The following is a 144,179-nucleotide window of genomic DNA, read 5'->3' as shown; positions in this document are numbered from 1 at the left end:
ATTATGTGAAATAAGCTTAGCTGTTTCAGTTTAATAAGTCTAGAAGTAAAAGGTAAAGTGTTCCCATATTAGGTTGAATCTTTTGATATTTAAAATAGCATCTCTTACGATATCCTGATTTCGTATTTTGCTTTTATTTTGTATTAATGTTAGTCATCATTTGCAAATTTTCCATATTAACTAAAGTGGAATAAACACGGGCATTGCACTTGACATATGTTGGGCTAAAAAATGTGGGGGAAAAGTTAAAAAATCCTTCCATTCTTTCAAGGATTGCTCAGCAAGGTAACTGCAAGAGACTTTCAACGGCTTGTCCCTGCAAGATTGTATCAGTAAACTGACAAGTTCAACCTCCTGTATTTACAGATTCCTGTTGTTAAACATCATTAAACTCATTGATTGAATCCATGCAATTAAAAAAAACAAAAACAAACAAACAAAAAAAAAACAAAGCTGCCACACAGGCAAGGCCCTAACTATAACAGCAAGGAGTGTCTTTGAGAAACTGAAATTAATGACTGAAAACTTGCAGTTTTAAAAGGTAGATTCACTTACATTCTTTATGTTTATCTTGGCAGGCACTGTAGTTGGCAGTCACATAACTGCTATGCCTTTAGAGTTGGTGTTATTTGCTTTAAAAAAAGTATATATCAAATAAAAGACTGGCAAAAATAATAATAAAGATAAAAATTGGATTGAATTGTTTTGAGAAACCTCTCTACCTCACCACTTTAATTCATTCAACTTTCTAATCATCCATACATCAGTTGACTAAGAAAATATTTTGAGAACCCACTATGGACAAATAACGTATCACTAATAAGGCAAAAAGTAAATATTCTCCCATAATACAAATTCATTTTTATTGAGATGTATTTCACATACTATAAAATTTGCTTTTAAGTCTACAATTCAGTCATTTTAGTATTTTTGCAAAATTATGCAATTATTTAATTCCACTACCATTACCTAATTCCAGAACATTTTCATTACCTCAATAGAAACCATGTATCCATTTGTAGTCATTCACCATGATTTCCTCATTCTAGACACTGGCAACCACAAATTTACTTTCTGTCTCTATTGACTTGCCTATTTAGACTTTTTGTATAAATGGATTAATGTACCATATGGCTATGTCTGTATGGTTACTTTCATTGAGTATATTGTTTTAAAGGTTTGTCCATGTGGTGGTATGAATCAATGCTTTATTCTTTCTTAAGGCGGAATGATAGTGCTCTGTATAAATATACAGCTTTCCTTTATGTATTAATGAGATGATGGGTCTTGGCTTGTTTCCACTTTGGGGCTATTAGGAATAATGCTGCTATGAACATTACTGTACAGGTTTTTGGACATTTAAAAAGATTGTATTGGGCATACACCTAGGAGTGGAATTGATGGGTCCTATAGTAACCCTACATTTAACTTTTTAAGGAACTGCCTAACTGTTTTACCAGGTGGCTGTAATATGTTACAGTCCCACCAGAAACATATCAGGGTTCCATTTCTCTACATCCTTGCCAGTATTTTTTTACTTGTCTTTAGGATTAAAGCTCTAATCGTATATGCAAAGTAGTATTTCAATGTGAGTTAATTTTCTTAGCATTTTCAATGTAGGTGATATTTTGGTAAATATCAAAATAGAAGCATAGAGACAGAGTAATGCAAATAAATGATAGAAAGTTGGGGTGTATGTGTGTGTGTGTTTGTGTATGTGTAGTTTCCAAATGAAATTATGCAAACAAAATGCTGCAATATTTTTCTAAAAAATAACAATCACAGGGTCAGATCCTCTTTTATAGGAGGAGATATTCATTGATTGTCTTTTGAAGTGTGAACATTGTTGACACAAAGTGAGGTGAGAGAAAACATTTCAAAGAGAGTATTTAATGTAAAATGTATGGAAATCAAATTGCTCAAGGTATTACTGTGAAGCATTGAGTGGATCAATTTTGCTTGAGTAGACAGTTTTAAAAAGAACAGAAGGGCCAGGCGCCATGGCTCATGCCTGTAATCCCAACACTTTGGGAGGCCAAGGTGGGCTGATCACCTGATGTCAAGAGTTCAAGACCAGCCTGGCCAACATGGCAAAACCCATCTCTACTAAAAAATACAAAAATTAGCTGGGTGTGGTTGCAGGTGCTTGTAATCCCAGCTACTCGGGAGGCTGAGGCAGGGAGAATTGCTTAAATCTGGGAGGTGGATGTTGCAGTGAGCCGAGATCACGCCAGTGCACTCTAGCCTGGGCAACAGAGCGAGACTCCATCTCAAAAAAAAAAGAAAAGAAAAGAAAGAATAGAAGATTGAGAAAGCATATAACCATTGCATCTGACACACAGAAACATAAAAATGTGTAGTTACTACACAGGTTCAATATTTTGAAACAATGAAAGATAATAATAGACTTACACATCATAATGAGTGGTACATAATAATAAATGTGCTATATCCTGTAAGCTTTATTAAAAAATTTGGAAAGAGATGGAATCTGACTGTACAAGAACACTTATAGCATGTTGATCAAACGTTAGAAGGAATGATTCAGAATTAGTCAAGCATTGGACAAACTTCTATAATCTTTTGGCTTCCACCATGGGCCTTTTTCGGTATTATGGTATTTCATTGAATCCTCACTCTCTTAAGTACATATGAATGTGATTGTTTCTGGATGCTGATGTTTTATTTTTGAAGCTTGCTAGGCTACCAGCTTCATTATGTTTGTAAAAAATATATCACACTAAGTTACTAGCTATCTCATAATTGAAGGCACATGTTATTGATTGACTGAAACTGAAAAATTACAAGGCAGTAACACTGAATTCTCGTGCTCATGAAGATGACAACTGATCTTACTGTGGGAATAGAACCTCTTCCTGACCATGCCTTTTGGAATAGTTAAGTGGCCTGCTGATCTTGACATTTCAAGGAAGTTCTGGCAAAGATAATATTGTGTGAATGCAAGAGACAAAGGTGGAAATCAAGAGAATAGTTGAGGTATTAAAACAAATGGCAAATACCAGGTAAAATAATGAGAAAAGTATGAATGTGCATTCATAGCAGGATATGTGAAACGAAAGAGGCAGAATTAGCGTAATGTGCACCTGTTCACCTAGAATAGTGTTAAATTAAGTTTACTTAAAGTTGACTACCTGTAAGTTTGGCCTAAATGTTTCTCCATGCACAGTGAACTGTAACCAACTGGATGTGTATACAGACTACAAACTACTTATACCAATCACTGTTTCTACCAATTATAGACAGCCAGCTGTTCAAATAAGGCAAAGGCTAAACTATAACTTATCAGTTGTTTCTGTTCCTCACTTCTAATTTCTGTATGCCACTTTCCCTTTGTCTGTCCATAAATCTTCTCCCATCCTGTGGTAGTGCTGGATTCTCTCTGAACCTATTCTGGTTAGTAGGCTGCACAATTCATAATCATTTTTGCTTATTTGAACTCTTAAATTTGTCTAAAGTTCTATTTTAACAGATGATTACAGAAGTGTGATCTGAATTAGAGCTTCTAGCAACCCCCAGGAGCACCAAGTGATCAAGCAAGATACCCACTGGGTTACTCTGCCCATTGCTCTCTTGCAGCAACTGGGGATCATGGATCAGTTCTCTCTCAGATCCCAAGGCTCCAGGCATTTGTGTTTTGAGCTATATGATTGTGTTTGAGCAATTTGTAAATCTGAACTGGGTTCACAAATTATGACAGAAACTACAATGGGTTCAGAATCAGATTGGATCTGATAATTAACTAGCTTGGATTCAGGTTTAGGCCTCAGACATCTGATTAGAGCAGGCATAAATGGGCAGTAAATGGCAATACCGCAAAAGGTATGAACTCTGACTTTCATAAATTTGTAGGGATTTTTGTGTTCTACCCCCTTTGCTTCTTTTTCTTGCGTGCTTAGGTAGGAAAAAAACTTATTGACTAAGCTGATCAAGGGAATCTGAGAGCCAAAGCCAAGATTCAATGTAAAAATGGCATCCTTAACTTCTGAAAAACTGAGTATTCCACCTTCTGGCAATACTTACCTTTTCATAGGTAGGCATTAGGCCCCAGAAGCAGCAAATTTATACAGGAATGATGCAATCTTACCTAAAGATAGTTTAATATTACAGTAAAATGTTCAAATGAACAATACTGTACTTTAAGAAGTGCATTTTTAAAGTGAAATGTAATGAATTAGGCTCATACAGGGATATCTATTGATTTGCAAAAGCTTCTAAAGAGACTTCAATATTTTTATTGTCTCTTTCTTAGAAATATTCTTTATAAAAGGCAAATAAAAACGTAAGTGACTAACTGATAAATTAAATCTGCTAACTTCTTAGTCATGGTCACACCCCAAAAGCACTTCATCTAATTCTTAAACAACCATCTCAGGTAGGTATTACTCCTGATAAAATGTAGTGCATAACTCAAAGATCATAGAGATTAATTTACTTTCAAGGTCACAAAGCTAGTAGAATATGAAAAAAATAAGTTTTTGAATCCAGGCCTCGACCCTATGTGCAATGTCGCTTTCCTAATTCTAATTACTACTTTGGTTAACAAGAGATAATAATAAAGCTAATTTGCCTCTTGCTGAGATCACAATTGATATTTTAAAAGGTAACAATAACTATACATTTTGCACAACTTACACTATTGCAATATTCCACCAATGGAATGTTGAGTGATAAGAAATATCACCACGAAACTGTGGATCAGGAAAATAATAGTGAAAATAGTGACTTCTATAATTCTGATATCTTTAAGAAGCCATGTCTCGATAATCGAGCAGAAATAAACCAAGCGATAATGCTACTCCAATATAAATGAACAAAGTAGGCAAATGATTGGTGTTCAGTTTTGTCAATTTTATTGAACCAATACAATTCTTACTAATAATAATGAAATAAATTTCTGCAAGTATAAATGTGACACAGTTTAACAAAACCCATTGTTCTGTACCTACAGATTTTCAAAATGTCATAAAAAGTGCAGTTCTGAATTGTTAACATGTTAATACACAGTTCCTTTATTTAAAAAAAATAGAAAGCTCTCCTGGATAAAGTGTTTACAAAAGCTAGGCCCTCTGGTAAAATAGACTTGCTTCTTTGTTGGAGCTATCCACACTGAATCTAGGCATAGAGAATTCTTTCTTTGAAAAATTCCTTATGGGCTCCACAGTGTACTCAGTAATTTTAGTTAAAAAATAGCAGCTAAGTTAAAAGACTATCTGTTGAAATAAATCAGCCACAAAATACATTTTTTTTTTTTGCCTGTTAGCTTGCTATTTTGAATTCTTTTTATAAACAAATTTATATCTATAAAGTAATTCCATTTGTAAGGGTATCTGAGAGGGAAGACCTGGTCAACAGAAGCTCTTACCATTGCTATTTCAATAGTGAGTCTTACCTTTGTTTAAGATCCTTTTCCTCATCATCTCATCTTAAATGGGCCTTCATGCACCACCATTTTTCTTGCTTTGAGTGAATGATGGTATAATATTTAGGCCTAAAGCCTCAACCCTGTACTTTTGGATATAATTTTTCTACCATGTTTCATCTAAGAGTCATGACTTTAGAAGGCAAATTGTTGCCTAACTGAAAATGACTTAGGGCAACACAACAGAAAATTAGAAGACCGATAGACTAAATAGGAAAATACAAACTATTTGAAAGCCAATAAATGATAATTATTTATGAAATCTATAAGATCTGCTTGTTTATCTGTATGTCTATATGTGCTATGTGTATGTAACAAAATATGGTATATAAAGCCAGTTTTAAAATTGCTGGTAAAATAAGAATGGGTTCTGAATTGTCAGTTAAATCCAATTCAGACGTCTTTTTGCCTAAGTTTTCAGACAGGTTTATGATGTCTCTAGTATATGTTTTAAGGTAATAAAACTGCTACCTCTTTAATATTTTCAATATTTGCTTGATTTGACTGTAAGCTTAGGTTTTGGGATTTGGTTTTCCCATTGGCATGAGATGGTAATCCTTGTAATCACCTGTAATCCCAGGACTTTGAGAGGCCAAGGTGGGTAGATCACCTGAGGTCAAGAGGGACATGTCCTCAGTTGCTAGAGCACCAACTATAGGGCAGGGTCATGCTCATGCTCATATGGCTCCATTTTTCCTGGCTCAGCTTTGCCTCCGGGCCATTCTGGAAAGAGTTAGATCCTCCAGGGATTGTCTTCACAGCTGTTTTCTGACCTGAGCTCTCCACCTGCTACATAAATTTAGAATCCAAGTGGGCTCTGCCATACATAGTCATCCTGATTGATACATGGCTATCAGAGATTCAGAAGAACTGGGAAAGATATTAGGGAGGGTACCTGTGTCATAGTTCCAAAATTATTTTCAGTAACATAAAATTTTTAAATTTTGCTATGTTAAATTAAGTAATAGGTAAACATAAAATGTATGAATTATTTATAAATAAGTTAAAATATTGAAATATTAATAATTAAACATAAATTCACATTTATATAATTTGGCATGTTATTTTTATTTAGTATAGAAAATGTAAATATATTTAGATCTGTTAATAAGCATAAATTTGGAAAAGCATATATTTATAAAATAATTTGAATTCATTTATATCTACAAATACTGATATAAAACAATTCAAACTTATTTCATAGATTTTCACTAGAAATTAGGCTTGTTAAGAGTTACATATAATAAAAACTGCACAGTATATGAAAAACAACTGTATACAGAATGTATTTAAAAAAGCAAGATATGCTCTGAGGGAGAAAAATTGTAAAGGCATAAAAATGTGTTTTCTGGAAAAATTAATTTTGTTTAGTTTAAAAGTTACTTAAATTTTGTTTCAAATTGAAAAAAATTAAAAGATTTAGACAAAGCTAAATGAATTTAGAAAGTTCAGAAGAGAAAAATATTTGTAAGCAGTTATAAAAAGTTGGTGGAAATCTTATGTGGTCAAAAGTTAAGAAAGGATGGATTTGTTTATAAGATTGTATTAAAATTATCTTTAGTACTGGTAATACACTAATTCAAAAGTAAAATTTGGTTTTCTCTTTTGAACAAGATTTTTGTGTTGTACTAAGAAGAGATAGTAAAAACTGTTGTTCACCTTTTGAGTAAACTGCAAGAAAAAAAAAAGTACAGAGAGGAGAACACATTATTTCTCATGATGCCTTTATTAGGTCTTTTGTTTAGACAAATGAATCTCTTCTCTATTGATGAATAAAGATTTTTGCTTTTTATAATATTTTAATTATTTATATTAAATATTTATGTGTAACAATTTAACATTGGCTAAATAAATGACTATTACTTAATAGTGACCTGTGATCCTATTTTAGTCAAGTGTTTTAAACCTTTAACATATTTGACTGGCTTCCCTAAATCAAATTTCAAATCCAAAATTAAATATTTTTTCACCTAAAACTAAGTTTGGGATTCTACAAAGGACCACTGCAGTATCAAAAAAGTGATTATCAGGCTTTTTAATATACTATCTTATATAGGAATCATTGTCATATAAGAAGTTATGTATAATTTTCTCTGAGTTACATTTTAATGGATATTAATATATATATTCCCAAATTACATGAGGTTCCTTAAATTCTGATATGTTGTGGTATATGTTATCAGTCATAATTATGGTTCTTATGTTAAATTATTACAGGCTACAAAAATGACCAGACCTTCTTGTAAATTTCATCTTTAACCATGACCATATTAAGTCTTGTTCACAGTTAATGGCTTAATTATCATACATTTTTCCTGAAAGCTGTTTATAAGGAAATGGACTTATAAGTGTGGTGTCTTCAAGGAAGTTTATAAAAAGGAATAAAATAACCCTGAAAATCACTCTTGCATAAAAGTTTCTGATGATTTTAGAACCATATCATTTGGACAGGGTAAAAGTCTCCAGAACTCTATTGAAGACACTAACAGTTTACAACGTGCTAACTCAAGCAGAACAAGAAATAATTGAATGCCAATAAAACACTGTCAGATTTGCATGCTGATAAATCAGCCAGTTCAGAAATTATTTAGATATGTAATTTGAATGAACTCCATTGTCCAAGTCAAATTACCTATGATAAACCATCTAATAAACAGTGGTATGGACTCAAATTGGAGAAACAAAATTGATATTTAGGAGGATATACCAAGCATAGACACATGAAGAGCCTGGACAGCTGCCTAGTCCTTCCTGAGTCCTTAAAACAGTCATTATTGAAAGCTATATACCACATGAATCCTCATGAAAAAGATAAAATGATTCAAATAGAAAAAAAAATATATATATATATATATATACACATACTGGTGTGGTGACTGTTCTAAATTGCTAAAATAGTCTATCACCAATGTTTGGTTTGTCAAACCTGTAATCATGGAAAGACAATCACAACTTCAAGTATATTTCTGCTTCCTCATGCATGATTTGAACTTTCATAGGGAGATTTCATTCAATTGTAATTTTCAATGCATGTTTTCTGGTTATACAAAAGCTTTCCCATGAAAGAAGGTTGATGCTATAGCAATAGCTAAAAGGTTATTACAAAATGTTTCCTTCTTAAGAAATTCCTGGAGAAATCACCAGTGATAAAGATATTTGTTTCACTGGAAAAGTTGTAAAACAATTAAAGAACATCAGATACAATAGCCTTAGGCAAAGTTCAATAAATTGAGGAATGCCTTGGTCAAAGATATTGTGGATTAATGACAATCAGATCCACTTCCAATGGAAGATGTAAGGTGACTCCTTAAGACATAGTCGCTGGATGGTCTATCCTCCTTATAATAGAACTATAAGTATCTTCCACTCCTAAACTATAATGTGACTAAATGCTACAAGGTTTTAATAAATTATGCCAGTGTGTCTTCACTAGGTAAACAGAGCTTTTCATGATCCAGCAAATGAAGACAATCAAATCCTTCACTATCTAAAATTTAGAGATTTGGTCTTCTTGAAATGAAATCAGAGAAAGACTCCTTTGCCACCCACACTACAGTCAAACTTCAAAGGCTCAAACCTTGGGTTTGTAATCTCTTGACTTAGAAGAGCCTCTCCAGACTATTAAAACTGTACACCCTTTGGAGACCTTAAGGCAAACCTAATGAGAAAAATATATCACTGGAAGCATCCTCATCCAAGACCACAGAAAAATATCCTCATCCAAGATCACAGACAAAGATTTCTCTGCTATCATGCAACTCTTATCTCCTAATTTCATCCTTGCTTATGCCTCTATGAATAATAGAACTGGAAAATGGGTCTTGAATGCACTCATAGTGTATACTTTCATTTGTGGAGGCTTTCATAGCCAAACTTACACATGAACAAGCTTATGCTTTGATAGATGAAAGATAAGGGCCAATATGGGTGATACATTTTAATGGTGTTTTTGTTGCTTCATAATCATTCAGAAACAGAACAATAGTCTACTCTTCTTAACCTGTGTTGTAAGTTAAGAAAAGGACTGCCAGAAAGCCTTTATTCTTTTGGCTGCATTCTTTTTTTTCCTTCCTTCCTTCCTTCCTTCCTTCCTTCCTTCCTTCCTTCTTTCCCTCCCTCCCTCCCTCCCTCCCTTCCTCTCTTCCTTCTTTCTTTTTTTTTTTTTTTTGATGGAGTCTCACTCTGGCATGATCTTGGCTCATTGCAACCTCCGCCTCCCGGGTTCAAGTGATTCTCCTGCCTCAGCCTCCCTAGTAGCTTGGACTACAGGCACATGCCACCACACCCAGTTAATTTTTGTATTTTTAGTAGAGACAGGGTTTCACCATGTTGGCCAGGATGGTCTCCATCTCTTGACCTCGTGATCCACCCACCCTGGCCTCCCAAAGTGCTGGGATTACAGGCATGAGCCACCACGCTCAGCAGGCAGGGCATTATTTCTTAAGTCTCCTTTTTCATGGTTTAAAGTAAATAAGACGATGATTAAAAATGCATTCCTCATAATACACTCTATAACAGATTCTACTGCAAAGGTTATAGCTGCACCACATACATCTATGATTCTCTTGCTAAAGTGGTACTAGATAATATAATTTCTCTAGATTACTTATTGACTCTACAGAAAAATATCTGTACAGTTGACAACACTTCTTGTTGTACAGGAATTAATACATCAAGTATTATAGATTCAGTTGTAAGGGATTAACAAACGGGCTACTTGGTTGAAACAAAGAAGACTCTTTCTGTAGATCATTCTTTGATGTCTTTGATTTTTTTTTTAATTGGGTTTGGTTCACGGGAACCCTGGCTAAGGAGAATATGCCAAACTCTTGATATTATCTTCCTGATATTTCTGACATTAGTCACCCTGGTATATTGCATATTCTCAGAAGTTTAAATGTTTGTGTGCAGCCATATGTAGCATATCAAATGGTCCCTCTTTGACTAGAATGACAAAAACTTAATGAAATGCATCATCATGAGGAAACCATACGAATGATGTACTGAAACCAGAAAGCCAAAATTATGGTAACTAAGAGTAGTGCTAACACCTGAAGCCTTGGTCACACTCTCAACAAATTGACCAAAAGCAGGGAGATGTCAAACAAAATTATCGGCGGCCAATTGTTTTTGACTGGGCTCGTGCACTAGGTCCCTGCAGAACAGACCACAACAATCCAAAATGAAGTCACTCAAACTAAATGACAACATAATCAAATTGAAACTTAAAAAATCAGATCGACCTCAAAACAGGCCATTTTTTTCTCTTTCCTAAATATAGAAAACTCCAGCATAAGGAAGTGCCCTCTAATCTAATCTTTCCAAAAAGAACCCAAATTAATCTAAACTTATTCCCTTACAAAACCTACTGTTCGGCAAGATCAGGGTAACACTTACATTTATATTTTATTGACCAGACTTTGCTCACCTAGCCTAGCTACAAAACATGTTGGAAAATCTTCCCAGGTAGATATTCTTCCTGCTGAAAAGGAGGACAATGGAAATAGGTGAAACATAATGGAGTATCTCTTTCACATCCCCTCTGAAAAACAATCACTGTAAATCTTATAACCAAGCAATTTTAAGACTCTCAACTCTTGTCTTGCAGATAAGAAAATTGAGTTTTCAAACAGGGAGTAGTATATTTGTTCTTACCTACCCTGTACCACATCTTTTGATCTCAAGAAGTTAGCCACTCATGCCAAAATCTTCCTCAGATACCTAAAGCAAGGCTGGTGTATTGTGAAATAGAATTGTTATGGAAACTTTCAGCTCAAGTTAAAGGCACTCAGAATATTTTGTGGTCATCATGAATACTTCTGGTACCTTTAGGAGCACCATGCTTAATTTTAAATACATTTGGATGGTATATTCATTGAATAAATATTGAAATTAATGCATTCCAAGAATTGTGTTAGGTCTGAAATTCTTTTAAAAGAGAATAATACATCTTTTCAATTTTCCAAGAGGTAAATTCTCAGTAAATGCATTCAAAGGGAATAGAGAGAAAGAACTGCCTCCACCTGTTTTGAGAGAGACAAGATTTAAATATATTCAATCACTAAAATAAAGGTATTGAGGGTTATTTTCTCTTTGAAGAATTCTTCAACAAGTACACTTACCTGCAGAAGTATGCTTGACCATTTTCATGACTCAAGTATAAACATAAAAATGATGTTAACTGGAGATGAGTGTCTTTCATTGGAAAAAACACAGCGTAATCAACTAGAGAGTTTGCCACGGTTAGAATGATAAGTTTCAATTAGTGCTTAGCCATAAGCCTTAAGGATATTTAATTTTCCCTTTTGTATGTGAAACACTGAAATGATGTGCTACCTGCAACATGCTTTACAAGGATAGCCAGGCCGTGTGCCGATTTTGCTAGTGAATTGCTCAAGGTGAAGTTGGACATGAAATCCTTTGGGACATGACTTGGTAGGTTATTTGTTACTCTTCTTCTTATAACATGTATCAGAAAAAGATAACATAAGCTACTTATTATACAACACAATATATGTGGTTTTAGATACACAGCTTAATTAAATAAAACTATTGGGACTGACACGGTGGTTCATGCCTGTAATCCCAGCAATTTGGGAGGCCAAGGCGGGCAGATCATGAGGTCAGGTAAAACCCCATCTCTACTAAAATACAAAAAATTAGCCACACATGGTTGTGGGTGCTTGTAGTTATACTCGGAGGGCTGAGGCAGGGGAATCACTTGAACCTGAAAGGCGGAGATTGCAGTGAGCCGAGACTGCGCCACTGCACTCCAGCCTGGCGACAGAGAGACACTGTTCTTTAAAAATAAATAAATAAATAAATAATAACTATTGGATGAATTATGCAGTGCTATATTCTGTTATCCAGGGCATGAGTTGTAGGTGAACTGAATATAAATTTCGTAGATTTAAATTCACTGCATTTGGACAAATATGCATTTTAGGATGAAAAATTGTACAATTTCAAACATTTAATATTAAACTTTAAATGGTTTATCTGCTTTCAGATTTGGGAACTAAATACCAAAGTCTTTGTGATTGAAACACAATGACAGCTTGCCATTTATTGTATTTCATCACTTCCATTATTAACACGTTATCTAATTTAATCAGTTACTCTAATTATAATTTTCTGATTAAAAAGGAACATAAAATTGCATTTTATTGAATTAAAAATGTGAATATAATATCTATTAATAGTATCTGGTATCCATAAGTTAGAATGAATTTGTACTATTTTACTCAATTCAAAATTATTTCCATTTTTGCTGCCCCCTTTGTTTGGCATATTGTCTGTCTTCTGCATTGGCCCTAAAGATTTCTTGAGGTTTGTTGGTATCATTGCCACTGAAAAACAGCTTTTTTACAGCAATACTGTCTTTTAATATTTTGAGATTAAAAGATGTAGTATTTCAGATAGATGATTATGTTTCTAAGAATCCTTACTATACTGTAGCAACCTGAGGATATCTAATTTTGCTTTTGCTAAATATCTGTAAGTGATTTATAGCTACCACAAATCATTTTGATACAGGGAGAACATAAGACTTTTATTACTATAGAGCAGGTAATATTTTAAAAAAGGTGTCTATCATACAATATTTTTTCTAAAGCACTTTTTGTAAACATAGTCGTATTTAATTTGTATATCATTCTGATGCAACTGTATTATGATTTAGATACTACAGATGTGAGAAATGAGATCCAGAGAAGTCAACAAACTTCCTCAATATTATATAACTTAGGGACTTCAAGTCTAAGACCATACAAGAGATCTTGTGAGTCTAAATCTAGTGTTCATTTTACCATACTACATCACATCCAGAAACTAATTTCTTCTGGGCAGGTCAGGTATACCTCCATGAGGCTCTTTCTCAGAAAAAAACCTTCATGATTAAAAAAATTAAACTCAAACACAAAATACATTGTCAGAGTATGTTTGGACAGCTATAACAAAATACTATAAAATAGGTGGCATATAAACAACAGAAATTTATTGCTCATAATTCTGGAAGAGGGGGATCCCAAGATCAAGGCTCCGGAAGATTCAGTGTCTGGTGAGTGCCTACTTTGGGTTGGAGAACTCTCAGGCATCTTTCATAGGGATACTCATTCCACTCATGGTGGCTCTGCCCCTACTAGTCATGGCCCTACTTGCTAGTACCATCACCTTGATGGTAAGGATTTGGACAGAGGAATTTTGGTGGGGTGGGGGATGCACATAAACATTGAGACCATAGTATACCTGTCTTTTTACTTTATTTTATTTATTTATTTGTTTGTTTGTTTGTTTGTTTTGAGACAAGTCTCACTCTGTTACCCAGGCATGATCTCGGCTCACTGCAAGCTCTGCCTCCCAGGTTCACGCCATTCTCCTGCCGCAGTCTCCCAGGTAGCTGGGACTACAGCGCCCACCACCATGCCTGGCTAATTTTTTTGTGTTTTTAGTAGAGACGGGGTTTCACCATGTTAGACAGGATGGTCTCGATCTCCTGACCTCGTGATCCGCCCGCCTCGGCCTCCCAAAGTGCTGGGATTACAGGCGTGAGCCACCGCGCCCGGCCCTCTTTTTACTTTATTTAGAGACCAAACACTTCCTTCTAACTGTTGCTTTATATTTATCTTTCCCTTACAAATTCCGTGCCTTTTAAAAAAGAGCTTACATTCATTCTCTGTATTGTATCATTTTTCACTACATCTTAAACCCTTTTCAGACTTCTGCCACTGCCACCAACTAAAAATGGTCAGTAAAAATGACTTTCTAGTGGCCATTTTTAACAGACTGTTAAAATCTGCCCTCAAGATCTGTTAGGTATTTTTTTTTCTTTCTTTTTTTTTTTTTTTTACTTGACAAGTGCCTTTTCTAAAGCCCTCTGTAATGGATTAAATTGTATCCCCTCAAAATATATATTTTGAAGTCCTAACCCCATGTAACCTCAGAAGGCAACCTTATTTGGAAATAGAATTACTGCTGTGTAAATAGTTAAGATGAGGTTATACTGGAGTGGTGTGGGACCCTAATCTAATATGACCAGCATTCTCACAAAAAAGGAAAATTTGAGCACAGACATACCTGCATATAGGGAGGAGGCCATGTGAAGATGAAGGTGTAACTTTTGGTGATTGATGTGGTTTGGGTCTGTGTTCCTGCCCTAATCTCATGTCAAATTTTCATCCCCTGTGTTAGAAGTGGGCCCTGGTGGGAGGTGATTGGATCATGGGGGCAGATTTTCCCTTTGGTGCTGCTCTCATGATAGTGAGTAAGTTATCGTGAGATCGGGTTGTTTAAAAGTGTGCGGTGCCTCCCCACTCCCACTTCCTCCTGCTTCGGCCGTATAAGATGTGCTTGCTTTCCCGTTCACCTTCCACCACGAGTGTAAGTTTCCTGAGGCCTCCCCAGCCATGCTCCTGTATAACCTATGGAACTATGAGCCACTTAAAGCTATTTTCTTTATAAATTACCCAATCTCAGGTATTTCTGTGTAGCAGTGTGAGAATGGACTAACACAGTGATGTTTCTATTCATCAAGGAATGCCAATAACTGCCAGGAAACCCTTGGAAGCTGGGGAGACACATAGAACAGATTCTCCTCATAGCCCTCAGAAGGAGCCAGCCCTTACTGACAAGTGGATATCAGGCTTGTAGTCTCCAGAACAGTGAAACAATAAGTATCTCTTACTTAAGACCCTCACTTTGTAGTATTTTGCTACAGTAGGACTGATGAACTAATATATCACCCCAACTTTACTTTCCTTCTATAAATTCACTGTTTTCTCTCGGCTCTTTTAGCATTTATATGATTTTCTAGATGTCATAATAATTGAGATTTGCCATCTAAATCTAAATTATTGTTTGTCAATACCACAAACACTGATCCTCTACCATAATCTGTCCTTGAGTATCAAGATATTTGGTAAATAATATTAAAATCTCTTAGTTTCAGCTATTTATATATGCAAACCACCTACATCTTCTAAAATCCAGGTACAAATTGTCCAACATATCTAATACGTTTATTATATTTCCCTACCTTCTTACCTCTCCTCTATTTCCTCTTTTCGTGTAAGTAACCCATTTGACACAGTTAGGTAACCAAGCAAGAAATCTGAAGGTCAATTTAGATTCCTCACTTGACTTCATGACCTACATTTAAATGGTAAATAAGCCTTGGAAATTCTATCTCCTTAACATCTCTTGAGTAAATTCATCTATTTCAACTACCTTAATTCCTCTCCTGATAAACTGCATTACTTAAATGACTTCCTGCTTTTTGCCTTTTACTCCTCCAATTAATGGATTGAAGTCTGACAAAGCTAAGACACAAATAAATCCTGGCCTGAATTGTTGGTCTATGACTCCATTATTCTGGAAACCTTTCTGTAATGGTAGTATACTATATCCCCACCCCTCCCTTCCCATTCTGTTTTGTGAGATATAATATAGTGTATGGTGACTGTCAATACACGTTACTGAAAATAACAGTTTTAAAATCCAATTTCTTTATGCAACACATCTAAAGCTTTTTAGCATCTAAATAACAGTCTCTTTAACTTCAAATAAGAAGTAATGCATTTCAATTTCTGTTCTTTTGTGATGATGAAATGTTGCAGATTTAAATGTTGCAGATTTACATTAGCATTTTCATCATCCTGATAGGTTTAAAACACCCAATACAAAGACTCTTTGTCCCCTGTCTACTTTATATATTTTACTTCCTGTCCTTTCTAAAATACACACACACACACACACACACACACATGCATGTACAGTCCTCTGTCTCTCTTTCTCAATAGTTTCAACATGCCATAGATATATGAGACATATTTTTTAGTATGTTTTTTAATGTCTTTTTGTGGAAGTCTGGATGAGGCCTACTGAACACATTTGTATTTATCTACAGGTAACTCATTGAAAGAAAAAAATTCAATTTTATAGAAAATGTGCTAGAATATTTTTAAAGATCTTTTGTAATAGCATTTCTGAACTTCAAATGGAATTTTGATGTTTTGGCATTTAGAGTTCTATGTCATCCATTTATTAAGCAAGCTAACTTGCTTTTGTTGCTTGAACTTTTGTGTTCTATTTATATATATCCACATGGCACAAATTTATTCCACAAAGAAATTTCATGATAGCAGGGATATTAATTATATTCTTAGATCTATAATTTTTTGACTCTTATTCTAATAGAATCATTTTTTGCTGATTTTTGGGGAAGTGGGGAACAAGAAAATCACTTATATCCTTATAAGTCAGATGCTACCTTTCTTTCAATGATATATTTAATATTGTAAATAAAATTACCTATTAACATTTTCACTGTTTTGTTTTCTCTAACTTATCTTCAAACATTAAACCCTCTAATTTTTAACACAATAAGCATGATTTCCTTCTGAGACTGGTTCTTAGAAACTAAAAAATACATTTTCTTAGACTACGAGAGATCTCCTTCATCAAAAAATGTCTGCCATACTCATACAGTCATTAAGACCAATGCAACCTTGGAAGATTTTAACTAATTACAAACTGTCAATTAAGGAATGAATTAAAATTAAAGAAGATAACACAGAATAGGCTTGGCAGTATGGAAAGCTTATCTGGGTAGTTTTACTTTTATTCTTTAGCCCATACTGTATAGAAAGCTGCAATTTTCCTAAGAAAGGAAACTGGAAGAGATTTAAGCTTGGATAAGTCACTTAACCTTATGCGGTATCTGTTCTCTTACAGAGCAAAGGGTAAGAATGTATTATATAATACCAAAATCCATTCCAGCTCTAACATTCTATGTTCCTATACATATTAGTAAGAGCTGTCAAAATCTATCAGTCCTGGTGGTACGTGATGTCAATGGCTAGCAATATAGAGAATAATACTGATGATGAGGATGTTAAAAAGTAATATTATTGAGTGTCATTTGCCTGCATAATTAATACATTTGACTCCCTAATTTTTCTATGAGGTGAATATTACTGCCTTCCTTTTTATAAATGAGAAAATTGAGACTCAGATAATTTAACTAAGGTGCTAGCATCATAAAGCCCAATGCCGAAGATAATTATTTCAAATACTAGGTTATATAAAAAAGAGTATTAGTAGTACTTACCAGTACTTTATTTTCTTTCCTACTGTGTACAAACATGGCTGCATTTTTAAACAGCCTGAAGTTTATTATGGTCATGTGACTAGGTCTGGCCAATGACCATATTTATGATACAATGACAGAATTTGTGTGTATATTTTTTTTTCCCCAAAGCATAGAGAACGCAGTAGTGACTTTACAGGTCCCTCTTTCTTTGAGGTGCCCACCAAGGAGACAGAATATTCCAGATGGCAATGATCCAAGATGGTGGTGCTTTCCAATTCTGAATCACTGAGTTGCTGCTCACAGAAAAATGTTCCATATCTGATTATGGACTTTGCTTGAATAAATTGTAAATCTTTGTTTTCCAATCCACTGAAAATTTTGTATTTTATGTTACCAAAACAGAACCTATCCTATTGTGACATAATCATGATGTTGTTCTTGTTAATGCATGCTAGGGGCATGAAGTTTTGTTTGTTTTCCATATTATTGGTTTATCAGTGTTTTTTGACATAACCTGCCACTTGGTAGACAGCACTGGCTACCAAGGAAAAATGCTTAACTGTGAATCATTCTCTTCTGCTAGATGTTCTCTCATTTTCTCACTTCCATCTCTTAAACCTTTTAATCTTTCCCTACAATATGTCTTTAGTAGGGAATACATGTGCAAGCCCACTTAGAAATCTTACTCTTTTTTCAACATTGGCTAATAATTAAAAATATATTTGATTTATCATACTGATATTTAATAGCTTTGTGACTCATCAAAGTCAACTCTCAGACTCAGGGAACTAAAACAAGTATGACTATTATGGAATTAGGGTTTATTATAGGATTAACACTCTCTGAAATTGTGTATATTGCTGGAAGTTCTTAGCCCATACTGTATAGAAAGTATATTCTTTAGCCCATACTGTATAGAAAGCTGCAATTTTCCTAAGAAAGGAAACTGGAAGAGATTTAAGCTTGGATAAGTCACTTAACCTTATGCGGTATCTGTTATCTTACAGAGCAAAGGGTAAGAATGTATTATATAATACCAAATAATATTCTTTCTATACAGTATGGGCTATAGAAAGAACGTGAAGTTCTAAGAGGGAAAATTGGAGGACCTAAGAAAACTCAGTAACAAGCACTTTCGAAACCCGGCAGTTTGCTCTGTCCAAGTGGTCCTACCAAGGAGACCTAGTGAAGAAGATCACTGAACAATCTACCTCTGCGCCTGTGATGGGCCGTGGGTTGCTTTTGGTCAGCAAGGTTTGTGTTTAGGAGGAAGAGCTGGACGTGGAGCCAAGGAGAGTAAGAACAAGCTAGAATCTCCCCATGCCTTTTTCTTCATTTCTCATGGCCTTTAATACAAAACTTTCAAAGAGTAAAGACTTCTGGTTCACTTTCACCTTCCAAAACTCAAAAGAATTTTCCTTTGAGTCAATTAAATAAGTACCCTATAGGGTAGGAGATTCCAGGTAACAGTTCTATTTTAGTCAAGGAGGCAATGCAGAAAAGTGTTACAAATCAATTTTTTCTCCTGTGCTTTAATTTTTTCATTTTTAAATGTTTGATTTTGCTCTGTAAACCTTATGTTATAGTTGTAGTAGTAACATGTGAGTGTACACTGAAAACCATCATAATAAAAATTATTATTGTTTCCAAAATGATTGTGATAACATATTTTAAATTACTTATCTAAACAAATAATTTTGTGTAAATAAATATTTCATACTATTTAAAAATATAGGTTGCAGAAAACTGTGTGCTTAGCTTGTCATTTCTGTATCTCCTCATCCTATGGTGGGAAGTTAAATATTTTAAGCTTACACAACATGCTACGTACATTGTCAATGAAAAAACAGTTCAATAGCCACCTGTAAATGAAATATTTACTAGTGACTTCTAAGAGAATGCGTCATTTATTCTATATTGGTAATATATATGTATACAGATGAAGAGATGAATAGCTTATAAGTTCTATTACACAAAACAACAAAATGTATGGGCCACCAAGAAAATGTAAGTGTGGCTTTGATGCTTACATAGCTTTTGCTCTGATAAAATTAGTTGGAAGAAAACTTAGTGGTTTTGGTTTTTAGTAGCCATGATTTTTAAATATATACATACTTGAAGTTTAGCTAATTAGCACTGAAACTAACATACATTTAAACTAATAATTTTCCCTTCTGAACAAAACCATATAGAAAGTGATCGTAAAACATACAAATGATATTCTGCATAAACTTTTGAACTTGCACTATATTTCTCTTGGAAATGAATTGAATGTTCAACATTATCTTTTCTAATCTTATCATTTGACTAATTATAAAAGGAAGTTACCCAGATGAAATAAGGTAAATTATATTGATCACAAATAAATCATCTGGAGATCTTATTGAACTTTTCCTGTACTGGTTTGTTATTGTTATTTTTTGTAGCAAAGCTGAATTACCACAAACCAGTATAAAACATATTTTACCTATTATTTCTATGATTTAAAATTACACAAATATTGATTATAGTATATTCAAAATCCACTTGAGAAAATATTTGCAAAACCTAGTCATAAGAAAACAAACTGAGAAACTGAAATTTCATTTCAAACAAAAATCAAAGGAGACTTTTGAAGACACTATTCAAATTAAATCTATGGCTGTATTTCCATAATAAGGTTTCAAACAAATCTGAGCTAGGCCTTGTGATTGACACTGTAGACAGACCAAGACTCAAACTATAGTTTCCAACTTGAATATACAGTCGTCTAGAGATAGTGAAAAACATAATCAATAATCATATAGCAGCATAAGTATTTGATAAGGACTGTTCTAAAAATGAGGCAATGAAGAAGCCATTTCTGTGGTTTCATCCGAGACATAGAGATCAGAACAATTGCTTTGGCCCCGAACTTAAGAGATTTTATGTAGTTACAATACATAGTTGCAAACATGGATGTGTGGATACAGTGTGTTTTTTGTTTGTATGTGCAATGTGTGTACTCATGCATGAATATATGTGTTGTGGAAAAAGATATGTGTTAGAAGGAAAATTAGCTAATTTAGTTGATACTAAAAAATGGAACATACATACCAATTCACTTTGAATATTTTACTAAGAATTATTGAGAAAAATCACTGATAAAATGAATAAAAATTACAGCACTTTTCAATCTTTTTAAACCCAAAGTCCTTATTTATTTTTCCAGATTCATTTCATTCTTGAAGTTGGTAACAGATCCTGCCTTTAAATATGATGATGGAATGAAGAGAAATACTTGTGTGAAATTGATTACAATATGAAATTTGCTTTCCTAAGGTCCTCAAAATTGAATTATCTTACCCTGATCAAAAGTGGTCCTCTGTGCACTGACTCATATGGGGTAACTTAATAGGATTTCACATTCTGTAATTTAGACTACATATTCATCTAATGATACCAGATTCATCAAAAAAAAAAAAAAGAAAACTCTCAAATCTCAATCCTCTGCCATGATTTTTCATACCTTTCAGTTGACTAGTGATCCTAAAATGACAACACAAATCAATGTGAATTTTCATCTTATGCTTATAGCATTTATGAAAATCTAATTAATTATATCTAACAATTAACGTGACTCCTTCCAAGAGAGTTAATTAATGCATTGGAGAAAGTCCACAGAAGATGAGTCACTGGAAATCATTTTTGTTGCTGTTTTCCAGTGAGTCTGAACAGTATTTATATTTCTTTTTGAACTCAATGATTTTAAAAATATATGTCTTAGTAAAAGAACATAACAATTTCTTTTTGTTGGCTATTACTATATTGATGATATCTATATGTGTCTTATACCATGTCACCCAGCCAGTCAGCAAACATTTATAGAGTGCCTAATATATAGCAGGCATTGTGCTAAAAGTCAGTGACACAGAGAGCAGTAACACAAATGTCAGCCTTGAGTCAAAGGCTAATTTATTTTATTTCTGACCATTATAGTTCACTTAAGTCTCTAACTTTTAGTGGGACTTTTTAAGTAGAATTCAGAAAAGTTTATTATTTTGTGTTATGATATATGATATTGTTTGGCTCTGTGTCCTCACCGAAATCTCATCTCGAATTGTGGTCCCCACATGTTAAGGGAGAGATCTGTAATATCCACATGTCAAAGGAGAGAGGTGATTAGATCATGGGAGCAATTTCCCCATGCTGTTCTTGTGATACTGAGTGAGTTATCACAAGAACTGACAGTTTTAGAAATGTTTGAAAGGTCCTCTATTCTTCTCCTGCCGCCTTGTGAAGAAGGTGCCTGTTTCCCCTTCCACCATGCTTGTAAGTTTCCTGAGTTCTCCCCAGCAATGTGGAACTGTAAGTCAATTAAATCTCTTTCCTTTATAAAGTACCCAGTCTCGGGCATTCCTTTATAGTAGTGTGAAAATTGACTAATACAGTATATGTTAGAATGTTCTTTGCCATTCTACCCATTTCCATGAAAGGAGTATATTTCTCCTCTCCTCAACTTTGGGCTTGAACTTGTAGCTTTAGCCTGTGGGATATCAGCAGATGTGCTGTAAGCAGAGTTTGAAATGTGCTTTTGCACTGGACATTCTCACCTGCCTTCTGCCTCTACTACCAGGACATGTTGAGTGGTTTGATGGTCCCGTGGGGTAGTGGAGGAGCACAGAGCAGACATCCACCTTTACCCATGGTCTGGAACTAAAACTAGCCAAGGACAGTAGAGGTCTGCAGAGCCGGCATGACAGTTTGATACCTCAAATAATCTATAAGCAAGTAAGTAAGCAAAAATGCTTATTATCATAAGCATTTTTAGACCCATCTCTTAGGTTTGGGGTGCTTTGTTGCAGATCAATAGCAGACAGACACACACACACAAATGACACCAGATATTTTTGTGGTTCTTATATTTAAAAATATTTATGAGGTTGTAAATATTTGTTTGTTCTTTTTTAAAAAATACATAAGGAATATTAAGGTTGTGAGTTTTATTGTGATTTGACTTTGATTTTAGAACCAGGTGACAAAGGTAGAAACCAGTAAAGATATCACAAAATGAGTAATTTTATTCAGCAAAATTCATCTATGATAATTTCTTGAGTGATCATCCATGTGATAAACAAATTATTCCCCAGAAAGCTCTGTAACTACCCTGTATTTAGCCAGATTATATACACATGAGATAGTGATGAAGTGGTTTCTTGATTTCAAAAAAGTATGTCTGTATGTATGAGAATTTTTCTTTGAAGTTTATTTATTTTTTAATGTTGATTTGACTCCAAATGTGATAAGTAGGTAATATTCCCATAAAGATTCAAGGCCCCTCAGAGAGAGACATTTATTCTAGAGTTAAAATTGTTAACGAGCAATTATTAACCACTCAATGTAAGGAACACTTATTATTTTTACATGCCTCTAGTACTTAGGGCAATGGCTTATACAATGTTGATAATGTACACTACATATGTACACTACATAGGAATATGTGATTAAAACAATGATGACATTTATAAATATATAGTTAATGAAAAGTTAAGTGTTCAGGAGCCTCCTCATCTGCTCTGAAGAACAGTGATGGCACTAATAGCTGACACATGAGACTTGGCCAAATCAATGACTTTCTCAATAACAAATGTGTCCTTGATTTCTACATGTTGATGTCATGAACCCAATTGCAAGTGTAAGATGACCTGGATAAACATTCAGACAGTAAGTCAGTCTAAGTAAAGAGAAATAGCTTGATTATATCTCAGCAAATGTAAAGAAAACAATTGTGAGCTAACATATTGGGTAAACTGTTACATGACATTATCATTTATCTATTTGTCCCAGACAAACAATGTAGCATGGAAATCTGAATGGGTGCTAAAAATTAAATGACAAGGTGGAAAATAAGAAGTGTTGAGGATATTCCTGGATAGAGAGTCATTTTCTATAAATTCTTATTTCTGACTATTATCCAAAAGTCTGAGCAAAATTTTTTAGAAACCATGTTCACAGGGAAAATCCAGTACCTTGGATTCATTAGATTTCGTTTCTATTCACAGTACAAAGCTGAATAAATGTTTGTTTCATTCTATGAAAAAAAATTGTAATATACAGATGTCCCTTGTTATCTTTAATTATGTCCCAACTTCTATCCCCTGATGTGAGAGCCAGATGATTTTGTATCAAGTTTACTTAGTGAAATCGTGGCAAAGAACAATCCTATTAATGTCTCAACTGTGGTAAATGATCTATAAATAATTCAAAATTTTATAGATTTCACAATATTCACACTAACCAGAGAGCCCATAAAATTAATTAATGTATAATATACTTAAGCCAGAATTTGCATCTTTGTAGGTATCCATGATTTCCTAAAGGGAGATTGAATTAGCAGAAAAATTTTCTCAGCACTTTGCCTCTCTCTCTGGAACCTAGGCCTGCAGAGATAGCATGAAAAGGAATCAAGAGAAATGTGACAGAGCATGGTGCAAACAGTTTTCTGGATAGAGGTTATGTATGACATGATGTTGAGCTGCTGAGGTTCTTACAGACTGTATTCCCATCTCTCTCTTTATTCGTGGGGGTGGACACACACACACACATACACACACACACACACAACTCCTCAAAGGTATCCCTTCACCACAATTTTATATTTTGTCTGTGAATTTACCTGAATCCTCATCTATTCTTTCCTCTTCCTTCTGATTTTAATCAAAGAAGAAACATTCCTGATTTTGACCAAGGTTCTATTTTTAGCCTTGCTCAGTCTTATTTTGCCCAGTCCCTTATCTACTTTTCATGAAAAATATAGCTGCTGCTTTCCATATTGTCAGCCTCTCCTTTACTGCATCCTTTTTATCAATATTTACACATGCACATGTCTCTTTCCCGGAAATAAAAAAGCTAAAGATACAAGTAGGGAGACAGAGAGAGAAAAGAGAGAGAGAAGTTGGAGAGAGATGAGGAGACATACACATAATGGCCAAAGATATATACATATCTTTATATATATATATATCATATATCTTTATATATTTATATATCTTTATATATTATGTATTATATTTTTATAGATATATAGATAGATATAGATATGGGTATATAATTTTAGTGAGAACAGAAGAGTCAGAGAGGCAGACAAGTAGATGCAGGGTAGACTTGAATATATACAGAAATAGAAGTATAATATTAGGGCTGCTATTAAGGATTGAAGTGTTCAAGAAGAAAATGATAAATGAATCTTCAAAAACAAATTGTTATGTAATTAATGCTTGAAGTTAAAAAAAAAAAGCCTTATCAATCTGGAAGAATGCGCTTTCCCTCATATAAAGCTACTTCTTATATTATACATTTCAGCCTTTACAGTAATCAGGATACCTCCTGGGATCAATCCAAATGAGAAAATGGCAAAGAAGATATAAAAATCTCACTGGGAGATTTTGGGGTAAAATTTATGGAATACATTTGAGGTCTTCCAAGAAACGGAATAATTATCTATGATACACCTGCTATATAATGAAAATCATAGGAGGACCCTAGATAGTAGAGAAAAAAAAAAAGGATCAGCACTAATATATGTTGTCAAAGTAAATGGCAGACTAGAATTCAATAATCATAAAGAGTTAAGAGGGAACACATGTTCCGACCCTCAAAACCCTTGTTTCATTATCTTATTCATTTATTAAGTCATTTCACATATTTTTACTGAGGTTCACAGTATAAAAACCACAATGCAATGTGTTGAAAATGCAGATGTAAATACAACTTAGCCCTGAACTGATACAACTTACATCACGGTAAGGAAAACATACAAGAAAGGGGCAACAACAAGGCTGTTCCTGAGTACATGAATAGCAGTGTACACAATATATCAAGAGGATGTGAGGGAAGGGAGCAGAAGTCAGCCTGAAAGGTCAAGGAATTCATCTCAATGGAGGTGAGATTTAAGGCAAAGTTTAAATGCTGAGTAAGAATTCACCACGAAGATGGGGTAAAGAAGAGCACAAGGCCGGGCACAGTGACTCACGCCTGTACTCCCAACACTTTGGGAGGCCTAGGTGGGCAGATCACCTGAGGTTGGAAGTTTGAGACCAGCCTGACCAACATAGGGAAACCCTGTCTCTACTAAAAAATTTTAAAAATACAAAAAGTAGCCAGGTGAGGCAGTACACGACTGTAATCCCAGCTACCCGGGAGGCTGAGGCAGAATTGCTTGAACCTGGCAGGCAGAGGTTTCAGTGAGCCGAGCTCACGCCATTGCACTCCAGCCTGGGTGACAAGAGCAAAACTCCATCTCAAAAAAAAAAAAAAAAAAAAAAAAAAAAAAAGACTACAAGTCTGTAGTAACAACATGAATTTAACCTAGAATGATTAAAGAACTTAATCTCACATAAAATACAGACATTTTATCTTCTGGTCCAATGCTATGCCCTCTACATCACAATTACCTAATGAATTTAAACAGTGTGGGTAATTAGTGCAGATATTGAATACATTCTGAATGAAACTGATAATACGTTAATATATATTTTGATCTCTTTTGTACATAGAAGACACGTGACAAAATCAATTTCTTTTGTATAAATAGTCAACTCTGTTGTCTTCATAGGTGATATAATTTGGGTACGTGTCACTCTCAAATATCATGTTGAATTGTAATCCCCAGTGTTGGAGGTGGGGCCTGGTGAGAGGTGATTGAATCATGGGGGTGGACCCCTCATAGCTTGATGCTGTCTTCCTGGCAGTAAGTGAGCACTCACGAGATCCAGTTTAAAAGTGTATGGCACCTCCCTGCATCTCTCTTACTCCCACTCTGGCCAGGTGCCGTGCCTGCTTCCCCTTCGCCTTCTGCCATGATTGTAAGCTTCCTGAAGATCTCACTAGAAGCAGAAACCAGCACTATGCTTCGTGTACAGCCTGCAGAACTGACAGCCAATTAAACCTCTTTTCCTATAAATTACTAACCTCAGGTATGCCTTTACTGGAAGGCAAGCACAGCAAAATACAGTAGGAATGATTCCCTACAAACCCTCTTTTTCCTCTCCCTTCACCCACCCATCTTCATACACTGAACCAATTATTCTTTTATACTTTTCGTGCCAGACCAGAGAGGAAACAGTCTCCAAGGAGATAATTTAATGGAGTGAAGAGTAAGTGTTTTTCCATACGGGGGAGCATTAGATGACATTGTGCTACAGGTGTGCACTGTTATCTTGACCTTAGAATCTGCAAAATGTCAAGGATGTCTCCGCGTCCTTGTTTGTACCCATCAAATATGTCTGGACAATGGAGCACATTTTGCATTATTATATTCCTAAAACATGGAACTGTTAGCAGCTATATTTTGACAAGGACATATGTGCTAGACACTTGAAGACCCAGGACCAGCTCTTTCTCTGCTACTAACTTACTAACTCAGCAGTTAAATCATGTCATTTCACAAATGTGGACATCATTTTCTCTTCTGGGAAATGAACTTGGATTGGGTGATCTCTAATTTTCTTCTACTTTTTAACATTGTGTGTGTCTATGGTCTTATAATAGCAATATGAAATTCCACCAGGTTTCATAATAACTATAAATATAGCAAAAATCATATTAATTTTGTCATCAACATATAAGCAATAAAACAGCAACTTATTCTCAATTTTTTTTGGTGGAGGAGGGAAGGAGTTTCTCTCTTGTTGTCTAGGCTGGAGTGCAATGGCACGATCCTGGCTCACTGCAACCTCTACCTCCCGGGTTCAGGTGATGCTCCTGCCTCAGTCTCCTGAGTAAGTGGGATTACAGGCATGTGCCACCAGGCCCAGCCAATTTTTTTTTTTTTTGTATTTTTAGTAAAGACGAGGTTTCTCCATGTTGGTCAGGCTGGTCTTGAACTCCTAACGTCAGGTGATCTGCCCACCTTGGCATCCCAAAGTGCTGGGATTACAGGCATGAGCCACCATGCCCAGCCTATTCTCAATATTTTTAAACATTCTATATCAAGGATTAGTAAGTCAAGGTCCACGAATCTTGCTTCAATGAGACCTTATAACTATATTGAATATGATTGTATGTATCTGTTAGTATATGTCTGTGTTTTAGTGTGTATATATATCTCTCCCATAATACACAGCATGAATTTCAGGAGAGATCAATAACTATCCTCAGACTCCAAAACAGGTCTGCGATCTTATTTCCTTGTTCATTCTACCTCACCCTCAACACCTGCCTACTGCTGCCCTTTTCCTACACACACAAATCATGAACCACTGTTATAATCTATGTCTACTATGGGTGTGTTTTATTTTTAAAAATTGCATCAGCCACAGTCCAACCAAGAAAATAGAAACCAATCTATTATTTGAAACGGAGGGAAGAATTTAAGAGTGAATTGTCCACATAGTTCATAATAAAGCTGACAAACCAATAGGGTACAATGAGAAAATCTACTGATGACCTACCTATCGCAGAAAGCTGCTGGAACCACAAGGCTGGAGGGACTAAGGGAATAAGCAGTGCTACCAGAGCATGGAGGACCGGATCCAAAGCTGTAACCCCACAGGAGCTGAAGCAACAGAGGTGGTACACCTGGAGATTGTTCTGAAGACCTGAAGATCCTGCCCTCACTGGCTGAATAAGCGTCTGCTCCCCTGTGAAACCACAGAGAGTAAACAGAACGTAAGGAGTAGTTCTGATCATAAACAAATCAGGGAAAGCAGAAAGTTTAGAACGAGTATCTCCACTCCTGCCCTTCTTACACTTTTCTCTGCTTCTCATAATGATATCACAAACATTTCTAGCAGTTACGCAGGCTCCAAAACTTTGAGTCCTCCTTGGCTTTTCCCACCACCTTTGCCCCCCCAAATTATATTCATACTAATTATATAATATCTCAGTTTATACTCCTTTCACTCACTAACAATCTCTTACATAGCTTTTCTCCTTAACATCCAAATTGGTCATTATCCTTCTAGTTACATTTCTCTTCTAACACGTCATTTCACGGTCTCCATATTAGCCTTCCTAATCCCAATTCTGATCACATCACTCCGAATTTTATAAAAGACTAGATATAGTTACAAGGCATGATTACTTCAGAAGCTGATTCCTACCTTTCGTAGACTTTTAAAACGTATCAGTGTGAACTTTCTTATGGCACAAAGGACTTGTATGAACACTGTTTTAAGAGGCCAGACCAAACTTTAGCCCAGCTTCCACCTGCACTAAGCTGTGTCCTTAAAGGTGCCCCTGGCCTCCAATACTGAGGTTTTCCTAAAAAAATGCAATGGGGCCGGGCGCGGTGGCTCAAGCCTGTAATCCCAGCACTTTGGGAGGCCGAGACGGGCGGATCACGAGGTCAGGAGATCGAGACCATCCTGGCTAACACAGTGAAACCCCGTCTCTACTAAAAATACAAAAACTAGCCGGGCGAGGTGGCGGGCGCCTGTAGTCCCAGCTACTCGGGAGGCTGAGGCAGGAGAATGGCGTAAACCCGGGAGGCGGAGCTTGCAGTGAGCTGAGATCCGGCCACTGCACTCCAGTCCGGGCGACAGAGCGAGACTCCGCCTCAAAAAAAAAAAAAAAAAAAAAAAAAAATGCAATGATACCAAGCTGCAAAATGTACATTGTCCTATCGGAATCCACATTGCCAAGCCATTTTCAGTAATTCTCCATTTACTCCCTTCTATAATTTTCCTTTTCCCTATATCCTCCTAGTCCCTATTCTTTCCCCTGTTTCACTTCCCCACAGCTCTTTTTTTGTTTCCTTTCTGTTCTCCCTGTGAAAACTTCAGTTACCTTTGTCTTAGTTGGAGCTGAGGCAATTTTACAACAGATTCACCCTCCCATCCTGCAGTGGTTTCAATGGGAATGTCTGGATGCCTTTAGCGAGTATCAGGCACATTTTGTCTTTGACATCAGGCATGTATCTGGTTGACTGACATTTCTGGCATTTCTCTGTACACTGCTCCACAGTATACCCACCCTTGTATTTTTATTTCTAATGTGCCTTTGGTCCGGAAAAATGTTTTCTCTAAAATCAACATGCCCAAATATATGCTCATCTTTGAAGTTCTGATCAAATGCAACTCTTCGTAGTTAACTTACTGTCTATTCAGCCTTAGTTCTGAATCCTACTCTCCTCTTGGGTACATTCAAGCTGTCCTTTCTGCTTCTAACCTTCTCCTGAGTGAAAGAGTCCATTTGTACACAATTTTCACAAAAGAGACTCATGTCTCTTCCTCATTGGATTATTTAATTATCGAATTGGTAAATACCAGTTCGATAATTTCCACGGCTCTTTTGTGTTTTTTCTGCCATGACAAACAATACTCCTAAGAGTGGCTGTTCTAGCACCAGGTTCTGGAGTTGGAATAAGAAAAGTAGAGGCTCTAGTTGGCTGTCAGGGAGAATAAAGGCTTTCATAGTTTTACACAAATGAGATTTTGAATGTTTTGTTGTCACACTAAAATGTAGCCTAATACGACTATTTATTTGACTGTACTTTTGGGTAATTTTAGACTTTCTTAAATGGAGTATAACTATTTATGTATTTATAATGTTTCTCCTAGTAGACTGGAAGGCTTTAGTGATAGTATTTGCTTTTGAAAATACTTTACACAGAGTAGACATTTGATAAGTATCTTTTATCTTTTCTTATGACTACAAAAATAAACAAATGAATTGTTAGATGATTATATGACTGTTCTCTTTTATTTGCATTTTCAATCTAGAACTGCATTTTTCATGCATACTTTGTATTGTATGATCCTATATGCCCTCACTGAGGCAGCTGTACATTTTGCTTCCTAAGAGGTTCTTTGTACTGTAAAGGAGACGGGCAAATCATTATTGATATACCCATAAGTTTTTTTGTACAACATTTCCGAGATGTGTTGGCTGGTTCAGGATTGGCCTTGATTATACTTGGAATGAAAGCACCAATACAGATTTAGAAAGTGCTGACACAGTATCACTGACTTATATATCTATAACCAGTCTGTTTCCAATTTTATAAGAAGATCTAGTTGGCAGTGTTAGCATTTTTCAAAAGTTGAAAGCAATAGGAAATAACCTTGGTTTAATAGGCTTGTTTTGCTAACAATGAGATTTTTTTCTATGAAAATTATTGATTCACTTCAACATTCTGCCATAGATAGCACTGTCAAAACTGTTTATTATTTGAAAATAGAATTGATAACTAACATTAAAGTAGGGGAATATTGCTATAGATAATTCAAAAATATGGACAGTTGCCAGATCAACTGCTTCATTTTGTGGATACATATATATATGTAAATATATTTATATGTATATGTATTTATATATTAATATATACATATATAAACATATATGTATATACACACATATTTATATTCTTTAATTAATTGCTTTGAGACCAGGGTATCTTTCTGTCAACCAGGCTGAATTGCAGTGGCACAACTTTGATTCACTGCAGCCTCAACTTCCTGTGCTCAAGCAGTCCCCCCACCTCAGACTCCTAAGTAGCTGGACTACAGGTGCGGTATACCATGACCAACTAATTTTTTTTTTTTTTTTGTAGACACGAGGTCTCACTCTATTGCCCATTCTGGTCTTGAACTCATGGACTGAAGCGATCCTCCTGTCTTAATCTCCCAATGTGTTGGGATTACAGGTATGAGCCACCACAGTGCCCTTCTCTGTTCTTTTAAACCAATCACTTTTCAACAACATGATCTGATTACCATAAGAAATCCTGGCTCAAGATAAAGCTACCACCTTTTATTTTTTTATTTATTTACTCTAGTTTTAAAGCATTTGGTTGCTGGAAATTGAAGTTCATTTGAGTAAACACACATAGATTGGGGTTTGTTGGAGGTCTTCCATGGGGCTGAATGGTAACAGAACGTAACTGCTCCTTATGGAAAGAAGAGTTTGACCATAGAAAATAAGTAAATGGGGCTCCTGTTTTTTATCTATCTTTTCGGCACTGAATGTGCTTCTGTCTTTTGTTATTATTTGTGCCTGATCCATTCTTCTGCTCTCTTAGCAAATGACTTAATCTCCATTGTTGAAAATTACCTCTGTAAAGCTTGTCAAGGTAGCCTCTGGTTAATGAAGTCACAACTTCTGGTTTAAATTTTTTGGGCTTTGTTTGTTTGTTTGTTTTGGCATCTGTAAATTACTTTTCCCATTATTTTGAAAAATTCACCATGGTCTTTGGGTGTTCATTCAATAACTAAATATTCTAACTAGAGTATAGAGATGTGGGAGAATAGATAACTTCATATATCAAACTCTGATGAGTGGAGCAAATCAAACTATTAAAGAATATTGACTTTAATAATTTAACTTATGTGTGTATGTATATTTTAATTTGATTGATAGTTAACAGAGTAGAAGGATTAATAGGTGATTTCATTATCCAAGAAAAAATATGTAAAAGATGCCAATGTCATAAGAGTAAGGTACCATATTGATTATTCTACCTATATCATTATAAACAATATTTGACTCAAAATACTAAATTAATTTACTTTAGCAATGTATGATACTATTATTTGGCACTAACTTAAAGATTATTCAAAACCTCTCTGAAAAGTATGGGTTTTCCATGTTTATTTTTATATATTTCACACATTTATACCATAATAATTATATTTATTTACAAATAAATGCCAATGTTATTTCTTAAAAAGAATAATTGATAGACGTTTCTAAAGACCTCTAGCAAAGTTTTATAGTTTCTAAGTAGGCTAATATTGGAAATTATCCATTGATATATCTATGGATCCAAGGGATATATCAATGGATAATTTTATTTATAAAAATACATTTTATCTTTAAAAGAAACTTCTATTTTTTCTGAAATATTCAGCATTGTAACATAAGTAAATTTTTAATGAATAGAATATCATAAAAAGTAATCATCCATAAATATTTTCTTAGAAATAGATTAGTCTCATATTTAACCACAAAATTAAGATACTGAATACTCATTGGGTATCACTTATGGGTAGTCACTTTGAAGGCTCAAAAATTTCTGACTAACACAAGAAATACGGTAATAACATTAATGCCTCTAATATCACAAAAGGCATGAAACAACATCTAAGCGATGTATCACATTTAGCCAGAGCCAAAGTTAGTAGCTCTCTGACACAAGCACAGAGGGTCTGAAACAAAGCAAATATATTTGACACATCAAAGAAAGAAAGTTTACACTATGCAAAGTAGCTAGAGGTGATGTCCTGAACTGTATAATTAGTCAATGAATGTTTATTTTGATAGAATAATGACTGTATCAATTTGCTAGAAAACTTGAAAGCAGTGCTCAGTGAGAAAGCTGTTGAATTCTACTGCACAGTGTACTCTGTTCTCCTTGATAATGATATCTGAATTAAGACCTCATGAGAAAGTCAGTGGTTTTTTTAAGTCTAAGATTCCCCTGAATTGCAAATTACTACTTTTCCCAACATAACTATGATGGTTGCTTTCAATTTCTGCTGTGAAACAGCAGTTTCTAATGCCAAATTGACATTTAATAGCATTGTGGGAACCTACCACAGGTCTTGCAGAAAATAGTATAGATTTGTTTGGTAGGGATTTATAGCGGAATTACAAAGATCCCCTTAGAACATTCGAAATTCCTGGAAAATCTCCTTGGTATCGATGAGTATTGACCCATTATTCTCTTGAATGGCAGAAATGCTGCTCCAGTCATCTTTTAAAATTTTCTATTTTGTAAACTGAAGGCATATACACATATTCACTCACTCTGTATAACTTGTCTTTCCATTGAAAAAGTGCCTGCACAGCTACTATATAGCTATCTAATGCTACCATTAAATGCAATATTGTTATGTGTAAAATTCTCCTGAAGCGGCCGGGCGCGGTGGCTCAAGCCTGTAATCCCAGCACTTTGGGATGCGGAGACGGGCGGATCACGAGGTCAGGAGATCGAGACCATCCTGGCTAACACGGTGAAACCCCGTCTCTACTAAAAAAATACAAAAATCTAGCCGGGCGAGGTGGCGGGCGCCTGTAGTCCCAGCTACTCGGGAGGCTGAAGCAGGAGAATGGCATAAACCCGGGAGGCGGAGCTTGCAGTGAGCTGAGATCCGGTCACTGCACTGCAGCCTGGGTGACAGAGCGAGACTCCGTCTCAAAAAAATAAAAATAAAAAAAATAATAAAAATAAAAAAAATAAAAAATTCTCCTGAAGCAATTTCAATTACTTTCAGCATTTCAGTATACAGAGATTTTAACCAGGGCATCTTATTTGACTACTTTCTATAGCACATTACAGTCAACGTTAAATATCCTAATGTATTAAACAAGAAAAGCACATGTGCAATTCCCCCTTCCTACACAAACCCCCAAGTTTTCCAACGGAGTGACTTATCTTCTTGAAACAGAGCCAGTTAGTGTTAAATATTTAATACATTATTCTGATCTTTTGTGACTTAAAACAACTCACATTCTAGGGATGGGCAAATTAATGATTTTGGGGCGTGAGTAGCAGCATATGTTTTCATCTTTGTGGGGTTGAGTGAACTGGGTGTTGACTGATCTAGCTTGACTTATGCTGGGATGGATTCCTTCTGCATCAAGAGGGCTCTGACCCTCCAGCATGCTTGTCCAAGTTTGTTTTCATGAGAGCTTCTCAGGGGTTCAAGATACTAAGCAGGTTTCTAAGATACTGAGCAGAGACACAGAAGCCTTTGTGAGTCCTCGGAAACAGTATAACATTCCCTTCGCCAAATTACATTAGTCAAAGCAAGTCACAATACGGCTCAGATTGAAGTGCATGAAATATAGACTCTGCTTTTTAATGGGGGGAGCCTTAAATTATTAAATTCACTTTCCAAAGCATATAGATATAGGAAAGAATAAAGATTTGAGGAGCATTTTTATAGTTTACACAAGTCTCATATCTCCAAAACAAATTTAAAATACAGAAAGTAGCAAAACACTAAAAAAAGAGATTCCTAGATAGTAGGCTCAGAATATAACTGAAAGCCCACATGAAGTCATTGAAAATGGGCAGTTTAGCCAACTCATTATCCTCCTAAGATTTTGTCTTCTTCTTAAACTAGTAGAAAGCTATTGGTATTTAGTCCAATCTGTGTCAGAGTAATTTTTATGCATGAGAAAATGAACACATTAATAAGAACCATCATAAAGTTCAGAAACGAATGACAAAGATTTTTTAGTTTACATGATGTAAACAGAAAGATAAACCTAGAAAATAAATTATTGGTGATAATTTTTTTCTGCTATGGAGAAGTTCACCAAATGCACCTGGCAATATGGTGTTGAAGGTTGTTTTTTTGTTTGTTTGTTTGTTTGTTTGTTTGAGACAGAGTCTCACTCTGTTATCCAGGCTGGAGTGCAGTGGCATGATCTCAGCTCACTGCAACCTCAGCCTCCTGGGTTCAAGAGATTCTCCTACCTCAGTCTCCCAAGTAGCTGGGACTACAGGTGCACTCCACCACGCCCAGCTAATTTTTGTATTTTTAGTAGAGGAACTTCACCATATTGACCTCTCATACTCCTGACCTCGTGATCTGCCCATCTCGGCCTCCCAAAGTGCTGGGATTACACGCGTGAGCCACCACGCCCGGCCGAAGGTTACTTTTACAAGGAGGAGGTTCAGAGACTTTCTGTTGAGTCAGCCCTGTCATACCACAGTGCCTGTTGTTTGACCTCATAAGATAGTAACTGAAAGTCTGTGAATTTCGAGTTTATTACCAATACTAATTGTGACAAAGTGAAAGTATTTGGTTAGAGATTTAGCATACAGTCCATGGAAAATATATTGAGAAACTCAGATTTGATTTTTGCAGGAGAGTAATCTTTTACTAATCATGATATTTTCTGAAAAAAAAAAAAAACAAAACAGTAAATTTTAAAGAAAGTGCTGCACGCCAGAAATAAAAACCTGAAAGAATTTCTGAAACTGGTGAAATTAATGAGATACATATATATATATATATACATAATTTAAATGTTATATATATTATATGTAATAATAAATATAATATATATATAAAGCATTTAAATTATTCCTAGAATGGAAGAGGAAGAATTGAAGAATACTTAGATGTTTATAAGCAAACAGATTTTATTCAATGAGGAGAAAATAAAGATGCAGAAAAGTAGCCAATTTAGTCAAGTATTCATAGTTAACCTGTTGACAAAGCTGAGACAAGAATTTGGGATTTCTGATCTCCAAAACAGAACTGTGTCTGCTATTCTATTCCTCATGATATTTTTAACCTATGTAAATATGCATAAGTTTGCCTTCATTTTCATGTGTTTATATACTTCCTGTGAGTGCCTGCCCATGTGTGCCTGTGTGTTTGTATGGTGTCTCAAAGAAACATAAATAAGATTGCTGGGTATGGTGGCTCACGCCTGTGACCCAGACACTTTGGGAGGCCGAGGTGAGCAGATCATAGGGTCAGGAGATCCTATCAGCGGGTCAGCGGATCACAGGGTCAGGCTAACATGGTGAAACCCTGTCTCTACTAAAAATACAAAAACAAAATTAGCCGGGAGTGTTGGTGGGCGCCTGTGTCCCAGCTACTCGGGAAGCTGAGGTGGGAGAACAGAATGAACCCGGGAGACCGAGTTTGCAGTGAGCTGCACTCCAACCTGAGCAACAGAGCGAGACTCTGTCCCCCCAAAAAAAAAGAAAAAAGAAAAAAGAAACATAAATAAGATAGAAAGAAAAAAAAAATGTTTGACTAAATATTACTCCAACATTCTAAGTTCTCCACCTCAAGAAAATAAGATGGTTCGGCAGGGTGCAGTGGCTCATGCCTGTAATCCTAGCACTTTGGGAGGCCAAGGCAGGTGGATGACCTGAGGTCAGGAGTTCAAGACCAGCCTGGTCAACATGGTGAAGCCCTGTCTCTAATAAAAATATAAAAATCAGACAGACATGATGGCGGGTACCTGTAATCCCAGCTACTTGTGAGGCTGAGATGTGAGAATGGCTTGAACCCTGGAGGGGGAGGTTGTGGTGAGCCGAGATTGTGCCACTGCACTCCAGCCTGGGCAGCTGAGCAAGACTCTGTCTCAGAAAAAACAAAAAACAAAAAACAAAAGAAATAAGAAGAAGAAGAAGAAGAAAATAAGATGGTACAAAGGTAAGAAGTGTCAGGAACATGTTAGCAAAGTGAAAACCCCCTATGAAGAAGTAAACTTGTAACATAATTTGAACAACTTTTAAGAAAGCAGAGTGTATCAGAATGTTTGTGTTGTACAAAGCAGAATAAAACCAAGACAGGTCTTTATTTATTTTAAATTCTTACTACTTCAACGCAAGTGGGAGAAGTGAATATTGGATAACCTTTTCCCGGATTCATCTCTAGCATATAAGAATCATTTCTATGATAAAAATATTATAACGGTGCCATCTTCCATGTGATTTTGCTTTTTTATACCGATTAATATTTCACATACTACAAATTTCACTAGCTATACACATTTCCCATTATTTCTAATACACTGATGAAAATAAACACCCTGTGCTTCCAGCATCACAGACTTTTTACCAAACAAGAATTTTCTCTGAGAAAAGTTATGGTTATTACCTTAAAAGAGATGTGTTATTTTTCCGACACTGGAAGGCTTCTACAAGTCCAAAGTGAGAAGCAATTATATACTATAGGGCAGAATAATAGAACACTGCACTAGGATAAATTTTGTGCCCACTTAATTGAAATACTTGTCAAGGAGCTAGATGAGAGCAGTGTATTTCAATCACTCTAAACAATGGGTAAATGAGACACATTCCTTCTAAATGACACATTTTAGCTGTCTGGAAGCCTATTCAGAGTTGTGCGTGGTAGCATAAGTTTGTCACTCTGTTCCCTACAATTTGTCCATTTCAAGCTGTGATTTGAAGTTGTTTATGCCAAAGAGCCTTCTTAATATTAAAAAAGAAAAAGAAAATGTTTTTAGATATAGCACACACACCAATACTTTTCAGCTCTCTCTAGGATACATGTATGTGTAGTTGTATTTCTGTGTCTCTCTGTCTGTGTCTTTCTCATGACATACATATAAAATGTAAAATATGAATACATTTTATTAATTGTTATATTAAATCAAGTTGGCAGAAATTAGATATTTTTACATTGCAATCCTGGGCTGTGCTTTTATTTGTTTTTCTAAAACTGGAATATAAGGATTAGACTGTGCCAGTAATTCAAAGAGCAAAGAAAATAACTAAATTTGTTTCAATATCAAATTCTTGAAGAAGTATCTTTTTATACTTCTGAAAAAAAACTAACAATAGAGAAATAAAGAAAAGATAATTCATTCCTGAAGAAAGCAAAATAAAAATAAGAGAAAACAGAAGCAGGCAACACGTGGCTTTATCAGTTACAGGCAGTGTGGCCATGATAAGTCATCCAAATCGTACATTTTTGAGAATGAAAGAGGGTATTATTACTAACTAAGCCAAGACCACAGACATAGCCTGGAAATCTAACAGGCAAGCAAGGCCATATGGTTCCTCTGGCCCCCCTACTGTAGGTTTTCAAATCTTGGACATATTTTTAAAAATCATATTATATTTAGTTTGCATATTAAAGTTATTTAATCTCCCATATTTTTATTTACAGTTTGAAAATTCTTTAAAGATGAAGGGTTGAGTTGCAGAAATGCTCTAAAGAGTAGCAAAATTTACTTCTAAGGCAATATATATTTTCTCTCTGTATCTCAAGTTGAAATTCCCTCAAGAAGTTTTGAATCTTAAATGTCCTATAGATTAATGTGAACTAGGTTTAAACATCTAAGTTATCACTGTATCTGAAAAAAATTGACATTACACCAGTAATTAACAATCTCTCTCAGGTATTTTTAATTTTCTTTCTTGGGTTTCAGTTAAAAAAATCTATATCTTTTTTGTAAATTTGATGGACTGCAAATAAAGAGCTCACTTGAACATGAGGTTAGAAATCATCCCATAAAGTGTGGGAAACTGTTGGGAGCAGGCCCTCCAAAGTCTGGCCATAAACTGGCCCCAAAACTAGCCATAAACAAAATCTCTGCAGCACTGTGACATATTCATGATGCCCATAATGCCCACGCTGGAAGGTTGTGGGTTTACCGGAATGAGGGCAAGGAACACCTGGCCTGCCCAGGGTGGAAACCGCTTAAAGGCGTTCTTTTTTTTTTTTTTTTTTGAGACGGAGTCTCGCTCTCTCGCCCAGGCTGGAGTGCAGTGGCCGGATCTCAGCTCACTGCAAGCTCCGCCTCCTGGGTTTACGCCATTCTCTCGCCTCAGCCTCCCGAGTAGCTGGGACTACAGGCGCCCGCCATCTCGCCCGGCTAATTTTTTGTATTTTTTTAGTAGAGACGGGGTTTCACTGTGTTAGCCAGGATGGTCTCGATCTCCTGACCTCGTGATCCGCCCGTCTTGGCCTCCCAAAGTGCTGGGATTACAGGCTTGAGCCACCGCGCCCGGCGGCGTTCTTAAACCATAAACAGTAGCATGAGCAATCTCTGCCTTAAAGGCATGTTCCTGCTGCAGATAACTAGCCAGACCCACCCCTTTATTTAGGCCCATCACTTCGTTTCCCATAAGGGATACTTTAAATCTAATATCTATAGAAACAATGCTGATGACTGGCTTGCTGTTAATAAATATGTGGGTAAATCTCTGTTTGGGGATCTCAGCTGTGAAGACTGTGAGACCCCTGATTCCCCACTTCATACCTCTATATTTCTGTGTGTGTGTCTTTAATTCCTCTAGCACTGCTGGGTTAGTGTCGCCCCGACTGAGGTGGTCTCAGCAGGAAACACTAGGGCTTGATGCCTTCAGAAAACTATTCTGGCTTTACCTCTAAACCTGCTCTTGCTCCTACTATGTTTGAGAAGGAGCCTCTTCAGTGACTTCATACGCTTGATAGGAACACATTAGGTATTTTGTTTGTTTGTTTTAAAAACATCACATAATTCATGTGAGAAATTTGATTACCCCTTTTAAAAGTAGTGCTTATAATAAATATACTTGATTGTTACTGCATTCTTGTGATATTTTTCCATGGCCATATCTTGAAGGTGGGAGTAGTGGAAGCAGAGCACATCCTCAAAGCTGAGTACAGGGCAAGAGAAAATCAGATATAAATAAGTGAATCAATTAAATATTAACATGTTGATGGGGTGCTATCGCTATGAATGAATGTCCCTCAAACTTTATGTGGTGAAGATTAATGCCCATTGTGGGGATATTATGAGGTAAGGTCTATGGGGAAGTGATTAAATCATAAGGGCTCCACCATCTTGAATAGATTCTGCTTGATATGAAAGTGTTGGAGGGAGGCTACTCTCCTTGTGCTTTGCTGCCCTTCTACCAAGTGAGGACACAGCACTCATCCTTATTTTTGCCCTTTGACCATGTGAGAGCATCTTTGGTGTCATCATGAGGCACAGGCCCTCATCAGACATTGAACCTGCTAGTGAATTGATCTGCCACTTCACAGCTTCTGGACTGTGAGAAATAAATCTCTGTTACTTGTAAATACCCAGTCTTGAGTGTTTTGTTATAGCAGCACAGAGACAGTCATTTAATTCCATATAGATATATTTAACATCAGTTAATTAAGCTGAGGGTTGGATTATGATTGGAATGTGGTCTCACAGACTCAGTTCACAATAGAGAGTAAAACGATATCTCGAATGAGTTTCTGAATAATTGTGGAAAGTCTTTTTGGTGAACTTCACTAGATTGAAGAATCTAGCCCTAAATTTCAATTTATGATCAAGGGCTTTTAGATTGTGAAGTTTTATAAATATTTCTAAGAGAGGTGTTAAAAAAGAATTCAAGGGGAAAACTTTTTTTATTTTTCATTTAATTGGATCATCACAATTCTCTTCAGTGTTGGGAGAGTGAACAGAAGCAAACTGCTGGCTCTCCTGGTAGATTGCTGTCAATCATGTCAGCATCTGTCCCAAAAACTCATATTGCAGAAGAGTATCAGGAGGACCAGGAAGCTAGTTTCTAACATTTACTGCCTTTTATCCTCAAAACTTTGCTTTATTTGCTTCGCTTACTGACTGAAAGACAAACAAGAGAATGTCTTCTTATTTTATATGTTGGGTTTGGTAATGGTGGTAAGTGGGTGAGAGTCAAAGTTTGACGCAAACTATGTATTTTTTAGTTCCTCTCGGTGAGATGTTAGATCATTACTTTGAGAAGCTTCTAGCTTTTTGAGGTAGATGTTTACTGCTATAAAGTTTCCTCTTAACACTGTTTTTGCTGCATCCCAGAGATTTTGGTATATTGTGTCTCTGTTTTCATTCCTTTCAAATAATTTTTGAGCTTTTGCCTTAAGTTTGTTGTTTACTCAAATTTTATTCAGGAGCAACTTGTTTAATTTGTATGTAATCATGTGATTTTGAGAGATCTTCTTGGTATTAGTTTCTGTTTGTATTCCACTGTGGTCCAAGAGTATTACTGCTATGATTGTGATTTTGGAATGTATTGAGACTTGCTTTATGATTAAGCATATAGTCAATTTTGGAATATGTTCTGTGTGAAGATTAAAAGAATGTACATTCTGTGGATGGATGAAGCATTCTGTGAATGTCTATTAGGTCCCATTAGTCATGCATCAAGTTTAAGTCCAGAATTTCTGTTATTTTTCTGCCTTGATGATCTGCCTAAAAACATCAGTGGGGTGTTGAAGATTCCCACTATTATTGTGTAGCTGTCTAAGTCTTTTCATAGGTTTACAAGTACCTATTTCATAAATCTGGTTGCTCCAATATTGGGTGCATATATATTTAAGATAGTTAATTCTTGTTAAATGGATTCCTTTATCATTATTTAACGCTCTCCTTCGCTCCTTTTTACTATTGTTGGTTTAAAGTCTAGTATATTTAATAAAAGAACAGTGACCTCTGCTCTCTTTTGTTTTCTGTTTGTGTGGTAGTTCTTTTTCCAACTCTTTATTTGAGACTGTCAGTGTTTTTATATACGAAATGAATCTCTTGAAGATAGCAAAAGGATGGGCCTAATTTTTTTATCCCACTTACCTTTCTTCGACCCCACTCTTGGTTCTGCTCGGATATCGAAACAGGGTTGGAGCTCAGCCCAAGCGCTGTCACAGCCCAGCTGGGTGTGCACACACACTAGGGGCAGTGTTGACATGCCAGCCTTCTGCTGCCTCCGCCCTATCAGTACTTTAGGTGTCAAACAGCATAGGAAGGGAACCTAAAAGGGGCTGCTGAGGGCAGCTGGGTGCTGGCCTGCAGATGCCCCTTGATACAAGCAGCCTGGGTGCCATGGATGGCCGTGGGAGGCAGACAGGCTCCTGGGTGGAAGAGGGCGTTGTCCCTGCTCGCTCTTCACGGCTTCCACTCTGGCTGCGCTCTAGGAGCCCTTCAGCCTGCCGCTGCGCTGTGGTGGCCTCTCTCTGGGGCTGGCAGAGGCGGGAGCCGGCTCCCTCTGCTGGCGGGGAGGTGTGGAGGAAGAGGCGCGGGCAGGAGCCGGGGCTGCCTCCGGGCGGGTGCCTGCTGGGCTTGATACGGGGACAAGCTCTCTCTGGGCTGCCAGAATGTCCAGGCTAGGTGCTGCAAAGTCACACAGTGAGTGCCAGTGAGAGGTGAAGCCTGCTGGGTTTCTGGGACGAGTGGGACTTGGAAAACTTTTCTATCCAGCTGAAGGATTGTAAACGCACCAATCAGCACTCTGTGTCTAGTTAAAAGTTGATAAACGCACCAGTCAGCGCTCTGTGTCTAGCTAATTAGGTGAGGACTTGGAGGACTTTTCTATCTAGCTAAAGGATTGTAAAACAGTATTATTAACTGTAGTCCTCAAACTCTATATTAGGTCTCTAGGCTTATTCACCTGATGGAATTGCAAGTTTGTACATTTTGCTGCAAACATCTTCCTTGGTAACTATCTTTCTACTCTTTTTTTTTTTTTTTTTTTTTGAGACGGAGTCTTGCTCTGTTGCCCAGGCTGGAGTGCAGTGGCACAATCTCGACTCACTGCAAGCTCCGCCTCCTAGGTTCACGCCGTTCTCCTGCCTCAGCCTCCCGAGTAGCTGGGACTACAGGCGCCGGCTTGCCACGCCCGGCTAATTTTTTTGTGTTCTTAGTAGAGACGAGGTTTCACTGTGTTAGCCGGGATGGTCTCCATCTCCTGACCTCGTCATCCACCCACCTCGACCTCCCAAAGTGCTGGGATTACAGGTGTAAGCCACTGCACCCGACCTACCTTTCTACTCTTTCTATACATTCTTCTTCTTCTTTTTTTGTTTTTTTTAATTTCACATACAAGTGAGATCAATCAGTCTTTTCTGCCAGACTTCTTTCTCTTATCATAGTGTCTTCTAGTTTTACCCATGTTGTTACAAATGGCAGGATCTCCTCTTTTAAGGCTGCATAATTATCTATGTATCTATCAATATCATCAAATTTGATGGACATGTAGGTTGTTTCCATATCTTTGCTATTATGAATAATGCTACAATGACCATGAGAGTCTTTACAAGGTCGTAATATCATTTCCTTTGGGTATATATGCAGAAGAATTGCTGGGTCATATGATAGCTCTATTTCTATTTTCTTCAGAAACTTCCATACTGTTTTCCACGTTGACTGCACCAACCATTATTTCCACCTGCAATGCACAAGGGAGCTGCCTTTTTTCCCACACCCTCTACATTTGTTATCTCTTGCCTTTTAATAATAGCCATCCTAAAAGATGTGAGGTAATATCCCATCGTGTTTTTTGTTTGTTTGTAGAGATGGGATTTCACTATATTACGTGCAATATTGCCGGTCTTGTACTCCTGGGCTTAAGCAATACTCCTGCCTCGGCCTCTCAAAGAGTTTGTAATAGTGTTGTGTCATTGTTGTTGTTTTCATTGTTTTGTGGAGATGGGGTCTCCTTAAGTTGCCCAGGCTAGTCTTGAACTCCCGTGCTCAAGTGATCCTCCTGTCTCGGCCTCTCGAAGGGCCGAGATTATAAGCATGAGCCACTGTGCCTGGCCTCTGGTAGTTTTGATTTGCATTTCCCTGATGGCTAGTAAGGTTGAGTATTTTCTCATATGCCTGATGACCATTTTTATGTCTTCTCTGGAGAAATGTCTATGCAGGTCATTTGCCCATTTATAAAAGGTTATTTGTCTTTTTGCTATTGAGTTGTAGAGTTATCATTCTTTTGTTTTTTTTTTTTTCTTTTCTTTTCTTTTTTTTTTTTTTTTTTTTTTTTTTTTGAGATGGAGTTTCACTCTTGTTGCCCAGGCTGGAGTGCATTGGTGTGATCTCAGCTCACCACAACCTCCACCGCCCAGGTTCAAGTGATTCCCCTGCCTCAGCCTCTCGAGTAACTGGGATTACAGGCATGTGCCACCACACCAGGCTAACTTTGTATTTTTAGTATGGATGGAGTTTCTCCTTGTTGGTCAGGCTGCTCTGGAACTCTTGACTTCAGGTGATCCGTCCGCCTTGGCCTCCCAAAGAGCTGGATTTACAGGCATAAGCCACCGTGCCCAGCCTAGTTATAATTCTTTAAGATAGAGTTCCTCCATTCCCTACTCTACCCAGGACTCCTGTTAGTGAAAGCAAAAAATGCATGCAAATCCCTACAGAAAAACACTATCAATAACCAATGCCAAATGATAACATTCATTAAGAAATTAGAACTTGACCTTGAAGGATAGTACAAGAGTCTGAATGTATGTCATTCCTATAGTTGTATTTTGCAACCTAGTTATCAATATGATGGTGTTACAAGGTGAAGCCATTGGTAGATGATTAAGTTGTGAGGGTGGAACCTCCATGGTGGGATTACTGCATTTATAAAAGAAGCCCCAGGGAACTGCTTTGTCCCTTCTATTATGTGAAAATAGAGTGAAGGAGTCATCCATGAACCCGAATATGGGTCCTCATAAGACACAGAATCCGCTGGTGCTTTGATCTTGGGTTTACATTTAAAATTACTTCTATTGAGAAAACAATCTTACAGTTGAAAAATAAGAATACAATAATTTTTAAAACATGAGTAAAATACTTGAACACAGAGTTTATTAGAGGCAGTGTATCAGTGTCAAACAAGAAGATGAATGATGGTTAACATGTTTATTTATCAGGATCTGCAAATTAAAACTATAACGGGATACCATTTAACACCCATTAGAATGACAGCAATTGTAAATCCTAAAGAAAATTTAATGTAACACAAATGAGATTATCATATAATAATGGAAGGAATGTAAACTAATACAACACTCTGGAAAACTCTCTTTTTTTTTTTTTTTTATTACTTACTAATCTATGTGCTAAACTTTTGCTAAGCTATTGGCTTTTCTTTCCCAAAGATGAATACTTACATTTTTCTTTCAATTTATATACTAGTTGTGAGCATGCTATTTTACTGAAAATTCAAGTAATTATAAATTTATAACAAAATGAAAAAATCTTTACCTAATTGCAATCAACTTGTTCCATCCAATCATAGATCTCAGTTGCGTCATAAAGTAAGATAATTAAAAAATTAAATAGTATTAATTTTATGTGACAAAACTATTAAGCTATTAAAAAATTCAGACTTCAAAATGATTTTTCTACTATGTATAAATATTTAAGTGAAAATAACCATTTTGTATTACATGTAATGCCTTCTGAGCATGTGAATATCCAGGTCTACCTAACCATATTTAGCTTATTTTTTGACTGTTTCTGCAATATCATAACCTTTCCTAATTTTTAAAAGTAAAGTAATATTGTACGTAGTTATAAAATGAAAATGAATCCTTAGCTGTTTTTTTTTCAATGTTGTTTAGAACTAATGATTTTTTTTCTTTTAGATTTTCAATGACCAGAACAACACTGTACATGTTTTCAGGATTTTGGACAAACTTAAATATCTGATCTTGAATTAGTCATTCTCACATGAGTCCGGTTCCATAACAGGAAAATAAAAAAAATTATTTAGATTATCATTCATTTTAGAAGGTGAGCGTGCATAATACCTTAATCCTTACATTTTAACTCTTTACATGGATATTTATGTTCATATAAATATAAATAGCTATGTCTACATGTATATACATATATTTATCTGTATAAATATATAAATGCATATATCACAAATAACATACTTATGTCTATATTTACACAGTTAATAGGTGTGCAACTTTCACTTACAAGGTTGATCTTGTTTACAGATACAAAATATGGAAAGATTGTTTATATTATACTGCCACTTATTACTTCCAGAGAAAGGAATACCTCATCACCTTGGAAGAAATTTTCTATTTTTATGACAGACATCAGTCGGATGACGTTTCTTAGCCTATGAACACGTAAGCTTACTAAGCACCTACTTTCAGGCATCACTTTTTGTGTTTGGAGAAAGGCTGATCTTTCTGGAGAAATCTATATTTACAGAAGACAAAAAAGAAGATTGATGAAATATTCTTAGGTTTAAAAGTCCAGTATTCCTCCGAGAACATGTAGCATGAAAGAAAGTGATAGCACTAAGAGTCTGCTCAGCCTCTTTTCTTCTCTTTGTTTTTTTTTTTTTTTGAGACAGAGTCTCACTCTGTCACCCAGGCTGGAGTGCTGGAGTGCAGTGGGACGATCTCACTGCAAGCTCTGCCTCCCAGGTTCACGCCATTCTCCTGCTTCAGCCTCCTGAAAAGCTGGGACTACAGACGCCCACCACCACACCCGGTTAATTTTTTGTATTTTTAGTAGAGACGAGGTTTCACCATGTCAGCCGGGATGGTCTTGATACACTGACCTCGTGATCCACCGGCCTTGACCTCCCAAAGTGCTGGGATTACAGGCACCAGCCACCACGCCCGGCCCTCTTCTCTATTTTTTGTTTGGAAACTGCGATGGACTCCTATGAACTCCATTGCCTGAACTCTGAACTCGTTTATCAAACTGCCTACAAGATGTGACTCAATATATCCTAAACTGGTTTCCCAGTCTTCTTCCATACATGCTTTACTCACTACTTTCCCCACCTCTGTTGTTTCTGATAGCATTTTTTTAACTTGCTTAGGTCAGATTCCTGGGGGTCAATTTTTATTCTTTTATTAAGCCTAATATTCTAATCTGTCATGGAATCCTATTGGCTGTTCCAACAATATATTTAGTATCAGGACACTTGGAGCTACTGCACTGTCTCACTGTGGTCGAAAGCACCAATATTTCTTGCCTGGGTTATCTCAGCAGAACTACAATCTAAGTTTTAAAAACAGCCACTGCTCATTCAAAATTTAAGCTAAATTAAATAATGCATCTGCTAATAAATTTTCTGTGCCTTCCTTTTTAACTCAGAGTAATAGCCAAAATTCTTTCAAAGGTGTGTGCGTTTTCCCCTGACTTGAACCCCTTACTTCCAAGGCCTTAAACACTCAACACCTCAACACCCTTTTCCTCATCATTTTCTGAGACATTGGATTTCTTTGTGTTCATTGCAAAGATCAGGTATGTTTCTGTCTTAGGGCATTGTTCAAACTCTTTTCAGTACCTGAACTGGTCTACACCAGCTATTTCTTTCCTAACTGTATTGCCTTCCTTAAGTTTGGGACGAGGTGGCATCTTCTCCTTAAGATTACTCGAATCACCTACTTAATACTGCAGTTTGCTGCTTTCTCCAGAATCCTCCCACATGCACACATTCACATCCTGTTTGTTCTACTGTACATTTTTTCTTTTCTTTTTTTACATGTCACTTGTTATTTTCTCATGTATAATTTCATTTACTTCTTAATTATGTTAATTAATATTAACATAATAATACTCCCACTTACAAATGTAAATAATGCTCCCCCTTACAAAAATATGAGATCCCTGAGGGCAGGGAGTTTGACTGCTGTATTCACTAATGAATCCTGATTGCCTTGCGCATGCCTGATACATCATAGGCACTCTGCAAATATTTGCTGAATACATGAACAAATTACTAAGCTGCAGAGGATCTCAGACAATTTGGTAGAAATATTGGCTGGGCACAGTGGCTCATGCCTGTAATCCCAACACTTTGGGAGACCAAGGTGGGTAGATCACCCGAGGTCAGAAGTTCAAGAGCAGCGTGGCCAACATGGCGAAACCCCATCTCTACAAAAATACAAAAATCAGCCAGGCACTGATGGAGGGTGCCTGTAATGACGGGCATTCTGGAGGTTGAGGCGGGAGAATCACTTGAACTCAGGAGGCAGAGGTTGCAGTGAGCCAAGATCAGGCCATTGCACTCCAGCCTGGGTGACAAAGCGAGACTCCATCTCAAAAAAAAAAAGAAAAAAGAAAGAAAATATTAAGAGAGATGTACCAGATTTTCTGACAATAAAGTATGAGAATATTACATTTGAAAAACTGAATTTAAATGAAGCAGTTATGATTATGTCTTAAATTAGCAAAGAGGACCATGTATATACTTACATTCAAAGTAAAACAGTTGTGGTCCATGTGAATGTTTGTAGCTAAAAAACTAAGAGTTCCTTTTATGTTGTGGATTTAGATTAATTTCTACAAGCACTATTTGAACATGTAGCCCTACCTTTGGATCTCCTACTATGTATTCTTCTTTCCAATTCTAAATTTTGTATTAGAACCCAAGCAACCAAATGCACAAACCACAGAACCCAAGCAACTCAAATGCACCTTCAGAAGAATTATTAATGCATCAATAGCCTACAGATAGACAAATATTATTGCTTCTAAAACAGTAAGAAAGCATATTATAAATATTACAAATCCCAGAGTTTTATATTTTTATTTGAAATTGTTCTTCGATATTTTTTAGGAATGTAAAGAGGCAATATATAAACATTTAACATTAATATTTTTATCTATCTATCCATCTATTGTCATTTATAAGTGAAATGCATGTTAACTAATTCACAAATAATTAGTGAACATTGACTACGTGGAAGACACTGAGCCATATGTTGGTTCTAAAGGGAAAAAAGGATCACGAATCCTTTCCTCAAGCATTTAAGGTAGAGGACATATTCGTAAGTAGTTAATTGTATTATAATATTATAGATGCAATTATATCAGCTTATGTGGTTTATTGTATACACGTGCAAACATGGAAAAAAAATCTTAAATAAGAAAGACTTGCTGTATAGCTAAAATGTCAGCATAGAGTTCCGATGATGAACAGATGTTAGATGACAAGATGCCGTAGGTCTAGGTAAAAATGGTGATGGAGATGGACAGGTTACTACACAGAGTGAAAAAAAATCTTTTCAAGAATTTGATGGCAAGAAAAGGCATGAAGGAGACTGGGAACATGAAGCTCTATGGAAATGAGAATAGAAACTATTTAAGACAGAAAATTATAAGAAAATCTGGTGGCAATTTGGGGATTAAAGGGTTGGTTTGAAATGATGGAATGCTCTAAATGGTGAAAACTTTTCCATCTCCATATGTAATTAAACTGTCAAAAAAATGTTAAACCATAAAGCTAACATTAAAAGTCCAGTAAGGAATAGATCATTCCTGTAATAACACATTCGGAGGTTTTTTTTTTTTTTTTTTTTTTTAATAAAACTACTTATTATTGAGAATAATATTTCTTTTGAAATTCTTGCGTTCTGGTGTCTTTAACATATGAGAAGCTTGGTGTAATTCAAAACTTAAACTATACCATCAGGGAAATTGTATGCCATGTTGACAGGCGGATGTAGCTCTGTGGTTGATGGGAATTTTTTTTTTTTTTTTTTTGAGACGGAGTTTCTCTCTTGTCACCCAAGCTGGCATGTAATGGCACGATCTCTGCTCACTGCAACCCCTGCCTCCCAGGTTCTAGTGATTCTCCTGCCTCAGCCTCCCAAGTAGCTGGGATTATGGGCACCTGCCAACAAGCCCAGCTAATTTTTGTATTTTTAGTAGAGATGGGGTTTCACCATATTGGCCAGGATGGTGTCAAACTCCTGACCTCAGGTAATTCACTTGCCTTGCCCTCCCAAAGTGCTGGGATTATAGGTGTGAGCCACCGTGCCCTGCCAACCACTGGCAGATTTTAAAATACTGAATAGCATAATCTTATTTATATTTTACAAAGATGACTCTGATATCTGTGCAGAAGATTGAGATTCCTGGAAACAGATAGGCTGCTTAATTTTCTGTTGTGGCTGCCAAAGTAAAATGGGGACGATGTTTGAAAAATAGTTTGCTAGTTAATATATCTAGGTCTTCATGCCTAATTTCATTTAAGGTGAAGAAGAGGAAGGAGTCTATTTTCTATTTTGAATGACCTAATGATTATTGGGGTCTGTAGCTAATATTGTGTTGGAATGGGAATGGTGAAGATGATAACATCCATATTATGAGCACCACAATTAAAGTGCTTGTAGGTATATGTTATTGCTATTAATTTGAGATTTATAAGCATATAAATTATTATGGAAAACTGGCAGTAAATGAAAGCACCCAAAAAGAGTACAGACCCTCAAAAGCTATAAGAACGGTAGAAAAATAAAGAAACTTCTGTAATGACAATATTGAGTAGGTGGATTGATGAGTTTATGATGCTTTGAAAATCTATCTCTATTTAATATTTATAACCACAATATTAATTATATAAAATTTTCTCATTATTTAGAAGCCTAGTAAAATTACTTGCTAAAATTGAAAGATGTCTAGGTTTTATTTCTAGTCATTTTTTAAATAAATATAGTATCTACTGCCTCCTATAACTTATGAAAGGCAGTGTCTCATAATTACAACTTTCTTTTATAATTCTTACCAATTTCTTTTTAATTTAGTGGTATAATGGCACATTATAAGAATACTATCTACACAAAATTTTATTTTCTGCAAGATATTTAACAAATATATTTAATTAAGTTACTCTAAGAATCTAGAGAAATACAGTCTGAATAATAATAATAGAGATTTATAAGTGGGTAATTATGTGATCAAGAGTGTCCATTCAACTCTAAGGATGTGACTACAACATCCTGTACTAGTTGATATGTCTATCAACTTTTTGAATGAAAACAAATCACCCTTACCAAAATTTGGCACAAAAAAGTTGAAAAGGATAGAAAGTAATTTGTATTTTAAATCAATATTTTGTAACATTATATCAATATGTTGAAATTATAGACCAAACAGAGTAAGAGAAAAACATAAATAAAAGCTCCTGAACTCAGATACATAAAACCATTCATAAAATTAAAAATAGACAAATTACGGATTGAAAGCAATTGTGGCAGGGGCCAGGGCTGAAGGATTCTTTGAGTCTAGAAATTTAAGATGAGCCTGGACAACATAGAGTGATAACATCTCTACAAAAAATAAAAGTAAAATAGCTGGGTGTGGTGGTGCACACCTGTGGTCCCAGCGACTCGGGAGGCTGAGGTGAGAGGATCTCTTGAGCCTAGGAGGTTGCAGTGAACCATGATTGTGCCACTGTACTCCAGCCTGGGTAACAAAGTGGGACCTCATCTCAACTCTGCTCCCACCCACACACACACACAACAAATGAAAGGAAGGAAAGAAGAAAGAAAGAGAAAATAGAAAGAAAATCCATAAGACCAAATGGTTTTAAACTGTCTCTAAAATCAAGTTGAATCAATAGAAGAATAGTTTCTAAGACAAAGAAAAAGATAATGCGCTCCTCTTTTCCATTCAATCCACTGAACCAATGATCTAATGATGTTTAGAAATCCTATTTTTCACCTGTTAAGAGGTCCAGCTTGGAATCAGGTAAATACAGTTTGTATTTTGACTCCACAACTTTTGCTGTTTGACAATCACTTATTCTTTCAGTGTCTTAGTTTCTTCACTAGAGAAGTTCTATAAATATCAACATAAACTGAAAGAAAACAATATGAGTAACACAATGCATTTCATGTGGCAGAAGTGAAATAAATGTTATGAGTTGTTAAGTGTTATATTCACATTCAGTGTTGTACTCAAATATGTGTATTGAAAAAAAGTTTAGTTCAAGGATCAATTATAAGGGTGGTAATTGGTTACATTTATATAACAAATACATTGAAAAAGAGTATTTAGATGACAACTGGAAACTTACTTTTGTTAAATATTGGAAGGGTTTTCATGTGCAAAATATGGTAGCACTATTTTGGGTAACTCCTAAGAAGAAGCCAGAGCAACAAAATTACAGGGAAGTTCATGACGACTTTCATCAAAGAAAGTATATCTGTATCTATATTTACATATCTAGCAGTCAGATACATTCAAAAGTAAACTGAGATGTCTTAACTAATAGTGAGATCTCTGTTCCCAATGGATTTAAGAGCAAAGCTCAACGTATGAAATATATCGAGTCTTGCAAAATTAATTTATTAGTAAATTGGAGTCACTTCCCTATTTAACCACTACCCGTGTTTTTTTTTTTTTTTTTAAATTCACAGGTAAAAACATATCTCTGTTACAGATGCAATAGTTTCCCAGTTCGGCCATAACAAAATACCGCAGACTAGGTGGCTTAAACAAGAAAGTTTATATTCTTACAGTCCTGGAGACTGGAAATCCAAGATTAAGGTCTCAGCATGTTAGTTTCTTCTGGGCCTTCATTCTTTGGCTTGCAAATGGTTGCCCTTCTTTCTGTGTCCCCACATGGCTTTTCCTCTGGTTATTTCCTGTCCTAATATTCTTTTCTTATAAGAACAGCAATTATATCAGATTAGGGTCCATTGATAATACCTCTTTTTACCTAAATTACCTCTTTTAAAGCCCTGTTTCTAAATGGATTCACATTTTGAGGTGCTGAGGATTAATACTTCAACATATAAATTTTAGAGAGACACAATTCACCCCATCGCACTCAAGTGTAATTATTTTATAATTACACCCTCATCGTTTAAACTTATTCCTTGCCATTCTTGTCTTACACGCCATGGCCTACTGTCCAGCCATTCTTTTCTCACATTCTGCGTCCCAATCATATCGGGCCAGGGAGTGGAAGCTCTCTTCCCAGCTATTCCTGGTGCTGAATTGAGCCTTCTTCCACTCGAGCCTGACTTGAAAGACTCCCTAGACTCGGGTGTGTAAGAGTAGCCTTGAAAATAAAGAAAACAGTATTCAGAAACACTTGAGAACTTGATCTAAAAGTCCCATTATATGCATAATGCCTTAGATTCTCCTATTAAAAACGATACTCTCTATTTGTATGAGTTATTGTGAAGATGAGGGTATTGTAAAGTTCACGTTTTCCTGGATCTTTATCATAATTCATTTTGTAGGGATAATTATGAGGTACAGAAATTTCTCCAGAGCTCTTCTAAAGTTGGTATTATGCCACAATTATTATCATAATTTTGTGAAACCATACATGCAGAAAAAAATAGTATCTCAAAATTAGAATTATAGGTATTTTGCTTAAACTGTTAAAATGTCGATTTGTTGTTTTCTCTCGTTTTCTTAATTTTCCAAACATTTTGGAACAGAGTTTTCTTAATTTTCTTTTTTATATATGCATTACGAGGAAGCTTAGCAAGAGGGAATTAAGACTGAGTATATCTTAGCTACAATCTGAATAAATTTTTGATCGTATGCACATGTGGGTTCTTGATAGCACATAATACAGGGGAAAGATTTTTTAAAAGGTATATTTTTTCTATATGCTATGTAAAATTTATGTAACTTAAAAATGTTGATGTTTGTCGGGAGCGTATCAAGGACCTATTTAGAGACATGAACTCTTTGGACTACTGCAAATGTAATGTGGAAGGCAATCACAGACCATCAGTATAAATGAAATGTTATAAACATTTTAAGCCTTCTACTTTATTGACTGAATATAAGTGATATTATAATGGTGGAAACAAATTATGAAGACACTTCAGAAAGTATTGTGTTTGTGTACTTATGGAGTCTTTGTGAAATCTGCCTCACTGATGCAGGTTTGCATGCGACAGTGCCTGATCCCTAGGAAGCAATGGAAAATTTGTCAGTAAACTCTTATTGTTTGAGATAAACATGGATTCATCTTCCTGAATGATGCCCTGAGATGCTAAATGTTCTCAGGTTCTGGAATGGTGTGTGCTGACGCCAGTAACAATATCCATTAGGATGTGTAAGGATTATGATGTATATTATTTCAATAGCAAAGCATTTGAAATTTCCAGGGTCATATCAACTGTGAAGAGTCGAAATTTATAGAATAGAATACTTGATCGGACCTTAAATTGACTGCATAATTTGCTAAAGAAACTATATATTTTTTATTGTGAATATAACAGTTTTCATGCAGGGATATTTGAAAAATACCCAAAATAACAACAACAACAACGACAACAAAAATGGCTGGGCATAGTGGCTCATGCCTGTAATCCCAGCACTTTGGGAGGCCGAGGTGGGCAGATCACCTGAGATCAGGAGTTCGAGACCAGCCTGACCAACATAGTGAAACCTCATCTCTACTAAAAATACAGAGTTAACTGAGTGTGGTGGCACGTGCTTGTAATCCCAGCTATGTGGGAGGCTGAGGAAGGAGAATTGCTTGAGCCCAGGAAGTGGAGGTCACAGTGAGCCATGGTGATGCCATTGCACTCTAGCCTGGGCAACAAGAGCGAAACTCCATCTCAAAAAAAAAAAAAAAAAAAAAAAATCCCAGCTTATCAGTTTGATAATTCATTATCCACATACAAATGCATATATGCATATGCATCCATGTACATGAATGTATTATATTTTAAATTATACTATCATTATCACATATTTATGCCATTATTATTAATATTATTATTATTATTTTTGCATGTGTTGCTCAAAGGCGTCGTGGGTGCATATCAGCAGCATGATGCAAATTTGGGTAAAGATAAGCAGCAAAGTTACAGAGTGAGCACAATAATTGATTCTCACAGCATACCACAGCTTGGGCTGAGTAAAGAAAATCTTCAAGTGAACACCATGGTCAAAATGCCACTTGAGTTTCTGTATGAATAGTAGACCAGGAAGGACGATCTATATGACTACATAACAATGGATGCACTCTGAATAAGGAGTTGTCCTTTTAAGAAAGGGAAGGCCTCTGAAAACCAGTGCCTAAAATTAATCTGCCCTGCTTGGGAACTTAGACCTAGTGAGTTCTCTAAGTAGAAAACTGTCTCTGCTAAGTTACTGAAAGGAGGAATAATTATACTTCAGAGCCATACAAATTTCTTTCACTATCACATAAGTAACAATCATGTCATATAAATATACACTCAAATTTGCTTAGATTGAAGACACATTGTTTTTCATTACCCTGTGTCCAATAAACTTATGTTTCAGATGGAGGTCCTGACAGTGATCAGTTACCGCTTTCTCTTCAGTGCCATTGTAACTGTTTTCTGGGCCACTCTATGGCTTAAGAACCCACCAGGACTTTCAGTGGATTTAGTCTGACATCAGTGATGGTAGAATAGCTCCCACATGAACATGCATAATGTGTTAGTTCAGGAGTCTGAAACAAAATACCATAGACTGCATGGTTTAAAAAATAGACATTTGTGTTTCACGGTCCTGGAGACTGGGAAGTACAAGATCAGGGTGCCATAAGATTTGTTTCTTGGTGAAGTCCCTCTTTCTGGCTTGTAGATGCTGCCTTCTCATTGTGTCTTCACATGGCAGAGGAAGAAAGCTCAGAGATCTCTTCCTCTTTTTATAAGGGCACTAACTTTATCATGAGGGTTCCACCCTAATAAACTCATCTCAACCAGTTACCTCCCATTGTCCCACTTCCAAATACCATCACATTGAAGTAATGTTGAATTCAGCATACAAACTTTGAAAGAACACAAACGTTCAGTCATTAACATCTGGGTACATTTGTTTAATATTTCCACGTGTTATGGAATATTGTAAAAGATTCTGATATATCCAATGTAAGAGGGATATTACTAATGCTTATATTTCCAAATAATTTATCTTGAAATTATGATGCAAACTTTACTTAAGGTATTTTATATAAAGTCTCCTTACATAGCAGGGTATATCATATATTGATAAGTATGCTAAGTAAAAAGTTTAATATTAGTTTTGAAGTAAATATGTGAGTATATAATAAGGAGAACTAAGTAAAAAACTGATGTCTACTGTTCTGAGAGCCCAGACTTACTTGAGAGAACTTTAAACTGAGATCTAAAAAATATGTCAGATCGTATATAAAAAATAACATTTAAGAAGTTTGAAAAATAATAACAGACTCTCTAGAAGTAAGTAGAGGGGAAAAGATAATAATTTTTTTTAAAAAATGTGAAACAGAAAGCAAAAAAATGTAATGGAAAGATTATCACAGACAATAATTTGTTTTGAAAATAACAATTGTGGTCAATTGTGTCAAGAAAATAGAAAAATCACACTAATAAACTACTGTATAAATAAATCTGGGTACATTGATAGAGATTTATTGGATTGTTAAAAATATCAAAGTTATATATGTAACCACTTAATGCCAACATTTGAAAACTTAGTTGAAAGGGACGAATAACTAGAAAAATACAAATATTACTTTCTAAATATAGGAATCACATATTTAAATCTCTTCAAGAAATTAAACCAATGTTGAAAAATATTCACAAAGTGCAAATGCAAGATCCAAATAGTGTTCTCCTCTTCAAATAACAGATTATTTAAATAATATAAAAATTCTCCTAGAGTGGTAAAAAGGGGATACACATCTCAACTCATTCTGTGAGACCAGATGAATCTTGGTATCAACACCAGACATCACTAGGGAAATGACAGGGCAATACTATTCATAAATATAGAATAAAATTTTGGTGAATATTTGAGTAAATCAAACCCATCTGTGTATTTAAAATAAAGAGAATGTGTTGTGACCAAATAAGGTTTATACCAGAAGTGCAAAATGGTTACATATTTTAAAATCTATAAAAGTGATTCTATACTAAGAGATTCATATGATATTTTATTTCAGTGAATGGAGTTAAAGCCTTTTGTGAAAATCTGCAGCCAATTAGAAATTTAAAATAAAACCTTAAGTAATAAGAATAAGAGAATAACCTGATAAAGGATATCTATCTAAAACACAGTCAACATTATTTCTACTGGTAATCATTAAGCATTATATCTATGAACAGGAACAGGATAAGGAACTCAATATAGGCTATTCTATTTAGCATTATCATGGATATCCCAGTCACCACAATAACACACACACACAAAAGACATCATGTAAGGACAAAAAAGATGTACTGAAATTATTACTATTTAGAGAAACTATAACCTCTACAACTAAAACTGCAAAAATCTTATTTTATTATTAGAATTAATAAGAGAATTTGCATTTCTCTACCCCAAAAACAGGTAAAAATATATTTTTAAAAGTTATACCAACAAAGTAAATAAATTTAAGGTATCTAGAAATGAATCCAGCAATAAATCTTATAAGATATATAAGAAACAAAGAAAATTGCAAAAAATTACTGTAAGATGCTATCAAAATCATCATTATAAAGGCATTATTTCTCTAAAAATTAACTCAGAGATTTAATAGAATTTTAACCAAAATCCCAGCAGGATTTTTGAGAAAATTGACAATATAATTTTAAATTTCATATGTAGGTAAAGGGACTAAGAATGGCATAATGACCCCTGAAAGAAGAAATTTCCTCCCAGTTATTAAGACATTTATGAAATTATAGTAATTAAGTCAACGTGACATTAACCCAGAGATAAACTACATTGACCAATGGGACACAAAAATAGCTAACAAAAAGGCCACATATGGAAACTTGCTATATGGCCAAAGTCGCATCAGTTTCACTGGGGAAGAAGTGGTCTATGCAATAAATGCTGTTGGATAACTTCCCATCTGGGAGGCCATTTTGAAATTGCATCTTCACTAATGAATACACAATGTCAGTTCCAGAAGGATGAAGGATTAAAATGTTAAAGTATACTTAAAGCCAATGTAGAATACTCTGATGCATTTGTTTTCCCAGGAGACACAAAATATACTATCCCCCCTTGAAAAGACTGATCACCTGAATAAACCAAAATTAAAAAAAAACAGTTTATTGAATAAATTGTCTAGAAAACAAAAAGACAAGTCACTAACTGCAACAAAGTATTTGAAAAAGGAATTACTTTTCAGAATATACTCACAAGACTCAACAGGCAAAACATAAAAACTTAGTATATACATGGACAAAAGACATTTATAGATATTTTAAAGAAGCAAAACCTTTTTATTTAATTTCTATTTCTGCATAAAGTAAATATTTTTTATAAATGAAAACCCAGACACCTGTGTTAATATAGTGGAAATGCATAATTGCACCATAATATGATACAAATATGTAGACAAAAAATAAGATACCTGACTATATCAAATTGTGGCAAAAATATAGGTCAACAGGGAATCATACATTTTAGTGAGACAGAAAATTGCTGAAAACCATCCTGAGAAACAATATGACTTTATTTTTTAAAATATGAACTCTAAAATTTAGACATTCCACGTCTAAGCATACACATATTTGTCAGGAAACTTCTGCTTAAATTTGTTCATAGCAACAATCATTCTTAATAGCAAAAACCAGACACAACAAAAGTGTCTATAAACTCAATGACACATAACTAAATTTGGCTATATTCATGTTAAGCAGAAATTGGTATACTATGGCCCATGAGCTAAAGTTGGCCAGCCTCCTTTTTAGGAAAAAAAGTTCTCTTGGAACACAACCATATCCTTTATTTTCTGTATCACGTATGGGTGATTTTCCTGTATGACAGCAGAGTTAGTTAATTGCGACAGATTATATGCACCACAGAGTCATACACGTTAACTATCTCTCCATGAACAGAAAAAGTTGCTGATCTCTGGCCTAATGGAATATTATGTAGAAACAAAAATAAAATAATCATGAAATAGCATGAATGAATCTCAGTGATGTAATCACAGCTAGAGAATGATACTACGTTTTAATAAAGCTCTAACTTATGTGGCAAACATAAGCTATATATATATATTTTAGGAATATCTAAGTATATCATATATTTTATTTTAAAGTACAAAAGAAGAAATAATTAATGGACAAAAGTTTTGGTGACTGGTTATTTTTATTATGGTAAGAGACAGCTCAACAGATTAGAGAACTTTCAATATTATAATTCCTGTTGGATAGCAAGTTCAAAAGTGTGTATGTTTTACATTTATATCTTACATAGTCATTATATCGATTGTTTTGTGTGTCTGAGTTATCATTTTTTCATATCCATATAAAATAGTCCTAGTAAATGTGAGAAGGAAAAGCACATATCTGTGGGTCTATGAGAAGATTCTCATGGAAAATTATCAAGTGAAAATAGAAAGCTACAAACATCTAAGAAAAGAAAAGAGAAAGATGTATTCAAAAGAGTAAGCTTAGCCAAGCATGGTGGCTCACTCCTGTAATCCCAGTATTTTGGGAAGCCGAGGTGGGCGGATCACCTGAGGTCAGGAGTTCAAGACCAGCCTGACCAGCATAGAGAAACCCCGACTCTACTAAAAATACAGAATTAGCCAGGCATGATGGAGCACGCCTGTAATCCCAGCTACTTGGGAGGCTGACTACTCCCAAGAGATCAGGAGAATCACTTGAACCCAGGAGGCGGAGGTTTTGGTGAGCTGAGATCCTGCCATTGCACTCCGGCCTGGGCAACAAGAGTGAAACTCCGTATCAAAAAAACAAACAAACAAAAGAAAGTGTAAGCTGTGTGTGTGTATGTGTTTACATGTGTTGTTATTGTCATTATTATTCACAACTCAAATATATTTTAACAGTAATATGTAGTAGTGGTTTGAATAGGGTCAGAATATACTCACAGGACTCACAAAATAAATGGATTTGAATTATAGACCACAACTTCCTAGCTCTTTCATCTTGGGCAAATTAGTTTATTTATAAAATGAAGCTAATAAAGTAGTTAATAGATTTATTGAGAGAATCAGTGGAGGTAAGGCTTTCTAAAAACATAGAACAGCCTTAATAAGAGCTTTTTTTTTTTTCATTTTTAATATATATTATCTGGAAACGTTATGTTTGTGTTTAAGACAACCTGAAATTATTATAATTTAAATAAATATATGTAAGTTGGGAAGCACTCTCTAAAGTGTATAAACTCCAAAGTGGCCTACTGGTTTAAACATTTTTGAGAAAAGTGTGAAAATGGTGAAATGGACTTGGCCATTTGTATGACTCTAGTTGGATTTTTCTTAGTTATACATGAATTTACTTATTGTTTTAAAGACTGAACATTTTGGAATTAGGAAGAACATGACAATATTCTGAATTCTTTTGTGTTTCAGTTATTACAAAATGATTTATACACATCAGTGACAGTGATCTTGCTACATTCAAAATCTGCATTGTCCCTTTCATGTTTAACACATCTAGCTTCTCACAATTTAGCTTGATCACCTGGAATGCTATTCCATCACACACTTTCAACTCTGGTTCTGTTTGGTCATACAAATGTTAATCAAAGGTCACCAAGTCAAATAATTGTAGGCCAGACTATCCAAAGTAAATATTTAATCAAAGATATATTACACAAATGAGGAAAGAAACTACGTTTCTATACTTTAAAATTAAATATTTTTAAGATGTTAATTTTTCTCCTTACCTTAACATATACATTCTACTTAATGTCCTAAATAAGTTTTATAAAATTTCAAAAAATTATTTCAAATTTTGTTTTACTTTTTAATCTAGAAATTCTAAAGTATTATAATGCTGTATATTGTATTGTTTCATAATATTTTAATAGCATACAATTACAAATTGTTTTATGCTTTTCTTTTTTTTTCTAATTTGCTAATGAAATGTGTCTCTTCTTGGTGGTACTTTTTTTTTTTCAAATGAGTTATTCCTAAGCCTCTTTTTATGTCTATATTTATTGGCTATTTAAATTTGTTCATATGTGTATGTTCCTTATGTTTCAATTGAGGGTGTTTTTATTTTTTAAAATATTTCTTGCATTTATTAATGAGTAAGTAGAAAAGCCTTTAAGAATTGCATTATCTGGTCATGAGTTGGCAATAAATATGAATTATAGCCATATTTTTATAGCTTAACATTTGTTTCTGGTGTGTGAAAGTTATATATAACCTAATTTATTACTTTTTCTATTTATGGTTTCTTCCTGTTTCATCACAACTTGGAAATGCTTTCTCAATCTAAAACTGAAGAAATATTACCATGTATTTTGTTCATAGTGATTTATGGCTGAATTTTTTTTACCTAGATATTTAATTGATCCATTGTAACATTAAGAACTCTTTGTAAACTCTAAGAATTTTTGTTAATCTGCTTGTACTGGTGATTCCTGGCATAAAGAAAATATTTTATATATATATTATACATGTAATATATAATATATATGTAAGTGTGTGTGTAATAGTCTTATAATTGACCATAACGCTGAAACTATGACAATATTTCTAAATATATTTATTATTTTCTTGCTTTTTTCTATTTTTCCTTGTTTGATATTTGGAAATAAAAAACATTTAAAAATAGTGGTATTTGTGACCTCTCAATTGTAGAAAAACCTGTATTTATGCTTCATATTTATTATGTTGGTTAAATTGTCTAGAACAATATTAAAACAATTCTGGCCTTGTTCCTAACTTCAGGCAAAACAGCTCTAGTGTTTCTCTACTAGCTGTGGTATAAGCTGATGGCTTAAATACACACACATACACACACGTATATATGTTAGTAATTATATATGATTTACTATAATACATATAATGATACTGATATGTATAATTATGTATTATACATATTATAAATTTTGGTTTATTTTTTTCTATTATACTGCTTTGTCATTGGTTACTTCTGGAATGTTTAACTTAACTGAATATAAATTTTTATTTCACTAATTATAATTTCAGAAGCTTCTACACTGAGATGATATAATTTCAGACAAAGAAAACCCATTTTTACACTTAAGTTAGGCTTGTTGTAACCTTTTAAGAACCCTAGAGGTTCTAATGACCTTGCTCAGAAAACAACTCCTGTAAACATTTCTCATTTTATAGATAAAGAAGCCAAGTCCTAGTAAAGTTAAGCAATTTGTCTAGAGTTGACACAGCAGAATTGGAAAGATATGCATCTGATTTAATTGTCTCATCCTTTCCATATGTGATATAGATATAACTGTAATTATTTTACCCTCATTTTGTGCTTTACTAAGAGGAAATTTAGAATAGTTAGCTGATGTGTCAAGGAGTTGGAATTGAGACATGGGTGAAACCCATCTTTGTAGAATGATACTCTGATGATGTTTCCAGTTTCTATAGCACAGAACAGGCAGATTGACTGAGGGAGGTGTTCTTTCTTATTTCAGGGTTTAAAACTAAGGATATGACACTTTCTTCTGATCAAGTGTCTAAGGAGAATGAAACATCTGTAAGCATCATTTCTTTGAACTGACTACCACCTTTGCATTGTGCAATATGAGCTCCCTTTGCCCTGTAGGGAAATGTCAAGAATTCATAGCCGTTTTCAGGTTCCTGTCATCTGTGTTATCCAGTAACTGAGGCATTGTCATCTCATCAGCAATGTCGATACCTCTTTTTCCAACAACATTATAATTGTCACTTTCCTGACAGACATCTTAGGAAATTCACATACTTGCCAAATTTTAGACAGAGCTACTTTAAAACCTGAGTGTTGGAAAGAAGACTCCTTCTAAAATAGAGAATTGGACAAAATGCCCTTCGTATGTCTTAATAACAGCTGTTTGGAATTGTGTGTCTTGAGAAAACCATGCAGCCTGGTAAAGGGAGGAGCCAAAAGTGCTAAAAGCAGACTTGTTTCTTTGGATCAGGAAGGCTCTCCTGTTACAGCTTCAATAGCCAGGCAGGTATTTTAAATTGAAACTGAGGCATATGACCTAGATTACTTCAACTAATATTTATTTGACACAATTTGAACATGTCTTACTCATGTTCTCTCATAGGAATAAATCCATTCAACAACCACATATTTCTAGTATTTTATTTATTGTCCATATGAGTCTGGGTCCAACAGACAAGGACATGCTCAAAGAAGAAAATTAATAATTATTTAATCAAAGGATCAATTACATAAGTAGGGTTAGATTTAAGAAAATTCACATGAATGCAAAGGAATTCAGCTCATTTAAACCAATAGGCCTGAAAATTACTAGCACCCCACAAGACCTAGACCTGCAGGAGGGTGCATCCTAGAGAAAATAGCAGCAGCATCAGTCTTCAGCCTGGCACAGAAAAAAAGAATTACTCTCCTGCTGGTGCCTCCTATTCACTGAACTCAACTGAAAGTCAGAAGGCAGAGTTTATTGATTGATTTCATAAATATCAATTTCCAGAGACACAGATTACAGTGGAGGAATATGGAGAGTAGAATGAATAGGTAAGTGAAGAACCCCAGCACATCCTCATCCCACAAAGGAGGTGTATTAGTCCATTCTCACACTGTTGTAAAGAAATACCCGAGACTGGGTAATTTATAAAGAAAAGAGGATTATTTGGTTCACGTTTCCACAAGCTGTACAGGACGCACGGCTTCTGGGGAGGCCTCAGGAAGCTTACAATTATGGCTGAAGGTGAAGGAGAAGCAGGCACATCTTACATGGCGAGAGCAGGAGGGAGAAAGAGAGGATGGAGATGCTACGTGCTTTTAAACAACCAGATCTCATAACTGACTCACTCACTATCAGGAGAACAGCACCAAGGGGACTGTGCTAACCCATTCATGAGAACTGGGTTCCACGATCCAATTACCTCTCACCAGATCTCACCTGCAACATTAGAGATTACAATTTGACAGGAGATTTGGTGGGGACACAGATTAAAACCATATTAGGAGACGAATGAATTCTCAGAGTGCAAATAAGTTGTCTAGCATGAAAGGATACGTAATTGCAGAGCTAGGATTGAATCCATGATCATCCAACATCAAGCTCTGTGTTCTTGCTCTTATCCCACTTCCTGTTGAAAAGAAATTTATTCACTACACCTTTCCTTCTTGGTAATACAGAATTTTATTTTAGCTAAACTCAAAAGAGTTCAAAAGCCAATCTTAGAGTGATAAATGCTTGTTTTAGCTCTACAACATAAGGTTGCTGTCTTTCTCCTTCAATCCATCAATTGTTTTTCAGAGAACCTCAAATACACATACACATCCATACACTCATACCAAAGTACCCATGAAAAAATATTTCTCATGCCTAATCCTTAATGTATTCTTGATGTGCATAGTTAAATTATTTAATAATTAAATAGAATAAATGTTGTAATAAAGTAATCAATTACATGGGGAAATGGGTCAAAATCCTCTTATAAAGTATTTCACAATAAAATATTATCCATTTAAATATTCTCCCAGAGGACTGTTATAAATTTTTTAAACTAGCATTCAACCATTATTTTCTGTTTGTAAACAAATAATTATAGAAATTTATATCATGAGTCATATTATTTAATACTGCAAAATAAAAATTTAAGACATTTTTCTTATTGGAAATTGGATCTTGATGTTTGATATAATTCTAAATACTGAATTGTACCTTACTTTTTGTAAGATAATTTTGCAACAATATATTCCATGGAAAGAGCCAATAGAAACTTTTCAAAAACACAGAGAGTTTTTATACCTGGGTAGCCTTCCAAAAATAAAAATACAGAAGTGCTGCTTTACAAAGTGCCATCCGTAGTTTTTGTTTGTACAACGAGAGTTTGAAGATAAGCAAATGCTTGAATTTGATGCTGGAGCCTTACGTCGATCCTCAAGATGAGGATAAAATGCAGAGCTGCAGTCTCCTGGCACATAGGTTGCCAAGAGTTCAGTAGCCTTCAGCCCTGGGATAACAGTAAGGTTAATAGTCACTGGCAAATCAACCACTTTAGCAGCACTGGAGAACTTATTAGGATGAGTTTTTATTGTTTCAGGTTGGACTTAAGTTGTCAAGTGGGATATTTTGGTACTATCAAAACTGTGCTGACATGGCACTGTTATTCTACTAATCTCTATCTAGAAGCACTTGAACCCTTTAATTCATGGCAGGAGAAATGTCACAATGACAATAAACTTTGGCCGTTATCATTGAGTATCTACTCAATAAATGCATTTCTAAATTATTGACTATCTTTGATGTTTCTGACTCAATATAACCTTCCAATAACATTTTCTGTCTCTCAGAAACCCACAGACCATTTAACTATATACCCCAAATACTATATGAAGTATCTATGTGTCTTGAATATAAAACACACAAGACAAAGAGTGTCCTTGCACATAAGAATTATTTAGCTTTCCTGCCCCTTTCTAACCAAACATGGCCATAAGAAGGCAGCAGAGATAGGTAATATGAAGTTGTTTAACTTACAAATTTCTCTCATGAATATTAATCATGAGTTCTTGGAATTAGAATTTCTTGATTCCCGGTGTTAATAGTGAAGCTTCTAGAAGAGTCTCCATTCTAAAGAAGTGAAAAAAGAAAGCTAGATAACAATCAGCTTCATTGTTTTAAAGGAGTTCATATATAATATTGCATAAGGTCTCCCAGTAGGAAACCTTAAGTCTTAAGCGGCAGATGCCATTTCCCACCTTATGAATGGAGGAAATTCGTATGTCCAGTTATCCTCACTGTATTTACCTAATTAGCCCACCTGTTGGAATTCTCAGGCATCTAGAGAAATGAAAAAATTTCATTACTTGAAGGAAATAATTCAGACCTCAAGATGCAATAAGTAGCAAGCCCAGGTAAATACTTCTCATAGTTCCAGGTTGTGAATATAAATTTTTCTCTTAAACTGAGTTTGGCCCATCAATGCATTGAGACCACTCTAGCAATGTTATATGCACTTACAGCACTAAGCTCCTGAATAAAAGAATTAATAACTGTGCCTCAAATCACAAGAAGTTTGTGGAAAAAAGTCATAATTATGGTCACTAGTTTGCCTGGAACAGTCCCACGTTAAACTTCTTTTTTAAGAGTAATGATTAATAATGCCCTCTTTCATTCTTAAGAGTTCAGTTTGGATGATAAATTACAAGGCCACCATAATTATAAGCTGACTTGGAGATGTCTTTTTCATTTTGTATTATATTTTTTAAAAGGAATTGAATTTTAGAAAGTTGGATTTGTTGCAGTTTTAGATTTCATTATGTGCAATAGTATTCCATATGCCCATCCATTATATGTGTATACTATGCATGAACTTTTAAAAATTAGTATAAGAATTTTAGATGTGCTCTCATTATTTTCATAATGATATGATACATTTGACATTTCTTAAGCTTTAGTTTGAAATCAGTCATGCCCAGAATCTAAACAATAGCAATAAAATGAAAAGAAAACATAAAATACAATAAACTATCTGCATTTTTCCTACTGTTTACAGGACACGTATTCTTGATCTTGGCAGGTTTTTAAAGTATGTTCTCTTAGCCAAAAATATAATGTAGTTTCTCAAGTAATGTATCATTTATTTTAACATTAATTTTAGAATTACAAACCTACTCTTTACTGCTACTGGCTAAAAATTTAATTACCTAAAAGGATTTAATTTAAAACATGAGCTAGGTTTTTTTTTAAGAATCTCATGTAAACACATTTTTAGTCCTCTAGAGCTAATAAGTACGTGTGTGTGTATATCTGTATGTGTGTAATATGACATTTAAAAAGTGACTTCTGATTATTGTAAAAGCCAAGAAATACATTTTCAAATACAGTAATTTTATCATAAATGCTAGCTGAATCTTCTTTTACTGGATTTAGAGCAAAGTCATTTTAATAAACATGGCTTTTTAAAAATTCAAATGATAAGATCAAGACTTTTATGAATGTTTTAAAAACTGAGTTGATTTTATTCAAAACTATTTTAAAGAATTTGAATTTTCCACTTTTAATCATAACCTTAAATCTCTTTTTTTTAAACAAATAGCATAAAGTGACTTTGGAATGTTACTTTCATAGAATAAAATAAGTCAATGAAATCAAAGACCATCAAAGAAATTAGTAAGTAGCCAGCAGGAGAATATTTTAGAAATACAAAAGAAAAATATATATTGAACATGTGAAGTAAAATCAGAGCTGGAGAATTTGAAAAAGCAATTAGTAAGCCTTGATTATTCATAATATGCACATAACTTATTATTTAAAGACAAGATAACTTGTGTCCTCTCTTTTAGAGCCTTGCTAAAATTATGTAAAAGAAAAGTACCTGACATCTTGCTGTATCTTGTTTATTTAATTGATAGGGGTTATATACACACACATAGATACACACAAACACACGTACTGACATGAATATGTACTCACATATATACAAACTTTCTCCATTACAACAGAGTTCTATGCAGAAAGACTGCAGTAAATTACAATTTCCAACAACTTAAATTAATTATGTGTTATTTCAAGTAAATGATCTTTGTGTTACAAACCTATTAAAGCTAAAATGGGCTCATCTAATTTATTAATTCTAGAAAATAATGTATTAACTTTTGTCACCCATATCTTTAACTCGTAAGAGACTGTACCTGGCATTACGTCATGCTAATTTTTGCACTCCAGTAGACTCTTCTTGCTGACTCAGATTTTACCAGAAATATATTGAATACATTTGCAGTTCATCAGTTACAGTGCGCTTTGGCTCATTGGTCAAATGGAGTGTTTGGCAAAACACAAGGAAGCCAAAGAATGCTTGCAACTCATAGTGCATGATAAGCATAAAAAATCATTGCTCAATGTAAATATAAAATAATTCAGTAAACATGCCAAGTAAGGTCTACATTTATAGATTCTGGTGGAGCTTGGATGATACAGAAAAATAATCCTTAAAATTTTTTGATGTTTGATTTTTCATTTAAATGGAGAATGTAAATCTAGAATGTAAATTGAACCCATGACAACATAAACTTCTATAAGCAATTAAATTTACCATCAATAACAATATATTAAATATGTTTTCACAAAGCCTCTACATATCTTTTTGATTCCCCTGAGTCATGTAGGGATGGCTTTGTGAATTATTTTTAAAGGACTTGATAAAGTGTCCACATAAATACAACAACTGCTGGATATCAGATAATACTAAGATAATGTAAAGTTTTTAGATTTAATAATTAAAATTAAATTATATATAAGAGTCATGTTAAAACATACATACTTAAATAAAAATGAATAAAACATAAAGTTTCTTCTCTCTTGGCTTTGTCTCAAACTGATCCAGGAGGAGGGAGAAGAAGTAGATGGGAATGTATATAAAATGAGATTGGCCCTGAGTTAAACCAGTTAAAGTTGTATAATGGATTTATTAAGTTTTGTTGGCCTATTCTCTACTTTAATATGTTTGTGAAATTTTTTATAATGAAGAGGTTTCCACAATAAAGACATATATTATCTCATCTATATCCATGAAAAAACAAGTCATATCAAAGGCAGGAGGGAAAGGTTGTACGATGCGCACTTACCACACATCACGTGTTTTTGGTTTTCAGGATATAATAAACACTTTCAATATAGATTAGGTGTGTGAGTAACTTTAAGGTTGTTGTCACCAGCAGTCTTCAATAACCTGCAAAACATGCTCCATATTCCTTTAAAACCTTCAACCTTCTTTTTATGTCTTCTCTTGCTTTTCCATTCATATGTCTTCATAAAGGCTTTTGAGTGCCACAGTGTTAACTAAAAACACATGATTCCTCTTATCATACATGAGGTTCTTTCCATTTTTCTCTCTTCTAGTTTCTTCCTCTATTTCTCCTTCCATTTCCTGAATCTAATTTTTTTCTTATAAATTAAAATTGATTAAAGTACAATCAGATACATTCAGTTTATCCCAGGTGATAGGAGTTTAATATAAAAAACAAAAAAGAAAAATATCCGTAAAATTCTTATCATTTCTGTAATTAAGTATGGTGAAAAAATAAAATGTAATTTATTGCTACTCAGAATGAAATTGTAGCTTCATTTGTTTGCTTCATTTTGTTTATTTATATTAATTCCCCCAAAGCAGGTGAAAATATTATAAAACAGCAAACCAAGAAAAGTGGTAAAATGCTTGTTAGAAGTTTTTTTTTAATGAACAAGACTTGAAAATTGTATGTGATGATAGACATAGGAAACCTTCAAATAGTCTTATAAACACTTCTAAACAGAAAAAGACACTCAAACACATACCCCATTGTTTCATATATTTTAAACACATCCTTTCATTCTTGAATTGAACAGAAAAATTCATGAAATTATAAGTACATATGGTCAAACATTCCTGGGTCAGAGAAAAATTGGGAAGGCAACTTCTCAAAGGACAAATATTATAAAGACTTTTCCACAATCTGGAACCATCACCTAAGGAAACACCTCCCTCAACAGACTGGAATTCTGAAAATGGTAGCATGAATAAGTAAAGCAATATCCCTCTGAATAAAACAATTATAAAATTGCTTATAACTGCCAAAAAGCAGCCAGGTTAGTGTCCTTGAATTGGATCAAAGTCAGATAAATCGAGAAGCATTTACTCTTCTTTTTTTTTTTTTTCCAATAAAAGGCTACAGTTTTGGGGAAAATATTGAGAGTTCACCTTCCTCTCATGTACCTCCTTGGCATGGTCAGCCAAAATTACAGCTCTGCTAGACTGGAGTCAGTGGTAGGGAGATGGGAGTGTGGCCAACTAAAAGGGGTGATCTTGGCTCAGAATCAACAGAGAAAATCAAAAGTTTTGTTAGCTCAAGATTGTATTCCAGTTCACGAGGAAAAACACAGCAACCAAAAATTTAACAGGTAGATTGCAAAGTTAGAGAGATGTAAAGGTCTGAAATAAACTCTCCTCATATGCTTAGATTACTATTGAAATTCGCGTGCATAAAAAAACATGAGAATGTATTGTGAAAAAAATGTTAAAAAGATAAAACTGAATACTGGCTACAATTACAATTTTTTTTTTCAGTGGGTCCACAACTTGATCAATACTGGTTGAAAACCTCATGGGTTTGAAGTATATGAATACGACCACTGCCAAAATCTTCAGGTGATTATAGGGTTATTCAATTTACATAAATTTCATAGAAAATACAAAACTAACCAAGCGCCGTGGCTTACGTCTCTAATCCCAGCACTTTGGGAGGCTGAGGTGGACAGATCACTAGGTCAGGAGATCGAGACCATCCTGGCTAACACAGTGAAATTCCATCTCTACTAAAAATACAAAATTAGCTGGGCGTGGTGGCACGCACTTGTACTCCCAGTTACTTGGGAAGCTGAGGCAGGAGAATCGCTTGAACCTGGGAGGTGGAGGTTGTAATAAGCCAAGATCGTGCCACTGCACTCCAGCTGGCGACAGAGCAAGACTCCATCTCAAAAAAAAAAAAAAAAAAAGAAACAAAGAAAGAAAATAAAAAAACTCTAGAGACCACATAATTCTTTCAAGATGCTAGAGGTGAGAAGGAGATTGATTGCAAAGGAGCACGAGGACACTTTCTAGAATGCCAGAGATGTTATAACATGAAATGATCGTGGTTGCCAGATTGTAAAATCTTAAGAGTTATCAGACTACATACACTTAAAATAGGTGAATATTATGGTATGTAAAGTATACTACAGCTTTTAAAAAATAACAACTAATTACTAATTTAGGGGTCAGAAGCTAGCAACAAAAACACGTAGTTAGTCACAATATTTTGATAGGTGATGTGTAAGTAACAAAATACAGGACTAAGTATACTCATACATATGGGCACATCAGCATTTCTCAGTGGAAAAGTATTTATTTTACACAGTGAAAGTTATGACAGTATAAGAGGTATTCAATATCATATTTTTAGCCACTCAGTTTATATTTATTGAGTGAAAACTATTAGTTAGATACTGTATTAAGAATTTGGCATTTTTATTTAATCTGTCATGGAGCCATCACTATCATTTCCTTCATTTTTATAGATGAAGAACTTAGATAAGACATCTTAAGTAAACTATTGTAAGTTAACCAACTGGTAAGTGGAAAAGAGGAGTTTATACCCTGATCCTCCCAGCTCCATATTCTTTACCACTAACCATGCTACCATACTGCTCTTTGATACTTTGAGAATTTACTGGCTTAACAAAAATGATACATCTAATTAGTAGAAGTTTAATTGCTAGATATAGTCACATCTCTAAAGCAACAAATGATATAGTTAGAAAGAAAGAATATGCATTTTCAGTTAAACTGCTAATAAACTTGGAAAAGAATGGAATTTTTTCTGTCCTTAGAAGACTGCAAATTACCTCAGGCTTTTACTTTTCTCAAACTGAAGAATCCCAGACTCTCAGTTGAAATACCATATTTACTTGCAGGATGTTCATTCTGTCTGAAGCAAAGATGCGATAATGAGGCAAGTTTGAACTTAGTCTAAAACTAGTTATAAATTTAAAGGTAATATTTTTCCCTATTGTCTCTATCAAGCTTTTTTTTGTACATACCAAATTTTTGCTGAGACAATTACAAGTCTTTGATGTAATCTTTACAATAATAAGTCAGAGTTCAAATTAGTAACTTACAGCAAGACTTTCTGTTTTCAGAGGTATGAAGAAAATGCTTACAGAAAGTTTCTAAACTATCTGTCAAATTTCCAATCATGGTCTAGATCTATGACCAGTACCACTGGTTCCACAAACAGCCTGGGTAGAATGGCCTGAGAGAAGTAAATGCTAGTCCAAAAATTTGTGTGTGTGGGGGTTGCGGTTGTTTGTTTACTTTTAAGCACAAACTCACCTAAGGGAAACTCACAGACTTTAACTGTTATTTGGTTGAGGAAAGAGCAACATGAATAAATTTCCCATTTGCTACTGGGTATTTCCTGGTATCTTGTATCTAAAGCATATTTGTTTCAAGAGAATGCACTAGACATTTTTCCTTTGCCCCTTCCAAACCACTGTCACTCTTTTCCACCTTGCTTTAATCCTCGTCCACTATGCATTGTGACAGTGGGCCTCATTTCAATTTAGCTTCTGTTCTGCTTAGCAGATGGGAATTACCTTCAGGGATCATAGGGTGGGAGGACAGTGTCAGGTTTCTAAGGATTGACTGTGCCCCTTGGAGGCCGTAGTTTATTCCTCATATAACTGCCCTGTTTAGGTTTGGGTCCCCACAAATCCTACTTTGCTCTGTCCCTTCATATCTAAACATAGTAATCACCACTCCCTGCACTGTGACTGGCTGCTAGGGGTAGCACTATTAGTTATTGGTTTCTTTGGATCATTTCCAAAAATGTGTCTATAGTCCTCTTATTACTCTTCTTAAGTTGGGTTAAATATGTCATCGACTTGCTGCAGAAATCTTGAATATTGTTGATAGTTATATCGTTTTTTTTTTTTTTTTTTTTTTTTTTTTTTTTTTTTTACGAAGTTTCGCTCTGTCTCCCAGGCTGGAGTGTAGTGGCACAATCTCGGCTGAATGCAACCTCTGCCTCCTGAGTTCAAGTGATTCTTCTTCCTCAGCCTCCGAAGTAGTTGGGATTACAGGGACGCACCACCACGCCTGGATAATTTGTGTATTTTTAGTAGAGACGAGGTTTCACCATATTGGTCAGGTTGGTCTCGAACTCCTGACCTCAGGTCATCTGCCCGCCTCCACATCCCAAAGTGCTGGGATTACAGGTGTGAGCCACCGCCCCCGGCCAATAGTTACATTATATCTAAACAGCTATTATAAATTCCTACTTAGTGCCCTTGCAACCAACCTCTCAGCTCTCTCAATAATTATGCATATTGTTGCCAGACTAATGATTGTGCCACTTTCCTGTTATTTTTGTTTGTTTTTAAACTTATGTATCGAAACTTTCAAAACAATTACTGAGGTTTTTTTTTTTTTTTTTTTGTCTCTATGATAATATACCAAAATACTTTCCAATTCCCCTTTTCATTCCTATTCAATATCAGTCCTCAACTTTAGCCATACTGGCATAGCAATTGCTCCAAAATTTTCAATTCAATTATTTAACTCTGTTTAACTTAAGTCATCCCACATTTCCTGAGCACTACTAAGTTCCAGAAGTACCTCTTGTGCTCTACGTGAAGACAAGATAGGGGTTTAAGAGGTTAAACATATACAATATGGTAGAAGACTAAGTTTAAAAAGGTACCACAGGTCATTAAATAAACTTCTGGAGAATACATAAATACATATTTTAAAGCTTGACTTCATTCAATAAAGATAATTCAAGAGCAAGGGGAATAGACTCTGAAAAGCTTCTTGGGGAACCTAACAAAAACCATGTAAAAAGGTGTAAATGTATTTCTTACCAGTGTATTGGTCTCATGCCCCCAGTATACTTTGTAGTCAAATTTGTGTTTTCTTCAAATTGCCCTCTGGCAATAATAATTTAAAAAATGAATAGCCACATTAGTTCACTAGTATCATTCATCCATCCATCCATCCATCCATCCAGGACAAGACTCTTTCCCCAACACCAAGTTTACTAAATATTTTCAGGTTGAAAAAGTCAAAAATATGCTTGGATGAACTTAAGTCAGGAACCTTACAATGATACCTGTAAAGAGCTACACCCCCCTCTTGCTGTTGCAGGACTTTTCCTTAGTTCAGCTAAAGACAGAGTTCTTGTCCCATGGCCATGAAAACTCAGGCTCGCAGACAATTTGAATGGTAAGACAAGGTTTTATTGGGTGAAAAGGAAGAAACAGGAGAAACAGGCTCTCTGCAAGGCCAGAATCCCTGCTAGAGTGCTTCCAATCTCACAACTTGAATCCTAGGTTCCATAGGGATAGAAGAGGGGCCAGGCTCCTCCCTGCTGCGAACAATGCAAACTGCTGTGGCTCCACCCCAGTGCTTATTCCCAGTGCAGTGCGCAAGCCAGGTGGAGTTTTGCCAGGTACCCCCTCCCACCTGGCCGTCTCATTGCCATCAAGAATCTCTATACTTACCATGGGAAATGATCTCTACACTTTCATAATTTTTTCAGTTCAAGCTTAAAGACAAGCAACAAAAATTAGCATCAGTATTTTCTGGGTTGTCTGGCTTACTACTATAATAATAGACAATTAGTGTGTAACAGACAATAATGCCATAATAACTCAGTGGCATTCAAAACTAAGCATATAATTCTTATATGTCTGTGGATAGGCTAAAGCAAATTTTTTCCACCTGTGTTAACTCTGGATTCCAAGGTGAAGGAGCAGCTACTGATCAATACAATGCAAAAACGTAAGAGATAAAGTACAATCTTAAAAGCAGCTTTTAAGATCCTGCTTATGCCATCTCTGCTAACATCCCTTTGTCCAAAACTAGTTACATGGTCAAGTTGAAAATCAAGCGTCATGGATGTGCCTTAAACCTCAGTTAAAGTGACTGAACATTTACAAACCTGGCGTAGTGAGGGAATAATTATTACTGCCAATTAGTCTATCACAGCACAATGATGGTGATGGAAACATGTTATTTGTATTTTATTTTTTGTCAAATGAATATGTTCCAGCAAATTGACAATTCAATGATAACAAGGTTTCAGTATGAAAGGTTTTGTAGATGGAGTGGATAAGAGTGGTATGAATCATGAGTCATGAGGTGGTACACTCTACTGAAAGTTGTCAGACACAAAAGGATCTGTTCCAAAGAAAGGAGTTCATTATTATCAGTCTAATATGATTCTATCCCTGTAATTACATACTCAAAACAATTAGTACTACACAATTGATCAGGAATAAATGCATAATGAGAAATAATAGTGTTCTTTCAGAATCTAACAATAAATACAATGGACAGCTATTTAATACAGATATGAACAACACTAGAATAGTAAACTGTTGTCAAACACAACGTGAGAACACTATAGGGTTATTCAATGAAGCCTCATTAAAATTGCCATTTAAGCATTCTACACTCTCATTTTGCTAAAGATGGGGGTCAGATTTTTCTACTAAAGTACTGTTAAAATTACTAATGTATCCTATACATATTTGTTTAAAGTATTGTTCTTTGCATTTGTGTTGTTGGAATCAAATTCATAAACAGATAAATATGGAGCCAGACGTCAATCTAAATCTTTCTCTTAAACCTAATATTGGTGACTTAGGTTCAATATCAGATCATCACAAGTAATATTCATTAGGTTAACTTTATATCTTCCCAGTTACTGCCAGTATAAGTTATCAATCCATATCACACTTTGCCATTTTTCCATCCTCTCCAATTTCTTTATGATTTTTTCAGCCTCTGCTCACATGTAGTCCAATACCTGAACTCACATACTTTATGTTTTATTTATATGACTGCGCACCAAGTGTAGGCATCAATTTCTGAATTAATTACACAGTGTCATGAACATACTACATAATTACCCATCCCGAAATATGGAGGCATAAAACAATACACAATGATTTAGCTTCTGATTCTACAAGTCTGTGTTTTAGCTAAGGGTGACTTTGGATTTGATTTTAGCTTTCATCTGGGAGTTGGCTACTGGATGCTGGGAACTCAAACACTTGCAAATCAACTGTCTTTTCGCCAAAGCAATTTAGTTCAGTTTCATGTTTCTCTATTGCTATCCACAAGGTTAGAATAGATGGGTTCTTTTCATAGGGTGGAGGTGCAAAAGGGAATATATGAGTCATCTTGAGGCCTACATTCAAGACTATCATTGTGCCACTTTTGCCATATTCCACTGCCAGAAAAAGTCACACAGACAGGTTTCTTTAATTAAGAGGAGCAAAAACGTCACATGGCAAAGAGTGTGAATGGAGGTTGGCTTAGAAACTCAGAACAGTTGGCCGGGCGCGGTGGCTCAAGCCTGTAATCCCAGCACTTTGGGAGGCCGAGACGGGCGGATCACGAGGTCAGGAGATCGAGACCATCCTGGCGAACACGGTGAAACCCCGTCTCTACTAAAAATACAAAAACTAGCCGGGCGAGGTGGCAGGCGCCTGTAGTCCCAGCTACTCCGGAGGCTGAGGCAGGAGAATGGCGTAAACCTGGGAGACGGAGCTTGCAGTGAGCTGAGATCCGGCCACTGCACTCCAGTCCGGGCGACAGAGCGAGACTCTGCCTCAAAAAAAAAAAAAAAAAAAAAAAAAGAAACTCAGAACAGTTAACATCATCAGTCTTTCCTAGTTTTTATTTAATCAGTTTTGTTTTAAAAATAACATTATATAAGCATAAGAAATTGTAAAGTGTTTTTTTCAATAGTCACATAATTTTGAAACAAATAATACAAATTATTCAATGAAGTATCTGTCAATCTTGGGAGATTTCTTGGTCATTTCACTTATTTTTAATCTATACTGGTTCATATGAACTAATAGCTTATATACTACTTATGTCTTTTGATTAGAGGTTGTTTTCAATACACATTGGGAATTAGGGCAAATGTAAACTCAGGCTATTCAGTTTAGATCACAGGTAAAAAATGCCACAGTAGAATTAATAGATGAATAGCAAATCAAATTAAGACGAAGGAAAGCAGAGTGGTTGAGAGCATGGCTGCCAGATTTAGTAAGCCTGACTCCACTATCTTCTAACTCTGTGACCTTTACCAAAATATTAGACTTCTGTTTTCTAATCAATGGAGAGTACAGAGATAAAAGCTACTTACCTTATCTGGTTGTGGTGAGAATTCAATGAAACACACACACACACACACAGACACACGAGTTTAGAAGGATGCCTAGCACATACTAGGCACTATGTAAGTGTAAGTTCTACCTATTATTATGATAAACAGTCAGCTCATGTGATTTTTTTTTTGTCTTGCTTCTGCTTGGTTATTAGTAGAATATCTCTCTGGGCATCTTACTTTCCAGAAGTACTCTGAAGAGAGGAATTGGGAGTAATGAATTGTGATAGCAGTGGGACATTTTATAAAGCATGGAGATATGTATGAAATGCTTAGGTCTGTTTATTTTATAACCTAGGAAATTGTTCTTCTTTTATTTGACATTGTATTTTTTCTAAATTAGTCTTATTATTAATAAAAATAGATACAGGCAATGAGTATACATGTTTTCTTGTAGGTGCATATACTTTTGTTCCTAAATATGTGAAATGAAATTATATTGGGTTAATAGGCTTTGAGTGTATACAAATATAACACTTTATATAGATTACTCAGCAAAAAAAGGTAAATAAATGTTGCCAATCTGATGGATAAAATGTAACATAATTTACCTGACTACTACCAAGATTTGTCATGTAATAAAATATTTATTGTACATTTATATTTCCATTTTTATATCAAAAAAACTTTTCCATTTTTCTATTTGTTGTCATCTCTCTCTCTCTCTCTCTCTCTCACTCCTTTGCTCTCTTTAAATAGGGTGTGATCAGTTGCTAAGCTACATTTTCAGAAGAAAACTTGCTTATTGCAGGAAGATTTTTAATTTCTCTTTATCTTGAAACCTCCAAAGCCTATAACAGTAAAATAAGATAAGCAAGAATATATGTTGTACAAGTCACAACTACAGCATTTAGTATTATGCCAGTTTGCATAATGTTTTAATAAGGTTTTTTTCTAGTCACTTATGCATAATGACATCTTAATTCCAATGTACATGATTAAAGCAGTGTCCTAAAGGCCCTTTAGTGTATTACAAAACTTTTGTGATGCTGTTATGAGCTGTTTTATAAACTTTATTACTTCAGTATTGTTTTTAGATTATTACTCATCATTTTTTTTTTCTTTTACATTTTCTTTCTTTAAAATGTTCGTATTTGGCTGGGCATGGTGGCTCATTCCTATAATCCTAGCACTTTGGGAGGCTGAGGCAGGAGGATTGTTTGAGCTCCTGGAGTTCAAGACCAGCCTGGGTAACATAACAAGACCCTAGTACTATGAAAACAAAAAAAAGAAGAAGAAAAAAAAAAAAAACCTTTATATCAACAGTTTTTTTTTTTGTTTTGTTTTTGTTTTTGTTTTTTTTTTTTAATTTTTGAGACAGAGTCTCATTCTGTTAGCAGGCTGGAGTGCAGTGGTGTGATCTCAGCTCACTGCAACCTCTGCCTCCCAGGTTCAAGCGATTCTCCTGCCTCATCCTCCCAAGTAGGTGGGACTACAGGTACATGCTACCACACCCAGTTAATTTTTGTATTTTTAGTAGAGATGGGGTTTCACCATGTTGACCAGGATCGTCGGGATCTCTTGACCTTGTGATCTGCTTGCCTTGGCCTCCCAAAGTGCTGGGATTACAGGCGCTTCAGGCGTGCGCCACTGTGCCTGACCAGAGATTTTGGCTTCTCTCTTTATTATCACAATACTATGATCTTAACATGAGAAGAAAATGCATGGGAACTATTTTTGTAGCATGTATAGATTGTATTTTCTAATATATAAAGACCAACAAAGTCATTGATACATGCTTTGGGTGGTCTATATCATTTTATATTCTTACTAAAAAGGTAAATTGTGACCACAATAATATACCAGTACATATGTACCAGAATGGCTAAAATTAAAAGGACTACCAATGTCAAGTGTTGGCAAGTTTAGGAAATAACCAAATGTCTGTTTCATTGCTTGTGGTACTGTCAATTGATACAACCTCTTCAGAAAAATATGGGACTATAACTATTAAATGTAAATATTCCCTGTGATCTGGAAATTCCATTCAAGGATATTTAACCAACAAAATGCCTGCGTATGTCCACTAAAAATCATAAATAAAAATATTTATTGCAGTTTATTCACAGTATCACCAAGCTGAAAACAAGCTGTATTTGTTTTGTTTTGATGTGTAACAAATTACCACAGGTTTGTGGCTTAAAACAATACTTGTTTGTTATCTCGCAATTTCTGTCGGTCAAAAGAGTGGCACTACTTAACTTGGTCCTCTGCTTATGTTATGAAAAAGCAGCAGTTAGGGTGTTGGCCTGTCTAAGTTTTCACCTAAGCATCAGGATTCTCTTCAGCACTCACTTGGTTGTTGATAACATTCAGTTTATTGTAATTATTAACGTGAGAGCTTATCTTTTCCTGCTCAGCTCATGTGGCCACCCAAAGTTTCTAGTGACTGTGTGCAGTTCTTTGTCATATGGTCTTCCCAATAGGGTGGTGTTACAGGGCTGTTTACTCTCAAAAACAGTCTGTGGTCTGCTTTCTTTCAAAATTTATCTGTTGAAACCATAATGATCAATGTGATGGTGTTTGGAGATGGGCCCTTCAGAGGTATTTGTGTCACAAAAGTGCATCCCTTAAGATGAGGTTATTTCCTCATTAAAAAAAGAGAGAGGTAGAAATTTGTTCTGCTCCCTCTGCTCTCCTCTATATGAGAATACAATGAGAAGATGCCCATTTGCAAACCAGGAAGAGAGTCTTCACCAGACACTGTAGCTACTGGCATTTTGATCTTGAATTTCCCAGCCTCCAGAACTCAGAGAAATAAATGTTTCCTGTTTAAGCCACCCAGTCTATGGTAATTTGTTATAGCAGCCTGATATGATTTGACTCTGTGTCCCCTCCCAAATCTGATTTTAAACTGTAATCTCCATAATTTCCAGTTGTCGAGGGAGGGAACGAGTGGGAGGTGGTTGGATCATGGGGGCAGTTTCTCCAATGCTGTTCTCATGATAGTAAGTGAGTTCTCATGAGATCTGATGATTTTATAAGTGTTAGACTGTTCCTTCTTCACACACATTGTCTCTCTCCTGCAGTCATGTAAGATGTACCTGCTTCCCCTTCTGCCATGATTGCAAGTTTCCTGGGGCCTCCCCAGCCATGTAGAACTGTGAGTTCATTAAGCCTCTTTTCTTTATAAATAACTCAGTCTTGGATATGTTTGATAGCAGTGTCAAAATGCACTACTACAGAACCTGAACTTGCTGTGATGGGTGACTTAGTTTATAAAGCCAGAAAACAGAATTTGCCAGCAAAATGGAGTAATATAGCATAATCTAGAAAACTATATCTGATTATCTTTACCATATTCTGTTGGTTAAAAGTAAATATGGGATAATTGATCTCATTATCATTATGTAATGCCCGTCTTTATTCTTGGTAATTTTAATTACTCTAAATCCTTCTTTGTCTAGAATCAGCATAGTTACTCCAGGTTTCTTTTAATTAGTGTTAGCATGTTACATCTTTTTTCACCCCTTCATTTAAAAAAAAGTGTAGGTACATAATAGGTGTATATATTGATGTGGATATATGAGATATTTTGATACAGGCATACAATAAATGGTAATCATACATATCAGGAAATGAGTATCTTATCACTTCAAACATTTACTTTTCATTGTGTTATCAACAATCCAATTATACTCTTCTAATTATTTTTAAATGTACAATAAATTATTGTTGACTGTAGTCACCCTGTTGTGTTTTCAAATCCTATATCTTATTTATTCTATCTAGCTTTATTGTCTGTACCCATTAACTATTTCCACCCCATCCCCCAATTACCCTTGCAGCTTCTGGCATCCATCATTCTACTTTCTATCTTCATGAGATTAAATTGTTTTAATTTTTAGTTCCCCAAAATAATTGTGGACATGTGAAGTTTTTCTTTCTGTGCCTGGCTTATTTCACTTAACATAGTGTTCTCAATTTTCAATGATGTTGTTGCAAAATGACATGATCTCATTATTTTTTATGGCTGAATAGTACTCCACTGTGTATATGTACCACATTTTCTTTATCTATTTGTTGACAAACACAGGTTGCTTCCAAATTCTTGGCTATTGTGAATAGTGCTGCAATACACATGAGAAGGCAGATATATCATTGATACACTGACACCTAGCAGTGGCATTGCTGGAGCATGTGATATGTCTACTTTTAGTATTTCAAGGAATGTCCCAACTGTTCCCCATAGTGATCATACTAATTTACACTCTCTCTAACAGTGTATGAGGGTTCTCATTTTTCCACATTCTGGCAGTATTTGTTTATCCTGTCTTTTGGATAAAACCCATTTAAACTGGGTGAAATAATGTCATTGACATTTTGATTTTCATTTCTCTAATGACCAATGATGTTGAGAAATTTTCATATACCTGTTTGCCATTTGATTGTCTTCTTGAAAAATGTTTACTCAGATCTTTTTCCCATTTTAATTAGATTATTAGATTTTATTCCTATAGAGTTGAGCTTCTTATATATTCCAATTACTAATCCCTTTTCAGATAGATAATTTGCAAAGATCTTCTCCCATTCTGTGGGTTGTTTCTTCCCTTTTTGATTGTTTCTTTTGCTGTGCAAAATCCTTTTAACTTGATGTAATCTGATTTGTCCATTTTTTTCTTTGGTTGCCTGTGTTTATAAGGTATACTCAAGAAATCATTTCCCAAACCAATGCCCTCAAGAGTTTTCCCAATATTTTCTTTTAGTGGTTTCATACTTTGAGTTCTTAGATTTGTCTTTAACCCATTTTGATTTGATTTTTGTATATGGTGAGAGATAGCTTTCTAGTTTCATTCTTCTGCATATGGATATACAGTTTTCCCAGCACCATTTCTTGAAGCGATTGTCCTTTCCCCAATATCTATTCTTGGCAAGTTTGTCAAAAATGAGTTCACTGTAGACGTATAGGTTTCTTTCTGGGATTTCTATTTTGTTTCATTGGTCTATGTGTCTGTTTTTATGCTAGTACCCTACTGTTTCAGTTACTACAGTTCTGTAGTATAATTTCAAGTGAGGTAATGTGATTCTTCCAGTTTTGTTCTTTTGCTCCCCCCTTCACTTTTAATCCATTTGTGTCTTTATATTTAAAGTAGGATTCTTATCGACAGCATATAGTTCTGTCTTGTTCTCACCTACTCTGACAGTCTGTTTTTAAATTTTATATTTAGACATACACATTTAAAGTAACTATTGATGTAGTTGGATTAATATCTACCATGTATGTAATTATTTTCTTTGAATTATTCTTATCCTTTCTTTATATTTCAATTTTCATTATTTTTTAATCTTTCTTTGGTTTTAACTGGACATTGAACATAATATTATCTTCTCTCTTATCAATAATTTTTAATTAATTTATCTGAGTGCTTGCCATAAAGTTTGGAATAATAATTTAGATATTAATCCAAGTTCTCTTTAAAATAATACTATACATTTTCACAGGTGAGACAAGAACAATACATTTCTTCCCCAATGTTCTTTTCTTTATGTAGTTTCAAGTTTCTGACCCATATTATTTTCATTCTTTTTGAATAACTTATTTTAATATTTCTTATAAGGAAGGTATTCTTCATTTTCGTTTATCTAGGCACTTTTTATTTCCCCTTCATTTTTGAAGACTAATTTCACTGGATAGAAAATTATAGGTTGGTACTTTTTTTCCTTTTACTCTTTAAATATTTCACTTCATTCTGTCCTAGCTTACATAATTTCTGAAAAGAAGTATAATATAATTCTTATATTTGTACATCTTGAGGTACATATCTAATATAGATGTGGATGTACCTATCAATAGGACATCAAAATGTGTGAAACAAAATTGATAGAACTATAAGGATAAATAGAAATCAATTATATATCATCAAACAATAGCAGAATACCCATTCTTCTCAGGCTCACATGAGACATTCATCAAGATAGAGACCACATTCTGGGCCACAAAAACACCTTAGTAAATTTGAAAGAATGAACATTATACAAAGTATACTAGTCAGAAAACAGTGGAATTATATTAGAATTCAAACAAAGAAATACAGCTGGAAATTCACAAATTATTTTGAGATTAGCCAAGTTACTTCTAAGTAACACATCAATCAAAGAAGTCTTAAGAGAAATTAAAAATATTTTAAATAAATAAAAATAAAATACAACATATGAAATTTTGTGAGATGAATTGAAAGCAGTAATTACTTGGAAATTTATAATATTGCATGCACATATTAATAAGGTGAAAAGATCAAAAATCTATAATGAAGATTCTATTCTATGGAACTATAAAAAGATTAACAAATTCAAAGAATGAAGGTAGAAAGAAATAATAAAATACAGAGCAGAAATTGATGCAATTTAAAACAGGAAAGAAACTGAGAAAATTAGCAAAACCAAAAAAAAGAAAAAAAAAATCTGTTTTTGAAAAAAAATAGTAAAATTGTTAAAACCTTACACAGCTATCCAAGAAAAAAGAAAAGGTATTATTAGTGACCCCAGGACATTAAAAAGAATAAGAAAAGAAAATTATGAACAATTCTATGCCCACAAATTTGATAACTTAGATAAAATAAAACAATTACTTGAAAGACACAGTCTATCAAAACTCACATAGATAATGTGAATAGGCCTGTATTTGTTAAATAAATTGAAAAAATACTAATATCTTTTTAAAACAGAAGTCACCATGCCCACATGGTCTCACTGGTTAATTCTATCAAACATTTAAGGAAAAATGATAACAAGTATCTACCATCCATCCATTCCAGAAGTAGAAACAGAAGGAACACTTCCTAACTTAGTTTTTTTAGGACAGTAGTACTCTAATACAAAAACCATGTTCATGGATAGGAAAATCTGATGTTTATAGGATGTCAGTTCTTCCCAAATTGATATATGGATTAAATAAAATTCTAATAAAAGTTCCAGCAAGTTAGTTTGTTCATATTGACAAATTGATTCTAAATTTAATATGGAAAGGCAAAAACTCAGAAAAATCAACACAATGTTGAAGAAGAGGAATAAAGACAGAAGATAAACACTACCCAACTTCAAGTCTTGCTGTAAACTTACAGTAATTAAGACAATGTAGTATTGATGAAAGAATGGACACATAAATTAATGGAACAAAATAGAGTCCCAAAATATTTCCACACAAATGTAGTCAACTGTAAGGAGAAATAAATCCATAGAGTTGTACAACACAGTGAACCCTAATGGAAAGTATGGACTTTATTTAATAATAACATATGGATATTGGTTCTTCAATTGCAACAAATTTATCACACCAATGAAAGATATTAATAATACAGGAAACAGAGGGTGAGAGAAGAGGGATTTTTTAGGAATTCTAGATACTTTCTGCTTAATAGTTTTGTAAATATTGAATTGCTTTAAAAATAAAGTATGTTAAAATTAAAATTGCAAAAGCGAGTTAAAGGCTCTTCTTATACTCAAGTGGAGGAAGTACACAAAATAAAAAGGAAAAGAGTACTGATATACAACACAACATGGGTGAATTTCCGGAACAGTATTGAGCAAACAGTCAAACAGAAAAAAAAGATTGTATACCATGTAATATTATTTATATGAACTTCAAATAGACAAACCAATTTGTGTATGATTGAAATTAGAGTGGTTATATTTGTACCAGTTTACTGAGTAAATTCTGGCATTGTGTAAAATGTTCTATTATTGTGTCTTGATGATAGTTCCATGGATAAATATGCAGAATTTTATGGAGCTACATAGTAAAATGTGTAGATATATTGCATGTAAATTATGCCTCAATACAAATAAATAATATATAGAAAAAACTCAGTTCCTTCCTTCAAACTGCACACAGTGTCATGAGATTTATTTATATGAGACTATACAAATAAGCAGCAACTTGATTATTGGGTAAGAGCACATCATCAGGCACCAAAAGTCTGAATTCAAATCCTGAATTTGAAACTTCCTAAACTTGGATAAGTACTTTAGTGTGTGACTCACTATCTTCTGTAAAATGGTGAAAATCATAGTACCTGCTTACCTAGTATTGATGTGAGGATGCAAATGAATACAAGTAAGGTATTTTGGGCATTGAGGGACATATAATAAGCTCTCAATGTATGTTCATCAATTAGGAAACAGTAGGTATTCAATAAATATTTTGTACTTATGCCACCCATTCCTAAAAATTTAAAACTTAGTTTTCTTTAGGATATTTGGAGTCCACAACATGGGCCACCAACACAGCCTTCTATGCAGTGTGATTTGAGAGGCCCATTGCATAAAATAGTTCCCTTCCCATGTTCCAGACCCTATTTCTCACTGGTTAATCATTACTGATTTTTGGCAATACAAATGGATTTTTTCTACAGAAAAACACATTTAAGGCCGGGCGCGGTGGCTCACGCCTGTAATCCCAATACTTTGGGAGGCCAAGGAGGGTGAATCACGAGGTCAGGAGATCGAGACCATCCTGGATGACATGGTGAAACCCCGTCTCTACCAAAAATACAAAAAATTAGCCAGGAGTGGTGGCAGGTGCCTGTGGTCCCAGCTACTTGGGAGGCTGAGGCAGAAGAATGGCGTGAACCTGGGAGGTAGAGGTTGCAGTGAGCTGAGATTGCGCCACTGTACTCCAGCCTGGGTGACAGAGCGAGACTCCATCTCAAAAAAAAGAAAGAAAAACAGAAACACATTATTTAAATTTATTTAAATTGGTAGTATTAGTAAATTTCCTTATTTTTGAAATAATGATTATGTATTGAATGTCTACAATATACAAATTAGCATTTTACATATGTTAGACTATGGGGTAGGGAGAAAGGGAGAAGGTTTTGGAAAATAATTTGATTAAAATGAGAAGTGAATTTTCTGTATTTGTATTGTCTGACACTAGCATTTTAATAATTGTAAAACTTATTGATGATTGCATTGATGACCGAGGTTCAACATATTGATTCTTTTATCATGGGATGTGGAATAAAAAATAATAGAATCTCTTCTAGAAGAAAATAATAAAAATTTGAAGTTTACTATTGTCCTCTTAACTGCCTATTTGCATGTCTGACCCCTGCTTAATATTTTGCTATAATCTCACTGTAACTGTCTCTTTCAGAATTTTGAATGACCTTAACATATTTATCTAGACAATTTCCTATTGTCAACTACAATATTTATTGGAACACTCTTATTACAAATAAAGAATCTAAAATGAAAAATCAAGCTGCCAGGCGCGGTGGCTCATGCCTGTAATCCCAGCACTTTGGGAGGCTGAGATGGGCAGATCACGAGGTCAGGAGATCGAGACCATCCTGGCTAACACGGTGAAACCTCATCTCTACTAAAATACGAAAAAAAATTAGCCGGGCGAGGTGGCGGGCGCCTGTAGTCCCAGCTACTCCCGAGGCTGAGGTAGGAGAATGACGTGAACCCGGGAGGCGGAGCTTGCAGTGAGCCGAGATCGCGCCACTGCACTCCAGCCTGGGCGACAGAGCGAGACTCCGTCTCAAAAAAAAAAAAAAAAAAAAATTAATAATAATAATAAAATAAAATAAAGAAAAGAAAAGAAAAATCAAGCTATATAGGGTTTATCTAATATTTGGAAGGCCTGATGACTTTAAAAGGTTGATTCTCCTTAGACAACAGGAATCTGTGATTCAAAAATATTTCCTAACCATCAGAGAAACATATATGCGTATTTATTAGGAATTGATATGGTTTGGCTTTGTGTTCTCATCCAAATCTCTCCTTGAATTGTAATAATCACCATGTGTCACGGACGGAATGAGGTGGAGATAATTAAATCATAGGGGTGTTTTCCCTCATGCTGTTCTCATAATAGTGAGTGAGCTCTCATGAGATCTGAAGTTTTTATGAGAGGCTTACCCCTTTAATTGGTACTTATTCTTTCTCCTGCCACCCTGTGAAGAATTGCCTCCCACCATGATTGTAAGTTTTCTGAGGCCTTCCTCATCATGCAGAAGTTTGAGTCAATTAAATTTTGAGTCAATTTCCTCTTTTCTTTACAAATTACCCAGTTTTGCTTATTTCTTTATAGCAGCATGAGAACAAATACAGTAAATTGGTACTGAGGTAGTGGGGTGCTGCTATAAAGATTCCTGAAAATGTGGAATCAACTTTAGAACTGGGTACCAGTCAGAGATTGAAACAGTTTGGAGAGCTCAGAAGAAAACAGAAATAGTTCGGAGTTTGGAACTTCCTAGAAACTTGTTGAATGGTTTTGAACAAAATGCTGATAGTGATATGGACAATGAAGTTCAGTCTGAGGTGGTCTCAGAGGGAGATGAAGAACTTATTGGGAATGGGAGCAAAGGTGATTCTTACTATACTTTAGCAAAGAGACTGGTGGCATTTTGCCCCTTCCCTAGAGATCTGTGAAACTTTGAACTTGAGTGATGATTTTAGGTATCTGGTGGAAGAAATTTCTAAGCAGCAAAGCATTCAAGAGAAAGCAGAGTATAAAAGTTTGGAAAATTTGCAGCCTGACCACGTAATAAAAAAAGGAAAACTCATTTTATGGGCAGAAATTTAAGCCTGCTGCAGAAATTTGCATAAGTAATGAAGAGTCAAATTGATATGGTTTGGCTTGAAATGTTAATCACCAAGACAATTGAGAAAAATCCCTCCAGGGCATGCCAGAGAACTTCATGGCACCCACTCTCGTCACAGATCTGGGGACCTAGGAGGGAAAAATGGTTTCACGGGCCCCCTACTCTATGTAGCCTCAAGACATGGTGCCCTGCATCCCAGCAGGTTCAGCTCCAATTCTGGCTAAAAGGAGCCAACATACAACTCAGGCCATTGCTTCAGAGGGTGCAAGTCCCAAGCCTCAGTGGCTTACACGTGGTATTGGGCCTGTGGGTGCACAGAAGACAAGAAGTGAGGTTTGGGAACCTCTACCTAGATTTCAAGAAAGGTATGGAAATGTCTGGAAGTCCAGGCAGAAGTCTGCTGCAGAGGTGGGACCCTCCTGGAGAACTTCTGCAAGGGCAGTGCAGAAGGGAAATGTGGGATTGAAGCCCCCACAAAAAATCCCCACAGAGGCACTGCCTACTGGAGCTGTGAGAAGAGGGCTGGTATCCTCCAGACCCTAGAATGGTAGATCCACTGACAGCTTGCACTGTGCACACAGGAAAGCCGCAGACACTCAATGTCAGCCCATGAAAGCAGCTGGGAGGGGGGCTGTACCCTGCAAAGCCATAGGGACAGAACTGCCAAAAGCTGTGAGATCCCCACTCTTGCATCAACATGACTTGGATGTGAGACATGGAGTCAAAGTAGATGATTTTGGAACTTTAAGATTTAATGACTACCCTATTGGATTTGCATGGGGCCTGTAACCTCTTTGTTCTGGCTAATTGCTCCCATTTGAAATGGGTATATTTATCTAATACCTGTACCTCCATTGTATCTAGGAAGTAACTAACTTGCTATTTTACAGGCTCATGGGTGGAAAGGACTTACCTTTTCTCAGATGTAACTTTGGACTTGGATTTTGAGGTTAATGCTAAAATGAGTTAAGACTTCGAGGGACTGTTCAAAAGGCATGATTGTGTCTTATAAATATCAGTTTAACTCAGTCTTACCCAATGGCAGAGTTCATACACACCAATGAATATTTCCCTATATTTAGCTCCTGTTAGCAATGTTAATATGTTTTATTCAGTATTTTTATGTCAAAGTCATCCTAGTTATGCTTATTCTCCAGAGGTATATGTAAACTTAGAAACAAGAGCTAACAAAAATTTCTATAGCATTTATAATAGTTTATTAACAAATAAACAATTTCTGCTCAACAATATCAAGTTGCCATGTGGCTTAACTTGTTCAAGTTCATTCAAATCCATTTACTTTTCCAAATGTCAGCAGTAATCTAAGCAGTTCCACATCACAGGCTGCTGACAGTTGGTATGTAAGATAATAAACAGAATTATATTCACTTGGGCACTAAAATTCATAGATTTTTCTTTCTATGGACCCAGTTATCAAATAATTTAGAAATTAGTTTGTCACTCTCATTTTCAATTCATAGAGTTAATGTAACTGAACTGAGCTCACGGGTGTCAAGAGAAATGTTAAGTATATACAAACTGATATGTAGTCCAGTGACTTTTATTATTTCATAGTTGAATTTATGGATAATTTTTTAAAAATATGATTTACCTGACAAGAATGCTTTCAAATGTCATTCCTATAATGTGATTATTTTATATAGATGGTTAAGAAAGTGAAGTTTGTTTTTTCAGGAGGATTTTGGCATCATGAGACACAGGCTATCAATTCTTGCAATGCTAGCTTTATGAATTCAGATACCAAAAAAGAAGAAAACCTCAAATGTTTTACTATCATTTGCAGAAAACATTGGCATGCAAATAGAGAGGAAGCATGCAAGTAAAGACTGAATTAGTCACTGATTTTGAATCATATCCTGTAGCCATTTGTTCAGGAAACAGATGCCAGAAAAGTGCAATTGTTCTGACCTCTCCAGCAATCTCTTCAAAGGTATCTTTTCTCCCTCTATTAATATCATCACGGGGCCTGTTGCTTTCAGAGAATTTCAATCGAATAAACTAAATCATACTAGGATGTTCTTAACTTCCTGAATTTCCTTCAGTAATTTCTTTTACATATGCTAAAAGACCCCAAGGTAAGAGCAGTGAAAACCCAAAAGACATGAATCTTAATTTTATTCTTTGATTTTCTTCTTATTATTTACTCTTCAATATCTAGATCAGCTGTCAACTCATTCTTTACTGAAGTCTTCATTTTTCTCATTTCAACAGTACAAATCGTATCCTGTCTAAGATACCACAGTACCACTATTATAATTCCATTGCTGTATTTATCACACTACGTTAAAGTTCCTTCAGGAATATTCTCAGAAGCTAAACTTTTCTGACTTCAATCTCAGTTTCTGGGGAAAAGGCAACTGAGCATCTTTTGTAGTAACTGTCAAATTAAACTCTTTCCCTGTGAATATCCATATGTTTTGTTCCCTGTTTCTCTGACTGTTGATAACTTTTTAGGTTTTAATCTAGAATTTAGGGGAATAAACTCCATCCCTTTTACCCTTTTACTATCCATACGTTTTAATTTTACTCTATAGTTTTTACTTAATGTAGCACAGTGGAGGTTCAAGTGTTCTTTTATATCCGTGCCTAATTTTACAGTTAACAAAACTAAACCACTCAAAGGCTAAACATCTGCACTGAGTCCCAGTTTCCTCATCTGCAGGAATGGGGATAATTCTTACCTAAAGAGATTAATCTAAGACTATTTCTATGTTTGGTACAGTGCAGGGGATGTAATTAAATACAGACTAGATGGTTAAATTATTTTTGTGACAATTTCTTAATAGCTTCAGAAAACCTCAAATTTACTTCTTCTTTATTGAAGAAATTCAGAATGTTTTCCAAATGAAATTTTGCCTTTCTCATTACCATTTATATTTATTTGTCAATTCGAAAATATCTTACTGACCTGCTTCTTATGGAAACAAACCTCCCCAGGCTGTGGACACTGCTGTGTATTGCAGAATCCTCCAGGATAATCATGCCACATCTATATCTACCTTGCCGCAGGTGCAATGTCTATGCAGTCTTAGATTTGAATCCACTACAAAACTCATGGATGGAATGGCAGAAATCATATAGTAACATGTACCTTTCATACCTTATTTTTACATTTTAATTATCTTAAAATTTTTCCCCACAGGTTTTTCTTATATTGTCAACTGAATTGCTATTATTTTAAAATAAAGGACTGAGACCTGATAACACAGATTAATATAGTTAGAATGCCTGGTATAAGCTTTGATTTTATACTTTTGTATTATAACGTACTATTAAAGTGAAAAAAAATATATATATGTAACTATTTTCTGAAAATCTCTTTATCCCATTAGATTGTAATTTGTGGAAGAGCAGATACCAGGTATATTCAGTTTATAATTTGATCTCTAACCCATGGCCTGTGCCGGGGTCTATAAAACCCACAACTATTTTATGAATGATTTTTTTTTCCCACATCATTTGCACTTCTTACATTAGCCTGCCATGTGTAAATGATTAATGAAATCATAAGTGTTTCTTTTATGTCAAATATGTCCATCACTGTATTCAGACTGTTAAAGCAAAGTAAGCAGAAGGCCATTATTCTGGGGTTGTTTCTGTACCCAGAAGCCTCATGGAAGCAAATCAAAACATAACTTAGAAGCATTCTTGTTACTGATTAATTTGGAATTAAGTTTCAACAAATCACAGATGGCCTACCAACCCTTTGGTTACATTATTTGTGACTTCCCATCAGATGATACCCAAATGAGGCAAATGCCTAGACATAGCCAAACAAGTCATTTATTTACTTTACTTCCTCACATATTCTATAAAAGCTCACTTCATGGGATACTGGAGCAGAGCTCTCTGAACCTCTTTCAGTTTTGAGTGCTGCCTGATTCATGAATTATTCCTGGTTCAAATAAATTCTGTTAACTTTTTTTAAGTTTTCCTTTTAGGTCATTAATCCTTATCTTTCTTGTAGTCTTACTTATGGATTGTTCTCTTTATTTTACATTATGTTGGTTCAAATATGTATAAAACTAGTATCTACATGCAACCTAAAAATGGATCTGTAATTTACACAAAGAAAAATGATCATATTGATTCCTTTTATCATGATTAGAGAAAGTTTTAAAACAGATTTATTTATTACCTATTTGTATGTGTATAAGTATACACACTTGCCCCTTTTTACCACCTTTTTATTCAGTACACAACAGAATTCCTAATTTATAATGCTATTCTCTCTGAAATATTCATCTAAATATGCACCTGCATGGCTGACAAACCAGTCATGACTATGTTTTCTCACAGTCAGAGAACTAACATATGTCCTCAGCCAACGAGAGCCAGCAAACATGGTCTAATGGACACAGCTGAACAATGTCAGTGAATGCATAATATCGTGAGTTCTCTCATTCAGTGAGTGATACTCTCTTCTTTTTTGAGACAAGTGTTATTTTTCACTGGTGGCCTCACTTTCTTCTGACTTGGGAAGAGTATTGCCTGATACTGGGAGACAAAATGATTGTGAGGGGTAGTACTATAGAGAAAGAATGGATGAAAGAATGGATGAATGTCAATGTTACAACACAAAATTTAGAATGTTTTAGTCTTCTTTAAAAATCTGTGTAAAAACAGAGTAGAGGCCGAGCGCGGTGGCTCACGCCTGTAATCCCAGCACTTTGGGAGGCCGAGGCGGGCGGATCACAAGATCAGGAGATTGAGACCACAGTGAAACCCTGTCTCTACTAAAAATACAAAAAATTAGCTGGGCGCGGTGGCGGGCGCCTGTAGTCCCAGCTACTGGGGAGGCTGAGGCAGGAGAATGGCGTGAACCTGGGAGGCAGAGCTTGCAGTGAGCCAAGATCGCGCCACTGCACTCCAGCCTGGGCAACAGAGCGAGACTCCATCTCAAAAAAAACAGAGTAGAGACAACGAGCAATTTGACAACAAAGATTTCATAAACATTAGTGTAGCTCTAGGTAACCAGTAATTATATGACGGCTTTGTTACGTTGTGGCTAAACTAAAGCGTATCATAACTCACAGGAATTTGGAGACGTAAAAGAATGGGTTACAAGGAGGCTACAATCCACTCTCTCCCTTTTATGCCCAAGAAAGAAAAGACTCATTCAAACACCCTTATAATCATTTAATGAACCCTCATAGCAAACACATACATTTTATTTTCTGGCAGAAGGAGTCTTTCTCTATAGAATTCCCTCAAAGATATTTACCTTGTCTGACTACATTGCTTATTGAAAATAAATCTTCAATGTGTGGATTTATATTGGCATTTCTAATTGTAGAACATCTGAACAGCTCTGGGACTAAATAAGTGTAATATGGAGACATTTCATAAAGAAAATGATGACCTTTGAGCCAGTAATTTCACTTAGAAATGTAAAACGTAAACAAGAAATGTAATCCATTGTTAAAGTAAAGCACTCAGAACTGCACCAACAATCTTGAATTTCTCTATTTTTAACATGTTTTGATATTGCGTCTATCTTTTGAATTAACAATATAATCAGAGGAACTATAATTTCTGTAGATGTGATTTGGCAATTCCACTCTTTGTGTTTCTGATGTAAGATACCTGGAAGACATCTAGTTGGACTTGTGCTACAGGAAACTCAGATGGAATTGTTTATGGACTGTTTGTGCACCCTCCCCCATGTTCATATGTTGAAGTCTCAACCCCTCAGTGACTCAACATGTAACTGTATTTTGAGGTAATGTCTTTAAAGAGGCAATTAAATTGAAGTGAGGCTTTTAGGGTAGGGAATTAATCCAATATACTTGGTGTCCTTATAAGAAGAATCAGAGACAATGGGGATGGTCCATGCGAATAATTGGGAGGTCATTAGACTGAGACAGTCTCAGGGTTTTAGATTCCTACATAAGCAGAATGGAACCCAACGTAACAGTAAAGCAAAACTACAGATTTTACCAATCAAAAGCTCCACCTAACCTCTATCTAGGGTCTTTCCACACTAAAATGATTAAATACATTTTATTTGTCTTCCTTTGATGTAAAAGCTTGCTGCTTATGCTGCAATAGTGGAGCACTCTGAATCTCTTCTAATTCTGAGTGCTTCCTGATACATGAATTCTTCTTCGCTTCAGTAAATTCTGTTAAATTTATTTTGTCTATATTTTTCTTTTAGCAGAAGACACAGCAAGAATGAGCCTCTTCAAGCTAATGAGAGGCTTTAGTAAAAACAAAATCTGCCTACACCTTGATATTGGACTTCTAGCCTTCAGATCTATGATAAAATACATTTTTGTTTGTTTGTTTAAGCCACCCAGTCTGTGTTATTTTGTTAGGGTGATCTTAGTAGACAAACTAGTAATACAAACTGGTTTGGTTTGCATTGCCAGTCTCAGGAATACACATTTTTTCTTAGAAATATATGCATTTAATATGGCACATCATCAATGATTCAGCTCAATATTACAGTTTCATGGAAGCTTGGAAATTTAGAGATAGTCCACTGTTTTACAGATAAGAAACAAAAGCCACAAAAGCAAAGTGACCTTTATAAGTCATGTGTTGCTAAATATCAGGGATTTGAGATAGACCAATAATTAAAACATGTCTTTCAAACTCATGTTTTAAATATTGAAAAAATAAGGTTAAAAAAAGTAAGGGCACATGGATCCCCAAATATCATCTCTATTACAATTAAAAGCTAACTAGAGAATGTAGTTTAGTGGAAAGAAATGGGCTTGCTAAATGTATCCCAAAATTCATGATGATACCTGTATTCTCAGAACAGTGCCTGCCCAGGGCAGACACCTCCCAATCACTCAGATTAATAGAGTCAGAATTTTCTCTTGAAGGAGAACAGAATGCTTGCACCTTATGTGAATATTGTACTGCAGAGATGGAAAACAAAAACATATGGAGTTGAGCCAGCTGGACAATTTATTACAGCATAATAAATTATTTCAACATGTGCTGGATTAAAACAACACTCACTTATTTGCTCAGAAATCTTCTTTTGGGATAGAGTTCATTGGAGAAAGAGTATCTTGAATCCCAATGGCATCAGCTAGGACTAAGCCATCCAAGACGACTTCTTCCCTAAAATGGGTGAAATTTAGCAGTAATGATGACTGAACAGGCATTTGACTCTCTCTATCTACATAGCCTCTTCGTTGTGTCTAGTTCTGGTTTCTTGCCAGTGTGTAAGTCTCAGTTTATTCAGACTTATTTGCTGGTGGATCACTTCCTCCAGAGCACAAAAGTAGAAGCTACTAGACTTGCTTGGTACCTGGACCTTGAAGTTTCAGAATGGTATTTCTACTGTTTTTGTTTGTTTGTTTTAATTACAAGAGGCATAGAGCCAAACTAAATGCAATGGGAAGGAAAATAGACCCTGCCCCTTGTTGGGGGTGTGGTATGAACAAACTGCAAGCTAGTTTGTGGTATGAGAGATAAGATTGTGGCAGTTTTTAGAAGTATGATCTACCAGGTGATCTCAACATACCAATTTTATTTGTGACAAATTTCAATCAGGTAAATCACACTACCTTACCCTATATGGAATAAGTAGTGTCAGAGAAAAGCCACATATGCTAAAGTAAATGGGCTTAACTGAATATGACAATAATCCAAATGTAGAAGGTAAATGCAAGAGTGGAAGAGAAGAGTTGTATCTTAAAAATATTTAATCCTATAAAATTTTTATTGTGTACATTGTTTAATTGTTCATTGTTTTGTTTTTTAAATATTATTATCATGTTTTTTGTTTGAGATGGAGTTTCGCTCTTGTTGCCCAGGCTGGAGCACAATGACCAATCTTGACTCACTGCAACCTCAGCCTCCTGGGTTCAAGCAATTCTCTTGCCTCTTGAGTAACTGGGATTACAGGCATGTGCCACCACACCTGGATAATTTTTTATTTTTAGTAGAGACAGGTTTCTCCATGTTTATCAGGCTAGTCTCGAACTCCCGACCTCAGGTGATCCACCCGCCTTGGCCTCCCAAAGTGTTGGAATTATAGGCGTGGGCCACCACGTCCGGCCAATTGTTCATTGTTTGACAATGAATATTAAAGGAAATAAAATATTTTATTTAAATCACTGCTGCATAGGCCTCATGTTTGTTGAACATCTTCTATATACTACACTTTTCCTGTCCTCTAAAGATATCCTGTATGAACTCCATGATTTCAAAGCTCACAATTTAATGTGGGGGATAGGGTGGGGGAAGGGTGCTTATGAAAAATAAGAGAAAAAAATGGTCAAAAGGACATTAAGAAAAGGATTATATTTTATATTCTGAATTTAATTAAATTTAGCAAGAGCCTGTCTCAATCAGTCTGTGAAATTTCATAATTCATCAATCCCTATTTTTCTGTGGGAAATAATTACACATACATGTTTCTCCATAATAGCACTGAGCCCTAATATGCACAATTTATCTATTTAAACCCTGATTTAAATGTTATTTTTTAAAACTGGAAAACTAAACCTCTATGTATAATAGCACATGTATGTTTGGCAAAGACAAAGATTGTATGATGCTTATCAGGAAATACAAACCTACTGCCTCAGAAGGTGTGTTTACCTACATAGGGAATTACCTCTCTGGGTCATATTGACTTACCAAGTAATGCCTATTACTGTTGACTTCAGTTTTCAACAAGCCACCATGAATTATGTTAATAATTTTTCTTCTTCTTTTTTTTTTATTCCATTCTATCTTGTGATAATTTGTATCCAGCAGGTCTTAATGGCTATTATTTTTAGCATGCTTGGTATGCCAAAGGCACTACCTAATGTGCTCTGACCCTCTTATATTTTTTATTTTATCTAATACTGACAATTTCTATAAAAGCAATACAAAAACTGAGACTTAGAATTCAGGGCTACGACCATATGGACAGAACTCTATGTGGCTGAGCCAATATTGGAAACCAGGTCTGGCCCATCCCATAATTTTGGTAGTTAATCAATGTCCTCTATTACTTAACGACATGCGCTAAATTAGATATCTGATGTCATTTTAAAAGTCCAGACTGGTTGCTGTCTATTACGAAATTCTCCTTGTTCCAATTCCACTAAAAAAGGTCATTGAAATATTTTTCTCACAAAATATTGCTTGAGCTCCCTCCAACTTGGCAAAAATAAAATAAAACAAACACAGATAAATAAAATTATCCTTTGGTATTTGAATATTTATGTAAGGCAGTACTTAATCTTTGTTGAGTTGTAATCTCCGCAGAGCATAAGAAATAAACAAAACTATAGACAATCTTGAAATATATTGCATTCAACTCCAGAAGAGCCACAGGCATTCTGAAGCCTGTTTATAGCATTCATTCAAGTTATGTTTTCTAAAGTACTATTTACACATTCCGGATTAAATAATATGTCAACTCATGCACTGTTATCTAAAGATATTTTAAATTTTATATCCATCGATTCTGATTAGATAACAGGAGAGCCAGTTTGGTGTTACTATGTCTTTATCATCTTAACAATTTAGTTTTAACTAAGTGAAACTAGACCTCAGGCTCAAAGTCTTCTGCAGGAAAGAGTATCTATCTATAATTTAATAAAATTTCTTGTCTCATAATATTGTTTTTGGCAATGTTATTTGAAGTTTTGGTTGTTAAGCACTAGAATATATATATATAAATATATATATATTATATATATATAATATATATATATATATATTTTTTTTCATACACAGTTTCACTCTTGTCACCCAGGCTGGACTGCAGTGGTGCAACCTCGTTCACTGCAACATCCGCCTCCTGGGTTCAAGCGATTCTCCTGCCTCAGCCTCCCAAGTAGCTGGGATTACAGGTGCCACCACCAAGCCTGGCTAATTTTTGTGTTTTTAGTAGAGATGGGGTTTCACCATTTTGTCCAGGATGGTCTTGAACTCCTGACCTCAGGTGATCCACCCACCTCACCCACCCAAAGTGCTCGGATTACAGGCGTAAGCCACCACATCCAGCCAAGCAACAGAAGATTTTTTAGGAATGGTTTTAAGAATTTTACATGAATTATTTCACTTATCATCAATGACCTATGTCAGTCACACATGTTTCATTTTAAATATTTAAATATGAAAAAATAGTTAAAGCTAGAAGTTAACATAAATGTTTGTCAAAAGATTATCGATGTGGTATGTGAATTACTAAAACTTGGGAAATATTTTATTAATGAGTGTTCAATTATTTTGTATACAGTATATGACCAACCTTAGATGATTTGTTCTTTTTTATTATTAGTTTTCACCATTCTGGAAGAATTGTGTCTAAATGACAGAAGATGATAATTAGCTACATGTGAAGGACAAAGTGAGCGTGCTCTATGTTACTACTATAGATTGTGTCAATGATTGTCTAGTCCTATTTATGTTGTCCTCATGAAAGAACCTGAGGTAGAAGTAAAGTTGACTGGAAGTGATGATGGAATATTTGCGACTGATCCTCGGATAGAAACTGAGGGAAAATAAATCATATTCTATCTTACCATTCTTGACGCACGTCCAACTGTTCGCTAATATGTAGCCATCTTTATTTTCACTTTCTTGACAGTGTTACATATAAATAGGTATTTAGATAGAAATAGGGAAACCACTGGTTGTCAACAGATTCCCATAAATCTGAAATAAAGTCATTTGCTTATAAGGAATTTTTTTTTTTTCTGAAGAAATGCAATTCATACAAATGCACTACCAAGGCTACCATCATAACACAAAGCCCAAGATAACTATCTGGAATTAGAGTGTAGTAATACGGAATAGGAATTGCTATTACCTTCTTTGGAAAACATGTAGAATAACAGGAAAATAAAAACAGAACAGAAACATATTCTAGAGAGAAAGAAGAATATGAAAAAGAATGAATGTTATGATAATGATCACCTAATATTTGAAAATCATAGCAAGTTATAGTTGTCCTTCTAGTTCATCAGATGTAGTAGAGGGATATATTAGAAATAAATACATTAAAATACCTTCTCAATCAAAATTTTCATGATGTTAGTAAATGTTCTCTTTCCTTCTTCCCTTTTCTCCTTTTTAACTCTCTGATGATATGCTTCTCCCCTTCCTATCTTCCTTCCTTCCTTCCTTCCTTCCTTCCTTCCTTTCCTCCTTCATCTGGGCTTGCCATCCTCCCTTCCATTTTTATTTTTTTATTTCATTTTCTCCCCCTGACATTATCTTTAGTTAATTTCTTTTCTCTTTCACAAATACGTTTTAGGCATTGTTATTTTTCAAACAAAATTCTATAATATGGTAAATAAATATAAACCCTCAAGAAGCTTAAAATGTACAAATTGAACTTAAAATAACAGCATATTTACTAATTGAAAAAATACACACAAAATTTCTATTTTGAGATTGTAATGAAGTTCTAAAAGAGTTCCTGTCATTTGGAGATTGATTATAACTGAGAGCACATTTCATGAGAGAGTTTCATTAGGTCAGAGCATAAGACCTCAAACAAAAGTTCTACAAAGGAAAAGTATGTTGGAGGAAATGGTATTTCAGACAAGAAAGCAACTTTATAACAGACAATGATAAAGGAAAAGTAGACAATACTCTTTGAGTTGAGCATAAACTTTTGTGAGAGTAGGTGTATAAAATCCCACGTCTATTCTAGTTTTCAGTGGAAAGAATCTTGTGAACTGATAATTTTAGAAGTATATTCTTTACTCATTACCTTTAATCAAATGCTAAAATAGGGTAAATTTCTAATTCCTTTCAAACAGGTAGATAGACAGTATACAAAGACCTTACATATTGCTGAATCTTTCTTATTTTTTAAAGATCTTATATAAATAAAAAGAATTCTAAAATAGAATTTTTGAATAATTTTACTTAGATGAAACCATTTGACTATCTCAGTTAAAATCATGTTTCTCCATAACATATTATTATTTTTATTTTAATTAACATGCAAAGACATTTAAAATGAATCTAAAGGACTAAATAGATGAAAATTTGTTTTAGGGAATGAAAAAACATAGATATGCTAATTAATTTTTTATATAGAGGAAGCATTTTATAATAGATAAATGTACAGACATCCTAGGATGACAATTCTACTTCTTATCTCACTGCCATATAACACAAAAGTATTTGGGTTCCTTTTGACAGCAGGAGGGTACATAACACATCAGATGTTAGTTCTTTGTGCCTTTGCCTGAGAATGACACATGACGCTTCTGATTACATTGCATTGGCTAAGATATGTCATGTGATCATTACTAACTCTATGGGGGTATATACCTGGAGAGAGAAAGCATACAAAGTCTTAGGGTGCTCTGCTCCTGTCTATTATAGAAGGTTAGGTATTTTTTAGTGAGAATTTGTTCTACTGCTATGTATTTTTATCTTTAGATATAGAAATTTTAATGAATGTCACACTGACCTTTTCCCTAGGTAAAAAGCTCCCCTCCTTTTACTAGAAGAAAGGCACATAGTTCAGAGGAGAGGCCTCAATAAAAAAAGTAAGATACAATGAAGTTGTTCCTAGAAAGTATGTATTAATTGAAGTAGCAAATCACTTGAAGAAATCTCCTATACTCTGCCATCTTTCCCTTTGCAAACTCTTTATGGAAAAGTAACAAATGCAAATAAGCCTCACTTCAAGAAGAGTAATAACCTTAATTCATTATATATAGAATTCAGATATAAACACTCTTTAAAAAAAGAAGAAAAAGCACATAGCACATACCACACACACACACACACACACACACACACCACACACACACACACACATAACTGTTTAATCAGTTATTTTATGCACCATTGTATTTGTAACATTTATCCATCCCATTGCATATACATGTATTTTGTTTATATTTTTTAGCAAGGATACATTTAGTAATCTGTCATAAAATGATTTTAAAATTTGAAGCTGGAGGTTTTTTTTAAACTTTTATATTAGGTTCAGGAGTACAGGTGAATTGCTTGTCGGGGTTGTTTGGTGTACAAATTATTTTATCACTCAGATAGTAAGCATAATAGTCAATACGTAGTTTTTCAATTCCTCTCCCTCCTGCCATCCTCACTCTCAAATTGATCCCAGTGTTTGTTGTTCTCTTCTTTGTGTCCATGTGTATTCAGTGTTTAGCTCCCACTTAAAAGTAAGAGCATATGATATTTGGTTTTCCATTCCTCTGTTAGTTCACTTAGGATTATGGCCTCCAGCTCCATCCATCTTGTTGCAAAGGACATCACCTTGTTCTTTTTTAATGGCTTCATAGAATTCCATGGTGTATTTGTACCACATTTTCATTATCCAGTCTACTGTTAGTGGGCATTTAGGTTGACTCCATGACTTTGCTATTGTGAATGGTGCTGTGATGAACATATGTATGTGTTTTCATGGCAGAATAATTTATATTCCTTTGGGTATATACCCAATAGTGAGATTTCTGGGTTGAGTGGGACTTCTGTTTTAAGTTATCTGAGAAATTGCCACACTGATTTTCACAATTGCTGAAGTCATTTACATTCTCACCATCTCCATCAGCGTATAAATGTACCCTTTTCTCTGCGACCTCACCAGCAACAGTTTCTTTTCTTTTTCCTTTTCTTTCTTTCAGTTTTTTGTTTTTGTTTTTGTTTTTGTTTTTTTGACTTTTTTAGTAATAACCATATGGACTGGCCTGAGATAATACTTCGATATAGTTCTGATTTGCATTTCTCTAATAATTAGTGATGTTGAGCACTTTTTCATATGATTGTTGGCCGTGTGTGTCTTCTTTTGAAAAGTGTCTGTTCATGTCCTTTTTCCACTTTTCAATAGGATTGTTTGTCTTAGTGAGTTAGTTTGTTTAAGTTCCTTATAGGTTCTTAATATTAGACCTTTGTTGGATGCATAGTTTAAAATAGTTTTTCTCCTTCCCTAGGTTGTCTGTTTATTCTGTTGATAGTTTCTTTTAGTGTGCCACTCTGAGGAACATAATAAAATGATACGGGAGATAAAAGAGAAAATGGCTATTTCATAAAATAACCAAACTGAACTGATAGAGCTGAAAAACTTAGGTCAAAAATTTGATAATACAATTGCAAATATTAACAGCAGAATTAACCAAGCTGAAGAAACAATCTCAAGGCTCAAAGACCAGTTCTCTGAAATAATTCAGTAAGACAAACAATAAAGGAGAATGAACCAAACCTATGAGAAATATAGGATTAGCTAAATACAACAAATCTAAAACTTATTGGTGTCCCTGAAAGAGAAAAAGCAAGCAATTTGGAAAACATATTTGAGGATATAATTCATGAAAATTATCCCAACCTTGCTGGAGAAGCCAACAATCAAATCCAGAAAATGCAGAGAACCTCTACAAGATACAATGCAAGATGAGCATCCTCAAGACATCAGAGTATCCAAGGTTGAAATGAAAGGAAAAATGTTAAAGACAGCTAGAGAGAAAGGGTAGGTTGCCTACAATGAGAACCCTATCAAGCTAACAGCAGACCTTTCAGCAGAAACCCTACAAACCAGGAGATAATGGGGCTCCTATATTTAGCATTTTTAAAGCAAAGAAATCTAATCAAGAATTTCATATCCAGCCAAACTAAGCTTCATAAGTGAAAGAGAAATAAAGTCATTTTCAAAAAAGCAAATGCAAAAGGAATTTGTTATCACTAGACCTGCTTTATAAGAGGTCCTTATGGGAGTGCTAAATATGAGAAGGAAAAACCATTACTGGCCACCATAAAAACACATTTAGGTATGCAAACAATTGATACCATAGCATATATTCAGCCTCTAAAAAATATACAAATAAAAAATAAACAAAATACATTGCACAAAAATAATTCCAGAAAAATAAAATTGTATAGATTAATTTCTTGTGTTCATAAATATTGAAGAGCATAGTTGTTGTGAGTAATTAAAAACACACTTCAAACATTAGAATACAAATAACGGTAAAAGAATAGGACATACACTTTTAACATGGCCAAGATTAGGGGAGTTAAAGAAAGAAAGTAAACAAAAATCACATGGAAATAAAAGTCCATGAGACTCAAAAACAAATAAGCAAGAGTGTGCTATAAAAAAAAAAAAGTTCATATGGGGCTGGGAGCAGGGGCTCACTCCTGTAATCTCAGCACTTTGGGAGGCCGAGGCAGGAGGATCGCCTGAGGTCAGAAGGTTGAGACCAGCCTGACCAACATGTTGAGACCCCATCTCTACTAAAAATACAAAAATTAGCCGAGTGTGGTGGCAGGTGCTGTAATCCCAGCTACTTGGGAAGCTGAGGCAGGAGAATCGCTTGAACCTGGGAGGCGGAGGTTGCAGTGAGCCGAGATCACACAACCACACTCCTGCCTGGGTGACACAGTGAAACTCTAAATCAAAAAGAAAGAAGAAGAAAGAAAGAAAGAAAGAAAGAAAGAGAGAGAGAGAGAAAGAAAGAAAGAAAGAAAGAAAGAAAGAAAGAAAGAAAGAAAGAAAGAGAAAGAAAGAAAACTTCATATGTGAAAAATAAGGAGGAAAAAGTGTAAGTAAAATGGAAAAAGGGCAGAAATAAAAGAATGAAAGAGAAAAGGAAAAATGTAGAGGCCAAATGTGATCTAATAGGTGCACAGTTGACTTTGCTGAGAAGGGAAGACTAACATGAAAAAGACAAAGACATAAACTACAAATAAGCTCCCCATAAGCAATAAGAAAATCAGAATGTAAACACTAAGAAATACCATATTTTCCCAAGAAAATACCACACAGTGGGCAAGTAAACCATTTGCCTTAAAAATCAGTTAAACAATGTTGAACATTTAATTGATATGTGGATAAAAATTTGACTTTCTTTGATAATGTAAGAAATGAAAATAACACAGACTTACCTTGTTTTACTGTGCTTTGCTTTATTGCACTTCACAGATAATGCATTTTTTTTTTTTTTTACAAATTGAAGCTTCATGGCGAGCCTGCATCAAGCAAGTTTATCAGCACCACTTTTCCAACAACGTGTGCTTACTTCCTGTCTCTGTGTCATGTTCTGGCAATTCTTGCAATATTTCAAACTTTTTTATGATTATCATATCTGGTGTGGTTGATCTGTGATCAGTGCTCATAGATGTTACTATTGTAATTGTTTTGGGATACCACAAACCATGCCCATATGAGACAAGGAACTTAATACATATTATGCATGTCCTAACTCCTGTGCTGATTTGCTGTTCCCTAATCCATCTCTCTCTCTCTTTGGGCCTTCCTATTCCGTGAGACAAAAAAATATTGAAATGTGATCAATTAATATTTCTACGGAGACCTGCAGGTGTTCAAGTGAAAGGAAGAGTTGTACATATATCACTGGAAATCAAAAGCTAGTAATAATTAAGCTTAATGAGGCAGGAAAGTAAAAAGTTGAGATAGCCCCAAAACTAGGCCTCTTGTTGCAAACAGTAAGCCAAGTAGTGAATGCAAAGGAAACACTTTTGAAGAAAATTAAAAGTGCTACTCAAGTGAACATGTGAATGATAAGAAAGTGAAACAGTCTTATTGGTGATATGGAGAAAGTCTAATCCAGAGTGAAGTCCTCACTCTCTCCAAGTCTCTGAAGACTGAGAGGGGTGAGAAAGATTCAAGGAAGAAAAGTGGGGATGTAGCAGAAGTTGTTTCATAAGGTTTAAGAAAAGAAGCCATGTCCGTAACACAAGAAAGTGCAAGGTGAAGCAGCAAGTGCTGAGACAGAAGCTGAAGTTACCTAGGAAACCTAGCTACAATAATGATGAACGTTGATACACTAAACAATAGATTTTTCCAGGTAGCTGGAATGGCTGTATTTGAGGGACGATTCCGATTCAGGACTTTCTCAGCTAGAGAGGATAGTTCAATGCCTGATTTCAAAGCTTCGAAGGACAGGCTGACTCTGTTTTTTTAAATGACATAATTGGAGATCATAAATTAAAGCCCATGCTCACCTGCCATTCTGAAAATTCTAGGGAACTTAAGATGCTAAATCTACTACGTGATCTATACATGGAGCCACAAACCTGGGATAGCAGCACACCTGTTTGCAGCATGGTTTAATGAGTATTTTTAGCCCACCGTTGAGACTTGCTACTCAGAAAAAAAGGTTCCTTTCAAAATATCACTGCTGATTGACAATGCACCATTTTTTTTTTTTTTTTTTTTTTTTTTGAGATGGAGTCTCACTCTGTCACCTGGGCTGGAGTGCAGTGGCGCGATGTCGGCTCACTGCAGCTCCACCTCCCGTGTTCACGCCATTCTCCTGTCTCAGCCTCCCAAGTAGCTGGCAATACAGGCGCCCGCCACCACGCCCCGCTAATTTTTTTTTTTTTTTTGTATTTTTAGTAGAGACGGGGTTTCACCCTGTTAGCCAGGATGGTCTCCATCTCCTGACCTCGTGATCCGCCCGCCTCGGCCTCCCAAAGTGCTGGCATTACAGGCGTGAGCCACGGTGCCCAGCCAACAATACACGTTTTTGCTCAAGAGGTCTGATGGAGATGTACAAGCAGATTAATGTTATTTTCATGCCTGCTAACACAACATGCATTCCACAACTGGACCAAGTAGTCATTTTGAATTTCAAGTCTTATTACTTAAGAAATATTAATACATTTCATAAGACTATTGCTGCCATATTTAGTGATGCCTCTGATAGATCTGAGCAAAGTAAACTGAAAATGTTTTGGAAAGGATTCACTATTCTAGAAGTCATTAAAAACACTAGTGATGTCATATGAGGAAGTCAAAGAAAATATCAACATTAACAGGAATTTGGAAAAAGTTGATTCCAACTCTCATAGATGACTTTAAGAGGTTCAATATTTCAGTGAAGGAAGTAACTGCAGATGTAGTAGAAATAGCAAGAGAACTAGAATTAGAAGCAGAGCGTGAAGATGTGACTGAAGCTGTAATCTCATGATCAAACTTGAACGGATGACGAGTTGCTTCTTATGGATGTGCAAAAAAAAGTGGCTTCTTAAGATGAAATTTACTCTTGGTGAAGATGCTGTGAACATTGTTGAAGTGACAGCAAATAATTTACAGTATTACCTAAACATAGTTGATAAAGCAGCTGCAGGATTTGAGTGGATTGACTCTAATTTTGAAAGTTCTAGTGTGGGTAAACGAATAGCATCACACGTTGCAGAGAAATATTTTAGGAAGGAAGAGTCAATCAATGAGACAAATTTTGTTATTCTCTTACTTTAAGAAATTGCTACAGTTCACCCAGCCTTCAGCTATCACCATCCTGACTAGTTAGCAGCCATCAGCATCCAGGCAACACCCTCCACCAGCAAGAGAAATATGACGCACTGAAGGCTCAGATGATTGTTAGCATTTTTTAGCAATAAGATATTTTAAAATTGAGGTTATACATTTTTTTAAGACATAATGTGATTACACACTTAAGACTGCAGGATAGTATAAAAATAACTTTTATACTTACTAAGAAACCAAAAAGTTTGTGTGACTTACTTTATTGGGATATTGACTTTATTATGGTGGTCTGGAAAAAAATCCACAATAGCTCCAAGGCATGCCTATAATTCAAGTGAGTTTCTTCTTATTATACAAATAAAATATGATCATTACAAAATTTGGAGATGCGCTAATGTGGAATTTATAATTCTAGGACAACACATTGTTAGTCTTGTATTATATTATGTTGCTGTTATATAATAGGAGTGAAATTGCACTTTACTGGATGTTTTGAAGATTGGTTTATCATTTAAGCCTATGTCATAAATACTCTATTAGGGTTCGGCAGAGAAACAGAACCAGTAAGATAAGGATAGATAGATAGATAGATAGATTTATTATGAGTAATTGACTCATGCCATTATAAGAAATCCAAGGAGATAGGGAGCAGTGGCTCACGCCTGTAGTTCCAGAACTTTGGGAGGCCGAGGTGGGCAGGTCACCTGAGGATAGGAGTTCGAGGCCAGCCTGGTCAGCATGGAGAAACCTCGTCTCTACTAAAATTACAAAAAAATAGCCGGGTGTGGTGGCATGTGCTTGTAATCCCAGCTGCGCAGGAGGCTGAGGTAGGAGACTCACTTGAAGCTAGCAGGCGGAGGTTGCAGTGAGCCAAGATAGTAACATTGCACTCCAGCCTGGGCAACAAGAGCAAAAACTCCTCTAACAAAAAAGAAAAAGAAAAAGAAATCCAAGAAACTTCCATCTATAAGCTGACAGAAAAACCTGTGGGTTAATTCAGAGTCTGAAAGCCTGAGTACCAGGGGAGTTCAGGTATAAATTCCATTCTGAAGGCCAGAGAAGATGAGATGAGCTGTCTCTGCTAAAGCAGGCAGGCACAAAACAAAAAGGGACAAATTCCTTCTTCATGGGTATTTTGTTCTATTCAGACCCTCAAAGGATTGGATAAGGCTGACCCACATAGGAGTGATCAGTAAATGTACTTTCCACTCATTTAAATGCTAATCTCATCCCAAAACACCCTCACAGACACACTGAGAGATGATGTTTAATCTGGGAACCCCATGGCCACCCAAGCTGACATAAAAGGAACCATCACAAACAAATCCTTTCCCTAATTGCATATTATCTGATGACCTAATTTTAATGACTTATAATTTAAACTTGAATACAATTATACACACACACACACACACACACACACACATTTACTTAATTCCACATGGGCATTCTTCGATCTTTAAGCTATTTTTAACATTGATTAAATCTACTTTTTCTGATAAATATTTTCAATCTATGAATTTTATCCAGTTTACACTCTTTTGACCCTGCTTATATTCATAACTCAGTCCCAGCATATTTTTCCTAAACTTTCTGGATCTGTTGACCCATGTGTTTTCTTTGAAAAGTATTTCCTCCCTACTCCCTTCATTTTGCTTCTTGGTTCAACAATCCTGTCTCCAATTATTCTGTCTCCTTCGTTTTGGACCCATGTTGAAATGATGTAGTGCTCAAAATGTTTAGTCCTCCATGTTTTCCTATTCTAATATTACATTGGCTTTCTAGAAAATTTCTGTCATTAACTATGAAATCTCTGGATCACACTTGTTGCCAAAATTATATGCCCATGAGTCTCACATATCTGGGTCTGATCTACCCCAGGAACTTCACTGAACAAATTCCAGAGCATACTGTCAGGCCTCTGAGTCCAAGCCAAGCCATCGCATCCCCTGTGACTTGCATATATACGCCCAGATGGCCTGAAGTAACTGAAGAATCACAAAAGAAATGCAAATTCCCTCCCTCGCCTTAACCGATGACATTCCACCACAAAAGAAGTGAAAATGGCCGGTCCTTGCCTTAAGTGATGACATTATCTTGTGAAATTCCTTTTCCTGGCTCATCCTAGCTCAAAAAGCTCTTCCACTGAGCACCTTGTAACCCCCACTCCTGCCCGCCAGAGAACAACCCCCCTTTGTAATTTTCCTTTACCTACCCAAATCCTATAAAAGGGCCCCACCCTTATCTCCCTTGGCTGACTCTCTTTTCAGACTCAGCCCGCCTGCACCCAGGTGAAATAAACAGCCATGTTGCTCACACAAAGCCTGTTTGGTGGTCTCTTCACACGGATGCGCATGACACATACTTGTTTTCTTTCCCTAGGACTTCCATTTTAGCCTTCTCTACTTGATAACTAGTGAACCAATTGGTGATATAATCTAGAAATGTGTTACACTTCCTGGATTTCTCATTCTCCCGCACTCATAATCCCCACACCTAATTAATTATTTAGGAAATTTTGCAAACTGAAAATATACATTCTCTCCATTTTCTTGTCAGTGACCTAGTTTAGGAACTCATCACCTCTTTAGTAAAGCTAAAATAGTATCCTTCCAGATTGTCTTACTTTTTGTTTTATCTGCCTCAAATTTATCAATTAAGTGCCTCCCAAAATGATCCTTCTAATTTGTAAGTCTGATAATCATATATTTCTAAGAGGTCTTAAACTTTTTATACAAAAGAAATACCTGGGAAGATTATTAAAATTACTGATGCTAGGCCGGGCGCAGTGGCTCAAGTCTGTAATCCCAGCACTTTGGGAGGCCAAGACGGGTGGATCATGAGGTCAGGAGATCGAGACCATCCTGGCTAACATGATGAAACCCCGTTTCTACCACAAAATACAAAAAGAACTAGCGGGGCGAGGTAGCGGGCACCTGTAGTCCCAGCTACTCGGGAGGCTGAGGCAGGAGAATGGCGTAAACCCGGGAGGCGGAGCTTGCAGTGAGCTGAGATCCGGCCACTGCACTCCAGCCTGGGTGACAGAGCGAGACTCCGTCTCAAAAAAAAAAAAAAAAAAAAAAAAAAACTGATGCTAGGCATCACTTTCAAAAATTCTGCAAAGACTCTGATTGATTAAATTTGCTATTATTAAATATTGCATTCAAATAAAAATAATAAATATAATAAAATTTTGTATGTCATATATTGTTCTAATATATAGACTACTATATACATATCATTCTAATATATAGACTAGTATAAAGTAATAAGTATATTATATATATTTTAAGCATATTTTTGAAAAAGGATATTATACAACTAATAAGTATTTGAGTATTTTGGGAGCTCCTTTAGTTTTATAGGATAGAGACACATCGCTTCTCACCAGTCATATCTGTATCTTCCTGTCTTCAATTTTTTTTTTTTTTTTTTTTTTTGAGACGGAGTCTCACTCTGTCCCCTGGCTGGAGTGCAGTGGCGCGATCTCGGCTCACTGTAAGCTCCGCCTCCCGGGATCATGCCATTCTCCTGCCTCAGCCTCCTGAGTAGCTGGGACTACAGGCGCCCGCCACCGCACCCGGCTAATTTTTTTGTATTTTTAGTAGAGACGGGGTTTCATCGTGTTAGCCAGAATGGTCTTGATTTCCTGACCTCGTGATCCGCCCGTCTCGGCCTCCCAAAGTGCTGGGACTACAGGCGTGAGCCACCGCGCCCGGCTTTGTTTCTTCAATTTTTAATATATTTTGCATAACTGGACTTATACTCTGACTTGCTTTTTCAATCAAATCTCTTTTTAATATTGTATTACATCGATATTTGTCACTATAGTTATTCATTTTCAGACTAATTAACATTTCTTTGTACAATTATACTGCAGTATTTTTTACTTTTCCTGTAGATGAAAACCTGGGTTGGGATTCTGCTTATTATTTCAAAATTTTTGCTATAAATATTTATTGCCATTTTTTTTCTGATGTGCATATGAAAGAGTTTATCTAAAGGTACAATCCCACAGCGGAATAACTGTGTTATGAGATGTGCAGTTTTCCCCTTCACAGCTTTATAACGTGTTGGAATGTTTTTCTAAGCAGTTATAATAGAAGACCTGGGTCAACCTACTAGTTATTTACAACTCATGTTAAAGGATTTTAGCTCCCTTCCTATCTCAATCCTGAAAAGTACTATATTCCTCTAGCATACATATTTGAAAAGTAATGAAGTGAGATATTTGAACTCCACTGAGATATTTGAAACATAACATGTTTCAGTTTTTACAGACTTCTTGCTTTTTATAATATCTGAATGCTATGAATACTGTTTTAAATTATTATCAATAATATCAACAGTAAACAAATCATATTAGCTTTTGTTATGAATGATATAGGGGGTACTCTACAAACAATTTAGATGAATGTTCTCTTAGTCCACTGAGAAATGTGGATTTAAAATAGATAAAATTACCACATGTAAATGTGTTTCAGAAACAATACCAGCATGAGGGAATAATTAATTGCACCAGAAATCAGTACTATTGTAGTTGAATAAATTCAAAGATTTTTATAGTTAGACATATTATTGAACATGAACTTCTACTCAAGTATAAAACTGCTTCTGCAATATACTTAAATTTGATGATCCACAGCAATTCCTAAACAGTTTTAATAATTAGACACCCATTATTTCAAATTCTCCCTCAACAGAATGTAAAATCCACATGGGAAGTGATTCCTATTTGGGTGATTCATTGTTTTGTTTCCTTTTTTGTGTGTTTGCTGTATCTTTAGTACCCAGAACAGTGTTTGGCATACAGCAGCTGCTCAATAAATATTTAGTGAATAAATGAATCATAAAATAATCAACTCTTCCTCTTTAATATTAACATTGGCCTTAGTTCTATTCTTTAAAGCAAAACAGAACAGATTTCTAATTTGCCCCTTACTTGAGCTTTCATATATTTGAAACTGCCCAAAATGCAGTCTTCTTTTTTTTTCTCTTTAGTGCAAATAAAAATATTCCAAAAATATTTCCAGATTTCTTAAACGGCACGCATTTAAGATCTCTCACCACACTGGTGGTCTTTTTATATACTGTCTGGCTTGCCAATGTATTTTAATGTATGACGTGCATAATCGTCTGACACATGACAAGTACAGCATATGAGAAAACGCTTCCCCTGACTTTCACTTTTGTCCATAGATGTACCATAGGATAGTTGTAGCTATTTAATTGTTGTAGCCACTTGGCACACTTTGATATCGGTACTAACGTAAACTACAAACTTCATTCACTTGGGTGTACTGCCACATATAGACCAAAGCATTTAGATCATAAATATGCAAAGGTTTAATTGAGATGTAAAAGCTGAAGAACAACTTAGGCATTTCCTTGTGGACAAAAATATACAAAAACATTGAATAGTTTTGAATGTATAATGATTTTGCCAAAGATACGGAAAGGTAGCAATTTCCTCAATGATACATAAACAGACCAATGACAAAACATAGAGATGATTTCACTTCATCTTTTTTATTATTTTTGCAAAGACTTATTGTAAACCCTTTTAAAACAGAAAATTCTTAATTCTATGCCAGCTTTAAAGTGTATTTTTCTCCTCACCTATATGTATATAATATTACTTCATCCTTCCCTGTCCCTCTGAATTCTCCATTTTTAAATTGGCTTTCATCATGCTTTATCACAGTTACCTTCCTTGGATGTGCCCTAACCTTTACCCCTCTCTCAGTTTCTTATACTTCGTTGTAAAAACACCAACTCCCTGTTCAGTTCAACCAGTTTTTCTCTTTCATCAGCTGAGCAGATGAAGGTGGTTGGAGAAAGTACATGAATATCCCACGGGAACTCACTTTAAATATAAGACCACCCACTTTAAGTAAGGTCATAAACCTGCTGGCAATTAGAGTGTTTGTTTTTGTTTTATGGTTTTTTTTTTTTCATCTTTCCTTTCAGTATCTCTACCCCTACAGTCAAGCTCACTGGACAGTCTTTTATTTAGAAAATAAGGGAAATCAAAGGTGAATTCCAACCATATTTACAAACCTGCATGCTTTGGTTCCCATACCTTCTGCATTATTCCTGTTTTGTACAAACTCTTTGTCTCTTCCACCCAGATCCCATCTCTGCCTGCCTGCTCTAGAACATTGATTCACAAGTTTTATTTTCTTTCTCACACATCATCATTTTCTTCTCATTAATGTATTTTTTCTATTGTATCACTCCCATTGTAATTTCATATATAAATATCTGTAAATAATCTATTTTAATTATAGGTACATACATGTGTGTATACATATATATGTGTGTGTATATATATATATATAATCTATGCATAATTCGCCCACATTCACCTCCAGCTCTCATTTTTTGCTCCTCCTTTTGCAAGGGTGCTAGAGTGTTTTCTATACTCATCCTTTCCACTTCCACACCTGTTCTCCTTAGAATACTCCTCGTCCATGTTATCAAAACCATTTTATTGAAACATTTTATGATGGTCACAAATAACCTTTTTATTGCTAAATTTGATAACAAATCCTCAGTTCTGTCATTATTTTGGCTATCAGCAGCAATTGAGCAAGTTTACTGTTCTTTCCTTCTTCATTTAGCTTCAGAAAAACATTCTCTCCTGGCTTTTTGATCTACATTGTTGAATACTCTTCCTGTTTTCTTTGTGATTCTCTTTATATTATGATTTTATTTCCATTTCACTTGCAATTGATATACCTGAAATATTCCTCCCTCAGATAAATACATGATGCACTTACTCACTTCCTTCATTTTTTTGCCAAATGTCACTTTTAAAATAAGAATCGATGGCCACTTTATTGACCTTTGTAATCTCCCTTTCAGGTAATGTGTTCTCTGGCTAATTGTTTTCAAAAGCACTATATAAAACACTGTGTATTGTACTAAGTTGTTTGTTTCTTGACTTTCTGCACCACACTAGAATTTGAACCTCGAGAAGGTCATCATTTTGTCTGTTTTGTGAATGGCTGTGTCTGTAATGTCTATACAAGATTCAGGCAAAATGCAGACGCTTAATAAATATTTGTAATATGAATGAATAATAACTTTTGAAAAGGACAGCTATACTTAAAAGGTAAGATTATATTTAATAGAAGAGCAGAGTATTCTTGTTTGAAAGTAAGCTATCACTGAGGTGGAACAATGATATGATCATGAGGAAAACTGATAAAGTCGCATAAGAATCCAAGGTGTTTATTTTGCATAGAAAAACATCAACTATGCTCATTGTTTGTGGTTAAATATGTTGCAGATTTTTATCTTAAAATATCCTACTTATTTGTCTATAAGATTTTGCCATATCTGATAAATCAAACATAATTTCATGTCACTACTTTAGGATTTTAAACAAGTGTATTTAACATAACTTTTAATGTCCTTGAGAAGACATACAGTTCCCTTTTCTCCTTGAATGGTACAGTTTCAACTCACTCAAACCCTGCTTCTCACACTTACTGATAAGAGTTCTTAGCATATTTTATAACAAATACCATTTAATGATTGAATATTTGATGGCAACAATACACTTTAATGACATGATATGAGCACAGCTTGAAATTATTTCTGAAGAGTGGCCTCTCTATTTTTTAATTTTTCTCATAGTTCTCAGAATTGTACAGGCATTTCCATTTATATATTTTTACCACCCTAATGACTTAAAGCTTCCCTTTTACATATGTGTTCTATATGTCATTATAGGTTTGTGATTTCTGCATCAATAGTTATTTTTATAGATTATAAAATTAAATTCATTTTAATAGTGTTATTGATGTGGAAATTTGTGACAGTAATGGAGCTGATCCACTCAGATCCTGTATCAAAGGAGAACCTGCTGTAAGGAATGTTTTAATAGTTACTTGACAGTCCCATAACTTTGGGAACTGCAAGTTCACACCAAGGCCAGGCTCTCTCCTTGGGTCACTCCAAAGCAGTGACTGAAGACAGCAGGGACAGTTGAGCCAGTCTATATCCTACATAATATAGAATTTCGCTAATAGTCAGTCTTTGCTCTCAAACCCCACAGGCCTGGTCAAGACTTTGTCAGAGTTGCTGTGCCCCCTGAAGCTCTTCACATCGAATTCTCCTTCTTTCCACTATTCTTTCCCCAGGTGTCAGATCTATATCTGGGGATGAAGGTTTTCCCTGATTATTTCTTCTCTCTTTTACTTTTCTCTTTCACATGTGTTTGTTTCCCCTAATAAGTATCTTGCACTTCTGATTTTAGGTGGGCAACTGTTACTCGGAGAACCCAATTGATACTTTTTTTTTTCAGTATTGAAGTATAGTGTGTGAAAAGAGCCATTAACATAACTCAGAGGGTGGTGTTGGGCATGATGGCCGACAAAATGCAGTCAGGTGGAACAGCTACCACAGGGTGACCCAGATGCTGGTGTGCTCCTAACAGGTCTTTGGAGGGAAGGCCCTGAGAGTGGACAGAGTGAAGACAGAAGCTGGGCTGAGGAACCCCAGAAAGATGCTTCACAAGAAGATCATCTTTAAGATACATAATCTTCAGATTCTCCAAGGATGAAATGAAAGAAAAAAGTGGTAAAGGCACCTAGAGAGAAAGGTCAGATCACATGCAAAGGGACACCCATCAGGCTAACAGTGGACCTCTCAGCAGAAACCCTGTAAGAAGAAATTGAAGTCAATATTCAACAATTTTAAAGAAAAGAAATTTTAACCCAGAATGTCATATTCGACCAAATTAAGCTTAATAAGCAGAGACATAAGACCCTTTCCAGACAAGCAAATACAGAAGAAATTTATTACCACCAAACCTGTCTTATAAGAGCTCCTGAAGAAAGCACTAAATGTAGAAACAACAAAAATTACTAGCTACTACAAAAACACACTTAAGTACACAGACCATTATAAACCAACTGCATAAACAAGTCTGCATCATAACCAGCTAATATCATGATGACAGTTTCAAATATACATATATCAATGTGTGTGAGTGGGCTCAATGCCTGAATTAAAAAGCACAGAGTGTTAAGCTCGATAAAAAACAGAGGCCCACTGGTATGCTGTCTTCAAGTGACCTATCTCATAAGCAATGACGCCAATAGATGCAAAACAAATGGATGCAGAGAAATCTACCAAGCAATTGGAAAGCAGAAAAAAGTTTGAATTGCAATTCTAATTTCAAACAAAAGAGGCTTTAAACCAACAAAGACAAAAAAAGACAAAGAAAGGCCTTACATAATGGTAAAGGATTTAATTCAACAAGAAGACCTAAATATTCTAAATGTATATATACACCCAACATAGGAACACCTAGATTCATAAAGCAAATTCTTAGAGACCTTCAAAGAGATTTAGACTCTCACACAATAATAGTGGGAGACTTCAACATTCCACTGAATGTTTTAGACAGATCATCATGGCAGAAATTAACAAGGATATTCAGGACCTGAACTCAGCACTGGATCACATGGAACTGATAGACATTTCCAGAACTCTCCACCCAAAAAGATTAGAGAAATGCAAATCAAAACCACAATGAGATACCAATCTCACACCAGTCAGAATGGCTATTATTAAAAAGTCAAAAAATAAATGCTGACAATTTTGCAGAGAAAAAAAAAAGAATACTTATACATTGTCGGTGGGAGTGTAAATTACTTCAACCATTGTGAATTAATTTACAGTTCCACTGTAAATTGTGAACTAATTTACAGTTCCATACTGTTCCACTGTGGAAAACGGTATGATGATTCCTGCAATACCTAAAGCCAGAAATGCCATTCATCCCTGCCATCTCATTACTGAGTATATACCCAAAGGAATACAAATCATTCTGTCATAAAAACACATACATGCCTATGTTTATGGCAGCACTATTCACAATATCAAAGACATGGAATCAACCTAAATGCCCATCAATAGTAAACTAGGTAAAGACAATACGGTGCATATGCACCATGGAATACTATGCAGCCATAAAAAAGAACAAAATCATGTCCTTTGCAGGAACATGGATGGAGCTGGAGGCCATTATTCTTAGCAAACTAACACAGAAACAGAAAACAAAATATCACATGTCTTCATTTGTAAGTGGGAGCTAAATGATCAGAAGACATGGACACATAGAGGGGAACAGGAGACACTGGGGCCTATCAGAGAGTGGAGGGTGGGAGAAGGGAGAGGGTCAGGAAAAATAGCTAATGGGTACTAGGCTTAATACCTGCATGACAAAATACTCTGTACAACAAAACCTCATGAAACAAGTTTACCTGTATAACAAACCTGCACATGTACCCCTGAACTTAAAATAGTTCAAAAATAAAAAAAAAAAAAAAAAAAAAAATTTAAAAAGTGGAAAAAAGAGAAAGCACACAAAAAAATAGATTGATATGAATGGTGGCTACCTGGGTATACATATGCATGTAAAAATTTATTAAGTTGTATAGGTAAGATTTGTGCCTGCTGAGGCTATATTTTACAGCTCAGTTAGAAATAAATCACTATTTGTATACAGAGCTATGATTTGTTATCATAATAGAAAACATTACACTTTCTACAGATTTTTTTTTTTTTCACCAATATACTATTATTTTTGAGCTTGAATTCGGGCAACCAGTAAACTAACAAGTCATTACACAATTTAAAAATGACTCCATGCTACTGTAGATATTATTGGCACATTGTGTCTAAGCCATTAGCCCTCAGTATTGGAGTAGTATGGGATTGACCAATACATTGGATTATAAAATTCCATAAATGGATTTGCAGTTGTAAGTCCTTAAAAACAATTTAGAACTTTATAGCAGGATAGTCTATAAATTGTCTTGGAAAGCTTTCATTTCAATAAGTTGCAGACATCCTTAGAGGTACTCAAGACAATAATCGATTATAATTTCTGTTGCCCTCTAGTCCGTCCTTTTAACTGTGTAAGAGTTCCTCTTTAAAAAAAAAAAAAAAAGAAGAAGAAGTTGTTGCAACATCAGCTCATTACTAAAGGCCGTAATTGTGAAACATACATAGATTCTATAAAATGATGGTTTAACAATCTCAGTTAACTTGATATTTCAAACATTTTCTTTGTCCTCGTTGCCCCTCCTCCATCTTCCAAAGAAAACTGTCAGAATGTGGTCAAATTTGCTAGGAAAACATAACTGAAAAGAAAAAACTAGTGACAGGATTCTCTCTCTCTCTTTCTCTCTCTCTCTCTCTCTCTCTCTCTGTGTTTGTGTGTGTGTGTACACATGTGTCTGTGTTTCTCTGTGTGTGTGTATGCATTTATTTATCTGGATGTACATGTATGTGTTTGTTTCTGTGTGTGTGTGTGTACATGTGTGTTTCTCTGTGTATGTGTTTCTCTGTGTGTACATGTGTGTGTTCGTTTCTCTGTGTGTGGGGGGGGGTTGTGTGTGTGGTCTAATTAAGGCTACTGATGCCACACAGGACTTATTAAGCTAATTTTGCTTTGACTCAGTGAAATAATCAGTTAATTTGGTGTTGTTAAGATATAATCTCTGGTTTTTTATCTTTCTTTACACATAAGTTGAAAACTATGTAATAGATTCCTCGTACTTTTCTCCATCCTCTCTAGTAATATGTAAGCGATTAACTAATTCAGGATTTTTCCATCAGCAGAGTGGCTCTCACCACCTGCTGTGGATGCTGCTGGATTTTATGTTGCTCCCCATGTGCATAGGCCTTAAGATAAATGTTCAGACATTTTTTACTTCACCATGATTGACAATATCAGTAGAAAGAACACGAACTCTACCACAAACTCAGACTTCTTTTCTACCTGATCCGAGTTTAAGCTTAGACTTTAAAATCAAGTAAACAGGAGAAAAAATAAACTTCTTAAAGAGACAAGTATCTCAAAAGTATGTGCCCTGAAGCAAAGATGCAGGAGAGCATACAAGTAGTCTTGATAGAATCTGTGACCCTACTGCAATGAGATGACTTGATATTAAACTCCTATAAACAGAAACCAGGCATTGACCTACCTACCCTAAGCTATACATAAAGAAGTAAAGATCCTCAAATGCTCTCTTACTGTCACTAGATGAAGGTTTGCAGCTAAAATTTCTAACTTATCATCAGTATATTTAAGGATAATTATTTTGCTGATGAAAAGACAGTATTTGAGGAATAAAATAACATTAAATAGCTTTTGTGACCAAACATAGATGAGGCAGCAAAGTACCTACGAAAATTTCTTCCCAGATGGGAAACCAAAAATACTTGCATCGTTTCACTTTCAGAACTGCTATAAACCCCTGAATATGTATCTCCTGCCCCTTTTCTAAGTTCTGGTTCATATTTACTAATCAAAGTCTCTCATTATCTTCTAATGTAATTTTGCTGAATCCTTGCAATGCTTTGTTTGACTCTAGTACTTGTTTTTAACACAACTGTTCGTCCATTAATGCAGACCATTAAGGGAGATATACCAAATAAAAATTATGAGGTAAAATGAAAAGAACGCTCAAATTAAAATTCTGGTGCAGGAGATGCAGTTACAAAATCTGATTTAGTGGTACTACTTTTAAAGGAATAAATCATTTTATTTTAAACTCAATAAAATGTTTAAACTTTGCACACTTGTATTTTGTACATCATAACATTGGGTATTATAATTGTTCAGTAAGTATTTGGTTAAAACATTGTTATTGGGTGACTTACCAAACATTATATTCATGGCAAATTTAATAGGAGGTTACCATTTAGGCCAGATCACACCTAAAAGAAAGCTTTTCTGTACTTCTTCATGTAACATCTGGTTCTTCCTATTTTATCCTATTAAACATTACCACAGCTTTCTTTGTGTGTCCTTATGTTATTTTACTGTATTTATTTTGACCAAGTCCTTGTGATTTTAAAAAGTGTTTTTATTGAATATCAGTTGTGAAAAAGGCTTATCATTGGAGCTTACCATGGAATGAACGGATTGCTCGTCTACAGTAATTTTTATTTATTTATTTATTTATTTATTTTTACCTTACGCTTCTAATTATGCCATGATGTCTTGTTTTAGGAATGTTTTCTATGTTCGAGTGATATATCCAGGGATATTGCCCTTAAATTATTTCTAATTAATTACTTTGAAATCTTTAGAATCTCAAACAAAAAATCTTATTTTCAAATGATCAGTTTCCAAGCTAAAAACAATTAAAATTTGAGGGTAAAGTCTTTTTTGTTTTGGACTGTGTGGCAAAGTAAAATGGTTTTAAGTAAACATTGGCTGAATAATTTAAATCAAAATTCTTAACAGAAAAATTATGAATATGACAGGAAGCAAAATATGTAATAATGCAATGATAAATACTTGATGTTAGAATAGAGGACATCTCAGAATTGAATTCTATAGTTTTATAGATTTTGTTTTTATATTGCTTTCTCCACCAGGCTGGAGCATGTTGAGATAGAATTTAGGATTCTGCCACCAGGATAAAGGCCATTGTACCTGTGGAAGAGAAATGATCCCTAAAAATTGAAGAGTATGGTGATACACATGTGAAATGGAATGTATTTTTCCTGTTGAAGCACTAATGAGTTATCATATATTTAACCTACATAAGTCCATAGACCAGATTCTCATTTGTTGTTGTTGTTGATTGTGGTAATTTTTATCCAGCCCACTCAGACTGCCATTGAAAACTGAGCCTTCCCAGAACATACTTTCTTGATATCAGCTCTTCATTTAAAACACATAACTCCACTATGAACAAAATACAGTATTTGATTTTGTATTAAAAGTCCATTAAACCTGTACTCAAACTACTTTTTAAAAAATGTATAATTCATACTCCATCTATATGGAAACCTCGTATCATGTTCTTACTACTCTATTTGATAGTCATCAAGCAAAACCTGTGCTTTCCAATTTCATGTATTTGCCTCTGTTTATTGTTCTTTTTACTGGAAATGTCCATCATTCTATTGCTTACATAGAACCAATTTTTACCTTTCTGTCAAGTTGGATTACCTGACATCTCCCTGAATCTGTCTATGTATAATAATGATCAGCCTTCAGAAAAATGCAAGTTTTTTTTTCTGCTTCTTCCATAATACAGTAATGCCAGTATGTATAACAAGTGTCTGTGAATTTATATCATCATGAATAACAATAGAGCTATATTAAGTATTTAGTAAGGACCAAGAAGTCTGCTAAATGCTTTGCATGCCTGAGCTAATTTAATCAGACAAATACTATTTCATATCTATTGTAAAAATAATAAAAAATAAGACTTAATTAATGTTAAGCACCTTGCTCAAGGTCATAGCCAATTTGGTCTTGCTCCAAAGCCTGAAAATGGCGACCCTCACATCTGACAGTAAATGCCTGTAGGACATCCTCTCTTTTCTCTATTTGCATATTCTTTACAATTATCATAGTGGTTGTACCTCCTAAGCCATGGATTTCCAACCCTGCTTGTATGTTCGAAAGAAGAAAATGTTAAAAAGTTTCTATGTCAGAATATACCCAGCCCAACTGTAGCAGAATCTGTAGGGTAGTACTTGTAGACAGATGAGTAGTGAAGGCTCCCTAGGTAAGTCTGTTAAGTCATCTGAGTAGAGATCTCCTGGCCTGAGCTTTCATTTTATATCTATTGAGTTCAGTGAATGAATAAAGGTAAAATGTAAATTATGTTCAAAATGTATATGGTCTGAATATGGTACAAATAAACACACAATTGCACACATCCATGTACAGACAATATTTAGATGTGGCTTGCAAATGGTGTAAATATAGAGAGGAGTCATTTATCATATGCATCCAAAGAGGTTAATTTTTTTTTCTTCTTCCCATTTTTCTGAAAAGAGATAAGCCAAGAATAAGCAGTAAAGATTTTAAGAAGAGTAACACGATAAAAAGGTCTCTTTAGAAAGAGCGATGCAATAGGAAAATGTGGAATACATTGAAATGAGGACAGTCTTGCCCCCGATAACGATGTTTTAGTCACCCACCAACCACATATACAAAGGTGGTCCCATAAAATTATACTGTATTTTTACCGTATCTTTCTCTATGTTTAGATATACAAATACTCCCTGTTGTGTTACAGTGACCTACAGTTTCCATTACAGTACTGTGCTATACAGGTGTGAAGTCTAGGAGTAACAGGCTGTACCATATAGCCTAGGTGTGCAGTAGGCTATGCCATCTAGGTTTGTGTAAGCATACTCTATGATGTTCACACAACAGTAAAATTGCCTAATGACACATTTCTTAGAATGCATTGCTTATTCTCAGTACATAGTCCATGGTTAAGGAAAACATGACTGTATTCCCAAAGCTGGAGTCCTTAATACTCACTGACAAGCTATTGCATTTTCCCGGTCATAAAGAGCAAAGAAACTATGTAAGTAGAGAGGAAATAAAAGGTAAAATATGATATGTATTGAAAAGAAAATATTGATATAAACTTAATATATTGTACCTAACAGGGTTTTTAAATGTGTGGTGTAATTCTTTCACTATTCACTAGGTGGTCAGACTGTGTGGTGAAGGCAAAAAGGCAGGTAAGTACCACTCAGGGAAGAGACTAGTTTCTGATTTGAGGTCTCTGAAGATGCACAACACATATGCCTGGCTTAAGTGGTAGAGATTTTACTTCCAGCAAGAGAGGAGATAAGAGCATACAAGAGCCAACCTCTGGCAACGTGCCAGACCCCTGTGGTCAGCAGATCCATTATGCAGGCAACATAGTCCCTATGCCTGTAAACACACCCCACTTGCTGCTGCATGGAAGGATCCCTTCTCCTTCCCGCATACCGTCTGAAACACAGAAAGCTGTTGACATGCCTGGGGACCACTGATGCAGGTGCCAAAGCAGAACAAAGGAATGTACAATAGGTTCAGAGAAAGGAAAGATGTTTCCTTACTGGGTAAGAAGCCTAGCACAGGGTTATGAGGGCTCTTTATCTGGGTGAGTTAGGATGGAGAGTGGACTGCTTGGCTGCCTTTCCCAGTAGTAATAATTAAGAAATTACTGACAATCATGGGGAAAACAATAGGAAGAACTTATTGGAAGAATCACACTGGAGAATGTATTTTTATATCTGCTGAATATGCTAACTTCCTATGTACATCTTAATATTTTCTGAAACGAGAGGTTATTCCCTTTTCTAGAATTATTCTAATTTTAATCCTAGTTAGAAAAATAATCTGGGAAGAATTGTACTGCACTAAGAGTTTATGTTGCTTCTCTTACATTCATGTTATTTTCATATATTTGAGTAATTCTGAGTCTCACGATATTTCCTATATGGACATAGATGTTTTTGTCTGCAAACATCATTTATAAAAGCAAGATTTCCAGAATTTTCATACACTCTCTGCTACAGACATAGCTGGCCATGAAAACATCAAATCATAACCTCATGACCTTATTTAAGGAAGCTGTTAGTGCCACTTCTCTATTCTATAGTGTCAACATTAGCAAGCATCCTGACATATTTTGTTAAGCTACATTTCTTATTGGAAAATCTTCTCTGAAAGCATCATATACTCCATAGATTCCAATAACATGAATTCATATTTATGAGAAATGCATATTCAGTTCTTCAAAGATATTATTTAGAAACCATAAGTAATAGTTGTAATTTATATGCAATTCCCCTTAAAAAGAGAGAGAGAGAGAAAGTATTTAAAAAGGTCTTTTGCTCTATAAATGGAAACTGACAAAAGTTCTTCTAGAATTTACATCCATGTGTAATGTCTGGATGTCGATTTAAAGTGTGGAAGTAGCTCATGAGAGATCAAGATGGGATATATGAGTTGAGAATAATTTATATGAAAAAGGGAGTTCAAGCTACAGTAATTAATTAGAACAGAAAGGATATGGAGTGAGAAGAGAGATGAGGGCAAATCACAGTAAAAGGTTAATATAGGTGACAGAAAGTGTAGAAAGATCAGAAAGGTAAAAGAGGAAACTGCAAATCAATATACTGGGATATTATTGAATCAAAAAGAGAGATTTTTTGGCACTGTCAATCAACAGTGTTATAAAAAGCATTTAAAAAAAATTCTGAAAGATCTATTAGAGTTGGCTAATACATAAATTTTGAGAAACTAATAGCACACAAGCCACTGAAGTGGGGAACATTCATATTATAAAGTTTTGTTAATAAATTGAGCCTCATATCATTAGAAAATTACGGTAGAACAAAATGTTATGCTAATTTTTCAAAAAATTATATATTCACATAATATTTTAAAAGACCCAAAGATTTTTTTTTTTCAGGGGAGCCAGAAGCAACAGCAACATCTTTTGCATACTACATGATCAGATATTTGAGTCTAATATTCTTTTCTGAAAGAAAACAGTATTTTAGAAGGAAATTCATTGAATACTTTAGAGCAAGAAAAATTCAGGATGATGTTATTGCCAAAAAAAGTGTACACTTTAAGTATGTTAGGAGTAATTTTCAAGAGAAAGCTAATATAGTCATCCTAATATCATATAATATTAACTTTAAGACAAAAATAGTCATGGAATAGTGTATCCTAAAATGATAAAATGTTCACGCCATCTGGATGATGATATATCAATGATAAATTTGTGTGTACCAAATAACTTAGACACAAATATTGAAAGCAAAAATGAAAACCCCAAAAAGGATAATTGAAAATCTACCATCATAATGGGGAGGCATTAAATACATCTCCTAATACCTTAAAAATCAGTTAAGATATATGAGTAAGCAACACAATCAACAAAATTAACCTAGTAGACACATAAAGAAAAATTTCACCTAAAACTGACAAAAATCTATGAAATAGTTACCAAAGTTGTCAATACTATAAGTTCTCAGCATATTTCCAAGGATTAAAATCAAAATATGTTATTTGATCACAGTGAAGTTACAAGCCAAACATTTTAAATAAAAACACATATTTAAAAATGTTTGTAAATGAATCTATTTATTTATTTATTTATTTATTTATTTTTGAGGTAAAGTCTCACTCAGTCGCCCAGGCTGGAGTGCAGTGGTGCGATCCCGGCTCACTGCAAGCTCCGCCTTCCGGGTTCACGCCATTCTCCTGCCTCAGCCTCCCAAGTAGCTGGGACTACAGGCGCCCGCCGCCACGCCTGGCTAATTTTTTGCATTTTTAGTAGAGACGGGGTTTCACCGTGTTAGCCAGGATGGTCTGGATCTCCTGACCTCGTGATCCGCCCGCATCGGCCTCACAAAGTGCTGGAATTACAGGCGTGAGCCACCACGCCCGGCCAAATCAATATGATTTTTAAAAGTCATAGACTAAAGAAAAAATAAAAATAATGTTACATTAATAAATTAAAATAAAAATATGACATATTAACTGATGTTAAGCAACAAATGCAAATAAAGGAGAAAAAATGGACTAAATCAAATACCTAAGTATTCCCCCCAAAAAAGAACACAAAATTTAAACAAAAAGTTAAAGATATGTGGTAAATAAATAAGATTAGCCATCAATGTTATACTCAACATAAAATCAATACAGAAAATTTTGAAAATTTAGGAAGACTAATACAATTGATAAGCACCTAGAAAGTTTAAAGAGAAAGTGATAAAACAAAAATTACAAGCATCAAGAATAAAATGACATCACCATAGATCCTCCATACATTAAAAAACACAGTAAAAATTACTTTTCTTATATTTGCTAACTTTGATTAAATGGACAAATATCTGTAAAATAGTATGCAATATATTTTGAGAGAAGTAGAATAAAAATACTTTAATGGTAAAATATCTGTTATATTTTTAATTTATAATTTATTTTTTAAAGAAAATTCCAAAATCAGGTGGTATGATGAAAAGGAATGACTGGAAAAGTAAAACATTAATATTATTATTATGGGCAAAACCAAGTAATTTTCAATGTGACTTCATTTACATATATTTGAAGAAGAGCATACATTGAACACGGATTTTTACTGGGCACAATAAATTGGAACATTTCCATGCTTATTTTATTAAAGCAGTATATCCCTGGTAATAACACTAATTGAGAACAACATTGCAGGATATTCATTTTCTGAACATGGATGCAAAATACAAAACAAAATAACAGCAAGTCAAATTCAGCAATATATAAAAAGGATAATAATAATATATGTCTTAAAACTTGCAGTTTGCTTAACCTATGAAAATCAAACAATGGGCCGGGCGCGGTGGCTCAAGCCTGTAATCCCAGCACTTTGGGAGGCCGAGGCGGGCGGATCACGAGGTCAGGAGGTCGAGACCATCCTGGCTAACACAGTGAAACCCCGTCTCCACTTAAAAAATACAAAAAATTAGCCGGGCGAGATGGCGGGCGCCTATAGTCCCAGCTACTCGGGAGGCTGAGGCAGGAGAATGGCGTGAACCCGGGAGGCGGAGCTTGCAGTGAGCTGAGATCCGGCCACTGCACTCCAGCCTGGGCGACAGAGCGAGACTCCGTCTCAAAAAAAAAAAAAAGAAAATCAAACAATGAAAATAACTGCAATAATAATACAAAGAAGAGAAATATGATCACGTTAAAAGATGCAGTGGGCTGGGTGCAGTGGCTCATGACTGTAATCCCAGTACTTTGGGAGGTCGAGGCGGGAAGATCACAAAATCAGGAGATCGAGACCATCCTGGCTAACACGGTGAAACCCTGTCTGTATTAAAAATACAAAAAAATTAGCCAGGTATGGTGGCGGGCGCCTGTAGTCCCAGCTACTCGGGAGGCTGAGGCAGGAGGAATGGCGTGAACTAGGGAGGTGGAGCTTGCAGTGAGCCAAGATTGTGCCACTGCACTCCATCCTGGGCGACAGAGCAAGACTCCATCTCGAAAAAAGAAACAACAAAAAACATGCAGTAAACACTTGATACAATTAAAAACCTACTTTAAATACAAATGTTTAGTAAAATGGAGAAAGTGATTAAATCTGATAAAGAAAATCTACAAAAATATTAGCATGCTTTATATTTAGTGGTAAAATATTACATGCTTTTCCATTGTTCAGGCTATAGCCCTATATAACTACTTTTATATAGAATTCTCCTGTAAGTCTTAGTAAAGAGAGATAAATCAATTTTAAAAGGAAGGATTAGAAAAGTAAAATATTAATACTATTATTATGGGCAAAACCAAGTGTGACTTATACCTAGTACTTTCAAAGGAATGTAAGTAATATTATTTGATTCAATACATCATATCACTAAACAAAAATACATATTTTATATATTAGCAAGGAATCATTAATTAAATTTAATATAATAACATAACAATAGCAGTAAAAACATTAAATACCTAGGAATACATCTAATGAAAATGTAAAATATTTGCATAGAAATTTATTAACTATTAAGAAAAACAAAAGCAAAGTTGTTCTTTTAAAGGTTATGATTTAGAAGAAACAAGCAAGCTAGGCAGTAAAGCAGAAAAGCCAAAGATGTGTCTGATGCTGAAAAATGAAGAAATTATCAATTTGACAAATTATTCAAATAATTGATGGAGGAGGTCAAATTGAACATTTAACGTAAATAAGAAGGAATAATATCTCCAATTATTGATTTAAAAAGAATGTGATAATTGCTGAGAAAACAAGAAAAAAAGGTAGCAAAAAGAAGTATACTATCTACAGATGAGGGTAGGTCTGGAGTCCAAAAGTGAAGACTCAGGGAACACGTCTTTAGGAAGCAAATCATCTGTTGAGAGTGAGGGAGGGGAATTTGTGATTTCCAATTTTGGTAGTGAGATGGAGTAGAGATGGCCAGAACCTGTCACTCTCACATTCAGAGATGGAGTTTATTTTTCATCCCCTTGTGTTCAGGCTGGCCCTGTGACTATTTTAGCAATAGAATGCATCAAAAGTGACATTATTTCAGTTCTACACCTATCCTGTAAAAGGACTGGTATCTCAGCTTTCTGCTTCTTGGAATACTCACTGTCATATTGCAAGGAAGCACAAGCCACCATGTGGAGAAATCTACATAGAGGAGAACTCAGTCCCCCAGTCAACAGCCTTCAGCTTTGCTTCCAACTGCTATCCAGGACCAAATTGCCAGACATGTGTGAGCCATTTTGGAAACGAAGGCCTGAGATCTATTTGAACTTCCCCAGCTGATAACAGAGAGCGCAAGCAGGTTGTCCCCAGTAACACTTGCTCCAACTGCAAAACTGCAAGCAAAAAAGATTTCCTTTTTTTCTTCTTTCCTTCTTTCTTTTTTGTTCTTTCCTTCTTTCTTTCTTTCTTTCTTTCTTTCTTTCTTTCTTTTCTTTCTTTCTTCTTTCTTCTCTCCTTCCTTCCTTCCTTCCTTCTTTCTTTCTTTCTTTCTGCCTTTCTTTTCTTTCTCTCTTTCTTTCTTTCTTTTCTTTTCTTTTCTTTTCTTTTCTTTTCTTTTCTTTTCTTTTCTTTCTTTTCTTTCTTTTCTTCTTTCTTTCTTTCTTTCTTTCTTCTTTCTTTCTTTTTTCTTCTTACAATTTAAAAGAGCATCCACCTCATTTTAAAGTATATATTTTGGAATATTAAAATCTAGTTTTTGACAAAAATTAATGTGAAAGTTCTTTGAATTTCTAAATGTGATACTGAGTCTCGCTCTGTCGCCCAGGCTGGAGAGCAGTGACAGGATCTCAGCTCATTCCAAGCTCTGCCTCCTGGGTTTACGCCATTCTCCTGACTCAGCCTCCCGAGTAGCTGGGACTACAGGCGCCCGCCACCTCGCCCGGCTAGTTTTTCGTATTTTTTAGTAGAGACGGGGCTTCACCATGTTAGCCAGGATGGTCTCGATCTCCTGACCTCGTGATCCGCCCATCTCGGGCTCCCAAAGTGCTGGGATTACAGGCTTGAGCCACCGCGCCCGGCTCAAGAATCTTACTAACGAATATTTTTTAAAGTTTACTGATTTGCAAATGTCAGGTTTTGGAATGCTTGTTAATGCAACAATAGATAACTGAAACATGTATCAAGAGAACATTTGAAACAGCCCCATCATGAAGAATACGTATAATCTCCCAGAAACTGAAAAATAGAGGACACTAAGAAGTGGAAGCAATGATACATCATTTAGATACCACTATCAGTGAGGTTTATAGTGATCTATCTGGGGGAAAAAAGAATTTGAGATTGAAGGAGAGATCAATAAAAGCTAAAATAAGGAGATTCCGAGGAAATTGGAAATTTAGAGAAAAATAGCTAACTTCCACAAATTGCTTTGTTTACCTACACCTTCTGTTCACACATAAGGAGCACAAATTATGATTTATGAGGGACAGAAGGTTGCTTTACATATCTACAGAAGGTTTTTCTGGATTCAATCTGCCTTTATGATAAAATGATGCGGCAAATGCCCTGGAAAATTGTCACATAAGTTTGGGACAGACCCCTCCCATAACATATAGTTACAGTCTTCTTATTAATACATAAATGTAATGCTGAGAGAAAATGTCTGTCTTTATTCACCAGCACACATAGAAATTGAAGGTGATATATTTATGTTTTTCTTTTAATGAAAGTTTCTTTAAATGAAAGCCAAATACTGTAAGAATACCCACTTTAAAATCCTGCCTTATTTGAAGTAACAGCACTAAATATATTCTAAATAAGTCATTTTAAACTTCAATTTGCAAGTCCTGAACTTAATATTATGTTGTATATGTACATTGTACACACACATAAATATCCACTTAATTCTGTGAGCAGTATAATCCAAAATATAAGAAATAATACACACTACCTGACATTTGCAAATCAGTAAACTTAAAAAAAAAATTTGTTAGTAAGATCCTTGAAATTGTTTAAAGTATCACATTTAGAAATTCAAAGAATTTTCATGCTAATTTTCATCAAAAACTATATTTTAATATTCCAAAATATATACTTTAAAATGAGGTGAATGCTCTTTTAAATTACAGACAAAGATGTGTAGAGTGGGTAAAAGATATGTCACAGTTTTTTTGCAAGTAAACATTTACATACATCTTAATTATGTACTCTTCTGCTGCTTCTATCCTCTCATGAAGTATTAGGCTACATAAAGAAAGCAGGTTGAGCATGTGGAGAAAAGAATATGTAAATATCTGAAGACGAGTATCTAGACATGAGTGCAAATGTTTTAATAATCTTATTCTTCTACTTTTGAGAGTTCCCTCTCCATGTACTTGTCTGTTTCAAAATCCTTCACTGTTGCTTCCTTCACATATTTATGCATTCTATAATGAGCTATGCTCACAACTCTCAAGTCTTTATTTCCATAATCTAAGATTCTTAATGGCTTACTCTGTCATGCACAAAGGTGTTTGGTTAATGAATGAGAAAAGGTTGATTTTTTTTAGAATGTATCTCCTTTCAAACTCCTAGTTTCTTCTTGGGGGGTGAGCAATTTGATTCAATTCTGTTTGTTATTTTAAACTAAGAAAAAGGATACATCATTTTCATCTAGTAACGTCACAAACTACCACATTTATACAGTCTTAAAATATTTTTATTCATGAATACATCGAATATCTAGTATATGCCATCTACTGAGCAGATATTAGAAGTTAAGAAAGGAGTACAACATATTATCAACTTGAAGGAATTTATGCTCTGGTATTAGAGCATAAAATACTCGCACATTAAATACCCAAGTAGAATGAGTGCTTTAGATGCTACCTTATGTCAATGGAAGCAGAAACAGATTGACTTTAACGTTACGAAACATGTCATCAAGGAAGTGATTTAAACAGGAAGGTAAAGGCACTAATCTCATTCTTGAGGACTCCAACCTCATGATCTAATTACCTCCCAAAGACCCCACCTCTTAATATCATCACTTTCAAGGTTTGGAGTTCAGCATAGAAACATGGGAGAAGGGGCACAAGCATTCAATCCAAACAATACTCAATTATGAAGAATGTAAATTGGCTCAGATTTCAAACACTAGTGAAAGGAATGAGAATAGAAGGTATCAAGACTTTTATATAAATATAATTAATTCATATTTTATGAACATAGTTATCCAACTATTGAAAGACAAAGCTATGAAGGCCTGCTGGAAGCTGGCAACACAGTTCTTCAATGTACTATTGATTATAAGTACGACAGAAATATTGGAATATGTGATTTATATGTCTATTTCTCTCTGTCTAGTTTACTGATCATATTCAGCATTTACTTCAATGACAGCAAAAGTCAACAGAAAAACAACTGGGCTTACCGAAGTCTTTTCCCTCTCCAATGCCCTCCTGTCGCTGTCCTTTTTCAACTATGGTGTCTTTTGTCACTGCTTTTAAACTCTAGTTTAGTACAATATTTCAGTTATGAATAGGACCTTTAGAATTGAATAGGGCCCTAATTAATTCTTGGATCTCTAGAATGTTCTAGTCTTTAGGATACCCACCTGGCAAATGTGTACCTAACAGAGATGCATAGGAATTAAATGAAATCATAAAAGAAAATCAGTTATCACAGTGTCCTGTTGAACATACAGCAGAAAGGAATTGCTGTGGTGCTATTTTTTTATATTTTTCTTTTTCCTACTATTTATCTTGCAGAATATCGGCTTAGAGCTATACTTTTGGCCCTCTGACTTACCATTTTTGTGTGTGCAATTTTTTTCCTCTATCTGTATGATTAAAGCTGTTTTCTTCTCTTTACCAGTGACGTTAACTTTTTTTATTCCTGACTTATAATTACTTTTAAATCTTTCTCTCTTCCTCACAACCCTCCGCTGTCATCTTTATCATTACCCATTTTGAGCTATTTTGAGTAATGATATCTGATATTATTTAATATATATGTTTGTACTTTATACTCATCACTTTATAGGATTGTAAGCATTTAAATTGTTTTATACTTGCCTTATTGTATTTATTTCCTTTATACTAATAAATATTCAAATGAATGTGTAACATACCTACCTTCTAACTTTTCTTGGAGAATGAAGTTCAACCCGTGCCCAATTTTTTCTTTTCTGTTTTTCTAAGATTGCTGAAAAAGTGTTCGATATTTTTATGTTTCTATATCCACAGTCTTATCCTTTAATACAATATTAACTGAAGCCCTTTCCTTTTTGTTCCTGTGTTATTATTAGCATTGTGCTTTCTTTTTATGCATTTATTTACAACTAGGTGTTTTTTAGATTATTTTATTTATCATAAATTACTATGGGCAACCTGAAGTGCTTGTCTAAATGAAAACAGATCCCTAATAGTCTGATAATTCATATTTGAATCTAATTTCTTAGTGTTTCCTTCAAAATATATTCAAGGGTTAATGAAATCATGAAAACAAAGAATGTGCAATATGACACACTGCTTGACATTTATTTTATTAGACGTGGTATATAGGTAAAGAATAATTATCATACACATTCACATGTATTCAGAAACTGGTTTAAAAAATCCATTACAACTTATATTGTCAATATCCCTTAGCAGAAGTCCACATTATCCTACCAGTACACATTTCTTTTGTTACTCTAGTCTTATATAATAGTTAGCTTTTATTTGTCCCATTTACATAACCTCACATAACTACCATCTGATATATAAAAGACCCAGTTTATTTCATAGGCATAGCCTATTCTTCTTGAGTCAAACTTTACCTAGAAACCTGAGAGAAGTTTTTTTCCTGTGAAAACATGTTTGAGTCTACAGAAAAAGTAAGATTTGGGTAAGTTCTTAAACACAAGTGGAAAGAAGCCGCAGACAAAGAAAAGGAAAGAAGAAGAAAACAGTTATTTTCAGAAGGAAGAGTATGAACAGTAACATAGAAATGGGCATGCCTATTAATTTGAAGAAAGCTGAGGATTATGGAGGTGAGTGGATGGATATAAAGTTGCTCAAGCATGTTGAGAGCCAGGTTAGAAGAGTTTAAACTTATATTGTATATGTTCTCAAACAAACATTACAAACAAAGCATTGAATGTGTGTGTGTGTGTGTGTGTGTGTGTGTATTTTAAAGATTTTTGTTTTGTTTTGTTTTGTTTTGTTTTTTGAGATGGAGTCTTGCTCTGTTGCCCAGGCTGGAGTGCAGTGGTGCAATTCCGGACTCACTGCAAACTCCGCCTCCCGGGTTCATGCCATTCTCCTGCATCAGCCTCCCGAGTAGCTGGGACTACAGGCGCCCACCACCACGCCCAGCTAATTTTTTGTATTTTTAGTAGAGACGGGGTTTCACCGTGTTAGCCAGGATGTTCTCCATCTCCTGACCTAGTGATCCGCCGGCCTCAGCCTCCCATAGTGTTGAGATTACAGGTGTGAGCCACTGTGCCCAGTCAACGGGTATTTTAAAAATATATGTTTAAGTCATTCAGTTTATACAAATTTACGATTGCTACACTGCAAGAGCTCTAGGGGTGTTTCCTGCCAAGCTATCAGTGCCAGAGGTGGGTGGGATCACCTGCCTTGCTGTGTGTGTGGGTTTTTTTGTTTTGTTTTGTTTTGTTTTTAAGTACATCATTCTCTTCTCTTTCCTAGAGTTCTGCATCTCCTTAGCCTCAAGGGAAAGGTCTGCCCTGTTTTTGTCCCTATTTTTTAAAAAAAAGTCAGGGAGAGTCTCGCCTGTCACCCAGACTGGAGTGCAGTGGTGAGATCATAGCTCACTGCAGCCTCAGACTCCTGGGCCAAAGGGATCCTCCTGCCTCGGTCTCGGAAAAGTGCTGTGTGTTTCTTTCCCTTTGAAAAGTCTTGCCAAATAGTTGCTTTATTTTCTGGACTCCTCAATTTTCTGAATTTCCACTCCATTCAGATCTGCATCGTCTTTATTTTCTGACGTGTCAGAGTCTTTTTCTCTCCGGATCTTCCATTCCTAATTATCTCTGAAATGCTCAATTCTAATCTTTAGTTTTGTCTCCCAAGTTCAGGTGTGCAACATTGATTAGGGGACAATTGCCACAACTAGACTATTTCACTGGACATTCTATCAGGGTAAATTATCTTTTGCCTCCAAAACATCTATCTAGGATGAAATAGACAATAAAATGGTCATATGTCATATTGTTTTGTTAAATACTGCAATTGACAGCTGTTTAAAAGAGCTCAGTTGCTAAAAGCAAGGGAATTGTTGCTGACCCTAGTACTAACATCCCAATCCAAAGACCTAGTAATGCTACTGATACTCCTGCCAATTCTGAAACAAATTCGCAACAGGACACTGATACACTACTGTGTTCTGTCAAATCTGGACTCGTTCTTCATGAATGTTCCTGAGCCAGATGTATTCTTTTGTTCACTTTGTAACGGAATGCTAAGAAGATGCAAATCAATAAAGCAATGATCTTGGGGGCTTTGATTATTTCCCACAGCAAATATATTTTCATAAGATTGTTGCAGAGACTACCATTTGTAGATTTCATAGTTGATGAAATTGATGGCCTGATGTACCTCTACTGGCCTCCCCTTTGTCCATCTGTCTTATTAAACATAGGTAGCTAGGAAAAGGATTGCCTCCTGTCTCCAGGCTTTCTAAATGCTGTAAACTCAGAAACCAGGACTTAATGTTGTGGAAGTGCCTCAGAGCTGGTAAGTGAGGGACAGAGCAACTCTACTTCAAGCATTTATTAAAATTAAATTTTAATTATAAAAGTAAAAAAAGAAAATGGCTATGAAACTTTTTGGCCACCTCGCACCTCATGCCTCTCTTTCATGGGTTTAGTGAGGAAGGTAATCAAACATGTGACAGCCAACACTTGTTCTCCATTGCTATCTGCCAGGCCTGCCTCATGGAGAGGAAATCCTCTTGGAAACATTGTTAACAAGTCTATACAGCATGGACTCTGTTATCAGACAGCCATCTAAACTGCATGTTAGGGTAATAATCTTTATATAGCACATAACATTATTTGTATCACAGATAATGGTCGTAGATTTGGTGGTGCTCAATTTTCCCACAAAATTAAGAGTAACGCTTCCCCTCCACCTATGTGGGTCATGATAGCATTAGGAAGATTGCATTGTAATAGACAAAACTCTGCTCCAGGGGCTATGTTTATACACACAGTGGAACGCTGATTCTATCATTTCAATAAACAGTAATTATTATTCTTATGTGATTTTACATTTTTCAAAACCTCAAATATCTTCTAGGGTAAAGTAAATTTTTCAAAGGTCACTCTGAATGGGAGTTAGACATTTTACCAGAGAGCCATGTGTCATTGAGCTGTTAAGGAGACATCATTAAGGCTGGTTGAGTCTTTCAGCAAATGACAGCTCTGTCTTGGTCCTTATGATGGAATACACATAAAATCCTTATTGCCTAGATAGTCACACTATACATCACCTTAAATATCTGCATTAATTATTGACTCTGTAACTGAGCAGATGCCTGCTTTACCCTCAACTCACGCTAGTGGTGATTTATTATTCAGGTTTTTATTTGTTTGTAGTTGTTGGTATCGTTTTTGTTGTAGATGAGTTAAATGAGTTCATAACTTGAATGCCAATGGCTTATTGTCTAGGACCCAAGCTCTTGCTTTGTTGATATTATCCAGCCTAACATCAAACCAGACTTTCACAATTACACAATGATTGAGTTGTAAACGGTGAGCAATAAGCTCTCTACCCCCTTACCAGTACCTGGTGTTTGGTATTCTTACAGATTAAGAACTTAAGTCTGTCAGGTCTTTTGTGTTAGTAAAATCAACCTCAGAAATTGTTAACAACGCCTGATGAAGAGTCTACTTAAGCAATGTTTCTGAGTTCGTATCTTTATAAATTGTGTCTTTAGAATGGATATGTGCTCATTTTATTACAAAGTCCAAGACAGTGAATGATGACATTTCCATTTAAGTATACTACGTTATCATCAGTTGATTTTCCTGTAGGACTTTTCAGAGAATTTTTTTTTTTTGTAAGAATATGTATTTCAAACCTCATGGTAGCTATGGACGTTGTCCTTAAAATATACTCACATGCACAGAAAATTTTGCTAAATATTTTATAAAATCATAGACTTTCCATAACCCATCTAAGTTCTTTTTTGGGGGTCTATCATCACAGATTTTTTTTTTAATCAGAGATAGAATATCTTAACCTATTCCCAATGTGGTCTCACTTTCTCCCCTAGGTAAACTGTAAGAAATGTATGTTTGATAGAGTGCATACTAATAATCATATAAATGAATATATAAAGTATTTTTAAATATAATTATAGAAAAGTGTCCTTTGTGAGTATGATATTTTAGCACTGCCTGTACCCTGAACTAAATCACTTTGAGGTTATATGTGTGTGGTCTCTCCCCATTAAACATTGCAAAAACATTGGTATTCAGCCAATTTTGTAGATAGTCTTAAAATTTTATTTTCTCTATATTCAGATAACAATGCTTATACATGAATATTAGATTATAATGCATAGATATTAATATTAGCTCAATTTAAAAAATAATCTAATTATGGTTAGAAATAAAAACCAGGAACAGAGGTTGGATTGAATGAAGGGCAAAGTAAATGTATACATTTCAGAAATTATAAGTGTTTTCGAAAACTCATTCTATCACTGGATCACACTTGCATTTTTAGTACTCTAAAACTGACATATGATTTTGCTTTTATTAATAGGGATTTAGGATAATTATTCAAAAGGTGCCAAAGAAACCATGTTGGGTGCGGTAGATCTCAAAATACACAGAGTGAGAGGGCGAATGGACTATAATTTCCACATCTTGTGTGAAGTAAAACAGCAGTGTGACATAGCAAATTGGTAAGTCAGATAATTCCACATCAATACATAATTTTGATTGAGTTGTTCAAGAAAAAGATGTCTTCAGTTTTAACATGGTCTTTCTTTAAACCTGTAGCAACTGTTTTGTTTTCATTCTTCTTGTATATAGCTTAGGTTTTAGAATGAATTTATGATATAGGTTTGTAAGATAAACTAACTATGATGGTCACAGCATATTTGTTAAGTAATGTCCCCCGTTGGGTATGTACATTGTTAAAAATTGTGGTCAGATATAACAGAGGATATTACTACAGGAAGCAAAGCCAGTATAGATACTAACTCTTAACCAAGAAGGCCTCCACAAGAAGGTGACTTTAGATAAGTCTTTTATTCTTCAACAAATATTAGAGAATAATTTTATCAGTTGAAATGCCCAGAAAAATGACATTTGGGTCATATTATTTTTGAATGATTGTCATAGTTTATATATATATATATACACACACACACATACACACACACACATATATATCATACTTATATATGGATATGATCTAGGACACAAGTAGAATAGCCCTTCCCCAAATAATTCTGTATTTTATTTTTATCTATGTTTCACTTTTCAGAAGGAAATTCTTCCCAAATGTTTTATGTAATTTTTACTTACATTAATAGATATCTCAGACCAATGACTTTAAAATCTCAGACCAATGACTTTAAAATAGGCATCAGAATTTTATAAGCAACTTAAAAAGTGCAGCTATCAAAGCTCTACTGTGATCTATGAAATCAACCTTTGAAGACTATAATTTTAATCAATTCAGAAACTTTATTTAATATGCATTTCTTCTCTGCTCAATTTTCACCTTCTGGAAGATTTACCAGGTTCATATTTTATTTACTTAATATACTGGTATTATGTTTTCTGATCATATTTACATCTTACTTGTTTTGTTTCTGAGTTCCGGGACAGTCGTGGGATCATCTTTTTACTTCAGTGACTTGATTTTCTTGAGTATCCAGTGTGCTGTTTACTAACGTATTTGAATGTTTTAAATTCATTAAATGAACTTTGCAGATGAACAAAGAATTTTCTGATTTCAGACTGGGCCCATATGCAAATTCATATTCTTCTGAATCTGAAACAAGAGAATATATGGGTTTTTCTTAACATATTTCTTTGATCGAGACTTCCACAAAGTTGTTTTGTGAATAAATTTAGCCCTGGACTTCTAGAGCACTCCCTGCCCCACTATACTATTCGTAAGTGAGAACAACTTCTATGTTGGTTTACGTCCTGGTTATCCTTTTGTTATGTCAAAGAATTTATCAACCATTGCTATACCACACTTGACTATTGATATGTATTACTTAGCAAGCTAATATAAGTACATCTTGGGTACTTGTCAAAGACATTTGATGAAAATACCCAAAAGTTACAAGAAAAATTCACTTAAAATTGAATATACTAAATAATCTAAGCTTTCACACTTTTTAAACGTAATTTTGAGAATGCTTCATTTTTGATGACATTTGTTGAACTTTATAGATTTGCATGCATTGAATTGTCCTGAAGCATTCAGTCATTGATTTAATATATTGAGAACATGGTATGAGAAATAGTCTCATTATTGCATTTAGCATAATACCCTCCAGGTTCACTCATATTGTTACAATTGGCCAAATAGCCTTCTTTTTGAAGGTTGGATGGTATTTTACTGTGTATATATCTCTATATTATACTGATATATATATATAATTTATTATGTAATGTAATATAATATTTCTGTATTGATTCATCTGTTAATAAACACAGGTTGTTTCCATATCTTGGCTATTATAAATAATGCTGCAGTAAACATAAGCATGCAGATATCTCTTCAACACATTGATTTTCAATTCCTTTGGATATATACCAGAAGTAGAATCACTGGATATCATAGTAGTTATATTTTCATCTATTTTGGGAACCTCTATGCCATTTTCCATAATGTCTAGATTAAATTACATTTTTAGCCATTTTAAAACTTATATTTATTCTACATGTAAAAAAATTGAAGTGATCATTCACTATGAATTAATGTTTTTATTTTGATACTTATGCTTTGCCTGTGACATTGATTTTAATTTTTTTAAAATTGATTCTATTTCCCTCTTTGCTTTGGCTACCATGGAGCCAAAGGCAAAATATACCTCACAGCAAATATTTTCACAGATGTTTTGATTACCAGTCTTACTTAGGGTTTTTGTTTGTTTTTTCCTATTTGCATCTACATTTTATCTTGATTCCCTTTCTTTCAGTGTTTTCTCTTCTTGCCCATCATGTAGCTTTGGCATTCACTCAAATTAATTATATTGAAGCAAGATGCACATACAAATAGAGTATTTATTTCTCAATTTCTCACATCTGGATTGTTCATTTCCTAAAAGGTACCGTACTTTCCTCAGAGTCAAGGCCACCCTTCAATGTCAGTACCAGCACAGAACAGATTGTTTTACTAATTAAATAATTGTTTCTAAAAGAGAGGAGTAATCAACAATTACTTCGCTTAAAGATGTACAATGCGAGCCTCTAGTTTCTTTAACTAAAAATAGCTTAAGTTTTTGTGACCTACAGATTAATTTAATGGGCCAAAATGTGGGAAGAGTATGTGACTTACTTGAATTACTGGGAAAAGTTGATGAGAAAGATAGGGAATATCTTCAAAATGAGTTAAAAGCAGCTATCAGAATTTAGATTAAAGAAAAGCTGTCTAATGTTTAACAGCTTTTTTTTTTTTTTTTTTTTGAGGCGGAGTCTCGCTCTGTTGCCCGGACTGGAGTGCAGTGGCCGGATCTCAGCTCACTGCAAGCTCCGCCTCCCGGGTTTACGCCATTCTCCTGCCTCAGCCTCCCGAGTAGCTGGGACTACAGGCGCCCGCCACCTCGCCCAGCTAGTTTCTGTATTTTTAGTAGAGACGAGGTTTCACCGTGTTAGCCAGGATGGTCTCGATCTCCAGACCTCGTGATCCGCCCGTCTCGGCCTCCCAAAGTGCTGGAATTACAGGCTTGAGCCACCGCGCCCGGCCTAATAGCTTTTTAAAAAGAGATAATTTTAGGCAATATATGTTTAGCATTTTATCTTGACCTGATTCACTTATTAAATGATGGGGAGTATTTGATAAATATAATATCTGGGATAAATTAAATATATTCAAGTATTTAATTTATTCCACCCCAATTTATCTCAGAATATTATGTTTATGTGTATATTATGATTATATACGTGAATAGAATATTCTGGGCCTACCTGATGGGGAAGGTCAGAGGAGGAGGAGAGTTAAAAAACTACACATAAGGTACTAGCCTCACTACCTGGGTGATGAAATTATCTATACACTAAACACCAACAAGACACATTAACTTACTCATGTAATGAACCTGCACATGTACACCGTGAACCTAAAGGTTGAAAATAAATAAATAAATAAATAAAAATTAAAAATAAATAAAATTTGAAGTTCCAAAATATAAATCAATACATATAATAACTTTTGCTACTACTATATTGCTATTTTTTCTGTATTTTTACATACATTATTTAATGATGTAATTTAGCATATTTAATTTTATCCTTTTTCTCCTCTAATAACTGAGAATCATAAATCTTTTATTTTAAATATATTATATTTATATTTTAAATAGAAATATGATTGTTATATTTTACAGGTATTTTTATATTAAGTATAATATGTTTATATTTATATTATGTTTATACTTATGAACATGATATTCTGGGATAAATTGGTATGGGAAGCAGAGAGATTGGTCTAAGGCTTCTAACAAATAATAGTAGAAGAATAAATCTCATTCAAGTAATATTAATTACATGAATAATAACAATAACAATAATAATAATATTAAAAATGTATCATGTCCCAGACACTATTCTAAGCACTTTGACTGTGTTGAGTAACTGAATTCTTATAGCAACTCAGTGAGGTAGGCATTACTACTATCATCACTATAAAAAAAGAAGAAGTGTGGCTCACGCGAAAATTAATACTTAGTCAAGTAACATATATATTTTTTTCATTTTCGAGACAGAGTCACACTCTGTTGTCCAGGCTGGAGTGCAGTGGTGCAATCTTGGCTCACTAAAACCTCCACCTCCCAGGTTCAAGTGATTCTCCTGCCTCAGCCTCCCTAGAAACTGGGATTACAGGTGTGTGCCACCACGCCTGGCTAATTTTTGTAATTTTAGTAGAGACGGGGTTTCACCATGATGGCCAGGTTGGTCTTCAACACCTGACCTCAGGTGACTTACCCACCTCAGCCACCCAAATGCCGGGATTACAGGCGTGAGCCACTGCGCCTGGCCTCAAGTAACATATTTTTAAGTCGTAGAGCCTGAATATGAATTTGCATAAGTGGAAGCCTAATTCTAGAATCCCCATCTTTTTTGATTTGTAAAATACATAATAGTGAAATGTACCGGAAAAGTAGCACAAAGATTGGTGAGGGAAATGGATTTGCCAAGTCTTACATACAGGAAGTGATATTTTAGTAGCTACAATAAAACAAATAAAGCAAAGATCTGTGACTTCTAAGTTATTATAGGAGGAAAAGGATGGAATTTAAATATGTCAAGCTAAATAAACAACAGATGTAAAAAACAAATAATAGTAACATGGTAGTAGCGAATCTTGTCATATTTATTTATTTTTTGGAACTTCAAATTTTATTTTTAAATTTTTATTGTTTATTTTCAACATTTAGGTTCAGGAAGTACATATGCAGGTTTGTTACATGAGTAAATTGTGTCTCGTTGGAGTTAGGTGTGTAGATTTTTCCATCACCCAGGTAGTGAGTATAGTATAACCTATGCATGGTTTTTCAGCTCTCACTCCCCATTCATCCTCCCCCTTCAGGTAGGCCCATTGTCTTTTGTTCTCCTCTTTGTGTCCACATTTACTTAATGTTTTTCTTCCACTTATATGTAAGAACATAAGAATTTTCTCTACTCTTCCTGTATTAGTTCACTTAGGATAATGGCCTGCAGCTATATCCACGTTGTTGCAAAGGACGTGATTTCGCTTTTTATGGCTGCATAGTATTCTACAGTGTATATATACCACGTTTTCGTTATCCAGTCTACTATTGATGCTCATCTAGCTTGATTCTGTGACTTTGCTATTGCGAATGCTGTTGTGATGAGCATACTAGTGCGTGTGTCTTTTTTGTAGAACAATTTATATTCCTTTGGGTAGACACCCAATAATGGGATTGCTAGGTCAAGTGGTAGTTTTGTTTGAAGTTCTCTGAGAAATTTCCAAACTGCTTTCCACAGTGGCTGAACTAGTTTACATTCCCACCAGCAATGTTTTCTTTTCTCTACAACCTCACTGGCCACTGATATTTTTTGACTTTTTAATAATGGCCATTCTGACCTGTGTGGGATGGTATATCATTTCAGCTTTGATTTGCATTTCTCTAATGGTTATTGGTGTGGAGCACATTTACATATGCTGTTGGCCACATGTATGTCTTCTTTTGATAAGTGTCTATTCATGTCCTGTGATCATTTTTTAATGGGGTTGATTTTAGCTTGTTAATTTCTTTAAGTTCCATATAGATTCCGGGTATTAGACCTTTATCAGATGCATAGTTGGTAAATATTTTCTCCTATTCTGTAGATTGTCTGTTTATTCTGTTGATAGTAACTTTTGCTGTGCAGAAACTCTTTAGTTTAATTAGGTCCCATATGTCAATTTTTGTTTTTATTGTGATTGCTTTGAGATACTTTGTTGTCAAATCTTTGCCTGTTCCTGTGTCCAGGATGGTATTTTCTAGGTTTTCTTCTAGAGTTATTGTAATTTTAGGACTTACATTAACTCTTTAACCCATGTAGAGGTGATTTTTGTATATGGTGAAAGGAAGGGGTCCAGTTTCAATCTTCTGCATATGGTTAACCAGTTATCTCAGCACCATTTGTTGAATAGGGAGTCATTTTCTCATTGCTTGTTATTGTCAACTTTGTTGAAGATTCGACAGTTGTAGGTTTGCGGCTCTATTTTTGAGTAGAACTCCTGCTCTTAATCAATATCTTTACTGTCTCTGAAAAAAAAATGAATAACAAAAAATCCACTAAAAAATTACTAGTTAGAATTAAATTTAAAAAGCAGATTGGGCCGGGTGCGATGGCTCATGGTTGTAATTCCAACACTTTGGAAGGCCTGGGCGGGCAGATTACTTGAGGTCGGGAGTTTGAGACCAGCCTGACCAACAAGGTGAAACCCTGTCTCTATTAAAAATTCAAAAATTAGCCAGGCATGGTGGCAAGCGCCTATAATCCCAGCTACTTAGGAGGCTGATACAGGAGAATTGCTTGATCCCAGGAGGTGGAGTTTGCAGTGAGCTGAGATCGCACCCCCGCACTGCAGCCTGAGAGATGGAGCAAGACTCCATCTCAAAAATAAATAAATAAATAAATAATAACAATAAAAATAAAAAGCAGATTGGAGTTTTAGTTAAAAAATGTAAATATATTGCTGATCATTGAAAATGTTTTGTATGAATATCTAGTTATGTGCAACTTAAATATCTTTAATTAGATCTCCTTATTTCACATTATTAACACTGAATAACTTACCACAACATTTGATCTTTTGTAAAATAAAAGTTAAATCAATTTTTAAACTACTAACAACAACTCTTGTCTTAAAACTTTTCAGATTAACTTTTGTCATTACATATCCACATTTATTTGCAATAATTGTAGGAGCATCTAGTTTGCAAAGCACAAAAACTGCCTGCCGGTGTGCTTATGAGCATTGAGAGAGAAGAGAATGTCTCTTTCTGCTTTGGGAAAGAGGATCTCCTTTCTCCAAAGTCTCACCCAATGAGGAATTCACCAAAATAGTAAGGACTTTGAGATGTAAGATACTGTGAGGCCTGGCACAGTGTTCTCACGCCTGTAATCCCAGCACTTTTGGAGGCCAAGGTGGGCAGATCACTTGAGGTCAGGAGTTCGAGATCAGCCTGGCCAACATGGTGAAACCACATGTCTACTAAAAATACAAAATTAGCCGGGTGTGGTAGTGGGCCTGTAATCCCAGTTACTTGGGAATCTGAGGTAGGGAGAATCGCTTGAACCTGGGAAGCAGAGGTTGCAGTGAGCTGAGATCGCACCATTGTACTCCAGCCGGGGCGACAGAGTGGGACTCCATCCTGAAAAGAAAAAAAAAAAAGAACAAAGAAAGAAGAGAAAGATAACACAAACAACAAGCATACAAATAATGGCTTTTCAGTGTCGCAAATTTGCTCTTGCTTTTTCATTTGCTTCTCAAGTTCTTTGGAGAAGGTAGGATAGAAAAAGTTACTCCTTCAATGTTGTAATTTAATCTTCAAAATTCATTTGTGACACTCACAATTTATTGGGAGGAAAGGAGAAGCAAAGTATATAATACTTTATGCTTGGTTACAAATTCTTCAAGAATGTCTTTCTATGGGTTTTTCAAAATGTTTTAATCATCTCAACTTCCTGTAGTATATTCAAGTACCTAACTAATAGTGGTCCCCTGGTAAGTATATTTGAAGGAATAAAATACAAAATAATAAAAACGATTCTTATAATCTGACTTAGGTACTTAAATAATCTGATATTCTTTAATACATATATGGCAAGAATCAAATGTCTTTGATTTTCTATCCCTGAGACTACCTGGTAGACCTGTAAGTACTTACTGAGCACTGAGTGGGTATTTCACATTCAAATGACTTAAATGCAAAAAGGAATGTATAAAACACACTTTCTGCCTAATAAAACACATGATTAGCATAATTGGCAGTGAAAACAATAAAGACAGTACAAAGCAATATGTAATTAAATACTAATTTTTGCAGGTGTTGAGGCTATGAACACCATAAGACTTCAGGAAATTGAAGAGGGAAAGAATAGCTTTCTTAGTCAGGTTAACTATTACCGTAATAGAACTAAGTCATGTCATGTGAGCATTTTGTTCATGAGCAGTTGCAAATTCAAATGCATGTTAGCTCTCAAATGTATACAACTAAAATTATGATATTACCTGTAATAATATGTATATTACACGTTATAAATTGGGTTTAAAAGAATGATAAGACACCTTTTATATCCCTATTTTGGTTGTCTAACTTCACATCAGAGATATCTCTTTTCTATTTACTAGAGTTACTCAGCCAAACACTAGCTCTCTTGGTAACCAGGCCGGCTGAAATAGCTAAGATCATGAACGATAGTTAGCTGAGGAAACCTCTGTATGTATATTGTTAAGGTAGAAACTCATTGAGTACAACATTAGTGTATGTGGAATACTGAAAAATCGTCATGGAGTCAGGATACCCTATATATGTATTTTCTGATTTTATAAATAACTGCTTATGTACCATAAATATAATTACTAATTGTTTAGTTTTTTTTTAATTTTAAAAAGAGGGAGAGGGATGGATGATGTATAATTTTCAAATGTTTTAAGAATGTAGGAAATTAAATACAATGTTGTATAGATGTCCACATTTCAACCAGATATTAACTGGCATTTTGGCTCAAGAATTTTTGAGCCAAACAAATTTTTTTTTTTTTTTTGAGCAACAAATTTTTGAATTTGTTGCTGTTGCAGGTGACAGAAACTACCCTGGCTTTTGTCAGCAGAAAATAAAATTATTGAAAGCATATTATGTAGTCAGTAGAACAAATATGGTAACAAACATTCCCCACTACACATTGAGGGATTTCAAACTTTCACAGAATTATACTTACCCTTATCTGTGATTCTGCAGTTCATTTATAAAATATTTGGTGCTACTTGCTAAGCTGATTTTCAATTAGCCAATGTACCACATAGACTCTGCAAAACCGAAATTTTCTTTAATGGCCTCTTTATTCTGATAAAATAAAACAACATTTGTCATTAACTTTGTTTCTTAAATGTAATTTTGAAAAAAACAATAAATGGGTAATTTACTAACATGTTAAGTAAAGATTACAAGTGGACCTTCCCTGCTTCTATAGACATATTCCTCAAAATTTGAGGTAAGGTGGAAGAGAATTACAATCTGGCTATTTGTAGAAAAAGTATAGTTTTTCTTTAGTAATAAAAAAAACTTTCTTTGTAACATGAATAATAAGCACCATTATCTCATGTATTATCTGTTTTGAAAGCTCTTATTTTTCTAAGGTGAAACAGTCTGTTGTTTTCCCATTATACCAAGATAATGTAAGATGCTGACTAGCTTAAATAATCACAATTACAGTACATTTATCAAATCATATCTCTGTATGTAAGGCATAATGTACTTCATGTAAAAAAGGATAACTCTACCATGAAAGGAATTATAATCAGCGTTAGACATGCTAGGCAGGATAACAGTTGAAAAGTATTTTAAGAAATATATAAATTAATAAAATTATTCATATTAGTATGCAGCATAAGATACTACTATATTTCATGTTTTAAAAAATATGTAAAATATGTGATCCAATTTTGTGGGTTAGATTAAACAAATTCCATTTTTATTCATAATTTTTACTCTACCAAAGTGGAGTTAAAGAGTATATTTCATACAATACTTTAATCATGATAGATTTTATATGTTTTGAAATTAAGGCCAAGACTCTAGAACATCCTATATAATGCAAGGTAAAGAATTAAGAGGACAGATTGAGGCTTTGAATTTGATCAGGAGTAAGACATAACCAAATAAGTCTGACAGTCTGCTGTGATATAAGAACCAAGGTAACCAGAAAGCATAAATGGAACTTTTTGATGTACAGAGTAAGTGTGTTGGAAATC

The sequence above is a fragment of the Trachypithecus francoisi genome, unplaced genomic scaffold (genome assembly GCF_009764315.1).
Source record: "Trachypithecus francoisi isolate TF-2019V2 unplaced genomic scaffold, Tfra_2.0 Lachesis_group1, whole genome shotgun sequence".
Lineage (NCBI taxonomy): Eukaryota > Metazoa > Chordata > Mammalia > Primates > Cercopithecidae > Trachypithecus > Trachypithecus francoisi.
Note: the sequence above shows the minus strand (reverse complement) of the source record.